The sequence below is a fragment of the Lepus europaeus genome, chromosome 14, assembly GCF_033115175.1.
Source record: "Lepus europaeus isolate LE1 chromosome 14, mLepTim1.pri, whole genome shotgun sequence".
Classification (NCBI taxonomy): domain Eukaryota; kingdom Metazoa; phylum Chordata; class Mammalia; order Lagomorpha; family Leporidae; genus Lepus; species Lepus europaeus.
The window spans coordinates 90,717,226-90,858,568 of NC_084840.1; the positions used below are offsets into that span (position 1 = coordinate 90,717,226).

General features: G+C 51.2%; 2 protein-coding genes across 6 annotated transcripts; one reads left to right on the top strand and one right to left on the bottom strand.

The window, feature by feature from the left end:
* Positions 1-1,872: 1,872 nt before the first annotated feature.
* Positions 1,873-29,645, bottom strand: MAP3K8 (mitogen-activated protein kinase kinase kinase 8). Of its 4 annotated transcripts, XM_062211111.1 has the most exons (9): positions 26,517-26,849; positions 26,122-26,239; positions 25,304-25,626; positions 17,855-18,022; positions 15,375-15,636; positions 13,497-13,603; positions 6,799-6,951; positions 3,631-3,877; positions 1,873-3,026 (listed from the first exon to the last, which is right to left on the bottom strand). In XM_062211111.1, exons 3-9 carry the CDS (start codon positions 25,610-25,612, stop codon positions 2,893-2,895), a joined length of 1,380 nt encoding a protein of 459 aa, XP_062067095.1. In that variant the 5' UTR covers positions 25,613-25,626; positions 26,122-26,239; positions 26,517-26,849; the 3' UTR covers positions 1,873-2,892. The 4 variants fall into 4 exon arrangements, with proteins under 4 accessions (XP_062067095.1, XP_062067096.1, XP_062067097.1 ...); XM_062211112.1 differs by lacking the exons at positions 26,122-26,239; positions 26,517-26,849 and adding an exon at positions 29,592-29,645; XM_062211113.1 differs by lacking the exons at positions 26,122-26,239; positions 26,517-26,849 and adding an exon at positions 29,238-29,453.
* Positions 29,646-30,095: 450 nt separating this feature from the next.
* MTPAP (mitochondrial poly(A) polymerase) lies at positions 30,096-70,503 on the top strand. 2 transcript variants are annotated; one of them, XM_062211114.1, is made up of 10 exons: positions 30,096-31,007; positions 45,966-46,302; positions 50,205-50,377; positions 50,518-50,751; positions 52,028-52,252; positions 59,135-59,346; positions 62,468-62,694; positions 67,585-67,677; positions 67,758-67,831; positions 69,735-70,503. In XM_062211114.1, the coding sequence occupies exons 2-10, from the start codon at positions 46,146-46,148 to the stop codon at positions 70,095-70,097; spliced, it is 1,758 nt and encodes a 585-aa protein (XP_062067098.1). In that variant the 5' UTR covers positions 30,096-31,007; positions 45,966-46,145; the 3' UTR covers positions 70,098-70,503. The 2 variants fall into 2 exon arrangements, with proteins under 2 accessions (XP_062067098.1, XP_062067099.1); XM_062211115.1 differs by lacking the exon at positions 50,518-50,751.
* The last annotated feature ends 70,840 nt before the right edge of the window (positions 70,504-141,343 follow it).

A 141,343-nucleotide genomic window follows, 5' to 3' on the forward strand; every position in this document is an offset into this window, starting at 1 on the left:
TGCTCTCGCTCATGACTGCTCCCTCGGCCATCACCAGCACCGACCAGAGCGCCAATTTGTTTATTTTTATTCCCAAGGCAGAGAGAGAATGAATCCCATCTGCTGGTTCACACCCCAAATGCCCACAGCAGCCACGGCTGGGCCAGGCTGAAGCCAGCAGCCCAGAGCTCCATCCAGGTCTCCCATGAGGTGGCAGGGGCCCAAGCAGATTGGCCATCACTGCTGCCCTCTGGTTTGTGCACTAGCAGGGAGCTGGAATCAGCCGAGTGGAGAGCTGGGTCCAGGCACTCCAGTATGGGACATGAGCATCCCTAGTTGGGGTCTTACCTCCTGTACCAAATGCCTGCTCCAGTCAATTTATTTAAAAGCCATGGTTTTCTCCAAGTGATAGAGACCGCACAGATTTATCACGAAAAGCATCCAAAGTTCAAGAGCAGGTCTGATTTTCTTTAATGTTTTATTTATTTATTTATTTACTTATTTATTGGCTTATTTGTTTGAAAGGTAGAGAGGGAGGGAAGCAGACAGAAAGAGAGAGAGAGAGAGATCTTCCATCGGTTGGTTCATTCTCCAAAAGCCCCAACAGTCAGACCAAAGCCAGGAGCCCAGAACTCCATCCAGGTCTCCCACGTGGGTGTCAGGGACCCACGACCTTGAGCCATCACCTGCTGCCTCCCAGGGTGTGTATTAACAGCAAACTGGGGCAGAAGTGGAGCCTGGCCTTGCACCAGGCACTCTGATATGGGATACAGCATCCCAAGCAGTGAATTAACCCCTGTGCCAAAAGCCCACCCAGGTCTGATATTTGCTGGGTCTGATCTGGCTGTGAAATTAGCACCCAGGCTGTGGAAGGGCCCAGGCCAGTGAGGAGGCCCCGGGGGCTCTCCCTTGCCCAGGTCTGATGCCGTGACATGACATCTGTCAGGGTGACCTCTCTCGAGCAGTGCTGCAGCGCTGGCTTCCAGTACCAGCTGCGTCTCTGCCTTTGCATTGAGATCCTGAGCGGTGTCACCTGCTCCTCCATGGCTCTCTCTGTGCTTGTTTGGCTGCCCCAGTGCGTTGCGAGGGTGCCAAGCACTAGTGTGTTTGGCATGAGCGCATAGCAGAGTTTAGGCCTAGCCACTGACCCGACTCCCACATAGCAGCTTGCCCTAGGAGGTGGTGAATGCCATGAATCCACTGTACAGGAAGGTGAGTTAGCTACTAACTTGCCGAACGACACTAGGCTGAGTGTGGAAGTGTACACTCTGGAGCATGCAAACACAGAACAAGACGGGGGCAGAACCACACGCCATCTACATCACCAGCCCCCCGTTATTCTCCGACCCCAGCATACCAGGGGCACCTGGCAACACTGGCCCTTCAGAGGCCAGGAACGGAGTCTGCTTTTTCAAGACTGACTTAATTACTTCAAAGGCAGAGTGACAGAGGAAGAGACAGAAAGAGACAAAGAGAGAGAGAAAGAGAAATCTCCCATCTGCTAGTTCACTCCACAAATGACCACAAGAGCCAGGCTGGACCAGGCCGAAGCCAGGAGACAGGAGTCAGGAGCTCCATCCGGGTCTCCTGCATGGGTAGCAGGAGCCTTGGGACTTGGGTCATCTTCCACTGCTTTCCCAGGTGCATCAGCTGGGAGCTGTTCGGAAGTGGAGCAGCTGGGACTTGAACCAACTCCTATGTGGGATGCCGGGGCTGCACACATTGTCCTAACTTACTGCACCCACAGCGCCAACCCCCTCAGCTATATTTTTTTTGCCTTCTTGTGAAACATGGTCCCCCCCATCCTGTATCTGAATCCCTATAACCCATTCGCAGCTGAGAACCACACTCTGAACAGCCATTAAGAGAAAATACTGAATTTATTCAGTAGATTTGAGCAGTCACATTGGACCAAAGCATTGGGTTTCATTTGCCTGTCGTAAATATGTCCCTTCAACAGGAATGCTCATGGGCTTTTACAAAGTTAAATATATATCTATATATCTATATCTATGTATATACATAAGAAAGATCCACAAAGGCATTTGACATAACACATACACAGTATGCCATTTTAATATACAAACGCAGAAGAGAAGGTAGTCCTAAAAGGATAAAAGTAGCATCAACCAAAAATTTTACCAAAGTTTCCATTTTCTCCGAAGTCACAATCTCATCCTTTGGGATGTACAGAAATTATGTGGTTTACACAGTTCTAACCACATTCAAAACGTCACACGTTTCAAATGTTTTCAGCATAGCATGTACAAAGTGTTTCCATAGGAACAGAACACAAACCATCACTAGTGGCCGGCTGTCCAGTAGCTCTGAACTCACCAGACAGCCACATGGGAGACACTAGTAGAGCTTATTGCAACCGTATTCAAGCCATCCCGTTCACCCAAAATATATTAATTCAACCCATAAAGGCCCCGAGATTACCTTAGTTTTAGTATACGTGCTGCCGAAGCAAGCACCCAGAGTTATCGTGGTACATACACAAACAACAGCCTGAGTCCGGGGAAGACCTCATAGTTAGGTGAGAATCGAGGACAGCAGCCGTAAGAAAGAGGATTATCCCTGGGATGGGCGGTTTTCACATTTCCTAGCAAAGTGCACAGTGAGTGGAACGCTGTTGGCAGCCACCATCCTTGTGGGAACTTGGCAAACACCTCCCACTCTGGAGTCCCAGCACCTGAGAAATGAGAACCTTTAGACCCGGCCCACGCGAAGGAGCCTCTGTCACACGTCCGCTGAGTTCACTCCCACGGGCAACCACGTTCCCATGCCGTGGGAGCTCACGCTGGCCCTGGGATGCCACACAGCACGAGGCAGCGCTGTCCATGTGAGGTCAGCAGCACCAGCGTCCAGGGGACCGCTGCTGTCCCGACCGACAGCACACACCAGCACCCGTCAGCCATATTCCAGCATGGGTGGGCCCCGCACAAGGTTGAAATAGCCCGCCAGGGCGCCCAGGTCGATGTACAGGGAGCGCTGTCTCCTGAGCATCTCCGTCGACTCCTCGGTACTCCCCACGCAGGAAGAGTCTGCAGCGCAAACGTGGGAAATGTCAGAGAAACAGCAGGTCCCCCTTGGAGCCCTCCTCGAGGGGACCCAGGTTTTATGCACGATTGGTCACTTGATGCTATGTTGACGGGCGAGGCTACAGATGGAAGAGTTCAACCAGGAGCCCTGAACGCCCCAAGCAACAACTTACAGATCCCAGCACATTCTCCCTGGGCAAAACGCACAAGGCAGACAAGGATTCCCGGGGGCCTGACCTATGTGTGAGTTTGGACCTTATATGGATGAAGAATGCTAGGAATTTTTAAGAGAAAAGGAATCCCTGCTCCCGGATCCTGGAATGCACCCTCCTTGGCTACCACACAGGGTTTGGAACAGGAAGTGCAAAGTGACTTCAAGCTCGGTATTTTATGGATGGCCTGGGGGACTGCCATTGCATCAGCAAAACCACGTGACTCCTTCTTAAACCCCAGTTATAGTCTCTGTTGCAACTTTTGTTATGGGGGTGCAGGAATTTCTCAAAGAACAACACAGCCCTGGAGAAGCTGCTGGATTCCAGGGACCGTCTGATGTGTACAGAAAAGGGCGCTGCCCCCCCAACCCCGCACCTCGGCAGGGGTCCCCTACCCGTAATGCTCTCAGCCAGCTCCAGCTCCTTCCGGCTCAGCAGCCTCTTGCGCTCCAGCAGGGCCGAGTCGAGGCTCTGACAGCGCGGCTGGTCCTCCCTGGGCGGGTTCAGAGCCTCGTGCTTTAGAAGGTCGGCGGCATGTGGGCGGTGGGCCGGGTTCCTGGCCAGCGCAGCTTCCATCAGCTCCCTGAGGCCCGGGCTGCAGTCCTGGGTGATGTCTTCCAGGGGAGGCGCCTGCTTGTGGATCTGTCACAGAGCAGGGCTCTTAGCATCCAGGGCGGGTAGGGAGGGAATGGACGCAGCCCCCTCCCCCGACACCAAATGCACTCTGGGACCAAGGCTTCCTACCACATGGCCACAGCCAGCACCAGGACCCTTGGAAAAGTCCATGGGAAATGGGTCTTAAGAATAAAAGTATCCAAGGCTGGCTCTTTGGCTCAGGGGATTCGGGTCCCAGCTGCTCCACTTCTAATCCAGCTCCCTGCTAATGCACCTGGGAAAGCAGAGAAGGATGGCCCAAGTGCTTGGGCTCCTGCACCCACATGGGAGACCTGGATAGAGTTCCAGGCTCCTGGCTTCAGCTTGGCCCAGCTCTAGCTGTTGCAGCCATCTGAGGAGTGAACCAGCAGATGGAAGACCTCTCTCTCTCTGTCTCTCCCTTTCTCTCTGCAACTCTTCCTTTCAAATAAAATAAAATATTTAATATATTTTTTTCAAGAATTTCAAAATGCATTACACCAAAATACATTTATGTTTTGCATGAATTCTTTGACGTAGCCTGTGCATAACCTTGTTAAATAAGCACCCCTTTAACCTCCTAAGGACACTGAGTTAGCTTCGTCTTTAAACTCGGAACAGGGACAGGCAGTTCACATCAGTGGCCCACAGGGGAAGTCTATTCCTGGATCCACAGAGTCTTCCCCAGGGGGAAGGCTGTCACGGGCACCAGTGGCTTTTCCACTCATTATTATATAAAGTGTATTGATATATCTGACATATTGAACACACAGAAATATTATAATATGAATATGTGGTAATACACTGTCATATATTAATAACCTTATATTATTGTATTTTACATATAAGATCAGTAATCAGATATATTCTACATTTTTATATATAACATATATTACACATAAAGTATATAACTATAAAATAGGAAATATGTAATATAACTTTATAATAGTCATATATAATAATATGATTATATATATTTTACACATGATCTTAGCCAAAAGGCCGGGAAGTGATATATATTTAAAGATTTCTTTATTTGAAAGGCAGAGTTACAGAGAGAGAGAGAGGGAGCTCTTCCATTTGCTGGTTCATTCCCTAAATGGCCACATGACCAGGGCTGGGCCAGGCTGAAGCCAGGAACCTGGAACACTCCATCCGAGTCTAAATGGCCACATGACCAGGGCTGGGCCAGGCTGAAGCCAGGAACCTGGAACACTCCATCCGAGTCTAAATGGCCACATGACCAGGGCTGGGCCAGGCTGAAGCCAGGAACCTGGAACACTCCATCCGAGTCTAAATGGCCACATGACCAGGGCTGGGCCAGGCTGAAGCCAGGAACCTGGAACACTCCATCCGAGTCTAAATGGCCACATGACCAGGGCTGGGCCAGGCTGAAGCCAGGAACCTGGAACACTCCATCCGAGTCTAAATGGCCACATGACCAGGGCTGGGCCAGGCTGAAGCCAGGAACCTGGAACACTCCATCCGAGTCTAAATGGCCACATGACCAGGGCTGGGCCAGGCTGAAGCCAGGAACCTGGAACACTCCATCCGAGTCTAAATGGCCACATGACCAGGGCTGGGCCAGGCTGAAGCCAGGAACCTGGAACACTCCATCCGAGTCTAAATGGCCACATGACCAGGGCTGGGCCAGGCTGAAGCCAGGAACCTGGAACACTCCATCCGAGTCTAAATGGCCACATGACCAGGGCTGGGCCAGGCTGAAGCCAGGAACCTGGAACACTCCATCCGAGTCTAAATGGCCACATGACCAGGGCTGGGCCAGGCTGAAGCCAGGAACCTGGAACACTCCATCCGAGTCTAAATGGCCACATGACCAGGGCTGGGCCAGGCTGAAGCCAGGAACCTGGAACACTCCATCCGAGTCTAAATGGCCACATGACCAGGGCTGGGCCAGGCTGAAGCCAGGAACCTGGAACACTCCATCCGAGTCTAAATGGCCACATGACCAGGGCTGGGCCAGGCTGAAGCCAGGAACCTGGAACACTCCATCCGAGTCTAAATGGCCACATGACCAGGGCTGGGCCAGGCTGAAGCCAGGAACCTGGAACACTCCATCCGAGTCTAAATGGCCACATGACCAGGGCTGGGCCAGGCTGAAGCCAGGAACCTGGAACACTCCATCCGAGTCTAAATGGCCACATGACCAGGGCTGGGCCAGGCTGAAGCCAGGAACCTGGAACACTCCATCCGAGTCTAAATGGCCACATGACCAGGGCTGGGCCAGGCTGAAGCCAGGAACCTGGAACACTCCATCCGAGTCTAAATGGCCACATGACCAGGGCTGGGCCAGGCTGAAGCCAGGAACCTGGAACACTCCATCCGAGTCTAAATGGCCACATGACCAGGGCTGGGCCAGGCTGAAGCCAGGAACCTGGAACACTCCATCCGAGTCTAAATGGCCACATGACCAGGGCTGGGCCAGGCTGAAGCCAGGAACCTGGAACACTCCATCGAGTCTCCCACATGGGTGGCAAAGACCCAAGTCCTTGTGCCACCACTGCTGCCCTTGAGGGCGTGCACTTAGCTGGAATTGGAAGCAGAGCCAGGCCTCCATCCCAGGCACTCTGACACGTGCCGCTGTGCCAAACGCCCACCCCTCTATATGACCACTCGAGAGCTCAGTGAACATGTACACTCCTTAGCTGAAAGATGTACACTCCTCGGACACCCCTCGATGTAGCATTTCACACTTCCACATAGGATGGGCTAGCACCTCACTTGGGCCCAAAACCCACCTCCCCAAGTTCCCGTGCAAACAGCCAGGCTGTCTTCTCTGCAATGGAGCTTCCTCCCGGGTAGGAAGAACCTGCCGCCTCCTCTCAGGGGTCCAGCCTCACATAGGCAGGTGTGGCTGTTGCAGGAGGTAGATGGCCCCTGCCCGCCCAGCCGGGCTGAGCCCCACTTACTATGTAGAGGTAGGAGGGGTAGGCCGAGCGGGGGTAGCGCTTCACCCAGGGTGGTGTGCCCGTCTGCATGTGGATAAGCGTGGCGCCCAGGCTGTAGATGTCCGCCTTGGTGGAGTGGCCTCTGCAAAGGATCACCTCCGGGCTCATGTAAATCTGGAAAGGAAAATGGTGACATCAGACCGGAATCGCGGGGGTGCCTGCCTCTCGGGGTCCCTAACCAGGCTGCAGATCCTAGCCCATCCACCGTGTGGGCTACAGGAGGAAGCCATCGGTGTACTCCCTCATTCTGCAGCCTGCCAGAGAGGCACAGCCTGGACACGAGGCTGGGCAGGCAGCCAAGGACCCGGAACCACAACCCACCCGAGATTCCCGCTCATCAGAGTTCCATAAAACCCATGGGCTAGTAGTTAGGGAAACACCAATACCCCTTGTATTTAAATGACACTGTAGGGTCTGGCTCTGTGGCTTGGCAGGTAAAGCCACCACCTGCAGCACTGGTATCCCATATGGGAGCTGGTTTGAGTCCCAACTGCTCCACTCCCGATCCAGCTCCCTTCTAATGCACCTGGGAAAGTAGCACAAAGCTCCTGGCTCCTGGCTTTGGCCTGGCCCAGCCCTGGTCATTGCAGCCATCTGGGGAGTGAACCAGCAGATGCAAGATCGATCGATCGATCTCTCTCTCTCACTCTCTCACTCTCTCCCTCCCTCCCTCCCTCTCCTCTCTAACTCCGACTTTCAAATAAATAAATTTTTAAAAACAGAATGACACTGCAAATAGTATGACTTCTTCACCTATGAGTCACTTACTTGCCAAAGCTCTCATTATGTGCAGTGACAAAAGGGGCAGCAGTCTTGCTTGGAAAGGAAAAACTTACAAGAATAAAGAGAACTGGGGCAAAAGTGATGCGACTCAGTCACTTCTATGAGGTACCTCTTATTCTAGCTCCCCTGTGGCCCAGGGACTTAAATATTACATGCAAACCACGCAGAAGTTCTATTCGTGCGTGGATGCTCAGTAAGTAGGGCAAGTTGGTTAAACAACTTCTCTAAGGGTTCATTTATAAATTAAGAAACATACATAAAATAGAACAAGCACTGGGGACCAGTGGTCTAAGTACAGATCATTCATTGGCTGGCTCGCACATACACACACACACAGGGACTTCAAAAAGTTCATGAAAATAACATTAAAAGCTTGTTTTGGTGAAAAAATATTGATTTTTTCATAATATGCATTTTCATGATCTCTTAGAAGGCTGTGTGTGTGTGTGTGTGTGTGTATTTCAAAAACTTTTTGCACCAAAATAAATCTTTTACTAATAAAAAAGATTATTTATTTGAAAGGCAGAGACAGACAGACACAGAGAGAGAGCAAAGATCTTCCACTGACTGGTTTATCCCTCCCCCCAAATGCTAGCAACCGTTGGCACCAGGTCAGGCCAATGCCGGTGAAGTAGGCAGGCATACAGGCTAAAATTGATTAGACTGGTGAACTGGAAGACCATGCCTTCACCACACCCCTGTGTGACCTCATTGGGGCACATGGCCTTCGGGCCATGTGCTCCAGCATTCCTGGCCTAGATGCTCATCCATGTGGCTGGTTCCTGGTGCTTGGTATGAACCCCTATTCACCTCCCTCTCTTAAATAAAGCTCTCACTCTCCTATGCATCTTTCTCACTAAATAAAAGCTTAAAATGTACCATGCTGCCTCGTTTATCTGTGCCGGTATTTAGAATTCTTCTCTAAATATTAGGCAAGAACCCTCTTGGGTTTATTAATATTGGGGATTTAATAATAAGCCCGTGGTGAAATCGTATGGCACCCCAAATTCCAGTAGCACATGTGGCACCCCAGATAGCACTTCTGGGGAACTTTAAAGGACCATATTTTATTGTAGATTTTAGAGGGTCTTCTCCGATTTCACCAGGAGCCAGGAGCTCACCCGGGTCTTCCACATGGGTGGCAGGAACCCAGGTATTTGAGCCATCCTCTGCGGCTTTCCCAGGCACATCAGCAGGGAGCTGGATGGGAAGTGGAGGTTCCAAGACTTGAACCCACACCGCAATACAGGACACAGCTCAAACCAGATGCACCACAAACACCTGCTGCATAGACTGATCTTTTAATTCCATCTTGAAATTTCTGAAGAACCTTCATGTAGGGGTTAATATTCTAACAACGGGTAAAGGTTGAACATCCCTAACCCTAACATTCAAAACATGAAATGCTCCAAAATTCAAAGCTTTGTGAGTGCTGACGTGTGACACCCCAACTGCAAGATTCACTTGACAGGGCCAGCTCTGTGGCATAGTAGGCTAAGCCTCCACCTGTGGCATACGCATCCCATGTGGGCACAGGTTCGAGTCCCGGCTGCGCCACTTCCAATTCAGCTCTCTGCCATGGCCTGAGAAAGCAGCAGAAGATGGCCCAAGGCCTTGGGCCCCTGCACCCATGTAGGTGACCCAGAAGAAGCACCTGGCTCCTGGCTTTGCATCGGCGCAGCCCTGGCCATTTTGGCCATCTGGGGAGTGAACCAGCAGATGGAAGACCTTTATCTCTGCCTCTCCCTCTCTCTATCTATAACTCTAACTCTCAAATAACTAAATAAAATGTTTAAAAAAATTTTAAAAAAAGATTCCCTTGACTTCATGGGGCAGGTCCCAGTCAAAAATGCAGGTACCTTGAAAATATTGCATCAAATCACCTTCAGCCTACGACAGAAGGGGTCAAATGCAAATGAACTCCAGGTGCACAGATCTTCCCTAAGCTCTCTCATGCATATGCAAATGTCCCCAAATCTGAAAACAAACCAAAAAAAAAAATTTCAAAAGCCAAACACTTGTGCTCTGGGGCATTTCAGTTGAAGGAGAGCCCACCTGGAGTTCGTTCGCCTGGTAACAGTTTTTGCTGCCCTCATGCAAACCCAGGGAAAGGAGTGGGAGTTCCCGGAATTCGGGGCTGAGTAACTAAGTAAAGAGCCAGTTTACAAAAGCTGGGGAAATCTCCTTGTTTCCCCAGCTCAGCTGCTCAGCCCCTTCCTACAACCCACTTCCGGACTGGCTTCCCCTTTGCTCTCTGTGCCCAGGCTACAGTGGGTTCCCTGTTCTGCAACCAGCCCTGCAGCAGCAAAGACACTGAACTTGGACCTTGATAGGGCTTTCTTACTAAAGATCACCGCAGAGAGAAAGCAAATAAATGCACAACACAGAACCCAGAGCCAACGGTTGTGTGCCACACTGAAAAATGCAAGAGGGCAGATTTCATGCTTTGGTGTTCTGGCCATGCTCAGAAGCAGCTACAGGAAGACAGAAATGCAGCAGGTATCAGTCCCTGTGAGCAGCTGCTGTCTCCTCCCTCCTCCCCATATTCAGCATCGCACTAGGCACAGTGCTTACTGTGGGTGGGGCCCCAGCACCTGTGCGCAGGTGCACAGCAGCATCGGGTCTAGCCTGGTGATCCGGGTGCTACAGAGCTTCACGGCTCAGACCTCCTGCTTTGTCAAGCACTACAAGAGCTAAGGGAGTCAGAGCATCGAGCAGCCCAGTGTGAAGTTTAAGCTCTCCAGGCTGGCTGGCTGGGCCTGACCGGATGTTCTCCACCCTGCACCCTGGGGCATGGGCACTTGCAGCAAGGTACCCCCAGCGCTGGGGTCAGGCCCCTGCCTTCCCAGCATGCACAGGGACTTCACAACATGCACAGAGATAAAAGTCAGCAGACCATGCTTTAAACAAACATCTAAAATCCGTGCACACGAGACACCCTCAAAACGTCCACAGAAAATGCATATCATGAAAAAAAAATCTGCATGACCTCTCCAAATTGATTTGCACCAGAATAAACTTCTCTTTTAATTCCCTTTTTCGGTGAACTTTTTGAAGGGGAAGAGACCATGGGTCGATCTTTGTGTGTATGTGCAAGTGTGATGTTGTACACGAACAAAACTAAACAGATTCAGAACAAGAACTTTAAAAAGAGAGCCGAGTTAGCACAATCATGCTAACCGCATATCGACAGATTCTGTTTATTTTCCCTTGGTACCCTGTGCCGAAACACCAGAAAATCAAACAAGATGTTAGATGAATGCTGTATCTGTATTGCATGGCTACAATGTCACGCTCCAAACACAGCTGCTTTGAGAGATTAGGAGCTGGACCAACAGGTGAGCTGGCTATGTATGCAGAAGCCACATGGTCAGGTTTGACTGGGATGCAAATGTGAGGGCTGACTTTGCCTGATTCTATCTGATTCTGTCTCTTTCCATAAGAAGTGCAAAGGTGAGATTGCTCAAAGTTCTCAGGAGTAAGTTGCTCACCTTCCACACCTGAGTCACCACACAGAGCGCAAATGCAGGGTGGGAAGAAGAGAGTTTATAACCACAAACACCATTAAAAAAAGCCACTTCATAAAAAAGCAGTTTGCATTTGCTGACAATTGCTTGCTGCAAACATTACCCAGGGGCACACATGCTAGGATTTCCTAGGCAAACACTCTGCTGAGATTCCAGGACACATGTCTGTCTACAGCATTGCAAAATGCTTGTGCTGGCCCCTCTGCCAGGAAGAGGGAAGGATTTTCCATCTCGCAGACCATAAATAGTCTGTCTCTCAAAGTGGCTCCAGGAAAAGGGGGTAGAACACCCTAAAGCTGCTCTCCGGACTGTTGCCAAGACATGACGAAACGCCTCCCACAGAAAACATGTCGTAAGCATCAGGGCTCGCTCGATTCTCTGCTCTGCTGCGAGAGATTTCGGGTCCAGAAACCAAACCTTTTTTTTTTAAATCCCACTGCAATTCAGTTCAGGGCAACACACATTGGCTGGACTGAGGGTCCTCATCGGGCTGAGAGCCACGCTGGACCTGGTCACCCTCTCTCTCTGACACCTGCAGCAGAGAGGAGGAAAGGAAAGGGGGCGGGGCAGCTTCCTGGGGCAGTGGCCAGGGGTCCCCAGCGAGCGACACCCATTCTCCTTCCCAGAACCTACTGGGGACTCCCTGTGAATCCATTAACGACGCAGGTGCACAGAAGCCCATGGGAGGCCACAGCACTCAGTGGCCATGTGCTCAGTATTCATTTGCCACAGGAACCAGCCATTTGCCCTCCCAGTGTGAGCGCAAGGCAAAATCCATCATTGCTACGCCCGGGACCGCACAGCTCAGAGGGATGCAGGGAAGGATTTTTGGATTTTGTTTGTTTGGTTTTGGTTTTTGCTTCACAGACGAGTTAATAAGTATGTTAACTGTTTTCTCTTCCTGTGAGATTTGTGTTCACTACTTCGGGTTTATTACAGAATCTCATGGATTTAAAGAGAAGCCTTTTGAAATTAAAAAGATTTTTAAGTTTTTTTTAAATGTTTCAATTTAAAAAATTTAAAAAGGATTTTTAAATGAAAGAAGAATTTTAAAAAGATAGGCCTTTTGAATCAGTCTCGATAAATATAAACGACCTTGATAATTCAGAGGGCCATGGGAGCCAACCCTTGTGGTATCAGCTCAGTCAGTAGTATATTTTAATACCATATCAGTCGTATTTAAAAGCCACTTAGGAAGGTGGGCGCCGCGGCTCACTAGGCTAATCCTCCGCCTTGCAGCGCCGGCACACCGGGTTCTAGTCCCGGTTGGGGTGCCAGATCCTGTTCCGGTTGCCCCTCTTCCAGGCCAGCTCTCTGCTGTGGCCAGGGAGTGCAGTGGAGGATGGCCCAAGTGCTTGGGCCCTGCACCCCATGGGAGACCAGGAGAAGCACCTGACTCCTGGCTTCAGATCAGCGCGATGCGCCGGCCGCAGCGCGCCAGCTGCAGCAGCCATTGGAGGGCAAACCAAGGGCAAAGGAAGACCTTTCTCTCTGTCTCTCTCTCACTGTCTACTCTGCCTGTCAAAAAAAAAAAAAAAAAAGCCACTTAGGAGTGGGAGTGAAGGCTTAGAAACAGGGCTCACGTCTGGGATGGGTCGGCAGTTGAGTAACTTTGGGCATTTTATTTGAATCCCTTCAAGTGTGTTTCTCTTTTTGTAAAATGAGAACAGTAACAACAGCAGTGTCTGCCTTCCGCGACAATACTGGCCGATGACAACAACAGGGCAGCTGTGACGAGCGGATGGCACGGGCCCAATGGGACGCGAACAACAGGGATGCCATCATTGCTCCACCTGCTGGTTCACCCCCCAGGTGCTGGGCTGGGCCACGGCCCACAGCCAGAAGCTCAGTTGTTTCCCCCATGTCAGGGGCAAGAACCCAGCTACCTGGAGTCCGGAGCAGAGACACACAGCATACCCAGGCACTCCGCACATGGCATCCCAGCCTTCACAGCTAAAAGCCCCACCTGAAACCCAAAGCCTCCAGGGCCCCGACAGGAGGTCCAAAACATCTCAAAGCTTGGAGCATTTCACATTCTGCCTTTTTTGGATCGGGGAAGCTTCACAAACACCATGCCAAGGGCTGAGTTAAACAGATCACAACACACACGATACTGCCACCATTGCCATTTGTTATAAAGAACATGGGAAAAATGAAAAAAAGAAAAAACAAAGCACTAACCTTAGTGCTTGGTCATTAAATTTGTTCGAAAGATAAAAATGATTTAATAAACGTTTCCACCCTCTTCTTTTGCTATTCTTATCCCATGGTAATTCTAGAATATTTATCTTTCTTTTTTTTTTAACTCTTAATCAGATACTCGCCACTTTCACATGGATGTCATTTTACCTCTGTCCCCCGAAGATCCTTAGGGAAATAGATGTCTTCGGTCATTTGGACACTGAGGCCAAAATCCACCAGAACGGCTTTTGTGGACATGAAAACAATGTTGCTGGCTGCAATGAGAGAGAAATTTTTTATCCGAGGTCATCTACATACCCAAATATAAAATGCACACAAGTTATCCAAATGACGAGTCCCAAATCGGCACCGGTTGAAATATTCTGTATTCCAAATAGGAGGATGTATTTGGCTGAGAATTTAGGTGATCTGTTAAGAGTTCAGCCAGGGGTTGGTACTGTGGCTGAGCGGGCTAAGCTTCCACCTACAGTGCCAGAATCCTGTTTGGGCACTGGTTCATGTCCCGGCTGTTCCATTTCCGATCCAGCTCTCTGGGAAGGCAGTAGAAGATGACCCAAGTCCTTGGGCCCCTGCACCTGCATGGGAAACCTGGAGGAAGCTCCTGGCTCCTGGCTTAGGATCGGCACAACTCTGGCCGTTGTGGCCAGTTGGGGAGTGAACCAGTGGATGGAAGACCTCTCTCTCTCTCTCTCTCTCTCTCTCTCTCTCTCCCTCCCCCTCTCCCTATCTGTAACTCTGCCTCTTAAATAAACAAATAAATCTTTTTTAAAAAATGATTAAGCCAAAGGGGTTAAAAATGATTGTAGCCTTTCAGGGTTCTCAAAAAGCTTCTGTTTTAAATTCTCAGGCATAGGCATGCTACTGCTCTCAAGCCACTCCGCTACAGTAAAATGCCCACTTTAGAAAAAAAAAAATGACTTACTTATTTGAAAGGTAGAGAGGCAGAGGGAGAGAGAGAGGTCTCCCATCCACTGGTTCACTCCCCAGCTGCCCACAACAGCCAGGACTGGGCCAGGCTGAAGCTGGGAGCCAGGAACTCCATCTAGGTCTCCCACTGGGTGGCAGAGACCCAGCCAGCTGCATCACCCTCTGCTACCTCCACATTAGCAGGAAGCTGGACCGGAAGCAGAACTGGGACTCAAATCCTGGGACTTTGACATGACTTGGGATGCAGGTGTCCCAAGCAGACTTCACCCTGGTGCCAAATGCCCTCCCCAGACACACATCGTTTTCCCCAGCAAAAGTTGTATGCATCCAATTTAGCTCTGGGTATGGAAGAAGGCTGAGAGTGGGCATCTCCTCCTTACAGCCCACCCTTAGTGAAGTCTTGATTGACAGCTGCTTATCCAACCACTGTGTGAAACTGAAAAGCCCTATGCTTCCCAAATGGCTGAGGGGCTGGCATCACAGCACGGTGGGTTAAACCACCACTTGCAGCACCAGCATCCTACACGGGAGTCCTAGTTCAAGTCCCAGCTGCTCCACGTCTGATCCAGCTCCCAGCTACCGCACCTGAGAAAGCAGCCGAGATGACCCAAGTGCTTGGGCCCCTACACCCACATGGGGGGCCCAGATGGGAGCTCAGGGCTCCTGGCTTTGGCCTGCCACAGTCTGACCATTGCAGCCACTTGGGGAATAAACCAACAGGTGGAAGCTCTTTGTGTCTGTCTCTCCCTCTCTGTCACTCAGCCTTTCGAATAAATAAAATAAACCTTAAAAAAAAAATACATGACATTATGTGTGTGTGTGTGTGTGTGTAAGTGAACCACCAAGTTACAAGCCTTGTTAACAGGCCCAGGCACAGGCTAACAGGTGCATGGCTAGAACCTTCCGACAGATGGCTGCGATGAGACCAGCCTTTCTTGGTGACTCAGGCAGCCCAAGTGTTCTGAGCACTGGCTCAGGGGTGCAGAGAAGGCAGGAGAAGCCTTCCTCCATGCTGCTGGGGAGCTACAGGGGGCAGGCACCTGCCCCTGCCCCACTGAGGCTCTCTGAGCTGAATGGAGACCCCCAGAAGAGACTCACGTTTGATATCGTGGTGAATCACCCTCTTCGAGTGCAGGAAATCCAGCCCCTTGAGAACGTGCTTGGTCACCCAGATAATTTCGAACTCTCGCATGGGGCCACAGCTCTCGAGCTTTTCCAGGACGGAGCCTCCCTCACCGGCCTCCATGAACAGGTGCACGGTCTCATCCCACAGGACGGCGCCGTACAACTCGGCGATATTCTCGTGCCGGAAGCACGCCTGGATCTCCACGTCGGACGGCTTAAACTGATCCACGGGGATCTGGAACACAAAAGCGCCAGTGAGATTCTCAACCACGCGTTGGATATAGGTCAACCCACCAACCAGAAGCCCACACGTGCCCTCAAGTCTTCTCCGGGTGAAACCATGTTTGCTTCCTATCTATCAGCAAGAAAGCAGCTCTTTTGGTATAAGCAGCTTTGGACCTGTCTCCGAAACACAGTGCTAGCTAAAAAGGTAGTGAGATGCCAAAGTGCGAACCTTAATTTCCCATTTATTTGAAATGTTTAGACTGTCCATTCCTATCTGCACAGATGTTCCCATGAAGGACATACTAAGATCCCACCAAGAGCAATCAGCTCAGAGCACAGGGATTTTATGCTTCAGGTAACACTTCTTTTGAGGCTTTTGGGGGGTTTTTGATCATCTCTGTGTTTTTCAGTCTGAAGACAAGGACACTTTCAAAATTAAATGTTAGTACTGTAAGGAAAACCACCCACACAACTACTTTCCCATGCTTTTTGTGACTTGCTGAGAAACGACTCAGCAGTTCTAACACCTTGAAAAATCTGCAGACCTTTCTCAGCGCAACTTAAACACGAACCCTCTCAACGCAAGCTTCAACCCGCTGGCTACAAGTCTTCTACGTTTTCCCTTTGGTGACAGATACCCTGCCAAAGTGCTATGCTCATTGAATGACGATAACAAGGACTGGGACGTAACATTCAGCAATCATTATTATCTTTAAAATCATTTGAGCAGTACAGAGAGAGAGAGAGAGAGCCGGTGAGTTTCCCGGTTCATTTTCCAAATGCCCGCGACAGCCAGGGCTGGCTGGGAGCTGGGAACTCGATCCAGGTCACGGGCGTGGGGGGCAAGAACCCAATGACTTGAGCCATCCCCACTGCTTCCCAGGGTCTCCATAAGCGAGAAGCTGGAGTGTGGAGCTGGCCCTGGGAATGGAACCCAGGCACTCTGATAGGGGACATGGGTGTCCTGGCTGTGCCTTAACACCTTGGCCAAACGTCCACTCCTTTATGCTATTTTTTGTAACTGAAAAGTGAGTATACTTCAATTAATTCTTCGTTAGAAGTCCAGTCTCTCCCAACCTGTCTTTCCTATTTCTCTTATATAAATGGAATGTCACCAAGCAGATCTGCTTTTGGGTCTGGTTCAGCACCACGGTCCTGAGATTCACGGATATTATGGCTGTCACAGGTGGATTCTTGTTGCCGCCCAGTGTTCCACTGTATAAACACCTGGGAAGTTTCCAGCTTGGGACACCCAGTCAACAGTGTCGACCTGAACAGCCTAGCGCCCAGCTTTCAGCTTGCGGTGAGCATGAGCGCACAGGCCACACCCTGCCAAGTGTACCTACAGAACTGGAACTGTTGGGTCACAGGGTGCGTGAGCACCCAGCACGGGAGTGGGGGTGAGCTGCCCAAGAGCTGCAATGCGGCAGCACCCCAGGTGCTACTGTCTAATCAGGAGAGGTGAGTTCTTAGTCACTGCTGATTTTCGACTCAGCCCTTCCAATCCGCAGTCCCGAGAAGCTTTCTGTTACCCCAGCTTCTGCTCCTCTGCCCAGGCCCCCTCCCTAAAGGGGAGGAAGAATGAAGCTGCTCTTGGGGTGCAGGTGTGAATGAACACCGAGCCTCGGCCCCCCTCCACTCAAAGGCAAAGACGTCATCCAAGCTGGGGCGCTTTCCTCTAACCAAATATAACTCCACAGCACACCAAAGCAGAGATCTGAGCGCTGAATGTCCCCCTAGGAAATCCAGAAACACAAATGTATCTCAGGGCACAGCCGGTAAAGCCATCACCTGGCGATGCCATCATCCCATGTGAGAGCAGGTTGGAGTCCCGGCTGCTCCACTTCCGATCCAGCCCCCTGGTAACGTGCTTAGGACAAACAGTGGAAGATGGCCCCTGCACCCACATGGGAGACCCGGATGAAGCTCCTGGCTCCTGGGTTTGGCCTGGCTCAGCCCTGGTCATTGTGGCCATCTAGGAAGTGAACTAATAGATGGAAGATCTCTCTCTGTCTCTCTCTGTCTCTCTCTCTCTCTGTGTGTGTGTGTGTCTCCCCCTTTGACTTTCAAATAAACAAATAAATCCTTAAAAAAAAATGTGCTGGGGCACAGCACCCTTGGAAAGCAGGATCCCCTCAAAGGGTAGGAACTTCCAATGCCTGCAAATGAACCCGCTGAAGCCAGAAAGGCAAACGCGCCCGGGGAGCTGCCGCTGAGAAAGCACGCACCAGTTTACACGCCATTCTCTTCTTCGTCTTGATATCCTGGGCGAGGTACACTTTGCCGAAGGCCCCGCGAGGAATGAAATCAGAGCCGATGTTCCTGTAAGTCAGCTTCCAGGGGACGAGGAGCACGTCAGAGTCGATCTGGTACCGGCCATTCTGGGGGGTGATGACCTGGGACAGAAGGAGGGGCAGGAGTGAGGACTTCGGGCGGAGCGGGCCTTGCTGTAGATAAGCGGCCGGCCGGAGATAAGCTGGAGGCGCTGGATGGTGTTTGCAGTTCACGGGGCAGCAAGCCAGCCTCGCTATGCAGACTATATTTAGAACTTGAGCAAGACAGAGAAAGCATGAAACAGACACATATCCCCGGTCAGGCCCAGTGAGCAATGAGTTGCCAAACAGAGCCTCCAACGCATTGTTTATGTAAAGCAGCATGACTCATCAAACGGCTTAGAATAAAGATTGCAGAACCACAAACCGTGCCTGTGCATGGACGCGCCCCTGTCTGAGTACGCGAACCTGTTTGCTGGCATGACTGTTACTACTCCACAGTGCGCACAGAAACAGCATGGAAATTAACTGGTGATCACGGAGGGTTTGGGACGGCAATGTGTCAGGCCAGACTTACGAGCTGCCAATGCCACAGACATGACGTGAGGGCAGCATTACTCCTCATCCACTTACTCACTTCTTACTGTTCGCACGCATACTGGGTGCCAAGCCCCACGTTTCCTGCTCAAGATACGGTCACGAGCGATGGAGATCAGTGACCCCTGACCTCCAAGAAGAAACGTCTAGAACTAAAGGTCTCCAAGCAAGTGGGCTTGGAAACTAAAAAAGCATTGTGGGTTCCCAGAGCAGGCGCGTTTGTCCAAACTCATCCACCTGCACACTGCAGATCTGTGCATTTCACTGCCAATAAAGTGTACAGGGAGTCTCTGGCTTACCGATGGCTCGACACAAGGATTTCTCCTACTTACGATGGTGCAGAAGCCACGGGCTTCAGCACCAGCTGTGCTTTGATTCGTGGGCTGGGCTCTTTTCCTGGGTGGTGGCAGCAAGTGCAACCCCCATTGGCTTCCACGGTCCTACAGAGACACAGAGCACGCCTACTGTGTGCGTGTGGCCAAGCTCTGATGTCCAGTAGGTCTGGTGGACTGAATGTGTTTTTGCCTTGAGATATGCTCCAGTTACAATGGGCCTTTAGGACATGGCCCCGTCATAAAATGCAGAGCATCTGCACATCTCAATTTTTACAGAAGAAACTTAGAGGCAAAATAATTATAACTAAAATAAAAACATATTCGTGTGAGAATCCACAGCAACTAGGGCCTGGAACCCATGCCTAAGAAATGTCTGCAGTGTTCTTTTAAACAAGCAGAAGCAGGTGCTGTGGCGTAGAGGGTTAAGGCGATGCCTAAGCTGCTGGCATCTCACATGAGTGCAGGTTCAAGTCCTGGCTGCTCCGCTTCCAATCCAGCTCCCTGCTAATGCGCCTGGGATGGCCCAAGTCCTTGGGCTCCTGCACCCATGTGGGAGACCTGGAAGAAGCTCCTGGCTCCTGGCTTCAGCCTGACCTAGACCCAGCTGTTGTAGCCATTTGGTGAATGAACCAGTGGATGGAAGATTTCTCTCTCTCTCTCTCCCCCTCTCTCTATGTCACTCTGCCTTTTAAATAAAGAAGTAAATTTTTTTTAATCAGTTTCTCCTAAATTAGCTGGGTTCAGACTACGGATTGAAGAAATATGAAACTTTCTTGGGACATTCAGTTATTTCAAGCACATGAGAAGTTGGAGGGGAATATGATGAATTCCCAAATCTACACACGGGAAAAGAATGGGCACCGACTCATCCGCAGATCCTGGGCGTTGCCAGGGGACTAAGGCCCCGGGACCGTAAGCGTCACTCATTCAGCCCCTATTACTGCTAATTTTAGCTGTGCACCTCACACACAGATCCGTGCCCTGTCAGAAAACAACAAACTCTATCCTCGGGAAGGAAAAGTCACTCCATTTAAAGTGTAAATGTTTCTAAATTTTTAAAATTTATTTCTAGTTATTTAAAAGAGAGACAGAGAGGGAAAGAGCTCCCATCATCACTGGTTCACACCCTAAATGCCACCCATAGCCAGGGATGGGCCAGGCCGAAGCCAGGAGCTCCATCTGGCGTCTCCCTCTCTTTCACGTGGGAGACGGGGGCCCAAGTACTTGAGCCTCCCAGGGTGTGCACAAGCTGGGAGCTGGCATCGGGAACACAGCCAGGCACTGTAATTGACAACTGACTGTTTACTGAGGGCTTGATGCTGCGGTGCAAGGTCAAAGTCGAATTTGCCAGCGTCACCTCTGGGTGCTGCAGGCTCTCTGGGCAGCACGTGGAGCCCACGGCGAGGACAGCACCACCCTCACCACACCTGTCCATCACCTGTTCTGTGCATGTGCGACTCAGCTTTGTGAACATCTTCCTTATGCCCCACGGCGACCACCGGGGCCTCAGGGCTCTGACACACGACCCCAGGGGCGTCTCCAGCAATCCTCTGGGGTTAGGGCTACCCATACACCCATTTCACAGATGTGGACGTGGATGGCCAGGGTTGCAGTCACCTGGCGGTCAGTGTCAGAGACGGGATTGGGACGCAGCTGTCTCTGATCCCAGAGCCACAGTGCCGAGCCCTGGCTCTGACCCTGCGGAAGACAGAGCTGGGCTCACAGCCCTACGATGAAGAGTTCCCATCTACATGGCACCAAGCACACCCGGCCCTCTCGCCAAGTCCCTCCAACCCTCCCCACACGTCCCATACTCCCTGCCCCAGCCACCTCCCGAGCTACCTGGACGCTGGACACACACTGCACAGGGCCCAATTACTTAACACTCCTGCAAAGTCTGTTTTTCCCCCGCCCCAGACCTCCCCTAACTGGATTTGCAATGGGGCTGTCTTCTCTGCTTCCACCCAGGGGCTCCACCCGGCCATCTTAGTGGACATCTCCACGCTGATGGTCACTGCCAGTTCCTCAATGTGCCTAAACCAACTTCAAGTGCAGGTACTGTAAACATGGTATCTGATTCCCATGGTACCGGCGCTCACTGTGTGTGCGCACTTCACACGCGTTCATTATCTATCCCAACCAACAGCCCGACGGGTAAATGCTAAGATGTCACCCATTTTCCTGATGAGTAAGGTGAGGCGCAAGGTGGGGCGTGGGGGTCACAGCAAATGCATTTCAGAGCTGCTCACACCCCCAGAGTCCATGCCACTTCTCATCTTACCTTTGTTAAGGCAGAAGGTAGCACCGGGACCAAGGGAATCAGAGAGGGATTTTAATCCTACCTAAGGAAGAATGTTCCAACGAACATGATGAGCACCTCGTCAGATTTCCAAGCCCAGAACAAAACCCTCCTCCAATGACCAGGGATGATGACGGGGTGAGTCACGCGTCAGCCAGGGGGCTGGACTCACTTCTCTTCCAGGGGTTTTCCAGCCCCGAGGAGCCTGACTCTGCCACCAAGCCCCGAGGAACCGCGTGCGGCATCTCCCCCACCACCACACCAAGTCTGTGCGTGGATGCACCTGTGCCCCGAAACTGCCTGCACCGCCCACCTCCCAGCAAGGCGAGGACCTGGAACCCAGATCGAGGCGTGAGTCGGCCTCCATCACAAACAACCTGCAGTGTTCTGACACGCACCCATCCTACACTCGCCTGCTTTTAACGTCTTCCCCCCAGGCCTTGCTGGTTTGCCTGTGGAATCTTCAGCCAGTGTTATCTTTAGGGAGACAGAGCACACTCACACCCAGACACACAGAAACTGCCGCTCTGTCTAATCACCTCTGCCAGCGCTGTGGCTGTTGCTGCCTGGACACACTGAGACTTAATGATCCCCACCAGCACTGCCCCGGGGCCTTTGCACATGCTGCTGTCTTTATCTGGGACCCTCCCCCCTCAGTCGTCTGGCCGACTCCAGCTCCACGCTGTAGACCTGAGCTTGCACATCCTGCCTTCTGCACTGGTGTGCTCCCTCACTCCCAACTCATGGCTGGGTGCGAAGTCCCAGAGAGGCCCGAGTTGCACTGGCAAGTAGCACAAGGTGCTGTGACTGCCTGCTCGTGCACCTGCACGGGCACCAAGCTCCCAGGGGCACTGCACCTGCTCAGCACTGTAGCTCTAGCACCTGGCAAAGCACCAGAGGATGCCCCAGCTACATCTAGCAAACATGCAGGTGAACATGGGATTCAGGGTCCTTCATCCCTAAGCAGATGTATTTTAGAGCCGAATTTGACCTTGGACTCCTTGTCTCTGTGTGGTCGCTAAGCAGCTAGCATTTCCCAAAGCAGAGAGACAAGGGCAGCAAACGAAGCCCAGAACAGTGGTGACAGGGCAGTAGGGGGCAGAGGGTGACGAGAAGGGAAAGGTCTCGATCGCAGGACAGGTCCCAGGAGGACAGCCTGGAGGAGGGAGCAAGGATAGAGGACGAAGCCTATCTCAGACAGGCTGAGCTCAGAGGGCAGTCCCAAGAGCCACAGCCTTCTCCACGGAGCTCAGAGCTGCAGGTTGCAGGGCCAGATCTGACCTTGAACGTCGACCCCCAGGGCCATCAGTAGTCAATCCCTAGTGAGGCCGGGGGTACCCTCCTGTGGTTGTTTTTACAAACTCACATGAGAAGCAGAGAGACCTCCCACCCACTGGTTCACTCCACAAGTGCCCACAACAGCCAGCGCGGGTGTCAAGCGGAAGCCAGGAGCTGGGAACTCCATCCATGCAGGGACCATCCATGAGTGGCAGGGACCCCAACTACTTGAGCCCTCGCTGCTGCACTGGCAGGGTCTACACTGGCAGGATGCTGGAGACAGGAGCCAGAGGCAGGCACTGCCCCAGCCCCTGGGTGTCCCCAACCACCTGGCCAAGCACCTGCCACCATGCCCTCTTCTTATCCATGCTGATTTTTTGTCTTCTTACTTTAATAGATGAGAACTTTCAAAGAGTTCATGGGAAACATGTATTACAGGAAAAAAAAAAAGTATGCTTGGATTTCAGGCTTTTTTTTTTGCATCAAAAGAAACATATCTTTAATTCTCCATGAACTCTTTGAGGTAGTCTTATAGTTTATAATCTTGGTCATTTTTTAAAAAAAGATTTTATTTATTTATTTGAGAGGTAGAGTTATAGACAGTGAGAGGGAGAGACAGAGACAAAGGTCTTCCATCCACTGGTTTACTCCCTAATTGGCCGCAATGGCCGGAGCTGCACCGATCCGAAGCCAGGAGCCAGGAGCTTCTTCTGGGTTTCCCATGCGGGTGCAGGGGCCTAAGGACTTGGGCCATCTTCCACTGCTTTCCCAGGCCACAGCAGAGAGCTGGATCGGAAGAGGAGCAGCCAGGACTAGAACTGGAGCCCATACGGGATGCCGGCGCTGCAGGCAGAGGATTAACCTGCTGCACCAAGGCACCAGTGCTTCTTGGTCATTTTTAAAATGAAAATAGTTTGAAAGCTTTCACGATCCCTACCTTTCTGCTACGTCCTGTGTTCAATTTTTCTCCTGAACATGGGTGTGTTTATTTGCAGAGCATGCCTTTGAGGTAGGGGTGGCGACACGGGACCCTTACTCTGGGCTGATAACACGGTCGCAGCGTAAGCCGCTGATTGGGACGTCCCCCATCCTAGATCCAAGTGCCAGTTTGAGTCCCAGCTGCCCCACTTCCCACCCAGCTTCCTGCTAATGTGCACCCTGGGAGGCAGCAGCTGCTGGGTCAAGTACTTGGGCCCCTGCCCGCCCACGTGGGAGACCTGGATGGAGCTCCTGGCTTTGGCCTGGCCCAGTGCCAGCTGTTGTTAACAGTTGGGAGTGAGCCCGCAAATAGAAGATAACTCTCCAGGCCGGTGCTGTGGTGTGGTGGGTAAAGCCCCTACCTGCAGTGCCGGCATCCCATATGGGCACCGGTTCTAGTCCTGGCTGCTCCTCTTCTGGTCCAGCTCTCTGCTATGGCCTGGGAAAGCAGTAGAAGATGGCCCAAGTCCTTAGGCCCCTGCACCCATGTGGGAGACCCAGAAGAAGCTCCTGAATCCTGGCTTCGGATCAGCATAGCTCTAGCCATTGTGGTCATCTTGTGGGGTGAACCAGCAGGTGGAAGACCTCTCTCTCTCTCTCTCTCTCTCTCTCTGCCCCTCTGTAATCCTGCCTTTCAAATAAATGGGTAAATCTTAAAAAAAAAAAAAAGAGAATTTTCTCTCCGTGTCTCCCTCTGCCTTTTTAGTAGAGGAGAAAAATAATAATAATAAATCTACATTAAAAAAAAAAAGCTTCAAGCAGCAATTCCTAAGTGTTCCTTTCAGTTTTCCTGGATTTGTCTCAGTAAAGGGTTAAAGGTCATTTCTCATCAGTTCAATGAGCTGGGGATGGACCACACACACCTAATTCCCTACACACTTCCCAGCAAGAATCACATCGGCTCTGCCTGCTCTCCTTCTCACAAATACTGTTAATAAACAGAGAAATGCATAAAGCACTGCTCTTTTAAGAATTTTCTGGCTTTACTTTAGCTGAGAAAAAGTAGGGGTTGCTCCGGGCTCCAATTATGCTTCCCGTTTATTCTAGGAAGTTAAGATTCTGAACGCAAAAACACCTCACGCATTATTAAACAGCATGGTCTCTCCAGACCAAAGGAAGCATTGTAGGAGTGGGCAAAAACCTAAGGCAACCGGCTTCTGGCAAAACCGTTCCCGACACAGCTAAGCTGAAGTAGTCTGCTGACTGGCCCTCAGTGAAAGGTGCAAAAACAATGCAACCAAGCCCTGTGTCCAGCCCTCAGTGTCTGCCAGGGTGTGCCACTTGCCATGCAGGCACTCCAGAAGAGAGGGAGTCCCTTCCACCCAGAAGCCCAAGTTACCACCTTCTTCAGCCGCTGTCCTTTGTCCACCATCAGGATGGCTTGAGCCTGCACCTGCCATTCACCTCTGACCCACTGAGGGCACACCCTGACACATCACCTAATCTCCTGCAGCAACAAAGCGAGCCCCAGATATTTGAGATTATTTGCATACCTGGAATGAGTAAGCCAAAACATCATCTGTCATGTGGCCTTTGCCAATTACAGAGCGAGCAGATTTTTGCCAAGAACTGAACTTCTTCAGCATGGTTAAGTGGAGACAAAACATTTACTCCCCCTCCTCCCAGCCTAGGGACGCTCATTAAGCCTTTCTCTTCCGCATACATCATGGGCAGGTCTATACATTGTTACCTTCAGACACATTCTTCCTAATTAACCTGTTGATAGCACTGCTACTTAAGTGGAAATTTTAATGAAGCCTTTTTTTTTTTTTTTTTTTTTTTTGCATCTTGAACATGCCCATGCACCTGTTGGAAATCAGACCCCACAGCCAATCTCCACCAATTTCAACCTCACTCTGCTGTTGTAAAAGCTAAGCACACGGCACACGGCACGCGCCTGAGCAAAAAACAACCTACCATATTTAGTAGAATGCCAGCCTCCTGGGGGCGCCGTCCGTAAAAACGCTTTGCCGAGTTGGATATGTGGTTTGCAAAAGCAAGCAAGTCCTCCACGGTTCCATATCTGACTGAGGACAGCAGTGAGTCCGCCGGCTCCTCGTTCTGATTGCTGTCCGGACACACGGTCATGAGGCTGGGTTCGTAAACCGGCGGCTCTTCGCTCCTGTAAAGATTTTCCATAATGTCTATGACGTCGGACATGTTTAAATGTTTGATCAGTAAGTCGAGTTCTTCTTTATCGTCACTTCCAGTGCTCATGAACTCCATTACTGGTGCACTTGCTGGGGAACCGAGAAAACACCAAGACTTAGTGGAGAGACCCACGGGGAACTGGCGTCTGTAAGTCTGTTTTATAAAGCAAGGGCTCTGTGTCAACACAGCACGCATGAATTCAAGTACAGAGACAGCGAAGAGTGCAGAGAGACCTCAGATAACCTTTCGCCCAGCTCGTTTTGCAAAAGCAGAAACCTGAGACGTGGAGAATGCACCTGCTGCTCCCGAGTTAGGAGCTCTACTGAACGTGAACCCCAATCAAAAGCCACTCAGGAATCTTTGCAGAACTGGGGCTCCCTGCTCCTCATGGCTTCCACCCTTGCCCACCCCGGCTGCTCCCCAAAGTGCCACCCTTCCTGCAGCTTGAAAGAAAAAGAACTCGGGAACAAATGCGACCAATCAAGGCTCTGAGAGCCAAAAAGTAAGGAAGCAGCATACAGGAGGATGCTAGGTCAGGTCTCGGGAAAAAATCCCGACACAAATGACGTATAAAAGCCACTTACCCGGGGCCAGCACTATGGCACAGCGGGTAAAACTGCCTCCTACGGTGCCGGCATCCCATAAGCACCCTGGTTTGAGTCCTTGCTGCTCCACTTCTGATCCAGTTCCCTGCTAGTGTGTCTGGGAAAAAGTAGAAGATGGCCCAAGTGCCTGGGCCCCTGCACTCATGTGGGAGACCCGGGTGGAGTTTCTGGCTCCTGGCTTCAGGTCAGTTCGGCTCTGGCTGTTGCAGCCAATTGGGGAGAGAACCAGCAAATGGAAGATCAACTCTCTGTCTCCCTCTCTCTTTCTGTAACTCTGCCTTTCAAATAAATCTTTAAAAAAAAAAAAAAAATACAGCTCCCTGGAAGGAGACATAGAGCGCAAATCCCATTTCTGCCAGGGACAATGCATTTACCCATTGCTCCAGCTGTCCCCTCCTGGGATCAGAATTCTTTCACTGTATGAAGTACACATCTCGAGGGTTCCAGGAGGTTCACTTAACATCCAGACAGCTCCCTGGAGGCTACAGCAGCAGAAAGAGACCCAGAAACCCAAATCTACCACAAGAAAGATGCAGGCAGAAACAAATGTGACTATGCAAGGGGTTTTTCTAAAGTTTATGGCAAAGACTCTATGATGAAAAAAAAAAGTACATGTATTTCAAAATCTTCTTTGCCCCAAAATAAACTTAGTTTTTAAAATCTTTTTTAAAAGATTGATTTATTCGGCCAGCGCCGTGGCTTAACAGCCTAATATGCCTTGCAGCGCCGGCACACCGGATTCTAGTCCCGGTTGGGGCGCCGGATTCTATCCCGGTTGCCCCTCTTCCAGGCCAGCTCTCTGCTATGGCCCAGGAAGGCAGTGGAGGATGGCCCAAGTGCTTGGGCCCTGCACCCGCATGGGAGACCAGGAGAAGCACCTGGCTCCTGGCTTCGGATCAGCGAGATGCGCCGGCCGCAGCGGCCATTGGAGGGTGAACCAACGGCAAAAAGGAAGACCTTTCTCTCTGTCTCTCTTTCGCTATCCACTCTGCCTGTCAAAAAAAAAAAATTGATTTATTTGAAAGGCAGTTACAGGGAAAAAGAGAGAGAACAAGAGAGAGAGAGAGAGAGAGAGAGAGATCTTCCATTCACTGGTTCATTCCCCAAATGACCACAAAAGCCAGAGCTGGGCCAGGCCGAAACCAGGAACCAGGAGCTTCACCCAGATCTCCCACATGGGTGCAGGGGCCCAAGCACTTGGGCCATGCTCCGCTGCTTTCCCAGGCCATGAGCAGAGAGCTGGATCAGAAGTGCAGCAACTGGGACTCGAACCGGTGTCATAGGCGGCCCGCACAACCCGCTACACCACAACACCAGCCCCCAAATTAACTTCGCTTTTAATTCCATTTTTTTTCTACAAACTTTCTGAAGTCCCCTCATGTCAGCCAAAACTCTATTTCCATTTTTTAAAAATAAATGAGGGGCCACCCTGGGGGGGGCAGGGAATCTATGGGTGAGGAAAGGAAGGGACCGCAGAGGGAACACAGAACACTCAAAGCTGAAGAGATACAAGGACCTCAGAGAACTCTGACACAGCACGTCCCATGCTTAACCAGTGGGCTCCCGAAAGACTGCATAGCGTCTGCTTAACTAAGCAAGTGCTATGGACCCAAGCCCTAGAGCCTCCCTCTCTCTCTCTCTCTCTCTCTCTCTCTCTTTCTCTCTGAAAAGGTATTTCAGGGCCAGTGTTGAACACACGAGTCCCATGCTGCCAAAGCCATGCACCACCAAGCACCAGGAAGCAGGGCCGCGCTTGCCCCCGCTGTCCGCCTTCCAGGGAAATGTCATTCGACAAAATGACCCATGCAACCCAGTGCCACCACCATCAGACTGGACGGTTGTTTTCTGATGCCTCCATTGCATGTTGGGTGTCCCACAGAAAAGGCTCTGTTGACTGTCCCAAGGCGAGCGCTCATACCTCACACACACACACACACACACATCCAGTGACCACCTGCTGGAGGCCGGGCCAGTCTCTTAACCTCTGTGTGACCGCATCTGAGAAGTGGAACCAGTAACAGCACCTCGCTCTCGCGGGGCGGGCTTGAGGCTGGTTCACACGCACAAGGTGCAGGCTGCTTTGCTTTCCACGCACGAAGGAGCAGGACTGGGTCAGCCTTTTTGCAAGTTCTGGGACAGCCTCCTTTCTGACCTGCAACTGGGATGTGGCTGCCTATTCCCCCGGCTTCCTCCACACCAAGCTTTCAAAGACTCTAAAACTGGGGACAGACAGAGCAGGAGGGCTTCTTTGATAGCTGTTATCACTGGGACAACATCTACAAACTCAAGGCGGCCCCTGGCACATCTCTGAGGGAGACTGAGTCACATTCTAGGCACCTGCCGTGCTAGGAAAAGAATTTCTTGGGTGGAATAGGGTGGGGGCGTGGGGAGGGGACATCTGACTTGGGTTTCACCAGGCTGTTTAGTTGCGGTTTCTGTTTGTAGAATGAACTAGAATCGACTGGGAAAAAAAACAGAAGTTAAAACAGAGCGCAGGGGCCCCCTGGCTGGAAGGATGGAAGGCTCCCGAAGTGACTTCTCAGATGGGTGATGTGACAGCAGATACAGCTCCCAGAACTCGCAGGTCTCAAGGGGGATGGCCAGACCCATGCCCAGGGGCGGATGGCTCAAGAGAAGCCGGTTTAGCAATCCAGCCATCTGGTCTAAGATAATGGGTGGTGGGGCACAGTACACAGCAGGAAGCCTCGCCAAACGCCCACCTCCCAACAGAACAGAAGATTCCATCCCGCCTGGAGATTGGCAGGGAGTCTGGATGATCCGCTGCCGGGTATTTGGCGACTCAGCCGTGCCCAGCAAGAGAAGAATGCTCTTCCTATCCAATCATGTGAGACTTTGGGGCGACTCCAGATGTCTCCACTATCCCAGCCTCCCAGCAAAGTCCTTAAAAGTCAAAGCTAGGGAGCCCCCAGAGAGCTGGAGTCCCCCACCACCACTACGACGGCGAAGCGTCGCGTGTGTAGCCACAGCGGCTTCCATTCAGGACCAAACTCCTGTCTCTCACCCCCTACTGCTCTCCGTTCCGGGCCTGCACGGGAACGCGGCAGCCGGGTCCCCCGCCTCCAAAGTGCACTCACCGCGTCCAGGCAGGCGGGGGGGTGGGGGGGGGCAGTCGTGCGCCGCGGGACGTGCGCTCCCCGCCGGCCCCTGCTTCCCTGCGCTCAGCTCACACTCGCAACTGGCCCCGGCGCCGGGGATCCGGGAAACAGGAGGAAAGGGGAGGAGCCTCCTTCCAGTCTACACCGCGTGAGCCCCCTTGCGCAAGGTGCTTTCCAGTCGTGCCAGGCTGCAGCCGGCGACCTGCGCGAGGGACGGACGCCCCCGCCTCTCCACGCCTCTGCCTAGGTCTCCCCAGCTGCTGGGAGAACCCCCGGCGCGCCCTAGAGGGGCGCGACCCCAAAGCCACCCCGAACCCACCGGAGGCTGGTTACCTGCGGCCTCGGCGCGCGCCAGCGGGCCAGGCGCGTCCCCCGCAGACCCCCGACGGCTCGGTGCGCGGCGCGTGGCCGGTCCTGGCAGTGCGGCGCCGGACTCCAGCGCGTGGCGCGGCGGCCGGGCCGGAGTGCGCCCTGGTCCGCGTTCTGGGCGCCTGACTCACCGCGTCTGAGCCGGCCCAGGGGCGGCGCAGCGGACAGCGGCCGCCGCCTCCCCGCCTTTTCCATTTCCCCTTTCTCTTCGTAAACAGAACGAGCCCGCCCGCTCGCTGGGGAAGCCGGAGCACCAGCGCCGGGAAATTCCGTGCTCCCCCCTCTGCCGGGCACCGTGGGCCCGCGGGGAGGAGCTGGAGGCGGGGCGCAACGTCGGGGACCCGCCTCGCTCGCCGGGGATCCGCACCGACCGGGGAGCGCGAACGGCGGAGCCGGGCAGGACAGCCCCGGAGAGACCTGGCCTCGCCCGGCGCGCCCTGCACGGGCACCCTAGGCCCCGGGGAACATCCTGGGCGGGGCACGGAGGGGCCCAGCCGCGTTTGTAGCCTTCCCAGACCTGCGCGCCGACCGGGTTTGGGTTCTGAGGCTCGCGCGTCTTCTGAGAAGGAGAAAGGGTACTGCCGACTCGGGACGGGGCGCGGGAGAGGGGGAAGGGGCGGAGTTGGCGTCTGGAGGGGCCCCTGGATTTGGCCGGCGCAAGCTGCGTTTGCGCTTTGCAGTGTGCAGTGAGTGGAGCTGGCGTGTGGCACTACCCTGCAAGCATCGGGCACCTGCGCCAATCTTCGCGCACCTGGAGCCCCGCCCCCCCCCGGGGGGGGGGGCTGCGCACCTGGCACTTCTCTGCAGCGCGTACCCCAGGCGCGGTTTCAAGAGAGATCTAGGGAGGAGGCGCGTCACTCCCGGTATCTGCGTGGCCGCACCTGCCCGCCCGCCCCGGCCCGAGCTCGCTCATCCTGGCTCTGCCGTGCCAAAAAGCCGCGTAGGACCCTGTGCAAAGCGAGTTCCTTCCAGGGAGGTCCCAGGAGAATTGCTGGCAGCCCCAGCACGCAGGGGAGTGCTGTGACAGAAGCAGCGAGGAACTTGTGCGCATCCAGGGGCGCGGGGCCTGGAGCGAGGCGGTACGGGAGGAGAAGCCGCGCCGACCCCGCACCAACACGCTGGCCGTGGCTCTGGCCCAGGCGCCAATGATCCCAGTCCCTGCAGAAACCGGACTCGCAGAGCGAGAGAAGGCCCTCCCTCTTTGTTTTCGGACAACATTGGAAGCGTTTTAAAAATACAGCGGCACAACGCCCGCGCCCTGGAATGAGCTCATGAAAAGCCACACCCAATTTGGGAAAGAAATATTCAGATGGAGGTAGAGCCTGCAGGGTTCTCAAGCGAGCCCTGTTTATACACCGAGCAAAAGCCACCTGGAGCGCAGTGAGTTATTAGGGTGCCTCTGAGAATGGGCTCAGCCGCGGAGCTTAGTCCAGAAGTCATTCTGAAGGGCATCACGTGTTCAGCCCTGTCAGCTCACAGCCCATATCCGGGTAGCTGGGTTAGACGTTCCTCCTGCGCCCAAGGCCAGCTGCCTGCCAATGCAGACCCTTGCGGGGCAGTGCAGATGGCTCAGGTGCACCTGCCAGGCACCTGGACAACCTGGATGGAGCTCCCAGCTCTTGGCTTCAACCTGACCTAATTCTGGCATTTGGGGAGTGAGCCAATGAGTGGAAGCGCTCGTTCTCTCTCTCTGTGTGTGTGCCTTTGTCTGTCTCTCTGCTTCTCAGAAATGTAAACACACTTCATCAATCTCATGGAAAACATTTTTGTTCAAAGAAAGAAAGAAAGAAAGAAAGAAAGAAAGAAAGAAAGAAAGAAAGAAAGAAAGAAAGAAAGAAAAGTGCACCACAAGCCGCTCTCTAGAAGCTGTTTGGAGCCAGCAAAATACACTTGCAAATTATGTTGCAATCCTTCTCTCTCTCTCTCTCTTTTTTTTTTTTTTTTTTTAATTTTTTGACAGGCAGAGTGGACAGTGAGAGAGAGACAGAGAGAAAGGTCTTCCTTTTGCCGTTGGTTCACCCTCCAATGGCCGCCGCGGTAGCGCGCTGCGGCCGGCGCACCGCGCTGATCCGATGGCAGGAGCCAGGTGCTTCTCCTGGTCTCCCATGGGGTGCAGGACCCAAGCACTTGGGCCATCCTCCACTGCACTCCCTGGCCACAGCAGAGAGCTGGCCTGGAAGAGGGGCAACCGGGAATCCTTCTCTCTTTGCCCAAGAGACTTTGTCCACTCCTAGGGTGACTCAATAATGGGCTTGTTAGCTGCAGTTTGGAAATCCAGACAGATATCAGCATTCACAAGGGGTAGGCAGACTTCCTCAGCCTATTCTGCTATGGAATCGCAAAGCTTCACACACATTAAGGAAAAGTGAGACACTTTTTTCTAGCCTTTTTCATATTTTAAAAGAGGGAATCCTGGAATAAATTGGGGAATTCCTAGAAGCTACTTCAAAATGTCTATGGCAACATGAAAAACCTTTGCATGGATTTCAAAATGTTTTGCACTCAAATAAACTTCCCTTTTAATTCCATTTTCCAAGAACTTTTTGAAGTTCTCTTATATATGTAGCTTGGGAAAAAGAAAAGTTCATTTTTCTTTTACAAGTTATCAAAGGGAGAAAATTACATGCTGGCTTTGAGTGAACCTTTAAATAAGATACTTGTGAAGAGGAACTTCCAGGAGCATGACTTTTCTGTATGGTTTTATGTTGAAACAACTATTTGCTAATCACAATGTTTAAGTGATGATCTTGTCTCGCTTCTAATAAGACTCCTCAGATGAACAACTGTATAGCTATGTAGGTACTAAATGTGAAATTATTGGGGCCGGTGCTGTGGCACAGTGGGTAAAGCCACTGCCTGCAGTGCCGGCATCCCATATGGGCACTGGTTTGAGTCCCGGCTGCTCCACTTCCCATCCAGCTCTCTGTATGCCTGGGAAAGCAGTAGAAGATGGCCCAAGTGCTTGGGCCCTGCACCCACGTGGGAGACCTGGAAGAAGCTCCTGGCTCTTGGCTTCTGGTCCATGCAGGAGTGAACCAGTGGATGGAGGACCTCTCTCTCTCTGCCTCCTCTTCTCTCTCTGTGTAATGCTGATTTTCAAATAAATAAACAAATCTTTTTTAAAAAATGAAATTAACATTGTCTTTAAATCATTTATTTTATTTTTTAAAGATTTTTTTAATCTATTTTCCTTGAAAGTCAGAGTTACAAGGGAGAGAAGGAGAGGCAGAGAGAGGTCTTCCATCCAATGGTTCACTCCCCAGATGGCCACAACTGCCGGAGCTACGCCAATCTGAAGCCAGGAGCCAGGAGCTTCTTCCGGGTCTCCCACGTGGGTGCAAGGACCCAAGGACTTGGGCCATCTTTTACTGCCTTCCCAGGCCATAGCAGAGAGCAGGATCGGAAGTGGAGCAGCCAGGACTCGAACTGGCGCCCATATGGGATGCCGGCGCTTCAGGCCAGGGCGTTAACCCACTGTGTCATAGTGCCTGCCCCTTTAAATCATTTAAATGGTTAAAACTGCTTAAAAATCTGGTAGTTCTTATTCTCAAAAACAAACAAAAAGATTATTTATTTGAAAGGCAGAGTTACAGAGACAAAGGGAGAGGCTGAGAGAGATCTTCTATCTACTGGTTCACTACCCAAATGGCCACGATGGCCTAGGGTGGACCAGGGAAAAGCCAGTAGTCTGGCATTCGATCCCTGGCTCCCATGCAGGTGCAGGGGACCAAGCACTTGAGCCATCTTCCTCCACTTTCCCAGACTCATTAGCAGGAACCTGGATCGGAAGTGGAGCAGCTGGGACAGGAACCAGAGCTCCCACGGGATGTCAGTGTCTCAGGCCGTGGTGTAACCTACTGTGCCATGATGCCAGCCCTAGTTCTTTTTCTTTCATTGCCATACGTAAGTTTCCTAGGATAATTGAATGCAGTTCAAATACAGTTGCCCTTTTTTGTGTGTTGTTTTAAAGTGGCAAAGCTTTACGAGGCAAAAAAAAAAAAAATACTCGCACTGTTTAAGCTGTTAACTTGGACCCCATTAATAAGGTACGTGAGCCCCAGGATGGAGCCTCCAGTGCAGGTGGAGAGACAGAAGTCCCTCCCCAGTGTGGGAATCTGTAGTGCCTGAGGCTTTGGTCACGCCCCTCTGGTACCTCTACCTGAAACCTCCCTCCCTGAGCCGTGACCAGTCCCAGTCCCAGCGTATCTTGCAGCTGCCGGCTAGTGGACCAGTGCTCAGCCTAGCTTTGTGGGGGCGCATCAGGGGTGTCCCCCAGATCTGCAAGAAACCGTGAGGTGCATTGTTAGACTCTGCAAAGCAGCAGGTCCCGGAGCCTTAGGCAGGAAAGCCAGGAGCAGCTGCAATGCATTTCTGGCCCATCAGTAAGTGATGCCCTCAGCCCCGCCCAACCTCCCCAGGCCCCAGGGAGGCACACAGACACAGGTGGAAGGGGCAGTCTTTGCTGTCCCCTTCTTTCTTTTGAAACCTTGGCCAGGGGAATGGAGCCCCAGGCAGAGGTAGAATCTGCACGCGGGGGAAAGGAGAGAGAAGTGCTCCCTCCAGGGGGAAGCGCCTTGGGAAGGGCAGGGGAGTCCCTGCTGCCCTTGGCAGGTGCCTGTTGTTTGCAACGCCAAAACTCAGGGCCCTCGAGCGCCCTACTACGTGAAGCTCTTCGGCAAGAGGTCTTAGATTTTTTTTTTCTTTTTTTAATCATTGCTGGCTTGGTGTTGTGACTTCCCCAAAGCTGAGGTTCTCGAACCATACTTTGAAAACTGAAACCATTGCTCTCTGTTTCCCCTCGCATATGGAAACTCCTTGTGAAGCACTTCTTCACCATGGCCTTCTGAGATGACCACAGGGCTCCCGGGAACTGGGCAAGGCCCTGTCCTCAGGCTGGTACGGAAGCTGCCATGGGTCATACTTCAGGGAGGCGGGGCGAGGCTCAGTGGTGACGCTGCCCCAATCCCCTGCTCCTCTGCTCTGCTGTGCGGGAGCCCCAGTTGGGTTTGTGGGTATTACCCGTGTGCCTCCTGCTGCTCGCCGTTAACCTCCTGGTCCTTGCCAGCACTGAGCCATGCCTGCAAATGCTTTGTGGAATGGGTACTGCCTACTACACAGAAAATTGTTGACATGTTGCTAGGGTCAGGAAAGGAATTGGTTAAAAAATGTGGCTGCTTCCCATCTGAGCCCCTTCTGTATGTGCAAGTGTAGATGCATGGGTAGAGAAAACAGAAACCAGGCAGTAACTTGCAGAAACAGTCACTTATTAGACTCCCTTGAAATACTCTTCACGTGCAGTGCCTTGGGAAGCTGATGAGCTCAAAGCCAAGTCCTTGGGCCCCTGCACCCATGTGGGAGACCTAGAAGAAGCTCCTGGAGGCTCCTGGCTTTAGCCCAGCCCAGCCCCAGCCATTTGGGGAGTGAATCAGCAAATGGAAGAGCTCTCTGTCTCTCTAGCTCTGCCTTTCAAATAAATAACAATTTTATCACATTTGGCGAAGCTGAGTAGTCCAAGATCAAAGCCACAGCAGTTCAGCAGCCCAAGGAGGGTTCTGCCTCTCCAGGGAGCTCCCAGGTCCTGCCTGCAGGGAGGGTATGCCCGATGCCCTGGGAAGTATCTTTTGTCAGGGCCTAATCCCATTCCCTAGGGGAAACCCTCACAGCTAAATCAATCACTTTTTTTTTTTTTTAAACATTTTATGTATTTGAAAGGCAGAGTTACAGAGAGGCAGAGGCTGAGAGACAGACGGAGGTCTTCAATCCGCTGGTTCACTCCTCAAATGGCTGCAATAGCTGGAACTGGGCCGATGCAAAGTCAGGAGCCAGGAGCTTCTTCCCACGCAGGTGCAGGGGCCCAAGCGCTTGGACAATCTTCCACTGCTTTCCTAGGTGACAGCACAGAGCTGGATCAGAAGTGGAGCAACCAGGACTCGAACCGGCGCCCCTATGAGAATACGGCATGCTCGCTTCACCACAGTGCCAGCCCCTCAATCACTTCTTAATACTGTCGCAATGGCAGCAACTGTAGTTTGGAGACCGGTGCAGGCTGTACCAGTCATGTTCTAGGACTAAAAGCAAATGCCAACGGAGTCATTGCTTTTTATAGGAAACCCGTGCATGAGTGTTCGTCAGCACTTTTAGTACCAAGATGCTTTGGTGGCTGGATCACATAGGAGTGAAGTCATGTTAGTCTCTGATCACATTAAACATAGCATCAAAAGGGAGTGCGTTTTGGAGTCGGCGTTGTGGCGCAGTAGGTTAAGTTACTGCCTGTGACACTGAGCTGCCATGGGCACTGGTTCAAGTCCCAGCTGCTCTGCTTCTGATCCAGCTCCCTGCTAATGTGCCTAGGAAAGCAGTAGAAGATGGTCCACGTCACTGGGCCTCTGTACCTGCAAGTTACAAGTAAGATCTGCAGGAGAGTGACCAGACATGACCAGACCAGATGCAACCCAGACATGACAAAGTCCATAGATGCTAGCATGATACGGCTTCCTGATTGCTATGGAGGCAACCAGGCCCGTACATGGTGTCCACCTGGTGGATACGCTCCATGATGGTCTCTCTCCAACCTCCTGTCCAGAGGCCTCACCAAGGGAGCTTGAAACTTGCCATGGAGGGAGCATTCCTATCACAGGGATCAGCCAGTGCTACAGCTGGGCCAGGGTGCTCAGACAGCTGCTTGCGTGATGTTCACATTCCTATTCTATTTGTTTTATTTGTAAGGCAGAGGGAGAGATGAAGAGAGATCTTCCACCCACTGGTTCACTCCCAAATGCCTGCAACAGCCAGGACTGGGGCAGGACAAAGCCAGGAGCCGGGAACTCCAGCCAGCTCTCCCTCATGGGTGGCAGGGTACATACCTGAGCCATCCCCTGCCGCCTCCCAGGGGGAGTGTAAGCAGGAATGCTGGATGGGAAGTGGAGGAGGACTCGGGACTCAGAACCCCACTCCCAGTGGGATGCAGGTGTCAGACGGCCTCCTGCAGAGCAGAGTGTGTGGCCACCCAGGAGCTCTCAGACCCTGATTGCCTGCGGACAGTGGGCCAGGCCTTCCCAGCCGCCTGGCCGGAATCCCCTGGGAAATTCTCACTCTGTACATGTGCGCCTGGGCCCCCGACATCTGAATTTCAGAAAATGCCAGGGGGCTCTCACTGGGAAATACTGTCCACGTGGAAAGAACGTGCTTTGGATCCAACTCTGCTTCCCCATTTTCTGCCCCTGTGACCTAAGGCGAGTCAGTCCAACTCAGGGAGCTTTTGGGTTTCTTTCTTTATAAAAAGGGGGAAAACAAACAACCTGGTTTTCATTTTACTTTCTGTCTTATCAAAGCCTGCTGAAAACCCACTTCTCTGACAGCAGGTGAAAAGTGAATTCAGGTATGCACCTGTTGATTCTCTGCTAAAATGCTTTTGAAAAAAATGGAACACTTTTTTTTTTTTAATGATTTATTTACTTATTTATTTGAAAGGCAGAGTTATAAAGATAGAGGGAGAGACAAAGAGGTCTTCCATCCACTGGTTCACTCCACCAATGGCCACAACGGCTGGGACTGGGCCGATCTGAAGCCAGGAGCCAGGAGCCTCCTCTGTGTCTTCTATGTTGGTTGCAGAGGCCCGAGCACTTGGGCCATCTTTTGCTGCTGTCCCAGGCACATTAGCAGGGAGCTGGATCAGAAGTGGAGCAGCCGGGACTTAAACCAGCACCCATATGGAATGCCTGCATTGCAAAGCTTTACCGCTATGCCACAGCACCGATCCTGGAACACTTTGAATTACTTCTTTTTGTTTATTTTTATTTATTTATTTATTTATTTTGACAGGCAGAGTGGACAGTGAGAGAGAGAGAGGCAGAGAGAAAGGTCTTCCTTTTTACCATTGGTTCACCCTCCAATGGCCGCTGCGGCCGGTGCATCTCGCTGATCCGAAGCCAGGAGCCAGATGCTTCTCCTGGTCTGCTGTGCGGGTACAGAGCCCAAGGACTTGGGCCATCCTCCGCTGCACTCCTGGGCCACAGGAGAGAGCTGGCCTGGAAGAGGGGCAACCGGGACAGAATCTGGTGCCCCGACCGGGACTAGAAACTAGTGCGCAAGGCAGAGGATTAGCCTATTGAGCCGTGGTTCTGGCCTGAATTACTTCTTAGCTTTCAGTACTAACCCAGAAAATCACTGTAAGTAGCAAGTAGTCACTTGTCCAGGATGGCTCAGACAGTGCACCAAGCCGAAATGGGGGCCCTACATGATCACTTTCTAGATGGTGTAGCCATTGGGTTATTGGATTCTTGCACTGAGCAGGTGCAAAGTCACTCAGGCAGCCCAGAGAGACCCAGGTCTCTCAGTGGACTCCAGGTTGCTGCAGCTGCCAGAGATCCATCCATGTCGCCCCCTGACTCCCACCTGCAGCCCTACCCCAGTATCCCCCCATCCTAGCTTTGCCCAATGCCCACCACGCTTGTTCATTCCTGCTCACTCAGCTGCTGCCCAGTGGGTGTCCTATGTTTGCCCCTCAGAGCCCAGATTCGTGGAACATCATCTGGTCACAGAGCTGGGCGGGTGGCAGGCTGGAATGAGACCAGTGTCCCCATTCCAGTTAAAGAAAGGGAAGCTTTGGATGCCTTTCTCGCCACGCTTGGGTCATCAGCTTAACCGCTCTCAGGAGAATGCCAATGAAGACAACGCACCGAGAGTTTGTGCTTTCTGAAAACTGAACGTACATGTTAGTGAGTACTAGGAAAGGGAGAATGTGGTGTTGAATGAACCCTGTCTTGTGTATCAGAAAACACTCACCGTGCACTGGTGTGTTCAGGCGCTTAAGTCGTGACTTTGGGAACCTGCATCCCATGTAGGAGCACCCAGTTCAAGTCCCGGGGTGGGGGGGGCTCCACTTCCGATCCAGATTCCTGCTCATGCACACCCTGGAGGCTGCAGGGGACGGTTCATGTACTTGGAGGGAGAACTGGATGGAGTTCCGGGCTCCTGGCTTTGGCTTGTCCAGTCCTGGCTGTTGGGGACATTTGAGAGTAAACCAGTGGATGGAAGATCTCTTTCCATCTCTCTGCCTTTCAAACACAGTGAATGGAAATAAGTACAAATTTAAACAGTGTGCAACCAGCTGTCTGAACACCCTGACCCAGCTGTAGCACGGGCTGGTTGCAGAATCCTGCCCAGTACAGACATTCTGGAAAGTGGAGATAATGAAATTTACACCCGGTTCCAACACTCAGGTCATGGTCCCTGCTAGCAGCATTTCTCTCTCTCTCTCTTTTTTTTTAATAATGCATGGTTCAGTTTTATTACAGTCACCTCCAGCCACTCACTTCTTCAGTTCACTTTGCCAAGTGGTAGGCATTTGGCATAGCAACTAAGGTGCCGCTTGGAACACCCACATTCCATTGCAGAGTGCCTGGGTTCAAGTTCTGCCTCTACTTCCCATCAGCCTCCCTGCACCCAGGGAGGCAGCAGATGATGGCTCAAGTGCTTGGGTCCCTGCCACCCACATGGGAGACCTGGATGGAGGTCTAGAATCCTGGCTTCGGCCTGGCCCAAATCTGGCTATTGCAGGCATTTGGGGAGTGAACAAGCAAATGTAAGATCTCTCTCTCTCTCTCTCTCTCTCTCTCTCTCTCTCTGCCTTTCAAACAAAATGAAAATCATCAATTCATTCATTTTAAAAACCTTGCAAATGAGAAAAGAGCAACCAGTCTCCTGTTTTAAAGACAATTGGCTCACTTATCTGTTCATCCAACATAGTTGGGCCACAGGCTAGCAGCCATGGAGGACCACTGCACAGAACTTCCTGGGCTTCATGGGGTGTGCAGCTTAGGTGGAAAGAGAGGATGCTGGGGACAAGTGCAGACAAGGAGCGAGCACAGGGCAGAGGTAGTGGAGAGAAGGTAGGGCGATGCATTGGGAGGGACCTTGCTCAGGTCAGGAGGGACCTGCCCTAGAACGTGACCCTCATGTAAAAACAGTGCTGTGGGTGCCCCCCTGTGGGAGTGCCTGGGTTCAATTCCCAGCTGTGGCACCTGAATCCAGCTTCCTGCTAATGCAGACCTGGGGAGACAGCAGTGATAGCTGAGCATGTGCGAGATCTGGCCAGCTCTGGTCATTGCAGGCATTTGGGGAGCGAACCAATGATAAGAACTCTCCCTCTCTCTCTCTCTCTCTCTCGCTCTCGCTCTCGCTCTCACTCTCACTCTCGCTCTCTTTCTCTCTCTGTGTCTATCTGTCTGTCTCTCTACCTCTCCAAAAAAAGTAATAATGCGGTAGATTATAGCAACCAGGCATATGTCAAAAGTCCCCATAGGGGCCAGTGTGGGTCCCGAGGGTTAAGCTGCCACTGTAACACAGGAGCACCAGTTCAAATCCCAGCTGCTCCACTTCTGATCCAGCTCCCTGCAATTGCACCTGGGAAGGCAGCAGAAGATGGCCCAAGTCCTTGGGCCTGGTTGGAGTTCCTGGCTCCTGGCTTCAGCCTGGCCCAGCCTGGCTGTTGTGGTCATTTGGCGATTGAACCAACAGTTAGAAGACAAATCTCTCTCTCTCTCTCTCTCTTTCTTTCTCTCTCTCTCTGTAACTCTGCCTTTCAAACAAATAAAGTCTTTTACAAAGAATTCACTGTGGATGATCAGCTGCTTTTCGGTTCAATATGTTGCTTCAGTTTTGTTACTACTTGGTGTGGACAGATTCTCAAAGCAGGCAGAGTTCTTCTAGGTTCTTTAATCCAACACATTTGCCATATAAATGACGGCCCAGAAGCCACTACAGGCCACTCAGAGGCCCCGTGCCAGTGAGTAACAGAGCCAGATCTAGAGGCCAGCTTTGCTGACCCAACTATAACCTGCAGCTCCTGTGCTAAAGGAAAAGCTTATTTAATTTCCATATTATTTGAAAGACAAAAAGACAGAGAGAAAGAGACACAAAGAGAGGAGAGAACATCCACCTCTTTACTCCCCAAATGTCCACAACAGCCCCGTCAGGGCCAGACTGAACCCAGGAGCCCAGGACTCCATCCGGGTCTCCCATGTGGATTGCAGCGGCTCAAGCACTTGAGCCATCACCTGTTACCTCCCGGGGTTCGCATTAGCAGGGAGCTGGATCAGAAGTGGAGCAGCAGGGACTCAAACCAGGCATCCAGATATGGGATGCTGGCATTATCAGCAAGGTCTTAACCAAAGTCAGATGCCCGCCTGTCAGCTCCTTTTTAAAGAAGTGATATATAGAGAAATGTTGCTCTACATATATCTCTAATAAAATATAACTAGTTATGTAGCATTTTTATAAATATATAGCTTGTTGGAAAACCTGAGATTAAAAAAATTAAAAAGAACATGGGTTTTCGAGTTACTGACATCAGACGCCTTTGGTTTGTCTGTTTTGCCTTTTACCGGCTGTGTGATTTGCAGAAGCTGTTTAATCCCGCGGAGCTTTAGGGTTCTTATTTACACAAGCAAGCTCCTTGTAAATGAGTTGACGATGTCGCTGACTAAATGCAGACCACAGAAAGGGAACACACAGAAGGGGAGAAGGCATTTGGAGAGCAAAACACTGGACCTGTCCCATGCAGGGGAAAGGAGCCGGGCTAGAGGCAGAGGCATTTGAGGCATTTGGGTTTTTCTTTCAACGTGCAAAAAGCTCCCGCTGGTAGCAGAAGCTCGGGGTCTGTGCGCGGAGCAGCCCTGGGGAGTGACTGCGCAGGCTGCAGCCAGAGCTCTGTGGGTGTGTTTTAAATGCAGACCCTTCCGGTTTCCCTGAGCGCCTCCCCTCCCGATCGCGCTGGCTCTGTGGCATCAGCAGCCCGGATGGTTTCATTTTCACCCTGTGAACTGGACTGTCCCACTGCAAATCCCCCTCGAGTTCTTGGAAAACTCTCTGAGGTCGAGCAGCAGCAGGACGTTTGCATGAGAAAATTGGTGACTCAAAGCCTTTCCACAGAGTTCTTAGGGCCCCCTGGGAGATCTCATTAGTCGGGGCGCCGGATTCTGTCCCAGTTGCTCCTCTTCCAGGCCAGTTCTCTGCTATGGCCCGGGAGTGCAATGGAGGATGGCCCAAGTGCTTGGGCCCTGCACCCCATGGGAGACCAGGAGAAACACCTGGCTCCTGCCTTTGGATCAGCGTGATGCGGCGCCATTGGAGAGTGAGGCAACTGCAAAGGAAGACCTTTCTCTCTGTTTCTCTCTCTCACTGTCCACTCTGCCTGTCAAAAATTAAAAAAAAAAAAAGATTTATTTATTTGTTTGAGAGGCAGAGAGAGAGAGAGGTCCTCCATTCACTGGGTCCCTCCCCAAATGGTTTCAATGGCCAGAGGTTGGCCAATCCGAAGCCAGGAGTCAGGAGCTTCATCCAGGTCTCCCATGTAGGTACAGGGGCTCATACAGTTGGGCCAACTTCTGCTGTTTTCCCAGGCACGTTAGCAGGGAGTTGGGTGGGAAGAGGAGCAGCCAAGACTGGAATCCATGCCCATATGGATGCCAGTGCCGCAGGTGAAGGATTAGCCTGTTAAGCCACAACGGCCCCCTTATTAGTGTCTTGAAGTCTGGGTTTGTGCTCCTTTGTTTGAATACTGGGTAAGACAAAAGCAAGTCCAGTTTTGCACAGCTTGGAGCCTTCCCATGAGGCCCTCTGGTGGACTGCTCTTTCTCTAACCCAGCTAGGCAGCCACAGACCAAGCAGGAGTGGCTTGACCGGGAGCCAGCGCTGTGGCATAGTGGTAAAGCCGCTGCCTGCAATGCCTGCATCCCACACGGATGACAGTTGGAAACCCGGCTGCTCCACTTCTGATCTAGCTCCATGCTAATGTGCCTGGGAAAGCAGTAGAAGATGACCCAAGTGCTTGGGCCCCTGCACCCACGTGGAAGACCAGGAAGAAGCTTCTGGCTCCTGGCTTTAGCTTGGCCCAGCCCTGGCCGTTATGGCCATCTGTGGAGTGAATCACTGGATGGAAGATCTCTCTCTCTCTCTCTCTCTCTCTCTCTCTGTTTTTCCCTCTCACTCTGTCTCTATAACTGCACTTCAAATAAATAACTCTTTTAAAAAATAGGTTTATGTTGGTACAACAATTTTTTAAGTCTATGCCTAGTTTTTTTCACGAAGTACATTTCCCCTGAACTTTGGGGAGACCCCTCGTGTTAAGTGTGGCAAAAGGGACATGAGCATGTCTCCCTGGGTTATGGTGTGTCTCAGATCCTGGGTCCCCTGGGTCTGAGCTCAAAGATCTCACGATGGTGAGATGAGAGCTGAAGGCAGTCAGCTGCCTCAGAGGCTGAGACATCAGGTTGGATGCCCGTATCTCACGTTCGAGTCCCCATCCCGCTTGTAGATCTAGCTCCCTGCTGATGCACGCCCCGTGGGGTTAGCAGTGGTGGCTCAAATACTAGGATCCAAACTGAGTTCCTGGCCCCTGGTTGGGCCTGGCCCAGGCTCTGCTGTGGCAGGCATGTGGAGGATGACGTAGCGAATGGGAGACCTCTGACTCTTTCTGTCTCTCTCCATCTCAATGAAATAAATAAATTAACAGATGGGATCATGATTTAAGTGACTTAATAAACTCTTTGGACTCTAGGTAAAGGAATTAATGCATGACACAGCACAGGCACAAAGCCCTGCTTTGCTCTCCAAGGAAGAAAGTGTTTTATCGCAGCAATAACTGGGTTAGCTCAGATGCTTCTCGTATGGTAAAACAAACTCTTCAAGGCAATAAGCTAAGAAGCATGTCCCATGGACATGCACACACGTGGACACATACATGTCATCATGGACACACAGCATGTTGAAACGCGCACACACGTGGACACCCATAGATGTCACCATGGACACATGGAATGTTGAAACGCACATGTGGACACACATAGGTGTCACCACAGACACATGTCATGCTGAAATGCACACACATAATGTCACCATGGACACACATCATGTGGAAATGCATATATGTGGACACATACATGTCATCATGGACCCCCAGCATGTTGAAACACATGTGGACACGCGTACGTGTCACCCCAGACACGTCATGCTGAAATGCCCGCACATGTGGACACACATACATGTCATCATGGACACATGCCATGTTGGAATGTGCATACACATGGACACATACATGTCATCATGGACATGTGGCATGCTGAAATGCACACATGTCAGTATGTATGTAATGTTGGCAGTATGTAAATACACACATCATGGACACAGAAGTCACACTGGGCATGCACACGTCACCATGGGCACACATGTGTCATCTTGGACATGCACACACATGTCATCATGGTCTTCAGCAGTGGTTCTCATGCTTTAGAACACCCAAGAGATGAAGAAAACGTGAGTCTGGAATCCGACCCCTAGATATTCTGTTCCAATAAACCTGGGTGTGAGCCCAAAAGTCTGTTTTACAGTAAGCTCGCAAGGGTCACGTCCCTGGACTGACTCTAGAAACTTGGTGTCCCCTTGTTAGTGCTCTGGGGAGGCAGCTGATGATGGCTCATTTCCCTGGGCCCCTCCAACCATGTAGGAAACCAAGATTGAGTTTCTGGCTCCTGTTTCTGGTCCGTCCTAGCCCTGGCTGTGAATGGAAACTCTATCCCTGCCTCTCCCTCTCTCTGTCACTCTGCCTCAAATAAATACATGGATAAAACTTTTTTTTCAAAGAAACCCTAGCATGCCCCCAAAAAGAAAGAACATTTAGCTTGGAATACAGACAAAGCCCAAACTGCCAAAGCACTGATGTTGCCTCCTGCACTCTGATCTGAATCTGGTAGGTCCCCCTCGGGTTGCTCCAAACAGTGACAATTTTCTCTGCTGTTTTCAGTCTTCACATCCATAAAATGGGTATCATAACAACACTGGCGATGTTTAAACAAGCTGATGTGACTACACACAGTCCATGTGGGCGATGTTAATCCGGGGACAAGGAGACACCCACAGCCACACCCAGTGGTTTAGGCCAGCAGTAACCCTCCAGTCCTCAGCAGCAGTGCCCCTGTGTGGCCGTGCTTGGAATAGCAGCATCAGGCTGCAGGACTGTGGGGTGGACCCGACCACAAGGGTCAGTGCTTTCTCTTGTTTTTATCTATTAATCTATCTATCTATCTATCTATCTATCTTAAAAGTTATTTATTTGTAAGGGGAGTTACAGAGAGAGACACAGAGAGAGGTCTTCCATCCACTGGTTCACTCCCCAGATAGCCACAATGGCCGCAACTGTGCTGATCTGAAGCCAGGAGCCAGGAGCTTCTTCTGGGTCTCCCACGCAGGTGCAGGGGCCCAAGCACTTGGGCCATTTTCTTCTGCTTTCCAGGCCATAGCAGAGAGCTGGATCAGAAGTGGAGTAGCCGGGACTTGAACAAGTGCCCATATGGGATGCCGGCGCTGCAGGCGACAGCTTTACCCACTATGCCACAGCACCGGCCCCAGGAGCCAGGAGCTTCTTCCAGGGACATCAGATACACAGGGAAAGGGGCTCCCCTTCTCATCTTTTAAAGAATCTGTCCATTTGTTTTCATTTTATTTAAAAGCCAGAAAAACGATGGAGAGAGGAAGAACATCTCCCATCTCCTGCCTGGTTTTCTCACCAGGCCAAAGACAGGAGCCCAGGACTCCATGCTGGTCTCCCACGTGGGTGGCAGAGACCACAGGTACTGGAGCCATCCGCGGCCACCTCTCAGGGTGCACACTGGCAGGAAGCTGGGTCCCGAGGATCTGGGACCTGGAAGCCCAGCTCCATCCTCACCACATTCCCACGCCTGCCCTCATCACCATTAGTTACACCTGCCCGTGACCCTGTTGCCAAATAAGGTTGCATTCTGAGACGCCAGGGGTTTAGGGCTTTAGCTTTCCCCTCTCCCTCCCTGCCTGAGCAGGAATCCACTGGGAAGCTACTTTAAATAGTTTGCAGAAAATGGAATTTGAAGATGTCTATTGTGGTGCAAAAATCCTTGCATGATATTTCCCCCATAATATGTATTTTCTCTGTTTTCAAATATGCACGGATTTTAAACGTTTCTGCACCCAAGTAAACTTTTCCTTTAAATAGTTAGACGCTATTATTATTATTATTATTATTACTATTATTTGAGAGGCGGGGGTGGGGGTGAGGATCCCGTCTGCTGATTCACAGCCTGCAACAGCCTGGGCTGGGAGGGGAGCTGGGGACTCCAGCCAGGTCTCTCCCACCTGGACCGCAGGAACCCACCCACTTGAGCCCACAGCAGCTGCCTTGAACCCCGGTACGAGCACGTACGATACAGGAACCTTAATCCCCGGGCTGAAACTCTGCTCTCTTTTAATTCTACTTGCTGGGAAACAATCCAGACCAGCAGGTAAGCATCTGCTCCCCCTCCAATCCAGCTCCCTGCTAGCGGCCTACGGAAACCGCAATAAAAGCGGCCCAAGCCCTATCTTCCCGGCTTCAGAACGCGAACGCGTTTTCGCTCGGCTTGACCCTCCAGGCTTCCCGTCCGCTCCGTCCCAGCGCGCCTGCGCAGAAGCCCTCTGCCCTTTCATCCCAGCGCTTGGGCTGCCTGGACCATGGCGGCCCGCAGTGTAGGGCTGCTGGCCCGGTCGCCCCTCTGCGCCCAGAGCAGAACTCCCGTCCGGCTCGCCGCTGTCAGGCTCCTCAGCGGCGCAGGGCCTGTGGCCGCAGACATCGGCAGAGAAGAGCAGCTCCCGGGAGGCGGGGAGACAGGTGATGGCGCCGCGGGCGACGGAGGGAAGATGGTGGCTGGCGGGCGCGGGCGCGGCTGGGCCCCCGGGACCTGCCCGCTGGAGGTGGGAGTCAGTGGGTGGCGGGGCGGCGCCGGGGGCCCTGGGTGTGACAAGATTGTGGCGTGCTGTACGGCCTGGGCGTTCCTTGATGTCCGAGTCGCGTGTTCCCCACGGGCCCCCTCTGAAGCCCCCCGAGCTCGCTGTGGGCGCTCTGGCTGCAAACCCCCGTGTGGAGAGCAGGTGCAGGCCTCCCCCGCGCCTCCTGGCTCACACAAGCCCGGGGAGTTCCTTATGTCTGGGGCGGAGCACGCGCGCTCGCTTAAAGGGGCGGGTTCGCGTTAGTGCAGGAAGCTTGAAGTGTGTGCATGGGAGGTTTTTTGGTTTTTTGGTAATACGCGTGTCTCCTTTGGAAGGAGGCGTTTCTGCACCAACAACGTCCTCTGCCCCGGGGTAAGCCTACACGTTGCATTCCGCTCTGACGTTAGTTTGGGCTCACTCTAAATGCCGCTGTCGGTACTGGGTCATTTCTGGACTGGGTAAGGCCCTCAGCCGTGCCCTGCTCACACCCCGCCACGCCCATGTGCGCCTCGCGCTGGGCTGTGCAAGGGGGCAGCAGGCGATGCCCCAGGTGCTTGGGTCCCTGCCACCTGGTGGAGCTCCTGGCTCCTGGCATCAGCCTGGCCCAACCCTGGCTATTGTGGGCATTTGGAGAGTGAGCCAGTGCATGGAAAATCTCTCTCCATGTCTCTCTCGCTAACCCTCTGTCACTTTGCTTTTCAAATAAGTAAATAAATCTTTAAAAAAAAAAAAAAAGTACTTTAAGCCACCCGTCTGCAAGTTAAATCTCTTAGCAAAGCAAATGAGTTATTGAAATTCAGCGTTGGCCGGCGCTTCGGCTCACTAGGCTGATCCTCCGCCTGCGGCGCCGGCACCCCAGCTTCTAGTCCCGGTTGCTCCTTTTCCAGTCCAGCTCCTCTGCTGTGGCCCGGGAAGGCAGTGGAAGAAGCTCCTGGCTCCTGGCTTCGGATCGGCACAGCGCTGGCCGTAATAGCCATTTGGGAAATGAACCAACAGAAGGAAGACCTTTCTCTCTGTCTCTCTCACTGTCTAACTCTGCCTGTCAAAAAAAAAAAAAGAAAGAAAAGAAATCCAGTGTTTGACTTTAGTATTCTTGTAGAACTTAAGGGATTTGTTTTTCCTTTACATCTCATTGTTGCTCTTCCCTTTGTGGCTAGTGGGTTATTAAAATTTAAGCCTTGCGCTGGGTTCTGCCCCGGCTGCTCCTCTTCCAGTCCAGCTCTCTGCTGTGGCCCGGGAAGGCGGTGGAGGATGGCCCAAGTGCTTGGGCCCTGCACCCGCATGGGAGACCAGGAGAAGCACCTGGCTCCTGTCTTCGGATCAGTGCAGTGCGTCGCCATAGCGGCCATTTGGGGGGTGAACCAAGGGAAGGAAGACCTTTCTCTGTCTCTCACTGTCTATAACTCTCCCTATCCAAAAAAAATTATAAAAAAAAAAAAAATTTAAGCCTTGATTATCACAACTCTTGTCATTATCACCTGTAATTTTAAAACTTCTTGGCCTTAAAATGATTTGAAATAAAGAAAGAAAGAAAAAAAGCTATTTCTGGGACCAGGTCTGTGGCGCAGTGGGTAAAGCCACCGCCTGCAGTGCCGTCATCCCATATAGGCACTGGTTTGAGTCCCGGCTGCTCCACTTCTGATCCAGCTCTCTGCTGTGGCCTGGGAAAGCAGTGGAAGATGGCCCAAGTCCTTGGGCCCCTGCACCCATGTGGGAGACCCGGAGGAAGCTCCTGGCTTCAGATGATTGTCCCAGCTCCGGCCATTGGGGTCATTTGGGGAGTGAACTAGCAGATGGAAGACCTCCCTCCCTCCCTCCTTCCCTTTGTAACTCTGCCTTTAAAATAAAGAGGTCTTTTTAAAATAAATAAATTAATAAATAACAAAAAGCTGTTTCCTTACAGTAATATCATGAGCTTTTCATGTCCATCAACTAAGCTTTATTTTTATTTGTTGATATATTTATTTTAAGATTTATTTATTTATTTATTTGAAAGAGTTAGAGAAGGGGGAGACAGAGAGATATCTTCCATCCGCTGGTTTACTCCCCAGATGGCTGCAATGGCCAGGGCTGGACCAGGCCGAAGCCAGGGGCTGGTGCTTCTTGCGGGTCTTTCCTAAGTGGCTGGCAGGAGCCCAAACACTTGGGTGATCTTCTGCTGCTTTCCCAGGCCATTAGGGAGCTGGACTGGAGGCGGGGCAGCCGGGACACAAACCTGCACCCATATGGAATGCCGGCGCCGCAGGTGGTGGCTTTATTCCCCTAGTCCCAGTGCTGGCCCCAAGTAGGTTTTAAATGCTTTGATTTCTTTGTGATATATGGCACATGATCATTGGTAACTTGTTTGAGATCCATATCAAGACCCTTGGCAAAGGAAAACTCAGCATAAAACTCCTTTTCTTACTACACTCAAGTTTGTAATAATATCTTTTGTTTCTTTAAAATTTTATTATTTACTTTTTGTATTTCTTTCTTTCTTTCTTTTTTTTTTTTTTTTTTTTTTGACAGGCAGAGTGGATAGTGAGAGAGAGAGAGACAGACAGAAAGGTCTTCCTTTTTGCCGTTGGTTCACCCTGCAATGGCCGCTGCGGTCGGCGCATTGTGCTGATCCGAAGCCAGGAGCCAGGTGCTTCTCCCGGTCTCCCATGCGGGTGCAGGGCCCAAGGACTTGGGCCATCCTCCACTGCCTTCCCGGGCCATAGCAGAGAGCTGGCCTGGAAGAAGGGCAACCGGGACAGAATCCGGCGCCCCAACCGGGACTAGAACCCAGTGTGCCGGCGCCACAAGGTGGAGGATTAGCCTGTTAAGCCACGGCGCCGGCCATACTTTTTGTATTTCTTTGAAAGGCAGAAAGACAGTCTCCCATCCACTGGGTCACTCCCCTAATGCCTGCCGTAGCTGGGGCTGGGCCAGGTTAAAATCGGGGACCTGAAGCTGTATTGGAGTTTCCCTCCTGGATGACAGGGGCCCAAATACTTGAACCCTCACCCCTGCTGTCTCGCAGGGGTGTCTTTTCAGGAAGCCGGTACCCAAACAGAACCTGGACTCAAACCCAGACACTCGGCCGGCGCCACGGCTCACTAGGCTAATCCTCCGCCTTGCGGCGCCGGCACACCGGGTTCTAGTCCTGGTCGGGGCACCGATCCTGTCCCGGTTGCCCCTCTTCCAGGCCAGCTCTCTGCTGTGACCAGGGAGTGCAGTGGAGGATGGCCCAAGTCCTTGGGCCCTGCACCCCATGGGAGACCAGGAGAAGCACCTGGCTCCTGGCTTCGGATCAGCGCGGTGTGCTGGCCGCAGCGCGCTACCGCGGCGGCCATTGGAGGGTGAACCAACGGCAAAAGGAAGACCTTTCTCTCTGTCTCTCTCTCTCTGTCCACTCTGCCTGTCAAAAAAAAAAAAAACCCAGACACTCCAGTGTGGGCTGTCCCAAGCAGTATGTTAACCACCGTACCCGAGTCCCTGGGCCCTTCTCTTTAGTTTTGAAAGTTAACGTGTACAGATTTTGTACGTGTGTATTTGTGGATGTAGCCGAGTGATTTCATTTTCTTGATTTTCCTTTTAAAATGTGTGGCGCCCTTGTTTTTGGCACTGTACCTCCAGAAGAGCCCATGAAAACAGAGAGCGGATGGTTGCGATGGTGGCTGGAGAGAGAATGAACGGATGGTGCTGCTGCGCGCGACAGAAGGGCAGGCGACGACGAGACGAGGAGGGGTTGTGTTTAGTGGCCTGCACGGTCTCTGCCCCCTCACGCAGACATGTCGTAGATTTTGCACGTGGGTGGAAATGTTTGTGTCTCATTCGTAGGCTCTGAAGACAAGACCCCCAAAAAGCGATTCTCGGAGGTGCAGGAGGAGAGACGGGAGCAGGCACAGCGGACGGTCTTAATACATTGTCCACATAAATTCAGCGAAAAGAAGTTTCTCAAGTATTTGTCTCAGCACGGCCCCATTAATAACCATTTCTTCTATGAAAGCCTCGTAAGTGTGGGGGCCCCGTCGGGGTTCTGTCGTCACCTGCCTGGGATGAGTGAGCTGGGCCGCTGGCAGCAGCCTTGTGCAGCGCCGTGACCCTCATCTGGAAACGAGCAGTAGCCGCCGTGTCTCTTCTCTCGCCCTAGGGCCTCTATGCTGTGGTGGAGTTTGCCCAGAAGGAGAGCGTGGGCTCCCTGCAGAGCGGGACACTCACGCCACGCCTGGGCGCCGAGGCCGCGATTCCCTTCCGGTCGCGGTTCCTCAGCCTGAAGCTGAAGAACGCGGGGGGCCAGCCCTCCGAGCCCCCCTCCGTGCGGGCCAGCCAGCAGCTGCCGCCTTCCAGCCAGAGGCTGCTGGAGCGCCTCTGTCGGGCAGAAAGCGTGAGTGTCCTGCAGGCCCGCTGGCGGAAGGGCCACGACGTCCATGGTCTCTGCTCAGAGGGACCCTGGGAAGCACTCAGCCGTGTGCTTCAGCGAGACGGGCGGTGGGGACAGGTGCACCGTGCCACAGAGAGCAGCGGTCCACGGGCACCTGGCTAGGATTGGGCAGGCTGGGCTTCCGGCACCGGGGTCGTCTTGCTGACTGGCATTGGCCTGGAGCCCGTCCTGTGGCCTCCATGGGTGAGGCAGCGTGTTAAGAATCATTTGGTACATTTGTTTTAATTTCTCTGATTAATTCATGGGACTGCTTAAAAAAATGCAGCTTCCAGAATTTGCCAAACAACGGGTAGCCGCATCCTTTGTACCCTGGACTTGGCCGCGTGGCGTTGTTCCAGCCTCTGGCCTTTTTGGAGAGTCCAGCCTTTCTTTCTCTTTTGAACCTAATGATACCTTTCTTTCTCTCTCTCTCTCTCACTGTCTAACTATGCCTGTTTTTTTTTTTAAAAAAAAAAAAAAGAACCTAATGCCAAAGTCTCAGCAAGACGAAGTGGCATTCTGCAGGTTTCAGAGCACCCCCGCTTTCGTCTTCCTTTTCTCTACCAATTTTGTTTGCACTTGTCTTGGCTTTTCCTCCTCAGACGTGTCCGCTGTGACCCGGCTTAGCCGTCCTTTAGCCATCAGAACACTGGGTTTTTTTGGTTTGGTTTTCTGGCTTAAAAATCTTTGCCTCTAACCTTTCACATTTCCTGTCTTTTCTTTCATGTTTTTCGGGGGATGTTTATTCAACTGCTTTCAGTATTGTTTTTAAATAAGGGCGTTTGAAGCTGCCCTTTTATTTTTATTTTATTTTTTTTACTTTTTGCCATTCTAGTGCATTTTGGGGGCCTAATGATTTTAATGGCAGACTTCTGTTGGACCCCGGGTGGTTAGCCTGACGGCTGAAACGGGCTCGGGTCTCGGTGGCCGGAGTCAGCGGCGCGTGCAGCATGGCTGGCTCTCCGGCCGGCCGCCCCGAGGTGAATGTGGTGGTGTTGAGTTCTTCCAGGGCGCTGGCCTCTTGCCTGTTCCTCCAGCTTCACGCTCAGCGCACGGGGAAGGTCTCCGCTTGCTTTCGCCAGTGTCACTTTCCTATTGCTTGTTAGAGAGTGCGTTTACACAGTCCACTTGGCAGACTTGAAAGGACAGCAGTGCTGGTGGAAGCTGGCCCTTGAGGCCACCGGGTCTCGGACCCTGTGTGACCTGCGCTCTGCATCTTGTTTGCGTTCCGGCCAGCTAGGTGGGTGATCAGCTGGACACGCTGCTGAAGGAGCTGCAGCTGACGGAGGAGAACGTCAGGCTGCGCTACCTCACCTGCTCTCTCATCGAGGACGTGGCCGCCGCCTACTTCCCGGACTGCACCGTCAGACCCTTTGGCTCCTCGGTGAACACCTTTGGGAAGCTGGGGTGTGACCTGGACATGTTTTTGGATCTGGATGAAATTGGAAAGCGCAGCACTCCTAAGGTGATTCTACTGCTTTAGGCCACTGTACGAAATCAGAATGGGACAAATTCTAACTGTTGGTATCTAAATTTAGTGAGTGTTGGGGTGGAAGGATCAAGTCTGTTCCATGGTCATTCTCTGGAATTGTGAAGTCTTGTGTATTGGTTGAGTGTATATCATTGTTTTTGCACGCATTCTATACAGATGCAATCCAGTACTCTTCAAGGGCTCAAGTATTTTGGTAAAGTCAAGAGTTGCGTAGTTATTCAGATTGGCATGTCTCAAGTAATTGTTTCAGCTGGGTGGTCTAATTATGGAATATCTCCAGATCTGAATTTTGCTCTTAATTTCTTAAAATTCTTTTGGTCTTTGTTATTTTTCGAAGATTCCGTTAGCTACACAAGGCAGTAGAGGTACGTGGTTATTCTGTCTTACCAGATTGTTTCGCTTATTCAGTTAGGTCCCTTTTCCTTTCTGTAAATGCATTTTCCTTAAATTCTGTTTTGTTAATTAAGGGCTGCTGCTTTTTCCTTGTCTGCAGCCATAGTGTGTGATGTTTTGTTCTGAGTGTGTGGTGTTGTGTTGTGAGGGTGTCTGTGTGGTGTTGTGAGGGTGTATAGTGCTGTGTTCTGAGGGTGTCTGAAGGTGTGGTGCTGTGTTGTGAGGGTGTGGTATTGTGTTCTGAGTGTGCTCTGTGATGTGAGGGTGTCTCTGAGGGTGTGGTGCTGTGTTGTGAGGGTGTCTGTGGTGTTGCGAAGGTGTGTGGTGCTGTGTGTCTGAGGGTGTGCTGTTGTGATGTGAGGGTATCTCTGAGGGTGTGGCTCTGTGTTATGAGGGTGTGCTGTTGTGATGTGAGGGTGTCTCTGAGGGTGTGGTGCTGTGTTATGAGGGTGTGCTGTTGTAATGTGAGGGTGTCTCTGAGGGTGTGGTGCTGTGTTGTGAGGGTGTCTGTGGTGTTGCGAAGGTGTGTGGTGCTGTGTGTCTGAGGGTGCGCTGTTGTGATGTGAGGGTATCTCTGAGGGTGTGGCTCTGTGTTATGAGGGTGTGCTGTTGTAATGTGAGGGTGTCTCTGAGGGTGTGGTGCTGTGTTGTGAGGGTGTCTCTGGGAATCGTGCTGAGGCCCCTGGAGCTCATTGGGCTCATGCTCAGTACTGACAGGGTTCGGGCATGTTTCTGCTGTTTGATTTTTGTCTCCTGTGTTCAGTGCCTTTGCTTGCTTTGCTGCGTTCTTGGGAGCCGGATCCTGTCCCCCACTTCCTTGCTACCGGTGTCGCCTTGATTTTCCCACCTGCAGTCTGTGCTGCAGTGACTTAGAGCCCCGTTTGGGTTTCCTCAGACTTGGAGAGGTCTTCCCTTAGCGCAGTGTTGAAGTGACCTGTCTCTGCCGCTCCCAGAGCAGCCAGGTGCTGCTGGGGCATGGTGGCCTCCGTGTCCTGGCCTCTGGGGCTCCGTCAGGAGAGCGCTTTCCCTGCTCTCCCAGCTGTCGTGCTTGCGCAGCTTTGGGGTACCCGCTCTCACCGCACCCGCCTGCCTGAAGCTATCCCCAGTTGTTTCCTCCACTCTAGTCAAAAAAAAAAAATCTAGCGATTTATTTATTTATTTAAGAGGCAGAGTTATAGACAGAGAGAGAGAGGTCTTCCATCTGCTGGTTCACTCCCCAAATGGCCACAACCCCTGGAGCTGAGCCAATCCAAAGCCAAGAGCCTCATCTGGGTCTCCCAGGTGGGTGCAGGAGCCCAAGCATTTGGGCCATTTTCCACTGCTTTCCCAGAACCTAGCAGAGAGCTGGATCGGAAGTGGAGCACCCATAGGAGATACCAGCACCATTTGGCAGAGGCTTAACCTACTATACTACAGTGCCGGCCCCGACACCAGTCAAAATTAATCCCTCCTTTCTGCAGCCTGTCTCTGTTGTTTCTGTCTCCATACTCCTTCTGCATCATGTTCAGTGGTTGGTGTGTGCTTTCCCCACTCTGTCGTAAGTTTGAGTAGGTCAAGAACCCCAGTCTGTCTGTTTATCCTGCAGTTAGGAGTGTAGTGCCTGGCGTGCTTCATACTGATATGCTCAACACACAATGAGCTGAAGCTAGCCGGGACAGGAGACACTTCCAGGTTCCCTGGATCAGGCAGCGGTGGGACTTAGCCAAGTCTCAGGTTGGATTTCTGGCTCCCGCTCCTGACTCCAGCTTCCTGCTAATGTAGACCTAGGGCAGCTGTAAGCATTCAGGAAATTGGGTTTCCGCCACCCCCATCCATTCCTGGCAGCAGCCTTGGCCAAGTCCTGCCACCGCAGGCATTTGGGGAGTGAACGAGAGGAAGGGAGCTCTCTCTCTTTGTTCTTCTCTCTCTCTCTCTCTCTCTCTCGGATAACTTTTTTAAAAAGCTCAGTGGGTCAGTTTTCTCAAGACTGTGCACTGCGTGACAAGTTTCTGGTAGGGGCACTAAAGCTGTGTAGGACTATGTTTTGTTTTGTTTTTTAACTTTCATTTAACAAATATAAATTTCCAAAGTACAACTTATGGATTACAGTGGCTTTTCCTCCCCCATAACTTCCCTCCCACCCGCAACCCTCCCATCTCCCGCTCCCTCTCCCATTCCATTCACATCAAGATTCATTTTCAATTCTCTTTATATACAGAAGATCAATTTAGTATATATTAGGTAAAGATTTCAACAGACTGCACACACACAGAAACACAAAGTGTAAAGTACTGTTTGAATACTAGTTATAGCATTACTTCACATTGGACAACACACTGAAGACAGAGATCCTACATGAGGAGTAAGTACACAGTGACTCCTGTTGTTGACTTAACAAATCGACACTCTTGTTTATGGCATCAGTAATCACCCTAGGCTCTTGTCATGAGTTGCCAAGGCTATGGAAGCCTTTTGAGTTTGCCGACTCCAATCTTATTTAGACAAGGTCATAGTCAAAGTGGAAGTTCTCTCCTCCCTTCAGAGAAAGGTACCTCCTTCTTTGATGGCCCCTTCTTTCCACCAGGATCTCACTCACAGAGATCTTTCATCTAGGTCTTTTTTTTTTGCTAGAGTGTCTTGGCTTTCCATGCCTGAAATACTCTCATGGGCTTTTTAGCCAGATCTGAATGCCTTAAGGGCTGATTCTGAGGCCAGAGTGCTATTTAGGACATCTGCTATTCTATGAGTCTGCTGTGTATCCCGCTTCCCATGTTGGATCATTGGATCATTCTCTCCTTTTTAATTCTATCAGTTAATATTAGCAGACATTAGTCTTGTTTATGTGATCCCTTTGACTCTTAGACCTATCAGTGTGATCAATTGTGAACGGAAATTGATCACTGACTAGTGAGATGGCATTGGTAACATGCCACCTTGATGGGATTGAATTGGAATCCCCTGGCACGTTTCTAACTCTACCATTTGGCGCAAGTCAGATTGAGCATGACCCAAATTGTACATCTCTTCCCTCTTTTATTCCCACTCTTATATTTAACATGGATCACTTTTCAGTTAAATTTAAACACCTAAGAATAATTGTGTGTTAATTAAAGAGTTCAACCAATAGTATTAAGTAGAACAAAAAAAAATACTAAAAGGGATAAAGTATTAAGTTGTACATCAACAGTCAGGACAAGAGCTGATCAAGTCACTTTCTCATAGTGTCCATTTCACTTCAACAGGTTTCCTTTTTGGTGCTCAGTCAGTTGTCACTAGGACTATGTTGAATAAAGGACTTGGAGCTGAATAGTCGAGGAGCATGGCAGTGTGCTCTAGTGGTTAGAGAGAGCCGGAGCCCTGGGAGCGAGCTGCAGATTCAGTTCTACGTACAGCTGTGCGACCACGGCTGTGCGACCTTGGGTGTCGTTTGCCTTCTCGGGGCCCCGGTTCTCTAGCTGACCTTGGTGTAGCGCCCTTTAGCTGAGCTAGTTCTTGTCTATTGAAGCAGTCGGGGCAGCGTTGGGCAAAAATAGGTGTCAGAGACTGACCAGCAGCAGCGACAGTAGTCTGCCTTGTTACTGTGCACGTTGGGAACTTTTGTCTCTCTGTTGGAAGCAGAGGGAAGCGTTGGGAACTTTGAGTTGGATCTTACTCTTAGGCTTCTGAAGTGTTATGGTATTTAGAAAAGATATTCTAGAAGACACTGCTCCAGGCTCACTGAGCAGCTTGACGTTACTTTGTGTGGAGGTCTGACTTACTGAGGTGTTATTATAAATGTGTTGGGCGGGTGTTGGCACAGTAGGTTAAGCCGCCATTTGGGCCGGCGATATTCCATGTTGGAGAGCAGGTTGAGTCCTACTATTCGAGTTCTGGTCCAGCTCCCTGCTGAGGCACCTGATGGTGATGGGATGGTCACAGATGATGGCCCAAGTGTTTAAGTTCCTGCCACCCACGTGGCATATCCGGAAGGAGTTCATGGTTTCTGGCTTTAGCCTGGCCTAGCCCCGGCTGTTGCAGGCACTTGGTGGAGAGGGAGCAGCGTGTAAGAAATCTCTCTCCGTCTCTCTCTCTCTGCCTCTCAGACAACTAAATGAAGCTTTAAGAAGGGGCTGCAGGCAGATGTGGCACAGCAGGTGACGCCTCCATGTGGGGCACCGCATACCTTACCAGAGTGCTGGTTCACGTTCGAGTCCTGTGCTCTGCTCTTATCCACCTCCCTGCCCGTGCACCTGGGACGCAGCAGATAAAGGCTCCAGTGCCTAGGTCCCTGCTGCACACATGGGAGACCTGGGTGGGGTTCCCGGCTCCCGGCTTCTGGTCCAGCCCTGAGTGTTGCAGCCACCTGGGGAGTGAACCAATGAAGGAAGATTTTGCTCTCTGTCACTCTGCCTTTTACACAAATAAATAAGTCTTTTTTTTTTTTTTTTCAAAGAAAAGGGTCATTCAAGATTTATTTAGAAATGTATATAATAGCTTATACCTAAAAGCAAACTGTTAAAGTCTTAAAACAGAGTGAATAGAAACCTTACAAGTAGAATACAGTGAGAAACTTAATCACTTTAAAAAAATGTATATTTATTTGAAAGAGTTAGAGAGAGCGAGAGCTGTTCCATCTGCTGGTTCACTCCCCAAGTGGCTAGGATGGTTGGGGCCGGGCCAGGCAAAAGCCAGTAATCAGGAACTCCGACATGGGTGGTGGGGGCCCGTGTCCGTGGGCCATCCCCTGCTGCCTTGCCAGGCACATCAGCAGGAAACTGCATCGGAAGCAGAGCAGCTGGGCCTCAGACTAGCACTCCCGTGAGGGATGCTGTCCTTGCAAGCTGCTGCTGAACTCTGCCCACTCCAGCTGCAGCTCCCTGCCCCTCTACGGGGGTCTCTGTTAGTTGATGCTCTTTGGTTGTACATGATAGAAACAAACACAGACTGGTTTAAGCAAAGAAAAGGAGTAGAGGAGGCCTCCCAGGACCCAAGTTCAGGAATTCATGTGATGGTGAATCTCGGGAGAGGACCAGAGTTAGGAAACATCGGCTGGCAGGAACCCAGCAAGTGTTCTGTTCTCTCTGTCCCCTTCGCTCCTCCTTCCAGACCCCGCTGATCCTCTTTGCCTTTTCATACGGTGGTGTAGATGCCTGCCCCACGGCGTCTGAGCTCCGTGTTCCAGCCACCTGATGACCCCTGAGCCCAAGTTCCAGTTCCCAGAGACCTCTGGTTGAGCGCATGGCGCCTGTTACAGTGCGCACATCAGTGTCCATCCCCTGCTGATCCGGGAGGGGCGGGGTAGACGTCCAGGAGTGACGTGAGGGTTCCTTGGGAGAGGGGTGGCTGCAGGGAGGGCACCTCCTTAAGCTGGTGGAACCCCCAGAGGTGACTGGGCCACAAGGAAGGCTGCGCTGAAGAAGGCTAGGACGCCTTCTAGCGTGTGAGCAGCAGGAAGCTGACGCCGCGCTCTGCACAGTGGCCTGCGCAGTCTGGTCCTCTGCCCGATGTGTGAATGCTCTCGGCGCTCTTTTAATTCCTCCTTTTTTAGCTTCTAGAACGCCACGGGCGTGTTTTATGTTTCCCAGCCATTTGACTTCTTCCAGTAATGAGAAACTACTCAAGTTGTTTCTGCCCATTTTAGAACCAGGTGGGTCCCCCCTTTCACTTGTATAAACCCTTGGTAAATGGGTCCTCTGAGTGGCCTGTGTCGTTGATTTTGTGTTTTATCTGGCAGTGAGTGCCTGCCTTGTCTTAATAGGGCTCTACTTTTTGTGCAGTCACTTTATGTGTGTCTTTTATACTTTCGCACCACGCTTTGAGGATCCTTCAGTATTTCAAGGTTGTAGAAGCACCCTCCGCTCCGCCCCCCCATCTAGTGCTTTACTGATAGATTTTTTTTCTTACATCGAAGTCATTGATTCACGTTGGATTGACGTCAGTTTGAGAACCAGCCTGGGAACCTAGTTCATTTTTTTTTTTTGAATGGCTATTTGACTCATTGGTTAAATAGGTTTACCCCTGTGATTTGCAGAGTTCATTGTTTTAGATATTAAATTCCTGTTTAATTAGGTCTGTTTCTTCCATCATCTTCCATGACCCACTGTTCTTGAGCCCATGCCCCCACTGCCTGGGATTACAGCATCTGTTAAAACAGACTGGCTAATTAGGGAAGGAAATGCTGCTCCCTGGACCTGCAGAGTAAGTGGTTCTGCTTGTAACGCACTCTGACATGTAACCACCAGCTGACTGCAGCAAGCCAGTGGGCTTTCAGTGTAGTGCTTCATATCCTGGACAGACACCAGGCAGCTCAGGGTCTTTAATTCTGCTTTTGGTTGGGGTTGCACGAAGAACGTTGACTTTGCGGGGTTTTTTGTTGGTTGGTTGGTTTTTTTTTGTTTGTTTGTTTGTTTTGCCAGAAATGATTTAGAACTTCCTTCTAGGAAAGTTTATTTGAAAATCCCTGTTGACAAAATGCCCCTGTTTATAAAGGCTTTCGTTATTCAGACCGTAGGGAATTTTTTGCTGGAATTTCAAGTGAAAAATGTTCCTTCAGAAAGGATCGCGACCCAGAAGATCCTGTCGGTGATCGGCGAGTGCCTGGACCACTTCGGCCCCGGCTGCGTGGGGGTGCAGAAGATCCTCAATGCTCGCTGCCCACTCGTGCGCTTCTCCCACCAGGCGTCTGGCTTCCAGTGTGACCTGACCACCAATAACAGGTGAGAGTGCCACGCAGGGCAGGCAGTCTTTGGACTGTCACGGAGGACTTTGGAAACTCCAAGCTGTTCAACTGACAAGTAGGAAATCCTTTGTCTTACGTTATGCCTGTTGATGATTGGGCATTCCGGAAACTTCGACGTTCCCATGTCAGCATACCTGACATCGGAGAACAGCCGTGCTTCATTGTTCTTAGCTGGCTCGCGTGCCGGTGGGAAGAGGGCTTGCTTGTCCTGTGTGAGTCTTCTAGGTGTGCTTAGAGAGGGGAGTGGCAGCTAGCCTCTGGCCTGTCCATTCTGTGTGCTTAGAGTTGTCTGCACAGACTGCATGGCGTTCCTGCAGCACATTTGCAGATCGTGTTAACTTCAACCTGCTTGCTTTAAAAAGCAGGCAGGGATAGCGATGATGAGTTCTTCCAGACTCGATTGCTTTTCCTGGATTCACAGTACAGAACCCATCTCAATTGAAGAGTTTTCTTAACTCCAGTGTTGTGAAAGATTTATTTTATTTATTTGAAAGACAGAGTTACAGAGAGAGATAGAGACAGAGAGAGAGGTCTTCTATCCACTGGTTCACTCCCCAGATGGCCGCAATGGCCAGAGCTGCGCAGATCCAAAGCCAGGAGCCAGGAGTTTCTTCCGGGTCTCCCACGTGGGGGGCCCAAGGACTTGGGCCATCTTCTACTGCTTTCCTAGGCCATTGCAGAGAACTGGATTGGAAGAGGAGCAGCTGGGATTAGAACCAGTGCCCCATATGGGATGCCAGCACTTCAGGCCAGGGCTTTAACCTGCTGTGCCACAGCACCGGCCCCTATGTAGTGTTTTATTTGTCTTGTTGGGACAGGTTTTTTTTTGTTTTTTTTTGTTTTTTTTTTTAGATTTATTTATTTGAAAGACAGAATTGCAGAGAGGCAGAGTTTTAAGTGAGAGAGAGTTTAAGTGAGAGAGAGAGGAGAGAGAGAGAGAATCATCTATCTCCTGGTTCACTTCCCAAATGGCCCCAATGACTGGGGCTGGGCCTGGCCTAAGCCAGGAGCCAGGAGCTTCATGTAGGTCCCCATTGTGGGTGCAGGGGCCCAAGCACTTGGGCCATCTTCTGCTACTTTCCCAGGAAACACCAGCAGAGAGCTAGATCAGAAAAGGAGCAACCAGGATTCAAACTGGTGCCCATATAGGATGCCGGTGCTGCAGAGAGCAGCTTAACCTACTACGTCACAGCACCAGCCCCACTGTCTTCAGGTTTTTATACTTGCAGTGTTTCTGTGCATTAGATTCCTTGCACTGTTTGATGTTTATTTTTCAGTTTAATTTAGCTTGGCTTACATTTGTGAAATGATCACTGTGAGTTTCTAATTTGCTGTTTCTTTAAACTCCGCACGTAAATGCCACAGTGGTACTTTGGAGAGGGTTTTAAGTTAATACTGTTAAATGATTTTGTGCCCTCTGTTGGTTCTTTGAGAAATTACAAGAAACGTTTTGGTAAGTCTAATCTCAATTTTTAAATACTCTCAATGAACAATTTTTTGAATTTGCATTTTAACATTTTGATTAGGAATCTTATCGAAGATGCATTTTGAAGCTTGGTTTCTTTTTTTATATAGAAAACTTTTATTTAATAAATATAAATTTCAAAAGTACAACTTTTGGATTATAGCAGTTCTTCTCCCCATAACCACCCTCCCACTCACAAACCATCCCATCTCCTACTCCCTCTCCCATCCCATTTTTCGTTTAGATGCATTTTTAATTATCTTTATATACAGAAGATCAACTTTATACTAAGTAAAGATTTCAACAGTTTGCACCCACACAGACACACAAAGATAAAGTACTGTTTGAAGACTATTTTTAGCATTAATTTTCATAGTACAACTCATTAAGGGTAGAGGTCCTACATGGGGAGCAAGTGCACAGTGACTCCTGTTGTTGATTTAACGTTTGGCACTCTTATTTATGACGTCAGTAATCACCGAGGCTCTTGTATGAGCTGCCAAGGCTATGGAAGCCTTTTGAGTTCACATACTCCGACATTATTTAGATAAGGCCATAGTCAAAGTGGAAGTTCTCTCCTCCCTTCAGGGAAAGGTACCTCCTTCTTTGATGACCCCTTCTTTCCACCAGGATCTCATTCACAGAGATCTTTCTTTCTTTCTTTCTTTTTTTTTTTTTTGACAGGCAGAGTGGATAGTGAGAGAGAGAGAGACAGACAGAAAGGTCTTCCTTTTTGCCGTTGGTTCACCCTCCAATGGCCGCTGCGGTCGGCGCATTGTGCTGATCTGAAGCCAGGAGCCAGGTGCTTCTCCCGGTCTCCCATGCGGGTGCAGGGCCCAAGGACTTGGGCCATCCTCCACTGCCTTCCCAGGCCATAGCAGAGAGCTGGCCTGGAAGAGGGACAACCGGGATAGAATCCGGCGCCCCAACCAGGACTAGAACCCGGTGTGCCGGCGCTGCGAGGCGGAGGATTAGCCTGTTAAGCCACGGCGCCGGCCCACAGAGATCTTTCATGTAGGTCATTTTTTTGCCAGAGTGTCTTGGCTTTCCATGCCTGAAATACTCTCATGGGCTTTTTAGCCAGATCTGAATGCCTTAAGGGCTGATTCTGAGGCCAGAGTGAAGCTTGATTTCTTAACAGACATTTTATCTCTGAGGAGTTTGGTTTTATAAATATTAGGCTTATGCCGCTTTGGCCATTGTACACGCTATCAGAATTTTAAGATGAAATGCTGTCTTGATAAAGCATGTACAGTGTTCTCCTGTGTTTAGGCTGTGCTGTCTGCCCATGGGTCAGGTAACCAGGGTCTGAATCTGAGGTGCACAGACGGCATATCTTCGGCAGAACCCCTGTTGCTGTTTTAGGAACTTGGGTTTTACAGTTCCGAGCTTCAGCACTTCATTGTGATGGTCAGCATTCCAGAGGTGTCTCAGTGGTCCCGAATGATGCTCAGACCCAGCCACATGAGGTTATGTATTGCAGCTCAATGACTCACTGCTGAGCTCACAGGGGTGGGCCGTGTGCCTGTGGATGGTCAGCTGTTGGGATATGTTGTTCCCACGGCTGTGTGCGTTTCGCTCTTGGATCATAATTTTGGAGTTTGAAGACTGTTTTCGTTTTTCTTTCTTGAAGGATTGCCTTGAAAAGTTCGGAGCTCCTCTATCTGTATGGCGCCCTGGACTCCCGGGTGAGAGCCCTGGTGTTCAGCGTGCGGTGCTGGGCTCGCGCACACTCCCTGACGAGCAGCATTCCTGGCGCCTGGATCACGAATTTCTCCCTCACCATGATGGTCATCTTCTTTCTCCAGAGGAGGTCGCCTCCTATTCTGCCGACGCTGGAGTCCCTGAAAGCCCTAGCCAGTAAGATGAGAAGTGGTGTCCTTTGCCTTCCCCAGCTAACCCCACATGCGTGTGCACCTGCCGCGTGTTCCCAGTGCGGCACCCTGGGTGGTTGTGAGTCATAGGATTTGTCTTCCTGATGGTGACACCCACCAGGGCTCAGGAGAGCCGGTGATGTGGGGGCTGGGAGCTTGGGAACTTGCCAAGAGCTTGTGTCCGTCACATTAGCGAGGATGTTGGTGTTAGTCGTGAGACTGTGTGTGCCTCCCCCTCCGCTGACCAACTAGAGTGACCTGGAGAAAAACGTTTCCCAGACGGCCCTCGTGATGGGCCACAGTTTCAGAGCTGGCTTTCCAGGCTTGTGTATTCGAGGTACAAAAACTAGTTCATGATGTTGTAAAGCTTCTAAGTGTGTTTTTAGGTAGAAGTTTTTAAGCCATCTTAGGCGCATTACTTCAAGTGTAACATGCTCTTTAATTTATATTCTGAAAGAACTGAAATTTTGATGGCCTACTGGAGGAGGTCTAGAATATTCTCAGTTCTAAAGGCAGGTGATGAAGGGGCACTGAACATGCATAGACACTCTGTGTTCTCCCTGGCCTCTGTGTGGCCACCGAGTGGTTTGTGGATGGGCATTCCCGAGTCTTCCCCATTGACAGTAACTTTGGTGGGTGTCTCCGTCCTGGTCGAATCAAGCCCAGGCTCTTGGGTGGAGCTGGTGCTGCTTCCGCTGCCTGGCCACAGCTCATTGTGCAGCTTTCTGCACCACTTGCCAGCTGGCCTGAGTTCCCACGTTACAGCCAGCACCACATGTGCTCCCGGCACAGCTCAGCTCAGCCCTGTTGTACATCACACTCTCCTGGAAGTAGCTGCTAAAGTGTACGTCCTAGCAGGTGTGGTTTGGTGAGCGTGGGTGCGTGTTTCTATGAGGACTAGTGAGAAGTGGACTGTCTGGGTCTTGGGATGGGCACATTCGCAGCCAGGTCGTTCCCCACAGTGTGAGCTCCCGAGCAGTGTTCTGTGTGGTCGCTGCACCTGACGTGGGCTTTCCACGTTGGCGAGCCCGTGCCTCTGTACGTTTCCTCCCCAGCCGCTGGTGGCGTCTGGTGCCTCCTCATTTTCCCTTTTATTCCTGTGGGCTCTCCCTGAGCCCGGCTTGCTGTGCCACAGGAGGATCTGTTTGCTTGTTCGTCTTTCTTCCTCATTTGTGGGAGCGCTGTCTGGGTCTGAGTCTGTCGTCACGTGTCTGTGCACGTGTGTCAGGTCTGAGCCCATTGAGGCCCCCTCTTACTCTCCTGCAAACGTCATGATAGTGGTGAGTGTTGATGATTAAGCTAATGTTTGAACAATTCGTTCCTATCAGGCACAACACACAGGGCGTGAGAGGCAGAGAATTGTGGGAACTCTGAGGGTGACTCAATCACCGTGTCCTTTTGCCTCTCCACCCTGTCACCTGCCGGATTCCACTGTCTACCCCATCTCTGCCTACAGCTGGCCCTCGCTGGGTAGGCTCCCAGCCTGTCTGTGGCGTCCTGCTTTCTCTCCCGCGGCCACTGCCCACCACGCAGCCTGTTCTGAATGCAGCCGTGGCCTGGTTTTGGCCCGCACTGTACCTGAGACGCCTGAGTGAATTCTGTTCCTGTCCCATCCGAGGGATTTCTGTTGGCTCAGCGTCCTCTCTGCTTTAATAGTAATGGAATCTGACTTGCTGCTGGCCGCCTGAGTAAATGGTTCTCCCGTCGTCCGCTAAGGTCACCGTCTCCGCCTGGCCTCTGTTCTCAGTAGATCCCTCATGTCGCCGTCTCCGCCTGGCCTCTGTTCTCAGTAGATCCCTCATGTCGTTTGTGTAGTCTCTGGGAGGCCTGCCTCAGATGGGTCAGAGCCTGAGCTCGGACTGCCCCCCCCCCCCAACTGAAACAGCCGGCGCTGACTCCTAGAGCAGAGACAGCCTGCCAGCTTCTCTCGCCTGATCACTGCTGACCCGTTTGTTTTGTTTTGTTTTAAAAAAGAGGTGGACCGGCCGGCGCCGTGGCTCAACAGGCTAATCCTCCGCCTTGCGGCGCCGGCACACCGGGTTCTAGTCCCGGTTGGGGCACCGGATTCTGTCCTGGTTGCCCCTCTTCCAGGCCAGCTCTCTGCTGTGGCCAGGGAGTGCAGTGGAGGATGGCCCAAGTGCTTGGGCTCTGCACCCCATGGGAGACCAGGAGAAGCACCTGGCTCCTGCCATCGGAACAGCGCGGTGTGCCGGCCGCAGCGCGCTACCGCGGCGGCCATTGGAGGGTGAACCAACGGCAAAAAAGGAAGACCTTTCTCTCTGTCTCTCTCTCACTGTCCACTCTGCCTGTCAAAAAAATAAAAAAAAAAAAAAAAAAGAGGTGGACCACTGCAAAGGATTTTTTTTTATAAGAGAGAAAGATACTAAGCCTTCATGTAAACTTGATGTTTCTGGTTTTTTTTTTTAGAAGATTTATTTATTTGAAAGAGCTACACAGAGAGAGGAGAGGCAAAGAGAGAGAGAGAGGTATTTCATCTGCTGGTTCATTCTCCAGTTGCCCGCAATGGCCAGAGCGGCACCATCCGAAGCTAGGAGCCAGGAGCTTCTTCTCGGTTTCCCATGCAGGTGCAGGGGCCCAAAAACTTGTGCCATCTTCTTCTGCTTTCCCAGACCATCAGCAGAGAGCTGGGTCAGAAGTAGAGCAGCCAGGGCTTGAACCTGTGCCCATATGGGATGTGAGCACTGTACACAGAGGCTTATCTCACTAAGCCACAGCACTGGCCCCTCCAACATAATTTTCTACAGCCCTGTGGCCACTAGCCACCTCTACCTGTTAAGCACTTGTGATGTGGCTTGTGTGCCTGGGGGACTGGAATGTAGGTTTTAACTTCAATAGCCACATGTGGCTGGTGGTGCTTGTACGACACAGACTACGTAAATGTTGTCTGGGTGTTAGCTTACGGTGGAGACACAAGAGACAGAGGAGTGGAGGGGAAAGACTTGACAGCCAAGCTGTTAGGTTTTAGTGCCTTGTGGATTTTGAAAAAATACCAATAGCCCCCCTCTTAAATCAGAGGATAATCGCTTCCCCTTCAAGTCTCAGTTTGTTTAAAACCCCTGTAGTGGGGCCGGTGTGGGGCCCATGTGGGAGAGCCAGAAGAAGCTCCCGGCTCCTGGCTTTGGATCAGCCCACTCCAGCCATGGTGGCCATTTGAGGAGTGAACCAGTGGATAGAAGACCTGTCTCTGTCTGTAGCTTTATCTCGCAAATAAATAAAATCTTTTTTTACAAAAACAAACCTTTGTAGTGAAAAGCAACACTCAGAGAGGCCGTCTCGGGTGTTTATCAGTGTCTGTTTCTAGAAATACTTTGATGTGGGTCTCGTCTTTCTGTGTTAACAATGCTGGAGTCAGACAGTGCTGCCAGAAGGCAGCAACGGAAAGAACATCAAAGTATGTGACGGGCGCTGTGGCACCAACAGTGCAGACCCCTGGCGTGGTGAGAGCAGGTCTCAGTGGAACTCTGCGTGTGCGCTGTGCCCTCTGCAGCCGGGGCCTAGGATTTGCTATTAGGAGGTCCTGGTTATGTCAGTAACCTAGGTCTTCCAGAGAAGAAACACAAAGACAGGGAGACCAGAGGTTGGAGGAGCCTTGCTCATCTTGCTCTGACTTCTCTCTGGGACTGTAGGCTTCAGAACCACGCATCAGCGTCACTCAGAGGGTTGCATGCCTGCGTGCTGGTCTGTAGGCCACGTTGGGGGAGGGATCGTGGCCCTTGGAGTTCCTGCGTGGGGCAGGGAGTGCACAGCTTGCATGTCATCCAGATGCAGTCCTGGCAGTTTGAAGAGAGGTGGAGCAGAGAGGCTGGGGCACCGGCTTGCGCGTCACTGTGGGTTCTGCGGAGGTGTGCACTGTGCAGTGTGGCAGAGGAGGGTGCTCCCCGGGGACTGGTGCTCCCAGGGTGTACGTGCCCGCTGTGTGCCATCTAGTGTGCACTGACTGCATTGTTTTCCTGAGCTGCTGGATTCTACTCACTCTACAGTGCTCCACTGTAGAAATCTCCCTGAGGGTTTTTATTATTTTTTAATTTATTTGAAAGGCAGAGCTACAGAGAGGGAGAGAGAGATACGGAGAGATCTTCCATCCGCTGGTTCACTCCCCAAATGGCCACAACAGCTAGGGCTGTGCCAGGCCAAAGATAGGAGCCTGGTGTCCAAGAGTGCAGGGGTCCAAGCACTTGGGCCATCTTCTGCTGCTTTCCCAGGCACATTAGCACGGAGCTGGATCAGAAGTGGAGCAGCTGGGACCCGAACCAGTGCTGATATGGGATGCTGGTGTCACAGGCAGCAGCTTTACCCGCTACGCCACAATGCTGGCCCCTCTGCACCATCTTTTAAAACTCTGAGAGCATTCAATTTGTGTCACATGTGAATCGTTGAATAAATTTATAAAAAGGTAGAAAAAAACAGAAGTGGACATCTCATTGATTGAGAATGTGCCATATTGGGGTTGATGACAGATGGAACTCCCCACATGCTGACTTGTAACTTTGAAACTGATCAACTCGAAAGATTGGTTAGCAATCATTGCCTTGTCATTGGACAGTAATTCTAGCTTGCTAAAGTCAGTGTAGGATTAATTTCACCATAGTATTAGTTTCCAAACATTTTTTAAGTGGTGTTTTAAATCCTTTTCACTGTGTGTGTATATAACTATATTTATATATCTTTATTAGGATATATATTAAATATTATAAATATTAAATTTGTATATATTTAATATTTTAATATATACACACTCATAAAGTACTAATAGACTACATTAGTATATAACTTTTATTTGAATCAGATTCCTTATCTGAAATAGGAAATACCTTTGAAATGTAATGTGAGTTCTTTATATTTTTCTTTGTTTAAGGTGCAGAAGACAAATGTGTAATAGAAGGCAACAACTGTACGTTCGTGCGTGACTTGAACAAGATTCAGCCGTCAAGAAACACAGAACCACTAGGTACGTGTTTTTCTTTTCTCTGTTCCTTTCTGGATTGAAACAGACTTTCTTCTTAATTTCTTTGTTTTGTTTTCTTGCAGAATTACTGCTGAAGGAATTTTTTGAATATTTCGGCAATTTCGCTTTCAATAAAAACTCCATAAATATTCGGCAGGTAACTAATGTTCTAATGTCTGGCTGATTAGCCCTCTGACAGCTGTGCCTGTGTTTCAGCTCTGTGGCAGCAGGTCTATGCTTAGAGGAGCTACAGAAGGTTCTAGCATTTGTCATTTGGAAGGGCAGAGGCCAGCTATCTTACTCCTGTATTTATTTGAATGGGGTGGGGGCTGGGGTAGGGAGAGACGGATGGACCGTGAGCTCTCCCGTCTGCTGGTTTACTCCGTAAACCCTCGCAGTGACTGGGCTAGGCCAGGCTGAGAAGAGGAGCCGGGAGCTCAGGCCAGGTCTCCCAGGTACACGGCAGGGTCCCAGTGACTGAGCCATCACTGCTGTCCCTGAGGGTCGTTGTCAGCAGGAAGCCAGAGTCAGGAAGTGGGGCTGAGAGTCGAGCCCAGCCGTTCCGGTGCAGGATATGGGCGTCCGCCATGAGGCCAAAAGCCCGTTGGGCCAGCTCTGTCGGCACGTGGCGCTAATGCTGTGGCCTCCAGAAGTGGACCAGATTCTGCACAGGTTCTGGACAGTAATTTTCCAGCTGACTTTGTGTTCTCTGGGAGAAGCCCCCAGGTAGGTTCTAGTGACTCCCTTAGTGTGGTCGGAGTCCTTAGGGTTTAGTTTATTTAGAGCAAGCGAGTTCCTGGTTCCAGTTCTGAGGGGCTGGTGATAGACGTGTTTCTAGAAGAGAAGTGCAGTGTGGGCAGAACTGCCGGCACGGGGTGTTTCAGTCGGGCGAGGCTGTGACGGCCGCCTGCTGGCACACCTTAGGACTGGCTGGGTCCTGGTTATCTGTTCAGTTCCCTGTGTCCTCTCTTCCCTGGCGTGTGGACACTTGGTCAGATGTGTGGGGCGGAGAGAGGCCTCGGGAAGGGGAAGGCCGTCAAACCGAAGGTCCCTTGTCCTCCTGGCACTCGGGGGCTCCGATGACCGGCAGGCAGGAGCGTGCTGAGCCGTGCAGCAGAGGTGGGCACCCAGGGGCGTTGCTCACTGGAGGGGAGTCTTGACCCGGGCTTGGGAGAGAGAAGATGCGTAGATGGTGGCTCACTGCTGCGCACTGGACTCGTGGTTTCGCCTTCTGTCTGGGAGGCTTTGTCCCAGGCTGCAGGCCCGAGCAGGCGCTCTTTAGGAAGGCACTGGAGACGTTTCTTCATTGCAGACCCCCTCTGGGAAGGTGAGGACTAGCATTAAGGAATTCAGGTTCAGTGTTGTACCTGTCTGCACGGTGACTTTAGAACATGCTTATTTTCATGTCTTTGAAAGACAGAGAGAGGCAGACAGAGAGAGATTGAGCTTCTGTCTGCTGGTTCACTCCCTCCCCCCCCAAGTGCCTGCAACAGCCAGGGCTGGGCCAGGCCAAAGCAAGGGGCCAGGAACTCCATTAGGGTCTCCCAAGTGGATGGCAGGGCCCAAGCACTGGAGCCGTCACCTGCTGCCTCTGAGGATGCGTTAGCATGAGGGGGAAAAACAGGAGCATACACATACATATACACACATACATGCACACACATACATGTACATATGCACACACAAAGATACATATGCACACACATACACATATACACACATATACACATGAACACATACATGTACACATGCACACACGTGCAGATACATGTGCACACACTTACAGATACATATGCACATATATACACACATATACACATACATACATACACATATATACACACATACACATAAGCACACATACACATACATACACATACACACACATGCGCACGAGTCTGCAGACACACCCCACCCAGTCGGAAGGGAAATGATTTGCTCGTGCAGGGAATGCTGGGGTTTTCCGCATTTGGCGTTTCTGGAGCTAGCCAGCTGTGCTCGTGCTGCAGCCCGAGGTGTGCTCACACGGTTTCCCCCTTCTGTGTCGTCGTCATCTTCAGGGAAGGGAGCAGAACAAGCCCGACTCCTCTCCGCTGCACATTCAGAATCCTTTCGAAACCTCTCTCAACATAAGCAGAAACGTGAGCCAGAGCCAGCTGCAGAAGTTTGTGGACCTGGCCCGAGAGAGCGCCTGGCTGCTGCAGCAAGATGGGGAGGGCGGCCCAGCCCCGGCGCCGCGGCAGCCCTGGGGGCTGGCAGCCCTGCTGCTGCCCTCCGTCAGGGACAGCAGGTCTCTCTCCAAGAAGCAGAACAGGCGGCCTGCGAGCGAGAGGATAAAAAGCTTGCTGGAATCCATCAAAGAGCACAGCCCGGACAGCCCCACGGCCACCGACGGGAAAAGGACAATGAGCACTCACACATGACCGCCGGCCGCCCCCTCCTTGAACTGGTTGTCCTGTGACGTTGTCTGTACCACGTAGGAACCGGGGAACTCCACCAGCCACACTTCCACACCAGACCATCTCCTGGCCTTCCCGGCGGCTCCCTCTGCCTGCTCTGCAGCCTGGGGCGTTGCGGCCCCCACCTGCCGGCTGCCCCCAGTCCCAGCCACAGCCACAGCCACAGCTACGGAGCAGGGGCCAGAAGGTGGAGACTCCTCGCAGAATAAACCGTACGGAGGGAACGGGAAGAATGGTTTTAGGATCAGACTGGTGTTGGTCTCCCCGGCAGGCCCTGTGGGGACGCATTTAAAAGGACATGCCCAGTTGTGCGCAGGCGTGAGCAGAGATTGCGTAATAAAACTGCCAGGTGTGGTGGTGGTCCTCTTGATACGGATTTTTCTGTTTTACGAACCAAGCACTCTTATCACGTATAAATTAGAACAGGCTGGCGCTGACAAGCGAAAATAGATTTTTAAAACATGCAGACACTTCAAGCAGTACATTCTAGATATTCTAAACCAGATGTATGCACATACTGATATACTGTATTTTTAAATTCATTTAGGTTTTCTATTTCCAGAAATGACCACTGTTTCTAACTAAAATGCTGTATTCCCCATAGTCTTCCCCTTGTCCCTTCCCTCTGTGCTGTGTTTCCCGTTAGCAGCAGGCAGTGGAGGGTACAGACACAGATGTGAACTTGAGCAGCCTGGCCCGGCCGTTTCCTGTGCACCAGCAGATGGCTGTGAAGAGGCCAGGGCGGCTGAGCCCGGCCGGGAGGAAGCGCGGCCGTCTGTAGCCTGCACTGTGCAGAGTTTGGTGTGGAATCCTTTGTCTTTGCAGAGTTCAGATGGAGAGTTTGTGAGGCTTCCTGCTTAGGGTTTAGAGCAGTGATCACAGCGGGCCCTGGCGTGGGCTGTGCTGGGAAACCCAGCGATAGAATTACTGGGAAGCAGTACATAACTCTGTCCACGTGGCTGTGCTGTTGGCTCTCAGATCTGAGCCCGACAAGCAGGGCTCCGTGTCCGTTCCACAGGTGGCGCCTGAGCCGACAGCCGGTTTCTGTTAGTTCCCTAGTGAAGTGTGGTGCTGTTGGGAACTGTGTTGCCTGAAAAAGATAAAAGCACAACCACGGAGGAGTTTCTGAATGAGCTAGTGTGTTCTTTTTCTGTTCATGGACATTTGATGAGGCATTTTCCTCTTTGACATGTACATCTGTTTTACTTTTCAGAATGAGATTTAATGATGCTATGAATTATAATCTATAAGGATCTTTGACCGAACAGCTTTAAATGTTAGTTAATTGAATACTTGCAAACAAACGTTTTCTCATTACTTCAGTGTTTCACTTCCCAGATTTTTAAATGTAATTCTTATATCATGGGCATAATAATTGCCATTTTCTACAACTAATTGCAGCAGTAAGAGTTTTGTTTCCCCAAGTTTGATTTCCACTGTTAACCAGGCTTTTGTCTGGTGGCTTTCACCTACGAAGCATTTTACTTGTTAGGTAAAGGTAGATTTTTTTTACTTGTTTGTTTCTAAGATTTATTCATTTGAAAGTCAGAGTTAGAGAAGGAGAGACACGAAGATCCTTTATAGCTGGTTCACTCCCCAAATGGCCATAACAGCAGGGCAGATCCAAAGCCAGGAGCCAGGAGCCTCTTCCAGGTCTCCGACATGGGCACGGGGGCCCAAGCACTTGGGCCATCTTCTACTGCTTTCTCAGGCTCATTAGCAGGAAGCTGGATCGGAAGTAGTGTCGCTGGGAATCGAACCATATGAGATGCTGATGCCACATGCGCCACAGCGCTGGCCCCTGTAGATTTTGCTAGGTGACTGCCTAGGTCAACTGGATTGCAGCTGTGCGTCATTCTAGACGTCGTGGCCCTCTGGTGTAATTCCTGGAAGGGTTACCCTTCTTTAGGGAACTGGGGAGTTGCGGGGACATTCCTGGGCACCAACGTGCACTCGCTGTCTCAGGCCTTCAGGGGACGTCGACAAAAAGAGAATCAAGACCGTTGCAGGAAGGCTGTCCTCTGTCATTCACCACCAGCCTCTGCTTGCGTTCACTCTGCACTGTCAGTCAGGTGAGAACAGGATTAGATTTCCCTGTCCCAGAATTCCCAGGCCCTCAACATGCAGCTGTGTCCAGCTCCTAACAGCTGCCAGGGCCATTACAAAGGTCCACCTCATGGCTTAAGTGGGTCGGCTCCTGTTTCCAGGTTCTCTGTTCATCCACTCCCCTCACCTCACCCTACACACTGTGAGTGCCCAGTGACTTCTCTCTGCCCTTAGGAAATGCACTGAAGCTGTTTTTCCCCACAGAAGGTTTCTCAGCTTCCAGAATGATGCTGAGACCCGGGAGAGTATGAGAAAGACCTCGCTCGATGTGGTCAGTAAGACTGTGATGGACTTGTGCACTGTACAGCCCTGTGCGAGCGGCAGGTCAGCACCCGGGAGGTCTCGGATTTTAGAGCGTTCTGGATTGTGGGCTTTCAGGGTAGGGCTGCTCGGCTAGTAAAAGCATATGCAAATTCTTGAAAGTCCAGCAGACTCCCAAAGATGAAAGGCTTCGCATCCAAGGCGTTTGAGATAAGAAAAACAACCTTTTCCCTCATTTGCAATAGGCGAAGTTCAAATGAATGCAAAATAACATTGCAGAGTGTTACTTGGGCTTATTTTGAAGTGTGGAACTTGAGGACTTCCCGTAATGGGAGCTATTGAGTAAAAGGGAGAAAACGCATGGGAAGGTTAACAAAGTAAGGCCGTGCATGGTCCACGTCAGCTGAAGTTTTTAGCACGTGGCACCTGTCGGGTATAATGAAAGTCTCGCTGCTGCAGTGCCTCATGTCATGTTGCGTGAGAGTGATACAGCTTGGTGTTGGGGCCTCAGTTACCTTTTGATGAGCTCACCATCCGTGGGCCTGGAGAGCGTAGTGGATATTGACAAGTTCCTCTACTTCTGCCTTGCCTTGACGTGGGACAGAAAGTGGCTTGTGGAGCCATCTCAGCAGCTAACTCAGGTAAAGTGGAGTTCACTTGCTGCCTCATAGTAACTCCCCAGGTCTACAATGTTTCAAGCAGATGGCGGCCATCTATGGATCCGTCAGTGTTCTTAAAGAACAGTGGGCTGGCACCGCGGCTCACTAGGCTAATCCTCCGCCTTGCGGCGCCGGCACACCGGGTTCTAGTCCCGGTCGGGGCACCAGATTCTGTCCCGGTTGCCCCTCTTCCAGGCCAGCTCTCTGCTGTGGCCAGGGAGTGCAGTGGAGGATGACCCAAGTGCTTGGGCCCTGCACCCCATGGGAGACCAGGATAAGCCCCTGGCTCCTGCCATCGGATCAGCGTGGTGCGCCGGCCGCAGCACGCCAACCGCGGCGGCCATTGGAGGGTGAACCAACGGCAAAGGAAGACCTTTCTCTCTGTCTCTCTCTCTCACTGTCCACTCTGCCTGTCAAAAATAAATAAATAAATTTTAAAAATTTTTTAAAAATTAAAAAAAAAAAACAGTGCTGTGCCTCCATCTCCAGTCGTGGTGCAGCTGTGCGGGTAGGTTATGGGTCTCATGGTCACTTCCCCCACGTGCATTTGTGTGAATCCGGATCCCCTTGTAATCCTCGTGCGGTGGTTGGTTCACCTGGCCCCCAACTCTTAACTCTGCAGGATGCTGCTGCTTCTCTCTCTCCCCTCGCAGTTCACTGAGGAGACGGTGTTATTTGTGTCACACGTGGTTATTTGTGACCACACATGGATTGTGCCGAAAATTGTCAGCACGTGGGATTGCGTGCTTGGAATTGTTCATGTTACGTAATGACTTAAAAATATGTTTCAGGGTGGGCTTTGTGACTTAGCGGGTTAAAGTGCCACTTGAGACACCTGCTTCCCGTACCTACAGTGCCTGGGGTCAAGGCCCCTACCCGCTCTTGGGACACAGCTGCCCGCTGATGTGCTCCCTGGGCGGCCGCAGGTGATGGCTCAAGTGTTTCGGCCCCTGTCACCCATGCAGGAGACCCTGATGGAGTTCTGGGCTCCTGGCTTCATCCTGGCCCAGCCTCAGCTGTTGCGGGCATTTGGGGTGTGAACCAGTGGGTGGAAGATCTCTGTCTCTATGCTTTGTCTTCCAAATGAAAAAAAAAAACTTTAAATATATATGTTTTCTTGACTTTAGAATACCAGCATGCAGATTCTGCTTTGGCTCCCTTCTCGTCCATTCTGTAGGGTCGTGGTTGTAGTTGCTCTCGTTAGACCTTTTTCCATAGCCCCTGTGTCTCTTTCTTGCTTTCCTGTATTTCTTCCCTTCCGTCTCTCTTCCTTCTGGGAATTTAACTTCTGACGTATTACAGTTTACCAATTTGTTCTCCATGCCTTAATTTCTGAAACTCATTTATCACTCCCCAACCCTGCACCCCTAGCTCCCAGTTGGGGCGTGAGGGAGAAAGCTGCCCGTTTCCTTTGGAAACAATTTTATTTTTGCTTCTGTGAGCCAGAATCCTCTTAATTCCAAAAAGGGTTGCGATTTGAAGCTGGATTCCTCCCCCACCCCCATCCCTCACAGGATTCTAGTTCATCTTCACTCTTAGAAAGCTTCCAGGAGAGCCAGGCACGCCAGGCTGGGCCAGGGCCCCTTCTCTCCCTGGGAGTCTGAATCCTCGCTCAGCCCCTAATGCTGGGCTCACCTTGGTGAGTTCACTTCTCCGTGGTCCCACGGTGGCGCTCTGCCTTGTCGGCTTGGAGGCGCTTGCAGCCAGCTGTCTGGTGTTCTGCCCACATTCGCTAGTTGTCTTCGATGAGAGAGTTGGTATTTGTTAGTCGGCCAGGACTGGAAACCACTGCGTCCCTTTTGATTCTGCTTCTGACCCCCGAGTATATGTATACGTGGAAGACACACTGATCTCCCAGGGACGGGTGGCGGTGTTTAGTCTGCTTCCTGCGCCGAGCTTGGGAGCCACGTCTGGCGATGCCTGCGGGGTTGGGCTCTGGACAGCGATGCCGGCACGCGGCTGGGATGGATGCCCGGCTCGCCGCCGAGGGAAGCAAGGGCTGTGACTAGTTCCAAGCCCTGCTTCAGAAATCCGAAATTGCCAGCGTTTATTTCTGGGCTGTGACTTACTCCCAGAGATTTTGTGTGTACATGCCAAGTCGGGGTTCGAAATTCATGCCATGTGTGAATGAGCATGAGATTTTGCCCAAATAAGAACTGGGAAAATATCTTTTCCTAACCGGATTGAGACACCTCAAACAGCTATGAAATACTGTTTTTTTCCTCTTCAGTTTTCCAGAGTATTTACCAAGAATGATGTGTTTTAGGCCAAAACGCTTCTTTTGTATGATTTATAAGCGAGACTTTAGAAGATCTCTTTTAGACTATAAGCATATGGAATTACCAGAATATCTTATTCCTGAACAAAGAATTCCAGTGCATTTTTAGTAGAGGACTAACTCAGGTGTTTCTGTGTATTGGCTCTGCTGTTTCTAGAACGTGACCTCCATCTTTGTCATTTTTCCTGTATGCCTCCAGCCTCCATTTGTAGAGAAGTAACAATTAAACACTACTGTCCTATTCTGAGTTCTCAAGTCGTATTAACAATCTGTGGAGATTCTCAGATGACTATCCTGCCAAAGACCTGCTTTCGTATCTTTAAAGTTTTACCTCAGATCTTTTATTTCAGAAAGCTTTGTCAAAAGTGGAATCATTTACTGTTTCTGTCTTGATGGTTTTAGACGATGTCAGAGCTTCAGACTTCTCGAAGCCGTGTCCTTAATACTTAAAAGTTGCCTTCAGCAGTATTTGAATTTCAATGTGATTTCAAATGTTTCTCAACTCTGAAGCTTTCTGTCGTTCCTATTTTCTAGGCAATATTAGCTATATTTGATCTTCTGTATGAAGAAAGATTTGACTATGATTAAATACGTGCAGTACCATCCTGGAATAAATTTTATTCATAGATTAATAAAACATGTGCAGCGTGATTTAGGAAAATATTTTAGGCCATTAAATTTAGTTACATAAGCTGCAGTCTGTTTTAAATTCCATACAACTAAAATCTGGTTTGCCTTAAGAACAGGTTCAAATTACATGGGGAAACATATTTGTTTTCCAAGGCCGTAGAAAAACATACCAATTCACACATTTAGATTTTTGAAATACTAATTTTAGTCGTCCAACTTACTGGTTATTATTAGTGTCCATATTCTTTATCTTAACACTCCGAATTGGTTAACAACAACATTCTCAGTTGGTTACGTTTCTTATAGGACCTCCGTGTTTCTTTTTTGTTTCATTGAGTTCTTTGAAGATTATTGATTTGAAAGGCGGGGGGAGAGAGAGAGAGAGAGAGAGAGAGAGAGAGAGAGAGATCTTCCATCTGCTGGTTCACTTTCCAAATGGCCACAGTGGCTGGGGCTGGGCCAGGCTGAACTGGGAGCCTGGAACTCCAGCTGGGTCTCCCATGTAGGTGTCAGAATCCCAAGTAAAGCCGTCTTCTGCTGCTTTCCCAGGTGCTTTAGCTGGGAGCTGGATGGGAAGTGGAGCAGCCAGAATTCGAACCAGCAGCCACATGAGATGCCCATGTCACAGGTGGCAGCTTAACCTGCTGCCTGACCACGCCAGCCCCTACCTTGTTTCACACGCAGTTTCTTCTTTCCCTCAAATATAAACTAAAGCCAAGGACCAAGTGCAATGGATGTCACATATTTAGTAATCACTAGACATGTTCTTTCCCTTCTCACATTCTTAGCCCATGGTTTCAAAGGTGTCAGGAAAGATGGTGCCAGTGTTGTGGTGCAATGGGTTAAGCCATCTCCTGCAGCACTGGCATCCAAGTTTGGTGCCGGTTTGAGTCCTAGCTGCTTCAGTTCTGATCCAGCTCCCTACCAACGCACCTGGGGAGGCAGGGGAGGATGGCCCAAGTGCTTGGGTCCCTGCCACCCACGTGGGAGACCCAGGTGGAGTTCCAGGCTCCTGGCTTCAGTCTGGCCCAGCCCTGGTTGTTTTGGCCAACTGGGGAGTGAACCAGTGGATGGAAGATCTCTCTCTGCTTCTCCCTCTGTAACTCTGCTTTCAAATAAATCACTTTTTTTTTCTTTTTTCTTTTTTTAATTTATTTTTTGACAGGCAGAGTGGACAGTGAGAGAGAGAGAGAGAGACAGAGAGAAAGGTCTTCCTTTGCCATTGGTTCACCCTCCAATGGCCGCCGCGGTTGGCACGCTGCGGCCGGCGCACCGCGCTGATCCGATGGCAGGAACCAGGTGCTTCTCCTGGTCTCCCATGGGGTGCAGGGCCCAAGCACTTGGGCCATCCTCCACTGCACTCCCTGGCCACAGCAGAGAGCTGGCCTGGAAGAGGGGCAACCGGGACAGGATCGGTGCCCCGACCGGGACTAGAACCCGGTGTGCCGGCGCCGCAAGGCGGAGGATTAGCCTAGTGAGCCGCGGCGCCGGCCCAAATAAATCACTTTTAGCAAAAGGAAAAGAATACCGAGAAAAAATTGAAGAGCCAAGCTTCTATTGCAAATCTTCGAATGTGTTTCTAAGAGGAGTCCCTTGAATGCCTGGAGTTACAGGCGGATGTGCTTGGTGGCCTCTGAAAGGTGAGAGTGGTCATTGCCAGCAGCCAACAGGAAGTCAGGTGCAGCAGCCCCAGCCGGAAGGAGACAGCGAGGACCAGAGTGCGCAACGGCAAAGACGTCTGTCGGCATCATCATCCTCCTTGGACTTGGAGGTGGGGCCAGGGCCACCTGCCGATGCACACATGTAGACAGGTGACGGGCTCACCCAAAGAACCACCGAAGAACTGGTACAGGAGGCTGCAGAGACAGGGAAGGGCTCCTTCCAGGTCTGCCGAGAGCTGAGTGGCAGCATGGTTGCATAGAACTGACAAAAAAGCATGGGGCTTTCTCAGGCGCTAGAAATAGAGTTGCCGTATGAGTCGCCAGTGCCTCCACTGAGCATACTGCCCTGGAAAGGCAGTCAGTATGGGGAAGAGATGGCTGCCACCCCCTGGTTACTGTAACGCTCCTCACGGGGCCGTGGGTGGGGATCAGCCTCCGCGTCTCATCAGATGCGTGGATTAAGAAAAGATGGTGTGTATGCACAGTGAAATACCATCCAGCTACAAAAAGCAAGAGTGAAGTTCTGCCACTTGTAGCAACACCGGTGAACCTGGTGGACAGTAGCCCCACGTGAAGTAAGCCTGGCATGGGAAGACAGGTACCGTTAGGTGCTCAGGCACCTGTGAAAGCTAAGAACGGAAAGACAAGGTTGGTTAGCAGAGCCTGGCGCAGGGGAGGGAGAGGAGAACAGAGACAGAGTGGGTGATGGCTACGGGGTGCAGTAGGCCAGAAGAATCACGTCCAGTGTTCCATAGCACAGGATAACTGACAACAATTCACCCAGCATCTCAGAATAGCTGGTTGACAATGATAAATTTGAAGTGGATGGATATGCCAGTTACCCTGATCTGATAATTACACACTGTCTGTGTGTATTGAAATGTAGCACTCTACCCCATAAATATATAAGTATTATGTGTCAGAAACGATTTTTAAAAAATATAGGGGCTGGTGTAGCCAGCACCTGCAGTGCTGATATCCCATATGGGCGCTGGTTAGAGTCTCAGCTGCTCCATTTCGATCCAGCTCCCTGCTAATGCACCTGGGAAAGTAGCAGAGGATGGCCCAAGTGCTTGGGGCCGTTCCACTCACATGGGAGACCTGGAGGAGCTCCTGGCTTTGGCCTGGCCCAGTCCTGGCTGTTGTGGCCATTTGGAGAGTGAACCATGGGTGGAAGATTTCTCTCTCTCTAACTCTGCCTTTCAAATAAATAAATCTTAAAAAAAAAAAAAAAAAAAAAGCTCAGCATAGGAATTAATGGATGAAGTTAAGGAAATTTCCCCAAAACAAGGTTGTAAAAAGGGAGAGAAAAATAAGAGAAAAGAAAATGAAAGAACCAAAGTAGTTAGGTTCAAAATCTGAATAGTAGAGGAATTGTTGACAAAAATTTGCCAGAATTAAAGAATCGGAGTTGTCGGGTTGATAGCACACTCACCGAGGGAGCAGCACAATGGTACACGTCGCCGTGAACTTGATGGGAGGCATTAGAAGACCTGACACCTCCAGAGAGATGAGGAAGAGGAAGAGCAGACATATATAGAGCAATCAATGGCCACATAAAAAGGAACATTACCAGGAATAAAGGCAGGATTGATCTTTTTAGCAGCAACCTGGAAAGCAAGATTTTGACCATTGCCTTCCAAGTTCTCATGGGAAAGGAATTCTGGGCCTGGCCAGAGTGGTGGAGGAACAGATACCTTTTACAGAAGTATCCTCACTCTCGATGCCATGGAAGAGTGCCTGCTGTCAAAGTGAGGGGGCAAACCAAGAAAGAGACCCAAGAGGATTCAAGGAGGGAAAAAAGACCAAAAAATAGGAGACAGAATCCTACGATGATGGTGAAGGGAAAAACTCAGAAATGCCTAAGGCACAGTCCTTGGAGCTTTTTTCCATCACCAAGTGTTCAAGGTGAAATAACCCAGTCTTTTTTAAAAATTGAGGTTTAATTGCCATAGAAAACTGCACAGATCAGAGATGTGCAATGTCACACAGTGTTGAGATACTGTGTCTCACCTCCAAGCTCTGTGGTCCACCTCTGTAACCCTCATTTCTGAGGGTCTTTGTTTCTGCTCCAGTCCCAAACCAATTCTCAGGAAATCACTCATTTGCTTTCTCTAACTATCGGTATTTTTGTAAATTCTAAAAAAAAGATTTTTAAAAAATGTATAAATGGGAAGATACACTATGCTTGTCTGAATTAAGCTGCGTAATTTTGGAATTAATCCGTATTTTTCAGCCAGTCCTTTTTATTGCTGAGTAGCATTCCATGTGATGAATCATTAGCAAAGAGAGATTTTCCATCTGCTGGTTCACTCTCCAAGTGCCTACCGCAGCCCACACTGGGCCAGGCCAAAGTCAGGAGCCCGGTGCTGCATCTCTGTCTCTCTTGTGGGCAGCAGGCACACAAGCACTTGAGCCATCGGCATGTGCACAGCTCTGTGTGAACATATGCTTTCTTTTCTCTTAGCTAAATAAGAGTGGAATTTCCGTACCACATGGTGGATTTCTATTTGGCTTTTTAAGAAACTGCCAACTTCTTTTCCAAAGTGATTTTACAGTCTTTCTGTTTCATTCTATGAGTGTGAGCATACTTCAGAAGCTTCATGACAATTGGAACTAAAAGATAGGCTTGTTTCAGTGCAAAAAAAAAAAATTGAAATTCATGCACATGAAAAGTGTTCATAAAGTTAATGAAAAATGTGTACCATGAGAGATGACAAGTGGATTCCAAAAATTTTTTATACCAAGATGAATATATTTCCATGAAATTTGTTGAAGTACCTGCATATTAATAGTTCCGCTTCCTTCTTATCTACACCAACATTTAATATAGGTGAGCTTTTCCATTTCAGCCACCTCAATGGTGCTTTGGTCACGTGATGAGCAGGGCAGACTTCCCAAGCTGCTCTGGAGATGGCTTGAGTGAGCGAGGAGAGGAGATGCGGCTTGGGGATTTTCTGGTGGTTGGATGAGAGAGCCGTCGTGCAGGTCCCTGTCTCGGGCCAGGGTTCTACCTCTGACTCAGAAGTCGGGATGCCTGAGTGTTGTTCGCGTTCCCACTTGTGGGCGGAAGGAGAGGTGGCCTTAAAAGCTATCAGCGAGCAATCATCAAAGTTGATGTCTGATTCTTCATTACCAGCGGGCACGTCCTGAGCTATCTGTGTGCTCATTCGTGTTTCCCCATGACTAACGATGTTTAGCATTTTTTTCATGTTCTTGCCTGGCATATTTACGACTTTATGCATTTGGCCAAGTCTTTGCAATAAAAAGAAAAGGATTTTTCTTATTGTTTGACTATTATATTTCCTGGATATAAGCCCTTTCTTTATCTGATATGTGTTTTGTGGGTGTTTCCTCCCAGTCTGTATAACGTATCATTATGTTCTTTTTGACAATATCTAAAAGCAGAAGTTTTTAATTTTGGGAAAGTCTGCTTTATCATTTTTATGATTTGAATCATACTTTTGGAGTCCTATCTGCCTAACTCAAGGCAACAGATTTTCTCATTTATTTTCTTCTCTGTGTTTTATGGTTTTCCATTGTTCATGTAGTCCATGGTCCATCTTGAGTTGATGTTTATGTGTGATGTGGAGCATGGATTAAAGTTCTTATGGGTTGTGGCAAAGACAGATCTAAGATTAAATCCATAGCTGAAATACCTACATTAAGGAAAAAAGTGTCTCAAAAAACAACTTAACTTCATACCTAAAAGAACTAGAATAGTTCAATAAGCTCAAAGTCAGCAGACAGATGGAAATAACACAGATCAGAGCAGAAAGAAATACAATGGAGACTCAGAAAACAGCAGAAAAGATAAACGAAACTAAAGAGTTGCTTTTTTTTTTTTAAAAAAAGTTTTTTATTTGAAAGACAGTGTTACAGAGAGAAGGAGAGACAGAGAAAGATTGTCCATCTACTGGTTTACTCCCCAAACAGTCACAACAGCCAGGGCAGTGCCAGGCTGAAGCCAGGAGCCTGGAACTGCACTTGGATCTGTGACATGGGTGGCAGGGGCGCAAGCAGTGGACCATCTTCTGCTGTTTTCCTAGCTGCATTAGCAGGGAGCTGGATGGGAAGTGGAGCAGCCGGAAGGTCAACAGGTGCTCATATGGGAAGCTGGTGTTATAGGTGGCAGCTTAACTCACCAATGCTGGCCTCTGAGTTACCTTTTTTTTTTTTTTTTAAGATTTATTTATTTATTTGAAAGGTAGAGCAACTAAGAGAAAGATCCCTCTATCAGTGTACTTCCCAAATGACTGCAATATTCAGGATTGGGCTGAACAGAAGTCAGGAGTCGTGAACTCTATCCAGGTCTCCCATATGGGTGGCAGGAGCCCGAGCACTTGGGCCACCCTCTGCTGCTTTTCCAGGCACATCAGCAAAATGCTGGATCAGAAGTAGAGCAGCTGGGACTCTGATCTAGGATGCCAGTTACGCAGGCAGTGCTAAGGGGTGCTTTTTGAAAGCATAAGTGAGACTGGCAAAGCTTCGGGTAGACTCAGAACGAGAGGACTCTTGGACTGTGCTCAGCATGACCTTGAAGGAATCCAGTTCTTCTCCCTTTCTCAAGAATAACTAGAATGTACTGGGAATGCAATATCCTGATGGAGAAGCTGCCCAAGACAGCCAGGCCCTTGTTCCCTGCCATAACTCCCTCCCCCCGCCAAGGAATAGAACATCTGGAATTAGGGAAGAACATCCAGGTTTTTTCCTGCTCTTGCCTGGAAGCAGGAAGTGCTTCAAAGCATGCCCAGGGCACTTGAGACCCGTCACCTCCAGCAGGCTGCTTTTCAGGGCCCTCAGATATGGTGTACATGGTGCACAGGAAGTCCAGGCTTCACCTGCCTTGGCCTGGAGGACCATCTCACCCTGGAGCCTAGACGGCTTTAGTCCATAGATACCCACCTGTAATACATGTGCTTCATATACCTGTGGGTGTGGCTGTGGGTGTGGCCTGTCTTACCAAACTCCGGCAAACGGGAATTGGTCAGCCTGCCTCACACACTGAATCCGCCAACACCGGAGATGGGAGAGAAGTCATTACAAGAGCTACCATAGAAACACAGGAGATTGTAATAGACGACCATTAGCAATTACAGGCCAGTGAATTGGATAAGCTAGAAGTGGACAGGTTCCTAGAAACGTGCAAACTACCCCAGGTAAATCGTGAATAAATAGAAAATATTACCATGGCAGTTATGAGTAAGGATGTTAAAGCAGTGATCAGAAACTCAACAAAGAAACATCCAGGACCGGACGGCTTCTGTAGTGAGTTCTACCAAGCTTTTCAAGAATGAAATGCCAATCCTTCCCAACCTGCCCCCCAGAATTGGAGACGGAACACTTCCAAACTAATTTGGCAAAGCTAGCATTACCATGATACAAAAGCCAGACAAGAATACCACAAAGAAAAAGAACAATCAAGGCTAGTATCCTTTTATGAACATAGATAAAAAAAAATCCTCAATGAAATGTGAAAAAAATTAAATTCAAAAGCACATTTAAAAGACCGTATACCATGATCAATTAGAATTTGTCCCTGGGATAATAACAACATACGGAAACCGTTAGTGTGATACTCCATATCCACAGAATAAAGGTCAAAGTCATATGATCATCTCAGTAGGGGCAAAAGTATTTGATGAAGTTTAATGCTCACTTTAAACACACTCAGAAAACGGGCATAGAAGAAATGGTGACAATATAATAAAGGCCATATATGCCAAGCCCACAGCCAATGTCATACTGATGTAAAGGTGACCTACTCTGATCACTTCTAGTCAATATAGGACTGGAAAGTGTAGAACAGTTAGCGAATGAAAGAAATCATAGGCACCCAGATTGGAAAGGAAGTTAAATTGCCTCCATTTGCACACGACATGACATGATTAAGTACCTAGATATCCCTAAAAATTCTACCAAATACTGAGAAGTAAAAAAGTTCAGTAAAGTTACAGAAAGTCACATCAACACACAACAACCAGTTGAATTTAAACACAACCACTATCCAAAAAAAAAAAAAAATCTCATTTACAGTAGCACCAACAGCAATGAAATGCTTAAGAATAAATGTAATAAAGGAGATGAAAGATCTGTATACAGAAAACTATAAGACATTGATGAAGGAAACTGAAAAATATCCAAATAAAGGGAAAGGTATCAATATTCATAGATTGGAAGAATCAACATTGTCCAAAAGTCCCTTTTGGAGATTCAGGGAAGTCAGTCAAAATTTCAATGGCATTTTTCATGGAAAAACAAATCCTAAAATTTGTATGGAATCACTGAAGACTCAAATACTCAAAGCAGTTTTGAGCAAGAGGAACAAAGCTGGAGGCATCACACTATCTTATTTCAGAATCTGTGATAACTTTATGGTGATCAGAGCAGACTGGCACTGGCATAAAAGCAGACATGGACCAATGAAACAGCACAGAGAGCCCAGAGATTAATCTACATGTACCCAGCCTGCCATTATTTGACCAGAGTGGCAAGAACATACATCGGGCAAGGATAACCTCTTCAATACACAGTGTTTGGAAAACTGGACTCATATCTTATTCCACTCATGGAAGTTACTCTAAAATGGATTACTGACTAAAACACAGGACCTGACACCATTGTACTCTTAAAAGAAAACATGGAGCAAAAACCCCTTTGACGCTGATCTCTTCAATGAATTTTGGGGGTGGGGATGTGACAAAATCACAGGTAACGAATGCGAAAATAATGGAGACTGCATCAAACTGAAAAGTTCTGCACAACAAAGGAAACAAAATGAAAAGGCAGCCTACGTGATGAGAGAAAATATTCATAAACCATGTGTCTGATAAGGAGTTAATACCCAAAATTCATGACGAATTCATGCAGCTCAGTAGCAAAAAAAAAAAAAAAAAGCCCTGATTTTAAGAATGAGCAAAGGACCCAGGTAGATATATCTGCAGAGGAGATCTAAGAGTGACTCACAGGTACATGGAAAGGTGTTCAGCATCCCAAATCATTGCATGTACCACTCAAGAGACAAATCCACAGCTAATGTCACACTCAGAGGTGAGACTGACGCTTCATCTTGAAGTCAGAAACAAGACCAGAGAGCCCACTTTTCCTGTTTACAGTCAGGATTGCACTGGAAGATCCAGCCAAGGTAGTGACATAAGAAAAAGAAATAAAAGGCACTCACTTTGGAAAGAAAGAAAGAAAATGACCTCCATTTGCAGGTGACCTGATCTTACATACAGAAAATCCTGCTGAATCCACAACACCTCCTACACAACAGAAGATGAGTTCAACATTGCAGGATCTATATGTAAAAATCTGTTGTATCCTATAAACTGGTCATGAACGATCCAGCAATAAAATTGGGAAAACAGTTCCATTTAGAGATGCATCAAAAAGAATAAGACTAAAAGACTTAGACATTAAATCTAACCAAGGGTGTATGGGACTTGTCACTGAAAACTTAAAAGTCATTGCTGAAAGAAATGAACAAAATCCTAAATAATGGAAAGACATTGTTTTTGTGGCTTGGAAGACTTCATATTGGAAAGATGACAGCACATCCCCAAAGCATAGTACAGATTCAATTAAATTTCTGTCAAGATCTTAGTACTTTCTCCGCAGACGTGGAAAAGTTGATCCTAACATTTGTATGGTATTGCCAGGGACTCTGAGTAGCCAAAAACAACCAGTGAGTTGTTCTATAAATCAAAAATAATAAGAAAAAGAAGAAAAAAAAAAGAACTAAGTTGGAGCACTCACACTTCCTGATTTAAAAATGTACTACACAGCAACACTAATCAAGACAGTGTGAACCAGACACATAGATCAATGGAATAGAATTGTGAGCCCATAGTAAAGCTGTAAATCTATAATTAATTATTTTGACAAGGATAACTTTATGGTGATCAGAGCAGACTGGCACTCAAAGGAGACAATATCTCAACAAATGGTTCTGGAACCACTGGATATCCACATGCAAAACCAAAAAGTGGGACTCTGACCTCACACCATATACAAAAATTAACTCAAAACAGATCCTAGGCCTCCATAAGAGCTAGAAATATGGTGAACTTTGTTGTTTGGATTTTACCACAATAAGAAATCCAGTTGTCTGTATACTTCAGGATCAATTTTTGATGTTCCATTGTTTTCTATTAATGTACAATTCTATTTCTCATCAACATCATATCATCTTGATATAGATTCATAGAAAGTCTTGAAATCAGATATTATTTGCCCTCTAAGATTGTTAGAAAAAAAAGTTATATTCTTGGTATTTTGCACTCCCATATAAATTTCAGAATACAATTTCATCTCAACAAAGTCTGCTAGGGATTTCTTGGCAATTGAATCAATAGATCGATTTTGGATAAAGTGAAGTTTTGTAAAACTATTTATTTATTTATTTATTTATTTATTTGAAAGGCAGAGTAACAAAGAGAAAGGGAGGAAGGGAGAGAGAGTAAGAGAGAGAAAGAAAATCTTCCATCCACTGGCTTACTCCCCAGATGGCCATAATGGCTTTACTTGGCCAAAATCAGGAACCTGGAACTCCATCTGGGTGTCCCAAGTAGATGCAGGGGCCCAAGCACTTGGCCCATCCTCTGCTGCTTTCCCAGGCACATTAGCAGGGAGCTGGATTAGAAGTGCAGCATTCATGGGATGCTGGCTTGAGGTCTTCATATTCAGTTTTCTGTTCATTGTCCATGGTTTATTATTCTATTTGTTTGGCTTTAACTTCTCTCAGCATGATTTTATTGACTTTTTAAGAACAATCCTTATACATCTTTGTCACATACATCCCTAAGTATTTCATTGATATCTTTGTGAATGATTTTTTAAAATATTTATTTATCTATTTGAAAGGCATAGTTACAGAAAGGCAAAGTCAGAGAGAGAGAGAGGTCTTCCATCTGCTGGTCCTCTCCCCAGATGGCCACGATGGCTGGAGTTAGGCCAATCTGGAGCCAGGAGGCAGGAGGCAGGAGCTTCTTCCTGCCGGTTTCTTGCCATGTTTTCATGCTGAACCCATGCATTTCTGGTTTTCATCAGATTTGGGGTCTCAGCCTTTATTTCTTCAAACACGTTTTCTTCCCCTCTCCTTACGTTCTCTCCCGTTACACAGACGTTAGGCCCTCTGAGGTTGCCTCATAGCTCACTGATGTTCTGATGATGGTGCAAGTTTTTTCATTGCATGTCTCGTTTTGGATAGTTTCCATTGCTTCGCCTCTGATTCACTAATTTGTTTTCTCCTGCATTGTCTAATTTGCCACACCGGCCCAAGTTTCTTTCTTTACCAATGTTAACCACTGTAATAAGTCCATAATGACCTATTACCCACAATAATTGTATTCTTGAGGCATAAAAATAACTCACTAGTAATACATTTATCAATATACTCAAAATTAAATTTTTCACTCTTACCATTGGCGGAAAAAATACAAACTATGGACTTTTCATTAAAATCAGTGTAAATCAGTTTTATTTTATAGTTTGCTTAAAACGGGGTGGAGGGAACCCTAGGATGCCCTTTCTTAATTAACATATTCATCATCATTTAAATGAGTTTTAAAACATGAAAGAAATACCTTTTTATTGGACAATTATAAGGTTATCAATATTAACTTACAGAGTAATTGGTGAAAAGCAAAGTTTACTAATACACTTGATCTTAGCCAAAAGGCCGAGAAGCGATGCAGAGTTTACTAATAAATCCAAATTTATTATGTTGACAAGTTACGACTGACCCTGAGTCATTATGTGTCTTTCAGAGATAAAGATTGTTGTTCCCTTTTTAAAAAAGATTTATTTATTGGAAAGTCAGAGTTACAGAGAGAGATCTTCCATCCCTGGTTCACTCCCCAAATGGCTGCAGTGGCCAGGGCGGGAGCTTCTTCTTGGTCTCCCACATGGATGCTGGGGTTCAAGCACTTGGGCCATCTCCTGCTGCTTTCCCAGGTGCATTGGCAGGGAGCTGGATCAGAAGTGCAGCAGCTGGGACTTGAACCAGCACCCATGTGGGAAGTGGGCACTTGCAGGCAGCTTTACCCCCTGCACCACAACGCCAGCCCTGAGATAAAGATTTTTTATTAGAAATTGTTTCTGCCTATGGCCAAGACAGAGTTAACAGGGGTTAGATTTACTCTCCCATTTGAAACAATAAAAATATCAGAAAAACCGTATGGCGGGGGAGGGAGGGCTAGAGAGAAAACGGTTTTCATGACTCGGTACACACAGGAGAAAGGAGGGAACTCTGCGAACAACAGAGAAGGTGAGCCCAGTGTTTCCCCAGCTTCAGGCCCCAGCTTGGGCAGGAAAGCTACAGGGGAGCAGAGAGAACTCGGTGAACCAAGCAGACGCAGATGGAGGCACTGGGGTTTGCAATGCAGAGTGCCGGCAGAGAGAGAGAGAGAGAGAGAGAGAGAGAGAGCGAGCGAGCGCTGGAGATGAGCAGTGCACTCCTTCCCATTCCTCGGAGTGTGCCGGCAGATCTACGCCAGGAAGCCGTCCTGGGCTGGGGATGGAACCACCCAGGAGCAGAGGAGGCAGCAGCTGGTGCTCACATGAGGCGGGGTACGGGACCTGCTCCCCAGGCCAGGCAGGGTCGCCTCCCAGTTCACAGAGCACCTGCTGGAGCCAGGACGTCCACACCTCAGCAGTGGGGATGCACCCGCCCTAAATCAAACACAGCTCTGGCTCAGCCACCTGAACGTTCCAGAATACGATCCAGAGCGCCAGACTGATTGGAAGGAGCTGAGCACCAGAAGAGAGCTGCAGAATATTTACAGGGACACAAAAAATATCCAGGACTTGAGCACATGTGGTTTACAGTGTCTGGCATCCAATCGGAAACGACCAGGCACAAAGAGAAACAGGAAGGTAGGACCTGTAATGACGAGAAATGTTAGTTACTTGAAATCAATTCAGAATCCACACTGCTGATGAGCAAACACTTTAGAAAGGGGGTCACCATTGAACTCCATGTGTTCAGAGGCAGAAAGGATGGGCTGGCGCTGTGGTTAGTGGGTAAAGCCCCTGCTTGCAGTGCTGGCATCCCATATGGGCACCAGTTCATGGCCCGGCTGCTCTACTGCCGATCCAGCTCCCTGCTGACGGCCTGGGAAATCAGTGGAAGATGGCCCAAGTGTTTGGGCCCCTGCACCTACATGGGAGACCCAGATGAAGCTCCTGGCTCCTGGTTTTGGCCCTGCCCGGCCCTGGCCACTGTGGCCATCTGGGGAGTGAACCAGCAACTAGAAGATCTCTGTGTCTCCCTGTCTCTCTCTATAACTCTGACTTTATTTATATAAATCTTTTTTTAAAAAAATAAATAGGAGAAAAGAAATATTTAGCATGATAAATAATTACAGGAAATATTTAAAAAACCAAATTGAACTTTATAGATATGAAACTACAATTTCTTTTTTTAAAATTATTTATAGAGTTATGGAAAGGGGGCGCAAAGAGAGAGAGGTCTTCCATCCACTGGTTCAACCCCCAAATGGCTGCAACGGCCAGAGCTGGGCTGATATGAAGCCAGGAGCCAGGAGCTTCCTCCCTGTCTCCCAAAGGGAATGCAGGGACCCAAGGACTTGGGCCATCTTCTACTGCTTTCCCAGGCCACTGCAGAGAGCTGGATCAGAAGTGGAGCAGCTGGGACTTGAACCAAGTGCTTGGGCCCCTGCACCCACGTGGGAGACCCAGCAGAAGCTCCTGACTCCTGGCTTCAGTCTGGCCCACCTCTGTTTCAGTCATCTGGGGAGTGAACTAGTGGATGGAAGATCTGTCTCTCTATCTCTCCCTCTCTCTAATAAATAAATACGTATTTTTTAAAAAATTCTCTTTTTATCCCTCTGCCTTTCAAATAAGTAGAAAGATATCTTTTTAAAAATGCACACTAGAGGGGCCGGCGCTGTGGTACAGCGGGTTAATGCCCTAGCCTGAAGTGCTGGCATCCCATATGGGCACTGGTTCTAGTCCCAGCTGCTCCTCTTCCAATCCAGCTCTCTGCTATGACCTGGGAAAGCAGTAGAAGATGGCCCAAGTCCTTGGGCCCCTGCACTTGTGTGGGAGACCCGGAAGAAGCTCCTGGCTTCAGATCACCCCAGCTCTGGCAGTTGAGGCCAACTGGGGAGTGAACCATCGGATGGAGGACCTCTCTCTCTCTCTCTCTCTCTCTCTCTGCCTCTCTTCTCTCTGTGTAACTCTGACTTTCACATAAATAATTAAATCCTTAAAAACATAAAAATGCACACTAGAAAATGACTGCCTCTATAACCTCACCATTCTTTCTGATTGGAAATGTCTTTCGATGCATTCTCCACTTCTTTGTTTTAGCCAAGTGATTTTGCTTTAGAAAACTTTTTTTTATCATTTGAAAATTTCATTTGAGAAACAGAGACAGCTCTCTCATCTGCTGGTTCATTCACCAAATGCCCACAACAGTCAGGGCTGGGCCAGGCTGACACCAGGAGCCCCGAGCTCAATTCAGATGTCTTGCATGCGTTACCCGTGGAGTACAGGCCAGGGGCAAAGGAAAAGAATCGTTTAAAGCAATGCATTTGCACTTCCCAGGGTGACTTCTTGTTGCTCAGGGACCCACGTGCATGAGCCGTCACCTGCTGCCTCCCAGTGTGTGCTTAGCAGGGAGCTGGGGCCAGGAATCAAACACAAGCACCAAGGTAGGGGATGCAGGCACCCCAGGCAGCGTTAACTGCCAGACCTGACGCACACCCCCAGTGTGTTTTCTTGCATTCACCTGGCTCGACCTCTAGCATATGAGCCCTTCGTGTCCCACTGCGTCCACAGCAGTAGCGACTCAGTCAGTGTGTGCCAGTCTGCTCCAGCTGTCCACCGAGAGCACCACAGGCCTGGGGTTTCACTCGCCCAGTCACTCAGAGTTCTGGGTGCCGGAAGTCCGGCACCAGGTGAGCAGCGTGGTTGGTTGTGAGGAGGGCTCCCTTGGTGGCTTGTAGTTGTCCACACTCCTCGTGGCCTTTCCCCTGTGCAGAGGAGGAGAGAGCAGGCACTATTTTTTTAAAATTATTATTATTATTATTTTTGACAGGCAGAGTGGACAGTGAGAGAGAGAGAGACAGAGAGAAAGTTGGTTTACCCTCCAATGGCGCCACAGCACATTGCAGCTGGCACACAGCGCTGATCTGAAGCCAGGAGCCAGGTGCTTCTCCTGGTCTCCCGTGGGGTGCAGGGCCCAAGCACTTGGGCCATCCTCCACTGCACTCCTGGGCCACAGCAGAGAGCTGGCCTGGAAGGGGGGCAACCGGGACAGAATCCGGTGCTCCAACCGGGACTAGAACCTGGTGTGCCGGCGCTGCAGGTGGAGGATTAGCCTAGTGAGCCTCGGTGCTGGCCGAGAGCAGGTGACATCTGTGGCGTCTTCCTCTTCTCGCGAGGGCCTTACTTTTGTGGTCTGATTATCTCCCTAGGGACCCTTATCTGCTAACCTTGTCTTACTGGGGTCTAGGAATTCAGCATGTGAGTCTGGGCGGAGATGGCACAGCAAAGTCTCGTTTCTTCCCTGTTCAGCGCTCCCAATGGCCTCCTGTTATTCTAAGAATGAAGCCAGCTTATGCAGCTCCACAGAACCTGGTCCCTGCCCACCCATCTTACACAGGACCTCCACGCTCACCACTGCAGGGGTCTGGTTCCACGGGCTGCCACAGAATCACTTAGGGCACACTTCCGGTGGCATTAGGGTCAGGAAGTCCCAGTGTAGAGTTTATGTTGATGCAAAAGCATTTTGAAATGCATGCACAGTTGTTGGTATTGTGCATTTTCCGTGGGCCTTCTAGATGACTCCTCTTATTAACACACACACACGCATATCGGACTGCTGTCACACAGTCTCTCCTTTTCAGTTGGCGCTCAGAGGAACCTCGAGACGCACTAAGCCGGTCTCGTCTCATTCCAGAGGAAGCAGTGCCGAGTTCTGCAGGAGCTGGCCGACTCTCTGGGTGCAGGAGGAGAGGCGGGGTTCTGTGTGCTTCCGGCACGGGCGCTTCACCAGAACCCGGCAGAGCCCTCCCTCCAGCAGGCCCCAGAGTCACGCTGCCGGCGGTGGAGCCAGGATTCGAACCTGCCGCCTTTTTTAGATGGAACTGAAATGCTGTTTCCATTCTACACCCTTGTCTAACAGGCCTGCCTTTCGCGCGATCGCCACAGAATGCACAGCGTGGAGGGTTTTGTTGTTTTTGCTTTGTTTTTCCACAGCACATCCCTTTCTGTTTAAAAATAACTCCAGCTTGATGGAAGTCTGCAAGGAGACAGTGGTAATACCAGCAGCGGCCTGTAGAGAGAGCTCGGTGACCTTTTCCTCCGGCGCGCCTAACCACCCTGCTTAGTGCGGGAGATCCTAGAACTCCGTGGTCATCTCTGTGGCTTGGGACCTGTCTGCCTGTGGACAGCCTCGACCCTTCAGCTTCACTCTGTAATGGATCACCAAGCGCCCAGGCGGCTTGGGTCAGTCCTACTCCGTTGCTCTTCCCAAAATGCTGTTGGAAAGTGGCTCTTCTGCATGGCAGGCCCCAAGTCACTGAGCTCTCAGGCCCCTAAGGAGAGCCCTTCTTCCAGCATCCTCTTGCGATTAGTTGTTTCAATTGCAAAGGCAGTGCATACTCCTTGTAGACCATTTGGAATATGGGAAATATCTTTGACAACAACAACAACAACAACAAAAGCCCCCCCCCCCCCCCCCAACCACCATCAGTGTGTTTCCTCGGGGTCGCTTGGTAGAGCACAGAGGCCTGGGCTCCCCAGTCTTCCTCAACCGCTCGTGTCTTCCTGCCAAAATCCATGCCCGCTTCCTGAGCAATGTGGAGTTTACGGCGCTGAGTTTAGACAAGTGTCGAAGTTCTAAGAAAGTCAAGTTTATGATAATCCGCATGCCGCCTAAATGAATTAAATAAAAACAAAATAAAGAAATGCTAAAGTATACAGATAAATAACTTCTTCTTCTTCTTCTTCTTCTTTTTTTTTTTTTTTTTTTTTTGACAGGCAGAGTGGATAGTGAGAGAGAGAGACAGAGAGAAAGGTCTTCCTTTTTGCCGTTGGTTCACCCTCCAATGACCGCTGTGGCCGGCACATCGTGCTGATCCGAAGCCAGGAGCCAGGTGCTTCTGGTCTCCCATGCCGGTGCAGGGCCCAAGGACTTGGGCCATCCTCCACTGCACTCCTGAGCCATAGCAGAGAGCTGGCCTGGAAAAGGGGAAACCGGGATAGAATCCGGCGCCCCAACCGGGACTAGAACCCGGTGTGCCAGCACCACAAGGTGGAGGATTAGCCTGTTAAGCCACGGCGCCAGCCTGGATAATTAGCTTCTTAAAAATGAGCTACCCGTGGAGTACTGGCCAGGGGCAAAGGAAAAGAAGCGTTTAAAGTGATGCATTTGCATTTCCCAGGGTGACTTCTTGTTGCCCAGATGCCTCGAGGCTGAGATCTCCTTGGTGTTGCAACACTGAGGAGTAACAGAACCCGCGACAGAGAAGCTAAAATTCCACCCTGAAAGCAGCGTTTTCATTCAAAGAGCACAGATCAGAGGCGTCCTGGACACCGTTGACCTAGCACACTCCCTGCTTTGCAAAGAGCCGGGGAGGAAGATGGAGAAACACGCACGCGCTCCCTGGAGAACCCACCCTCAGGTTTGCAATCCCGGAGGCCTGCCGGTCTCCCCCATGAAACACGGGCTCCCAGCAGGAGACGCTCTCCCGCTGTCCGTGGAGGAAGTTTCCCTTCCAACAGGGCCGAGAGGTCGCTGATGCCAAAGCCGGCCGCCCCAGCAAGCCCGAGGGTGAGCAGTTCCTCTGTGTTGCGTGTTCTTTTGGGAACACTGCAGAGAGACCTGACCCAAGACCGAGAAACCCAAGCAAGAATCAAGAGGAGTTAGGAAGAAATAATCTCCCGTGCGTTTGCTGGTACGTGGGCGCCTGGGTAGGCGTCTGGCAGCTCTGGTCTTTGGTAGGATTCTCAGCCTCCCCAGAGGAGGGGATTATGGGTGTATCTGTGTCAAAGGCTTCGCGGTTGGGGTCCTTATTGGACGATGGAAAAATCTAGAAGAATGGAAGAGGCTGGCCCAGTGTTCTGAGGAAGGTCCTTGGACTCAAGGTTACTTGGCCTGCAGGTAGCAAGGCCGTCTCACGGCCAGCCCACGGGAGCCGCTTGCTGAATTGAGTGCTGTCTCCCAGTGCTGACTGTACACCCGGGCCTGTGTGCCCAGTGACTCAGGGCAATACCACCAGGGCATCCAGGGTCTGCTTGGGCTGGCCACGGGCAGGAGCACTGAGCTGCCAGGGGAGGTGGGAGGAGATGCTGGGGCGAGAAGACCCTTGGCGAGGGTGCTGAGGAAGCGGACAGGAAGCCCCAAGAACAAAGGAGCTTCCCGAAGGGCCTGCGGACAGCCGGCCGGCCGTGTCTTTGAAAGAAGGAAAAAAAAATCCATTAAGGAATCTCTCCACCCCCAGATTCGCTAAGGCGTAACCCACCATGCGTGTGTGCATTCGCAGGGTGCAGGGTGCAGGCAGAGAGGCAAGCTGGCGAGTGTGCCCCTCCCTCACCTCCCACGCTCGCCCCCTCTGCGGGGAGAACAGTTAACAGCCAGCGCGGTGTTGTTAGCCACGGCCTCCACGCCGCCCCGGGGGTCTCCAGGACTCGCTCATCACGCATGCCTGGAACGTGGGACCCTTTCACCAGTGCCGCTCCAGTCCCTCCTATCCTCGCCATCTTTTCCTCCCAACCCTGACAACCTCCACCGCCCACCCACCCTACCCAGCCTCACTGATTCCTTGACTATCTTTGTAAGATTATTTCTTTACCTGGAAGGCAGAGTGACAGGGAGAGAGAGAGACCTTTCATCTGATGGTTCACTCCCCAGATGGCTGCAACAGCTGGGACTTGGCTAGACTTAAGCCAAGAGCCTGGAACTCCATCTGGGTCTCCCATGTGGATGGCAGGTACCCAAGTACTTGGGCCATCATCGACTGCCTTCCTAGGCGCAGTAGTATGGAGCTAGCGGGGCTAGCGCTTGAACCAGAATTCTAATATGCCACGCTGGCCTCTCAAGCAGTGTTTTAAACTGCTGCATCACAACGCCTGCCCTAGATGTCTTTTCCTTTTATTTATTTGAGAGGTAGAGCTACAGACAGAGGGAGAGACAGAGAGAGAGGTTTTCCATCCACTGGTTCACTCCCCAAATGGCCACAGTGCCCAGAGCTGTGCCAATCCGAAACCAGGAGCCAGGAGCTTCTTCTGAGTCTCCCACATGGGTGCAGGGGCTCAAGGACTTGAGCCATTTTTCACTGCTTTCCCAGGCCACAGCAGGGAGCTGGATGGGAAGAGGAGCAGCCAGGACACAAACTGGTTCCTTTATGGGTTGCTGGTGCCACAGGCGGAGGCTTGGCCCACTGTGCCACAGTGCTGGCTGGCCCCGATGTCTTTGCTTCTGAAATTGCATGTTCTTTTTGCTTCAAATGGCATGAGGTGTATGTATGCTCCTTGTAGAAATACAAAAGGTGAAGCACAAAGACGAGTTACCCATCATCCCGGTGGTGTTTGACACTTCCATACTTACTCTGGCACCTAAACAGGCCTATGCATACGTATGTTTTTTACTATCACCTGGTTTATGTGTTTGCAATAGCAGGCCTTACAATGGGACTCTCAATGCATGAGGTTTCATACATTTAGTGTTATTAAAACACAATATTGGGGCAAGTACTGTGGCTCAGGGGGTAAAGCTGCCGCCTGCAGTGCCGGCATCCCATGTGGGTGCCGTTTTGAGTCCCAGCTGCTCCACTTCTGACTCAACTTTCTGCTATGGCCTGGGAAAGCAATGGAAGATGGCCCAAGACCTTAGGCCCCTGCACCCATGTAGGAGACCCAGAAGAAGCCCCTGGCTCTTGGCTTCTGATCAGTGCAACTCTGGCCATTGCAGCCATTGGAGAGTGAACCATCGGATGGAAGACCTCCCCCCCCCCCCCGCCCTTTCTGCCTCTCCCTCTCTGTAACACTGCCTCTCAAATAAAGAAATAAATCTTTAAAACAATCACAATATTCCCCCATGAGATGTATTTTGTGCGACGTAACCTGTGAAACATTCATGCCTAGGTAATTCTGGAAACGGACCCCTTCAGCTCTCCATGGCTGTAGGACTTCATGCAAATGGTTACGCTCTCTGTGCCTAGGATGGTGACAATGTAATCTCACATAGTTCTAGTGCAGCTTGGTGTGTGCTGACCACAGAAGTGTTTACAACAATGCCATGAGGCGGCAATCTTATGATCAATGTATTTTATTACCAGTTTTAGCAGTAGTAGTAATTTCACTTTCCTAATTGTTGGGTATTTAGACACCAGGTTTCTGAGGTTATAAATAATTCATTAGAAGATCCTGGCGGATGCATTTTTTTGCACATACCCCTATATTGTATCTCACAGTGTAGTCGCTGGGTGTGTATGTTTTAAAGTTCTTGATCCATTTTGCAAATTGTACTCCCGAAAATTTGCACCAACTCACTTTACAGTCAACATTTTCAAAGAATGCCAACTGACACCCGCTGGTGCTGAGGGCTGTCATTTTAAAAATCCACGTGTGAATTGTTCCCTTAATTAGCAGGGTGCTGAGAGCTCTTTCCATATGTTTACAGTCAGCTGTAGTAAATCTTCAATGGTGCATCCTTTTCTTGTGAATTGAATTAGATGTGTCTAAAAGTAAATGTTATCATTTATTTATGTTTGTTGTTATATGTATATTTTAAGTTTCTTGTTTCTTTGAGAGAGAGAGAGAGAGAGATCCTGTTCATTAGTTCATTCTTCAAGTGCCTGTAACAACCAGGGCTGGGCCACATCAAAGCCAGGAGCCGGGGACTCCACCCAGGTCTCCCCTGTGAATGGCAGGGACCCAGTGACTCGAGCCATCACTGCTGCCTCCCAGGGTCCACATGAGCAAGGAGCTGGAGCAGAGAGTGGAGCCGGGACTCGAACCCAGGCACTCCACTATGATATGAAGGTGTCCCACGCAGCAGCTTAACCACTGTGCCAATACTGTCCCTGGTGTTTGGTCAGATTTTGATATAGATGAGGGTACTTTAAAAATTCATGGAAAATGGAATTGAAAAACAAGTTTATGTTGGTGCAGAAACCCTTAAAAGCCCATGCGCAGTGCCTTTTCCATGGGTGTTTTGCAGACCCCTCGTATTTTGTATATTTCATGCTCTTTGTGATTTTAAGGCTCTGTTTCTGCCAGTTTGTTTTGAGTTTTCTACTTACAATGTGTGTACACTTGGATAGTTTTCTTCTTATCTTTGGCTGTTCTACTTTGTACTGGAGTGATTTGAGTTACCTTCATGACCTTCTCTTACTTGTTTTCCTATTGCTGCGTTGGAAGTTACAAATGCCCTTGCCGCCGGGTTCTAGTTCCGGTTGTCCCTCTTCCAGGCCAGCTCTCTGCTGTGGCCTGGGAAGGCAGTGGAGGATGGCCCAGGTGCTTGGACCCCTGCACCCGCATGGGAGACCAGGAGGAAGCACTTGGCTCCTGGCTTCAGACCAGCACAGCTCCGGCCGTAGCGGCCACTTTGGGGGTGAACCAACGGAAGGAAGACCTTTCTCTCTGTCTCTCTCTCTCTCACTGTCTAATTCTATCTGTCCAATAAAAAAAAAAAATGCCCTTACCATTCTTCTGGTGGTTACGTTGGAATTTTTAACTGTGTACTTGAATTTGCAAGGTCTGTTCTCACTGGTTCTGCCTGCCTTGGAACACTTTGCTTTTCATCCCCGCTAACTCCCCCCAAGCAAACGTGTTGTTGTCATCTGTTATTTTATTGCACTCCGGGACCCCTTTGCTGAAGCTCCCACGACCCTTGGGTCAAGTTCAAGTGTGGAACTATTTCATTTGTTTTACTTAGAAGGTGTCTGGCTTCCCGAATCCGCAGATTCACGTCTTTGGAAAATTCTGGGAAATTTTCATCCGTGAATATTGGCCCTGCTCATCTCCTCAGTGTTCTTGTCCTGCGACTTCTCTTGAGATGTGTTTGATGTTGTCGCTCTGCCTACCTCTGAGCCTCTCTCTGATAGACTCTGTCTCCTGACCTTGTGTGCTGTGTGATGTTCTCAGCTTTGCTCTTCAGAGCACTGATTCTCTCATCAACTGCATCTAATCAAGTACAACCTAGCCACTCAGAGTTTTATTCAACCGCACACCAAATTTTTATTGCTAAAATTTTAATTTGATTTCATTTTTGATGATGTTTGTCTTCTTGTTATGTTTTGAATGCCCTTTCCCTGACATTAATCATAACAAATGTTATTATTTTACAATCCATGGGATTATCTGATTTTCTAAAGGGCTTGAGTCCTAATACGATTGCTTATTATGTGTGCTGGCTCTAAATCCTAGTGGATTATTTCTTCAGACATTTTGAGGTCTTTTTTTTTTTTAAAGATTGATTTTATTTATTTGAAAGGCAGAGTGACAGAGAGAGAGGGAGAGACATTGAGATGGAAAACTGCCATCCACTGGTTCACTCCCCAAATGGCCATACCAGCAGGGCTGGGCCAGGCCAAGCCAGGAGCCCGAACTCCATCCAGGTCCCCCATGGGGGTGGCAGGACCCAAGTGCTGCTTTCCCAGGAGGTTGAAAGGCAGCCCTGGCTCAGGGCGTTCTGTACATGGACGTGATGTGGTGCCATCAGCATCGAGAGGAAGCAGAAAGCCAGGCCCAGGGACTGGTCTGGGAGGGACAAGTCCTGGGAGGAAATGGCCCCAATCCCGGGTGGCTGTTGGCCTTGCATAGGATGGCTAAGGAGCCTTCCTGGCTGGATGACACCTGCTGACAGATGCCAGCATGAGACACGCACCTTGTAGTCAGAAGCTTCCGGAAAAGCAGGCCATCCCCAGTCTGCCTCTGAAGTTGAGTCTAAACTCAGAGGAGGATCTGCTATAGATGTTCTACCGGCATCATGCGTGGCAAACACTGCTTGTTCTGTCTTGCAAAGCTGCAGGCTGCATCTGTGCTAGCCCAACCACCAGAACCAGGAAGGCGAATCCATTGTGACAAAAGATTATATGCAAGGGACACTTGGATTGTTTGCTGTTTTCAATGAGTTGCACTAGGCTTTCCTGGGCCACCCGTGTGGGAGATGAAGATGGAGTTGGCCTGACCCAGACTTTGCTATTACAGTCATCTGCGGAATGAACCAGTGGAAGATCTCTGTGTGTGTGTGTGTGTTTGTGTGTCCTTTCCTATCTCTCCGCCTTTCAAATAAATAAGTCTTTTTAAAAAAAAATAAAGGTTGAAATGGAAGACAGCTTTAAAAATAAAAACATGGTTTCAAGAAGAAAATCTAGCTCTCCCGGTCTCTTCCTCAGTGGACCTGGTCAGCAGAGTGACAAGTTTTATGGATTAACTGAACAAGATCATAGCTTTGTTCAGCAAGTGCACCAGTAGATTTTGCCATGGTAGTGCCTCACCTCGGGCAGAATCTCTCGGCCATAACGGAAATATTGGTGGGGGACCCAGGATCACCCGGAAGTGTGCTGGTGACCCCTGAAGCGGTCATCTCATTGGCTCATCACCCTGGAATCAGCACACACAGCTCGGGGGGATGGTGGCAACAAGTACCCCTCTGCAGAAGCTGGGTTTCCTTCCCCGTGTCCAGCCATATGTGCCTTCCCAGACTGCCTTACGTGTCAGGCTGGACCTGTGATGGGGGCTCAGGGACGGATTGGAGGTGGGAGCATGCCCGTCACCTCCAGAGCCGGGCTCTACAGCCCTCACCTGCACGGCCCCACTCGCTTTGCTTCCCCAGGCCACCTCCGAAGCCGCCTGTGAAGCCATCAGCCTAGACTCCCGTGTGACTGCATGGGACAGAGCCATGTCTGAATGTCTGGGGGCTGTTGTGTTTCTTTGGTATGGAGCCAGCCTAGACGCTCTGAACACAAGGACACACTGAGACTGTTAGCAGCCCCAGGAGACCCCTGTGTGTTCCCAGAGAGGCGCCCTGGCCCCTGGGCCCCAGGGTCTGCGATCATCATGTCCATAGATGGTTTTAGACATCTGGTTACGCAAAGCCCTGTGCATCTGGACCTGGGCTATGAGCTCCTCTGCCACACCTTCCTGGAGCGTTGGCTTGGATGTGGAGGTTTTTGGAGGAGCAAGGACATTATTTTCACATTAGAAGAAATGTTAACGGGCAGGAAACGCCACTGGATGCATTTCAAAGACCAAGCAAGAGACTTCAAAGAGAGTTCAAGTTCACATTTGCAGCCCCTGCGTGACTCACTCACCGTGCAGTCCTTTGGCACTGCACTTTATTTATTGTTATTCTAAGACTTTTTGGGTTTAAATCCAATAGCTGAATATTTTCCTTCAGCGCAGCACAGACGGCTAATTCAAGGGCCGCTCCATGTTATTAGAACATCACATTATTCGGTATCGGCTTCCTTTCTCTTCCCATGTCCACGCGCCCACCCCCACCCCAACAACACCAACAAGAAAAAGCAGAAAAGAAAGAAATGGGCAACCCAGGGCTCTGAGCTGTGGTGTGGGTTTTAAGTCCGTGTGTCTGGGCCGTCGCTGTTTTTTCCGCCTGTGGGCTCAGAAGCAGCCCACACCTCCCCTGCACACAATGCCCCCCCCCCCCACTCTTCATGCAGGTGCAGCAACCCCACCCCAGGCCTCCATCCACCTGCACGCCTTCACCCTCAACCCAGCTGCGTCTTGAGTCTGTGCCTCAGCCTCCTTGGACACCATGGCCGGGTCCGACCTGAGCAACCCTGTGTTGAACACCCACGCCGGGCAACTGCTTTGGTTCCGAAAGCCTCATGCCTTCTCCTGGACAACCAGCCGATCCTCAGCTAACAACCACTCTTGATGACCGTCTCAGCGGGAGCCGGCAGCTGAGCAGCAGGGACTTTACTCTGCGGGGTGTGGATGCCTGTGGACAGCTCTTCTGGGGTTCCCAACCCATGGGGTGCTTGCCACACTGCCTGGTGCCCCCCTGGACTCCTGCGCCAGTGTCTACTGAGCTCAGGGCCACACCCTTCGGTGAGCAAGAAAAACACACCCTGGGACAGACTTGCTTCGGAGTCGAGGCCGGGGGCGTCCTGGAGGCAGCCCCTCGCCTCGTGCTCTCTGAGAGCTCTGAGGTCCTTGGGGTGAGCCGGGGGCCCGGGATCGGGGGAACCAGGGCTCAAGTCTCTTGCACTGATCTTGAGTGATGAGTGTTCCACTTAGGGGACAAAAACCAGGAGGCAGGAGAGAGGGTGATGAGGACCAGGAGCGGAAACAGAGGCCGAGGGAGAGAAGCTTACAGGGAAGGACTCGGAGACACAAGGGCTGCCGGCATCCGGCTCAGGGGTTGGCCCGCCTGCGCAGAGGACCCAGCCCGGAGCCCTGGCAGCAGAGAGCGGCGAGTCACACACAAGAGTCCCCTGCTTTGAGAAATGCCTGGTTGGAATAGGAAAGCGTGCACAGAGAGAAAATCGCCCACCGTGTGTCCACGATCCCCAGTGCTCCAGCACCTGCCCTGGCGTCTCCTTCCCTGTGCAACAGCGCCTGCATGTCTAAGCATCTGTGCTTGCGCTGTCTGCTTGCCGGCCTCTGTGTGTGCGTTTCACGAACCGCGCGTTCTCTACAGCGTTCGGTTACTGTGCGTTAGGCTGCAAGTAACAGAAAATCCCTGCTGAAGTCACTTCTTCACTTTTGTTTGTAAGATTTATTTATTTGAAAGGCATCACTACAGAGAGAAAGGGAGAAGGAGAGGGAGAGGGGGAGGGGGAGAGGAAGGGGGAGGGAGAGAGAGGAAGGGAGATCTTCCATCTGCTGGTTCACTCCCCACGTGGCCACAATGACCAGGGCTGGGCCAGGAGCTTCATCTGGGTCTGCCACATGGGTGGCAGGGCCCCAAGTGTTCGTGCCATCTTCTGCTGGCTTCCCAGGCCATTAGCAGGGAGCTGGATAGGATGCAGAAGCAGCCCTCGGATATGGGATGCAGGCGTTGCAATCAGCGGCTTAACCCGCGGCACCACTTAGGCGTTGCTTTCCGTGAGACTGAGTTCAGAGGGAGGCAGTTCCAGGGTGGGTCCAGCCACAACCTGCTTCTTCGAGTCCTCTTGGAGAGCTGGGCCTTGTTCCCGGTACCTGGATCTCCGTGGGCCAGTGGACCCTGCGGCTCACTACTGCGTCACCGGCACTCACAGAGCAGCCAGAATCCGATGCTCTAGCATCAGGTTGCTGGGCGGGGTCTCTCCCAGTGAGTTCTCATCTTGGCTAAGGTGCGTTCTCTCGGGGCCAGCGTTTCCCAGGAGGGCCACAACGTAGTGCCAGGCCAGCAGGGAGGGATCCGGTGAGTTTCTGGAAGTTTCTACCCAAGGCTTCCTGGAACCAGGCCTTGTCTGCACCTCTCCACCTTCCATATCACCTCCTTGGTTCCTCAGGGTTGCAGGCTGACCAAGCCCAGGGATGGAGCCAACCCCTGCTTCCCATCGTCTCAACGTGGGAGTGGTGTTCTCTCCCCAGGGCATGAGCTGGGAGTTTGGAGAACTTGGCTGTGCCCGCGAGTGGCCCCTGGCGCCTCCTGGGTCTTGTGGACCTCCCCTGCCCTGTGTGTCCCTCACCTCCCTGGATCAGGTGCGTGGCCTCTGAACCTTGTTTCTTTTCTTTTCTTTTTTCTTTCTTTCTTTCTTTTTTTTTTTTTTTTTTTTTTGACAGGCAGAGTGGATAGTGAGAGAGAGAGAGAGAGAAAGGTCTTCCTTTTTGCCGTTGGTTCACCCTCCAACGGCCACTGTGGCTGGCGCATCTCACTGATCCGAAGCCAGGAGCCAGGTGCTTCTCCTGGTCACCCATGCAGGTGCAGGGCCCAAGGACTTGGGCCATCCTCCACTGCCTTCCCGGGCCATAGCAGAGAGCTGGCCTGGAAGAGGGGCAACCGGGATAGAATCTGGCGCCCCAACTGGGACTAGAATCTGGTGTGCCGGCACTGCAAGGCGGAGGATTAGCCTGTTAAGCCACGGCGCCGGCCCTGAACCTTGTTTCTATCTCTTACTCTCCTGGCTGTTTTCTGAGTACGGGTCTGGGTGGGTGACTTGGCCGTGGCTGATTTCGGCTGAGCCTCCTGGCTCCTGGGCATTCTCTGATCACTGTGTCCTGTGTGCCGGCCTAGGACTGAGGGACCTTTGATGTGGGGAGGGGATGGGAGGGGAGGAGACCAGGCCCTGCTTCTGCACCTGCACTCAGGGGGCCCTGGTCGGGGCTGACGGCGCAGGACACGTTCTCATCTACACCGTGACGGCCGCACTGGCTGTCCCCCAGGGCAGCGCTTAAATGCTGGGGTTGCCAAAGCCCTTCCCGGACTGGGGCACTTCTCCAGCAGTTTCCACAAATTCTTGTGACGTCCGCAGACGCCAGAGGGCAAGATCTGTTCTTGGGCATTTGCTCTCTGAGGCTCACAGGGACCCAGAGCCCAGCTGGGCGGCTGCCCAGGATTGCAGTGGCCTCACTGTGCACGCGGCTCTGTGCTGCTTAGAATTAAAATGATCTGTGGGCTTCACGGAGCAGGCTCTTCAGGGATCTAACGAGACGTGACACTCACGCCGGGACAGATGGGGAAACAGGCGTGGGCAGGGGCAGGCAATGGGATGGGCAGCCTAGAGCCAGGACCTGGGAGGCAGAGCCACCAGGGTTTTTTAACTCTTGCTTTGCCATTGTCTTGCAGCTGCTTGACTTTGAACGGCTTCTGTTCCAGGAGCCTCAGTGTGTGCATGTGTAAAATGGGATAGCAATGCTTTATTGCAGAGGTGTGGTAGAGACACTGCATCCCACCCGGCCCCTATGTTGGGGGTGGTCTGTGCATAGGGCAAAGGTATCAGGTACAAGGCCTTTGTTGAGACCGCGCTGGGGCCCTTCCTGCCTTGGTGCCGCCTACGCCTCCTGAGACCCCTAAATGACAGCTTTGTTTATCACTTCAGCTGTGCCCTGGAAACCTGCTGTTCCCGCTTTGAACTGGGGTTCAGGCCTGGTGGTAGTTATCCAAGTAACTTCCAGGTACCATTATTCCTGGTAATAGGGCTCAGGCACCTAGGGGTGCACTGGTAGGCGTGCAGCCAGAGAGCAGCCTGGCCACAGTGTCGTCTTTCTCCCATGCCTCCTCATCCTTTGTTTTTGTTTTGTTTTGTTTTTAGAAGCTTGATGTATTTATTTGAAAGGCAGAGTTACAATGAGAGACAGAGAGAGCTTTTTCCATTCACTGGTTCACTCCTCAAATGCTCCCAAGAATTGGTGCTGGACCTGCTGGACTGGGCTGAAGCCAGGTGCCAGGAACTCCATCTGGCCCTCCTGTGTGGGTAGCAGGAACCCAAGTACTCAGGGCACCGGCGGCTGTCTCCCAAGGTGCACAGGAGCAGGTAGGGTGGGAAGCAGAGGAGCTAGGACTTGAACCAGGCACTCCAACACAGGACGCAGGCATCCCAGGCAACTGCTTAACCCCTGTGCTGCACTCCCTCCCAGCAACTGGCTGTTTAGTGAACATTTTAATTTATTTATGTAAATAGGCAGCTAAAGAAAATAGAGAGGGAGCGAGAGAAAAAGGGAGCGTGCCCCCACCTGCTGTTTTGGTCCCCAGATGCCTGCTGTGACCTGGGGTCAGGCTGATGATGCCAGGCTCTGAGACCCCAATCCAAGTCTCCTGCACGGGTGCAGGGTCCTCACTTCTTCAGCTGCCATTGCTGTCTCCCAGTGTCTGCGTTAGCAGGAAGCTGGAATCGGGGATACAGCTGACACTTTTCCATAAGGCCAGATGCTCACCCCAAAGCACCAAGCTTTGACTGCACCTTCCAAAGTCGTGGGCGTTCTTGCTTGCAAGAAATCAAAGGTAGCCAGGCCAACAGGGAGCTTAAAAAAGACACTGGTGCCTGCTGCTGGGAGACCATGATTCTTTGTGCTCAGCTTGGGGGGTCGGGGCTGGGAGATCTTTGAGGGCCCTCCATGGTTCCAAAGCCACCAGCAACAGAAGAGGGGTTCTTCCCAGGGAGAGTGCAGGCCAGGAAGACAGGAGCAGGCACCAGGGCCCAGAACTGCCAGGTGGTTCTCCTGAGTGCTGCAGAGTGGGGAGAGGCAGGTGTGAGGATGGACGTGTCCCCTGTCGCAGCCAGGGCACTGGCCTGGAAGCTGGAGGCAGCACTGCCCCAGGTCAGAGCCCAGCCTCTCTGCTGCCAGCTGGTCCCGGCCGTGCAGCCGACAGGTGCACTGCGTCATCCCTCAAAGGCGTGCTTGGTGCTTGGTGCTCATCTTGCCTCGGTGGTGGCGGCCTGGGAGGACCAGGGCTGGGATTGCTTTGAAACAAGCCCCGCGCGCTCAGCGTCACGGAGAGGTCCTTGACAGTGCCAGGCGGGCGCCTCTCCCGCCAGCCCTGGGGACACTGCTATTCTTAGCCACCAGTGCGCGGAGCGGGAGCGGCGGATCAATCACTTGTCTTTCCTGCAGCAACTTTGCTTGATTTTTTTTGCAATGTGTCATCATCCACGTTCCCCCCACCCTTCCATCTTCTCATCTTGAAAATGTTCAAATATGCAGAAAAGCAGAAAGAATCACAAAATGCACCCCGCACACTGTTGGCCGACAGTCACGAATTTGACCCTCTTTGTTTTCTTTCTCGTGTATTCCAGCTGGCTCTTGCTTGCTTTCTGTCTCCCCCCCCCCATCTCTCTGCACCCCCTCCATTCTTCTGTGTGTATTTATATGTGTGTTGTGTGTGCCGTGTGCGTGTGTGTGTGTGTGTACTTCACTGACACTATAATTGCTGAAAAGCAAATTATAGTCACCTCCACTGCCCGCTCCCTGCTAATGCTCCTGGGAAAACAGCGAAGGGTGGGCCAGGTGTTTGGGCCCCAGCCATCCACACGGAAGAGCCAGATGGAGTTCCAGGCTCCTGACTCTCGCCTGGCCCAGCCCTGGCCCTTGCAGCCATTTGGGGAGTGAACCAGTGGATGGACAATCTCTCCGTCTCTCCCTCTTTCTAAAACTCTGCCTTTCAAATAAATATAATAAATGCTTAAAAATAGTTGTAGTCATCTGAACACTTCTAAGTATGTTGGTAGGAGCCTCCTTAAAATGAGGGTGTTCTACATAACCATTATCATTGTCTAAGCTCATATGATGAACCATCTCACCACGCTGTCTTACATGTAGCCTACAGTGCTTGGCTCAGGTCGAGATCCTGTTGAGTTTTAAGCACTGCATAGTCTGTTATCACTCTTAGTTTCTTTTTGAAAAAGATCTGTTTATCTATTTGAAAGTCAGAGTTACAGAGGGAGGGAGGAGAGACAAGAGAGAGATCTTCCATCCATTGGTTCACTCTCCGAATGGCTGTAACAGCCAGGACTGGGCCAGGCTGAGCCAGGGGCCAGGAACTCCATCTGGGTCTCCCACGTGGGTGCAGGGGCCCTAGCACTTGGATCAGCTTCCTCTGCTTTCCCAGGCACGTTAGCAAGAAGCTGGGTTGGAAGCAGAGGATCTGGGATGCAAACCAGCACCCATAAGGGAACGGGCAACAGCTCAACCTGCAGTGCCACAGCGCCGGCCCCAACTTTTTTTTATATATCTCTCATGACATTGTATGTGGAAACATTTTCTATTATTTTCATTTTTATTTGAGAGAGAGAGAGAGAGTCAGAGAGAGAGATCTTCTTTCTACTGGTCCACTTCCCAATTACCAACTAATACTGGGCCAAACCAAAGTCAGGAGCCCAGAACTCAGTTTGGGGCCCCAACGTGGGTGGCAGGGATCCACCTGCCTGACCCATCACTGCTGCCCCGAGGGTGCACATTAGCAGGAAGCTGGGAATGGGAGCAGAGCCGGGACTCGAACCCAGGAGCTCTGATGTGGGATGCAGGCGCCCACTTGACCAAACGCCTGCCCCAACAGTGTATGTTTTCAAACCTCCAGCCCAGCTGTTCCGTGCAGCACCCTTCCTTCTAGTTGGATCCGTCTCCTCCTCGTGCTGTTGACTGGTGGTTAGACCGGGCCTCAACGCTTCTGGTCCTCACGGCAGGGGTGGTGTTGAGGAGTCCTCGCCGGTGCTCCCACGGTGCAAGGTTGACCTTTAGGCCCAAGCTGACCCCCGGCTCCTGCTGGTGTACAGACGCAGGCTACAGTCCTGTTGTTGTGATGGTGGGTTTGGTTTCCGTTCTGGCAATTGAGAAATATCTGGGGATGGTGTGGCTAGCCTGTCACCATTGCTGTTTTCCCCAACAGTGTACGAATCATTCATAAGGATTCTTGCTTGTAGCGATTATTGCATGCAGCTACAAAATGATGTCTTAAAAGATTTTAAAAGAGCTTCCACATTTCTTAGGTGGCACTTATTAAAGAAGAGCTCTCTTTCTCCCTCCCTCCTTGCCTCACTCTCTCTCTGTGTGTCTCAAACGCACACTCTTCGTATATCATTATAGATTCATAATTTTTACAACTCAGTTTGTTATAATCACTGACTGTCTTTTGAAAGGAGATTTATTTATTTGAAAGGCAGAGCATGAAAGAGAGAGAGAGAGAATGAGAGAGAGAATTTTCCATCCATTGGTTCATTCCCCCAAAAAGCCACAGCAGCCAGGATTGAGCCATCTCTGTTTTCTCTGTCACATTAGCAGGAAGCTGAATTGGAAGCAGGTTATTTAAAAAAAGATAGATAGATAGATAGAGATAGATAGATAGATAAAGTAGGGTAGCAGGATTCGAACCAGCACTCTGATGGGGGATGCCGGCTTCCCAAGCGGTGGCTTAGCCTGCTGCACCACAACACTGGCCCCAGCTGCCATTTTTTTTCTCGTGCATAAGTTTTGCCACATGTTTCTGTGTCCCTTGAACGCGCCCCATGAATGTGAGAGCACCCCCTTTGTTTTCTGGCACAAACTGTCTCAGGCTTATCCCACACTTCCTGAGTACCAGATCTGAGAGCAGCCAGTTCTTCAGGGAGCCTTGGTTCTTCGGTGGGGCATGATGTTTAGAAATAAAAGTCTTGGGGCCAGGCTGGGTTCATCCTATTTATAGGGGGGCAGTGGTCGCGCTCGGGGCAGGGTCTGACAGAGACAGGATTGGGTGGGGCTGCAGTCCACGGGGTGCGCCCCAAGAGGGAGTCTTGGCACCAGGTGCCCTAGGCTGCACGATGAGGAGTGGGTGTGCGGTGGAATCTGTGTGTTAGGTGGGGGGATTTGGGTGGTGCACAACCCGTGGTGGCAATCCTCAGCTCCTCGCGCCTTCCCTGACCCCCGGCCCCACTCACCTCACTGTCAGCATTTCCGGCACCCACTGGGGATTTTGGAAATGTGTCCCCGTGGCTCAGGAGGAGACACTGTATTCTAAGGAGTCTCCGCTTCAGCCCCACCTCCTACGCTCTTCCCGCCTACTCAGGTTTCGCTGCACTTTCCCGCTTGTGCCATTTTGTAGAAATGAGAAAATACACTGCATACTGCTTACAGGGAAGCCGAGAGCCTTGTAGATTCGCTGCCAACCGTGCCCGAAAGTGCAAAGCACATTTTGTGCTCGGCGCCGCAGAGACCCAAGTTGCTAGACAAATCCCCATTAATGGACTGAGCGTCCTCTAATCCTATTCAGATATGGGTCACTGGAATTTTCTGTAGGGCGGGTTTTTTTGTTTTGCTTTGTTTTAATCCCATGCACTGCTTGTTATTTGGATTTGCATGATGTCATTATTGCTGCTATTTTAGCCGGCGCAGTTTCCTCTGGAAGTTCGGTATTTCCTTGCAAGGATGACACCCCAGAGAATAGAACACAGGAAGCCCGGGGCCCCTTTCTTTGTCTGCTCACTGAAGGAGGCGGCTTGGGTTGGACCCGCCAGGCCAGGAAGTGCTCCACCGCGGCCACACCCCAGGCCCCCGGAGGAGGAAGGGCTCATCTCCAAAGGCCAGGATGTCCTCTGACAGCCCACGCCCTGCAGGGGGGGCGGGATCTGCAGCCTGACTGCCTTCCTAGAGACCCCCAGCTTTGCCTTAGCCTACCCAGGTGGGGCGGGAGGGACACTTCCCCATTCCCCAGTCTCGCTCCTCAGGCTAAATGCCAAGGCCCAGTTGGGATCCTACAGACACCAAAGCGGTCCAAGGACCAGAACAGAAAATTGCACCAGGGCCAGAGGTGGCCTCTGGAAGTGACCCCGAGAGCCACTTGCCGGAAGTCTTTTCACAGCTATCCAGCGGGAATTACTGCACCTTTTTGAAAGACGAACTGGGGCTCAGGGAGAGATTTCTTGGGCCAGGTTCCGTAGCTCCTTCCCTCACACTTCAGATACAGTCAGATCTGGGTGGAGTTTTCAAGGGCGTGCCAGCGCTCCTTAAGCTACAGCATGACGTAAGCGGAATGCCTTGCATTGCAAATACTCAGGGTGTTAGCGACGGGTTGCTGCGGAGCACAGGACTCCAAACACGCAGAGGATTCAAACAGCAAGAACACATATTGTTGTGAGTTTCTGTGGGCCATGGGTCCGGATGCAGGGACCCGGGTGTCTGGGACACAACACAGTTGTGCCCTCCATAGGATTGAAGTCAAGGTGCTGGCCGGGGCTATGGCCGCCCCACCAAGGTGTGTGGGGAGGAGATCCCATTTCCAAGGTCATTCAAGTGGCTGCCAGCAGGCCTCAGGGGGCTGTTAGCCAGAGACACCAGGTCTGTGCCATGTGGGCTTGTCCATAAGGCCATTCACAGGAGGGCCACGGGCTCCACCCAGAGCAAGGGGAGAGATGGAGGTCGTGGGGGAGAATGAGAGACAGCGAGAAAGAGAAAGCTCAGAGAATACGAGGGAAGCCACTGTCTTTTGGTAATCCAGTCCATCACTTTTGCTGAATTCTTTTTGTTAGAACCAAGTCAGGGGCCCAGTCTACAGCCAAGAGGAGGAGCAAATACAGGGACGTAAATGGCAACAGGTGGAAGCTGGTTAGGAGCCCGTGGCCCAAAAGACAGTAAGGATGTGTGGTAGGGTATCTGATGTGGTTGAACTTAATTTTGCCTTCTTCGGCAAAACAAACAAACACACACACACACACACAAAACAAAACAGTAGAAAGGAGGAACAATGGCTGGGGAAGGATTCATGTTCTTTAGGAATCCAGGGGTCTTCGGACAAAGACTTATGAGTGCAGTAGATCTGGGGCTGGCACTGTGGCATAGTGGGTAAAGCCACTGCCTGCAGTGCTGGCATCCCATATGGGCGCCAGTTCGAGACCCGGCTGTTCCACTTCCCATTCAGCTTTCTGCTACGGCCTGGAAAAGCAGTAGAGATGGCCCAAGTGCTTGGGCCCCTGTACCTGCATGGAGACCCAGAAGAAGCTCCTGGCTCCTGGCTTTGGATTTGCCTAGCTGTGGCCATTATGGCTATTTAGGGAGTGAACCATAGATGGAGGACCTCTCTGTCTCTCTCTCTGCCTGTGCCTCTCTGTAACTCTGCCTTTCAAATAAATAAATAAATAAATCTTTTTTTAAAAAAAAAGTGAGTGCTGTAGATCTCAATGCCCCCTTCTGAAGAATAAAAGTCAATTGGGGGACTGGGTGCTATTGTGGTACAGTGTGGTTAAGCTGCCTCCTGTGATACCGGCATCCCATATCAGAGCACCAGTTCAAGTCCCAGCTGCTCCACTTCTGGGCCAGCTCCCTGCTAATGCACCTGGGAAGACAGTAGAAGATGGCCCAAGTGCTGAGTTCCCACCACCCACTTGTGAGACCTGGATGGAGTTCCCGGCTCCTGACTTTGGCTAGGCCCAGCCCTGGCTGTTACAGACAGTTGAGGAGTGACCCAGTGGATGGCAGATTTCCCCACCTCTCTCAGTTGTGTTGCCTTTCATATCAATAAATCTTCAGATACATTTTAATGACGTGCACACAGACTTGACCAAGCATCAGCGACATGTGAGCCATTTAGGCTCTCAGGCTAAAGTCATACCAAGTGCAGAAACAAAAGGGACATGGCCGGCACCGCGGCTCACTTGGCTAATCCTCTATCTGCAGCGCCGGCACCCTGGGTTCTAGCCCCGGTTGGGGTGCCAGTTCTGTCCCGGTTGCTCCTCTTCCAGTCCAGCTCTCTGCTGTGGCCCGGGAGGGCAGTGGAGGATGGCCCAAGTGCTTGGGCCCTGCACCCGCATGGGAGACCAGGAGGAGGCACCTGGCTCCTGGCTTCAGATCAGCACAGCATGCCGGACATAGCAGCCATTGGAGGGTGAACCAACGGTAAAGGAAGACCTTTCTCTCTGTCTCTCTCTCTCACTAACTCTGTCTGTCAAAAAAAAAAAAAAAAAAAAAAAGAAGGAAACAGAAGGGACAGTGATTGGGCCTCTTTGCTAAGTCCAGGGACTGAAAGAGAGCCACGGCCAACAGCAGATGCTAGAACACCCACTCCTTGGTGATGTTGAATGCCCTCCAGCAGTGGAAACGGGCCTGGAGGGGGACCTGGGGGCCCCAGCATTGGGATGTCGAGCCAGTGCTGGCATGGACAGCCTTGGTCAAGTGCAGACAGGAGAAGGGGCAGCTTCCCTGCCTCCCCCAGGGAGAAGCTGCCATGTGCTGAGCACTCTGGGGGGGGGGGATCATTGGTAGTGGAATCTCAGGAGTGCTCGAGTCAGGGGCAGGCACTGTGGTGCAGCGAGCACGCTAAGCTGCCACCTGGGACACAAGCATCCCTATCAGAGCCCTGATTCAAGTCCTGGATGCTCTGCTTCTGATCCAGCTCCCTGCTCATGCACCTGGGAAAGCAGTGGAGATGGGCCCAGGCATTTAGGTCCCTGCCACCCAGGTGGGAACCCTGGATGGAGTTCCTGGCTTTCAGATTTGGTCTGGCCCAGCCCCAGCCCTTGTGGCCATCTGGGGAGTGAACCAGTGGGCATAAGATCTTTATCTTTCAAATTAATTAATTTTAAAAATTAGTGCACAAGTCAACACCATCCATGTTTCTTTGGGAATGCTTTCCAGGTTCAACACCAACAATGGCGATCAATTTGATCTGGAATTTTTTATGCTCATGCAAGGCTGGCCTTTTGGAGTACTCTTTAAGAGTCTAACATTTATAAGCGATAAGAGGGTCTATGGGTGGGAATTAGGGTTTCCACTAGTGTTATTATGTGTTTATTCCTTGCTGTATTTTTTTTTCAAGATTTATTTATTTGAAAGTCAGAGTTACACAGAGAGAGAAGGAGAGGCAGAGAGAGAGAGAGAGAGAGAGAGAGGTCTTCTATCCGCTGGTTCACTCCCCAATTGGCTGCAATGGCTGGAGCTGTGCCGATCCAAAGCCAGGAGCCAGGAGCTTCCTCTGGGTCTTCCCACATGCATGCAGGGGCCCAAGGACTTGGGCCATCTTTTTCTGCTTTCCCAGGCCACAGCAGAGAGCTAGATTGTAAGTGGAGCAGCCGGGACTTGAACCAGTGCCCATATGGGATGCCGGCACTGCAGGCAGCCACTTTACCCACTACGCCATAGCACCAGTCCCTCCTTGCTGTATTTTAGATGTTATTCTAAGTTTGGGAAATCTACATGTATCAATCCAAACTCTAATGCAGGACATGTCAATTATATCAGATGTGTTTTTATTTTATTTTATTTTATTTTTTTTTGACAGGCAGAGTGGACAGTGAGAGAGAGAGACAGAGAGAAAGGTCTTCCTTTACCGTTGGTTCACCCTCCAATGGCCTCTTTGGCTGGCCCGCTGCGGCCGGCGTACCATGCTGATCCGAAGCCAGGAGCCAGGTGCTTCCTCCAGTCTCCCACGTGGGTGCAGGGCCCAAGCACTTGGGCCATCCTCCACTGCACTCCTGGGCCACAGCAGAGAGCTGGCCTGGAAGAGGGGCAATTGGGACAGAATCCAGTGCCCCGACTGGGACTAGAACCCGGTGTGCCGGTGCCGCAAGGCAGAGGATTAGCCTTTTGAGCTGTGGTGCCGGCCTTTATTTTTATTTTTAAAAAATACTTATTCATTTGAAAGTTAGAGTTACAGAGAGAGAGAGGCAGAGACAGAGACAGAAAGAGAGCTTCCATCCACTGGTTCACTCCCCAAATGGCCTCAATGGCCAGCGCTGGACCAGGTTGAAACCAGGAGCCTGGAACTCCATCCATCCACCCACGTGGGTGGCAGGGGCCCAAGCACTTGGATAATTTTCCACTGCTTTCCCCAGGCACATTATCAAGGAGCTGGATCAGAAGTGGAGCAGCCAGGTCTTGAGCTCACTCTCATGTGGGATGCCAGCATTACAGGCAGTGGCTTAAGCCATGAGCCACAATGCCAGCCTCAAATATTAGGTGTTTTTAGACACCACTCAGCACAAATGTTCACCTACCGGATTCTACTTACTGCAGGCTGGCAGCCAGCACGCCTGATTTATAGTCCCATTGTTGTCAACAGTTGGCTAAGAGACACTGAACTACAGTGTCCTCAGTAACAGGATAAGGAGGCTGGACTTTGGAGATCGAACTCCTTTTGAGACTTGCTTTAAAGAGAACCTTCCAGAATGTGTGGTAAGCTTACCCACCTATGTGTCTGCAGATACCAGTGAAGACAAATTTCCTACTTATTCAATGACTTTCAAATATCTTGGAAATAAATGAGCCAAAATGTTGTCCTCTTTTGGGGATGGCTGTATGGTAGCCCGTGGGCAGTCCAGCCGATCTCAGAGCTATACACAAAGGCAAAAAAAAAATTTTGCAGTTTTTAGATCAGGATTCTTTCCATTGCAAGGGACATGAAACCCAAGTCGAGATATCTGGTGACAAAGGGGATTTACTGGCCCATTGATAACTAGAGCGTTCATTGGTAATGGGCCTCGCACGGTTCCATCTGGCTCTGCCTCTGTAGCTGTTTTGGCTCTGCCTGCCTCTCTAACTTGCTTCATCCTTGGGCTCCTCTCCTCCTGGGACACAAGTGTGGCTGCCAGCAGCCCAGAGATGGAGATTATGATACCTCTCACAACAGTATGACAAGGTTTCTCCATTATATTTTAACTGGGCAATCCCTGAGTCGGTCACTGTGGCCACCTTGTTTTAGACCAATCATGGTCCATCCAAGCAGCTGGGGGTGGGGCCGATCCAGCCCACACCTCACAGCCTCAATACAGTGGAAGAAGGGATAAGAGGGTGTTGAGGATAGCACGTTCCCTGTAGCTAGTTAGCAGGTACTCATTGCAAAATGCAGATTTAGCCAGCTGTGAGTTCCCTCTCTCTGTGGCTAGCAATGTCAGGTCAGGATGTAGCTCCTCATTGAGGAAATGGGGATTCAGTGGTCTGATTCAGGATTCTCCGTTATAAATGGTGGAAGCCACTGGACTCTCTTCAGCCGAACCCAGTGAAGTTAGTAAGGCTGGCTAGCTAGTGCACAGCGTCTCAGAGGGGATCGAAGAATGACAGAAATGGAAGGCTAAGCGCAGTGCACAACCACACCTCAGCAAAAACTCACTGCTGCAGAGCTTGGGGGCTGGAAGCTGGGAGCCCGGCCACTGCTGGGCAGGCTGAACCAGAAGCCTCCACCTCCACACTTGCTAACAGATTCATCTCAGTGCTTTGCTTTCCAGGCTTTCCAATGGTGCATCTGATTGGTGGAACTAAACGCACATGTCTGCCCCCTCGGTTGCAAGGGGCTCTGAGCATCTGAATCTTCTGATTTCTACCTTTGGAATGCACAACTCATGACAAGAGAAGTTATCTGAGAAGTAAGGTGAATGTCGGAATATATTGGACAATCCCAAACGACAGACGTATCCTATGCTATCCTATAATCGTAGACGAGGGAGAGGAGCTTACGGCTGGGAGCAGCGCTCGTGGTACAGGCAGTGAAGTTAGCTTCCTGGCCAGCTTGTTGTGTTCTGGGAGTTTGCTCTACAACATCTGTTTTTCCCTCTAGGAATGTACGAGGCTCTCGCTTGTACGTTGTCCGTCATGAAGCAGGCACGGGCGGGGTGCCCTTTCTCTCCCTCAGGAAGAGACTTTGGGGAGGATGCACATCTTCAGCTGGTCTCTGTCTGTTGCTGGGGATTTCAGAACTCTTTGGCCACAGCCCTAGAGGTTGACCAATCATAGCTTTTGTTGGCCAGACTTGAGTTATCTTTTGCAACATGGCATCCTTAAAACGTTAGTAGGCTTTTCACCTGTTTGTTTCCAGTCAATTCCATGGGCTGGCTACCAGAGCCATAGACCTCATATGGGCACAGTCTTCAAAAACAGAAATTCCTATTCCTAACAACAGACCTCTGTATGCTGGATGTCCTGCCAACCATGGTTTCCCACCATGCATTTCAGAGTAAACTAGAGAGATTCACGAAAGAGGAAGATGGCTTGGTTTTTCAGCTTATCCAAATATCTACAGTAAAGCACAACACCTTGATAGATAACCGCTAATCCATTGACAACCTTTTACAACAAAGCTAGGTGATAAAGTGTCCACAGGAGCCAACCAGCACACCAAGTAGAGACCTACCAACAGCCCCGAGACCTGTAGATGTAGCGTTTCTGCAGGACAAAGTGGAGAGTAGCACCACTGAGGGACTTGGAGGTTTGGAGAACTCCCAAAAACTCACCTGAGCTTTGGGCTCATTTGAGAACAGTGGCTGAGTTGGGGAAGCTTTTGCTGTGTCCAACAGCAGTTGTCTGCAGGGTGTCAGTGGTACGTGGGCCAGAAGGGGCTGAGGCTATGCAGCCCCTATGACCTCTGAAAAAGACCAAACAGGATTCTTTCCTCCCCTCCCTCCCTCCTTCCTTCCTTCTTTTCTGATTTATTTCTTTATTTGAAAGGCGAGTGACATAGAGGAAGGGGTGGGGGCTGGAATATCAATCTTCCATCTGCTGATTCACTCCTGAAATGGCTGCAACAGCCAGGGCTGAGCCAAGCTGAAGCCAGGAGCCAGGAACTCCTTCCGAGTCTCCCACGTGGGTAGCAGGGGCCCAAGTAGTTGAGCCAACTTCTGCTGCCTTCTTAGGCACAGTAGCAAGGAGCTGGATGCAAAGTGGAGCAGCCAGGTCTTAAAGCAGTGCTCCTATGGGATGGCAGAGTTGCAGGTGGTGACCAAAGCCACTGTGCCACAACGCTGGCACCCCTGCCAGGCCTCTTTTCCAAGGGTAGTGTCCAACACTGAGAAAAACCCATCAAGAGCAGAATCAGAATTGAGCCGGGAAGACACATGCTCACTCACGCTCACTTGTACTCAAATCCCGGGTCCCACTTTAATTGAGACTCTCTGGGATCAGGTGGACATGGATCATTGCTGAAGCCACTCAGGTGACTCCAAGATGCACCCAGAATAGAGAACTCCAGCCCTAGCCTTTAGTTTACCCTTTTCTGGTGATAGGAGACTGGATTAACAGTTGCCCATATACCCTGTCCAGGAAGCTGGAATCAGTGGTAGAGCCGGGACTGGAACCCAGGTTCTCTAATATGGGACACGAGCATCTTAGCCGACATCGTAACTGCTATGCCCAGTGCCCACCCTGGCATCTGTATTTGAAACAAACACCACATGTTGTTGCTGAACAACACATGCAGCTAATTGGAGGCATTGCTGTAGAACCCCCAAACGTGGGTCTGCCCACCCCACGTGCAGAAAGCCGATCTTGGACCTCGGGGTGGCGTAAGAAAGGAGGTATTTATTGCAAAGTGCAGAGCGAGGAGCTGGGCAGTGGTAGCTTAATTCCCAGGCTCCCTGAGGGGTTGCGGTGAAGGCCCTTCCAGACTGAAATTGGGTCTGAGAGGGGCGTGATCAGCTGGTGTCCAGGTTCCTGGTTGGTAGGTGGTGCCTGTGGTCTTCCTTTGATTGGTCAGTGATGCTGCACTCTTTATTTTTTTAAAAAAGATTTTATCTATTTATTTGAGAGGTAGAATTACAGACAGTGAGAGGGAGAGACAGAGAGAGGTCTTCCATCCGCTGGTTCACTCCCCAGATGGCTGCAATGGCTGGGACTGAGCCAATCTGAAGTCAGGATCCAGGAGCTTCTTCCGGGTCTTCCCATGCGGGTGCAGGGGCCCAAGGACTTGGGCCATCTTCCACTGCTTTCCCAGGTCATAGCAGAGAGCTGGATCAGAAGAGGAGCAGCCGGGACTAGAACCGGCGCCCATATGGGATGCTGGTGCCACCGGTGGAGGATTAACCTACTGCACCACAGCACCTGCCCTGATGCTGCACTCTTTAGGGAACTGATGACAGCCAGGTAGGCTTTGGTGGTCTTGGTGGGGGGCGTTATATGCTAGTAGAGATTTTCTTCTGTCCCAGACCTGGAATTTCTCTGCGTGGAACTGGAATTCCGCTAAACAATCCCCTCCAGACCAAACCAGGCAGCCAAGGACTTGGGCCCCTGCCACCCACGTGGGAGACCAGGATAGAGCTCCTGGCTCCTGGCTTCAGCCTTGCCCAGATCCAGCTGTTGTGGCCGTTTGGGGAATGAACCAGCAGATGGAAGAACTCTCTCTCTCTCTCTTTCTGTTTCTCCCCCTCTCTTTGTCACTCTGCCTCTTATATAAATAAATCTTTAAAAAAGCAAAAGATGCAAGGAATCAAATATTGCTGATGTGAGTACATAATGCTATAGTCTTTAGGGGTAAGTCACCTGACAGTATTTGCTTAAATGGAAAAAATAGATTTATCCTATTACATCACATCAAATGTACAATTTTTTTTGTTTTTCTTACCAGAAATGTGAAACTTAAATCTTATCAAGCCTCTAGACCTAACTTTCAATTTCAGAAATAATAAGTCAAGAAAAAAAATTCGATAATAGCATGAAATAACCAGAGACACCCAGAACGTGGGCATTCTCCCGTTTAACCTGGGAGGATACCTGAACCAGCAATGCTGCTGTAAGAGGAAATTACCCAGGGTTGCCCTCACTCAAAGGGGCCAAGAGATGCAAAAAGCGCACATAATGCATAACTCTGTATTGAATCCCAGTTTGAAAAGAAGTTGTGAAAGATATTCTTCAGGGGCCAGGGTTGTGGTGTAGTGGGTAAAGCCACCACCTGTGAGGCTGGCATCCCATATAGGCACCAGTTCGTGTCCCAGATGCTTCACTTCCTATCCAGCTCCCTGCTAATGGCCTGGGAAAGCAGTGGGAGATGGCCCAAGTGCTTGGGCCCCTGCACCCATGTGGGAGACCCAGATGAATCTCCTGGCTCCTGTCTTTGGCCTGGCCCTGATGTGGCCATTTGGGGAGTGAACTAGCAGGTGGAAGATTGATCTCAATCTCTCTCTCTCTCTCTCTCTCTCTCTCTCTCTCTCTTTCCTCTCTCTCCCATTAAATATATTCTTAGAACAACTGGGGAAAATTTGAATATGGGCTGAAAATTAGATTATCGTTTCTTTAAAATTATTCATTTATTTTCATCTACTGGAAAGGCAGAGTGACACCCCCACCCCCCACCCCCCACCCCCGCACACACACACACAGGTCTTCCACCCACTGACTCACTCTCCAAATACCCTCAACAGCTGTGGCTGGGCCAGGCGGAAGCCAGGAGCCTGGCACTGCATCCTGGTCTCCCACTGGTGGCAGGGCCTGAGCACTCGAGCCGTCTTCTGCCGCCTACCAGGAGGCATTAGCAGAGAGCTAACACATGAGAAGCAGAGGTGCCAGGCCACACGGCGGTTCTCGCCACGGGCCGCGGACATCCCAAGCAGGGGGTCAACCCACTGGGCCACAGCACCCGCCTCTGGTGCCATGATCCCACGAAACGATCTTCAGTGGCCTGAGTGACGGGCGGTGATTTTGTGGCTGTGTGGGAGGTGAACCCTATCTCTGGGGCGGCTGAAATAGTTAGAGGTGAGCTGCCTTGCTTATCAAAAGTGGGTTGCCAAGTAGAGCAGCAAACACACGAGTCACAGACACTCAGAAGTGGAGGAAAGGTACGCACACACGTGGGACTTGCCAGAGTCTCCCCTCTGTGAGTCCGCATAGATTCGCTGCCACATTCAGACGCATGCGCGGAGGAGCTCATGGCCTCCTTGTTCATTTATATACTGAATATGCATCAGGAGGGGGAGTTGAGTCAAGGCCAGCACGTATGTGTCACAGAACATTCCCCGGCACCCGCAAAGAACAGACGAATGTGTGTATGGACGTGGAGAGAGACACACGACGTAGTGTGTAAGGTAGCAGGCACAGGGTACTAGTAGGGTGGGACTCCGTTTTGTGTTAAGACAATGGCTATATAAAACAAATCATACCTTGTCCAAACTCTCCATCAGTCGTCCATCTACCTACCTCTCTAATATCTGCACGTGTGTGTGTTTGTGTGTATGTGTGTATATGTATGTCTGTGTGTATCTGTGTCTGTGTGTGTCGTGTGTTTCTGTGTATGTGTGTCTCTGTATGTATGAGTGTGTCTCTGTATGTATGTGTGTGTGTCTGTATGTGTGGTATATTGTGTATGTGTGGCCGGCGCCTTGGCTCACTAGACTAATCCTCCGCCTGCGGCACCGGCACCCCGGGTTCTAGTCCCGGTTGGGGCACCAGATTCTATCCCGGTTGCTCCTCTTCCAGGCCAGCTCTCTGCTGTGGCCCGGGAAGGCAGTGGAAGATGGCCCAAGTGCTTGGGCCCTGCACCCGCATGGGAGACCAGGAGAAGCACCTGGCTCCTGGCTTCGGATCAGCGCAATGCGCTGGCCGCAACGTGCCAGTTGTAGCAGCCACTTGGGGGGTGAACCAACGGAAAAAGGAAGACCTTTCTCTCTGTCTCTCTCTCTCTCACTGTCTAACTCTGCCTGTCAAAAAAATAAATAAAAATAAAAATATGTGTGTATGTATGTGTGTCTGTGTGTGTACGTGTGTATGTGTACATATGTGTGTGTGTGTGTGTGTGTGTGTGGCGGAGGAGCAGCAGTCAGGAGGATACACGTCAAGACATGAAGAGAAGACGGTGGACATGACCATTTTTCTTTAATTTTCCGTGCATCAGTCCGCATATTGCAACCATTGTGCATTTCGGTGGAGTTCCTTAGAAGCGTTACGAGGTCACTTCTGAGCTGCCTGGGACACCCTTCCTGTTTTCCGACACACGGTGGCCGTATTCTTCTTTGTCGATGTCATTTCCTATCCTTGCGACTGGATTTTGCCCAAGAGGGCAAGCGGATGCCCTGCGCATCCCCATAAAACCTGGCATCCCTTCCGCCGTTTCTTCTGGCTTCTCTGACATTCTTATAGTTTCTTTCCTATCTGCCCATAGACTTTGTAGCTAAAAATAGCAGATCTAGAAACCCACGTATGAAACTATTAAGAATATAAGCCCTGAGGCACCAGATGAACTCCTGGATTTGGTTGGTTTGTTTAGGAAAAGGAATAAACTCTGACCAATGCCTGTCTTCAGAACTCCTCCATCTGGGGACTGGCACTGTGGCGCAGTGGGTAAAGCCTCCACCTGCAACACCAGCATCCCATATGGGCACTGGTTTGAGTCCTGGCTGCTCCACTTCTGATCCAGCTCCCTGCTAATGCGTCTGGGAAAAGTAGCTGAAAATGGCCCAAGTCCTTGGGCCCCTGCCACCCGTGTGGGAGACCTGGAAGAAGCTCCTGGCTCTTGGCTTTAGCTTGGCCCAGCTCCAGCCTTTGTGACTCTCTGGGAAGTGAACCAGTGGATAGAAGACCTCTCTCTGTGTCTTTCACTATCTCTCTGAAACTTTCAAATAAATAAATAAATCTCACTTTTTTAAAAGTGAAATAAGTTTAAAGAAAAAGAGATGCCTTTGGTGGCACAATACTTCCTGATGGACTGATAATTTCCAGGCTCTCTGCTGTTCGCCAGCACAGACTCAGGGCCTACTGACACCATTAACCTGCCTCCCTCGTTGGTGCCTGCTACCGTGGTGTAGGTTATAAAGGCAGATTTGTGATAGAGCAATGGGAGATGCGGGTGAAGCCAGCCCAAGTCTCCAGTCAGAGGACAGGCACAGCACCTGCCCTGGCTGGGAAAGCAGGCCAGCCATTCCCAGGGGCAGGAGGTTGACGGTGACCTTTGAAAGCACGCAGTCCCTCGGATTGGTATTGTGTCACCTGCCCACAGGGGAACAGGAAATCTGGGTGCGTCCAGGCAGAGGTCTCTTTGCTGGAAAATGCCGGAAGCGGATTGTCCCTGGTGCAGTCAGAAGGGCCCAGCTGGGAGTCCCGGGGTCCAGCCGTCTGCTCCCAGACAGAGACCAGGGCCTTTCTCCTCGGCAGCTTCAAGGGCGGAGCTGCCGCCACTTCCACGGAACTCATTTTTGTCATATGAATTTATGTTATGTTCAAGTCAGTTGTCAAAAACCATCACACACCTGATAGAAAGGGGACTTAGGGCCGGTGCCGTGGCTCAATAGGCTAATCCGCCGCCTTGCGGCGCCGGCACACCGGGTTCTAGTCCCGGCCGGGGCTCCGGATTCTGTCCCGGTTGCCCCTCTTCCAGGCCAGCTCTCTGCTGTGGCCAGGGAGTGCAGTGGAGGATGACCCAAATGCTTGGGCCCTGCACCCCATGGGAGACCAGGAGAAGCACCTGGCTCCTGCCATCGGATCAGCGCAGTGCACCAGCCACAGCACGCCGGTCGTGAGAAGACCTTTCTCTCTGTCTCTCTCTTACTGTCCACTCTGCCTGTCAAAAAAAAAAAAAAAAAAAAAAAAGAAAGAAAGAAAAGAAAGGGGACTTAGAAAGACTTTCCTATCAGGTTATTTTGTGGAAAAAGGTTTATTTAGTTATTTAGTTATTTGAAAAGCAGAGTTAGAGAGAGAAGAGAAGCTTCACCCGTTGGTTCACTCCCCAAATGGCTCCAATGGCTGAGGCTGGGCCAGGCCGACACCCAGAGCCTAAAACTCCATCTGGGTCTCCCATGTGGCTGCAGGGGCCCAAGCACTTGGGCCATCTTCCACTGCTTTCCCAGGTGTATTAGCAGGGAGCTGGATTGGTAGTGGAGCAGCCGGGACTTGAACCGGCGCCCATATTGGATACCAGAGTCACAGGCAGCTGCTTAACTCACTACACCACAGCGCTGGCCTCCATCTCAGTTCATTTTTGTCATCAAGACTTTCAGCAGGATGGCTGGGCTTCCATGTTTCCGAAAAAGGGAACAAACCAAGAGATCACAGTACAAACACCAAAGAAACTCATCAAAAAGCAGCCCCTAAGTGCACAGCGGGAGCATGCCACTGGGTGGGGTCGTCATGCCCTCTAACCCCATAAAGTATCTGCCCCAAGCAGCCAAGAAACTTGAACAACCAGTTCCTGAGCCAATGTTGGCCTAGGATTGCCCCCTACACACACACCGCCCGCCCTTGAATCTTGGATTCCCCATCCTCATTCCCCACTGGTTCCTAGAATGAACTTGGGCCAAGGACATTGAACCTGAACCATCCATTGACTGCTTCTCCCATACGTGGCTGGGGCTTGGAATGGTGTACATATCAGTCATTGCTCATCTGTCTACACCCCCGATGACTTGTTATAACCCTCATCCACCATCTGCATGTCCTTGGACTTCTGTTCCATGCACACAGTTTCCCCCAGAACCCAAACACACCATGGACAGCAAATTCCAGGACAGACAGGGTTCCCTTTCCAACAATGTAGGTCAACTATCACCATACCACGTCACATGAAAATGATGCTTATACATATGTTGTATCTTCATAAACTAAGGCCAACATCGAGGCGCAATGGGTTAAACTGCCGCTTGAGACACTGGCATCCCCTGCTGGAGCGCTGGTTTAAGTGCTGGCTTCTCCAGTTCCAACTCAGCTCCCTGCTAATGCACCCGGGAAGGCCACAGATGATCACCCGTGCATTTGGGCCCCTGCCGCCCATGTGGGAGACCCAGATGGAGTTCCTAGCTCCTGGCCCAGCTGTTGTAGCTATTTTGGGAGTGATCTAGTGGATGGAAGATTCTATCTCTGTGTTTTTGCCTTTATCTTTTTCTTTTACTCTTCAAATAAATAAAATAAATCTTAAAAAAAAAAAAAAAAAAAACTACCAGGGCCAGTGTTGTGGCATAGCAGGTAAAGTCACCACCGGTGATGTTGGCATCCCATATGGGCTCTGGTTCAGGTCCCAGCTGCTCCACTTCCAGTCCAGCTCCCTGCTAATGTGCCTGGGAAAAGCAGCAGAAGATGACCCAAGTGTTGGGGCTCCTGCTACCCATATGGGAGACTTGGAAGAAGCTCCAGGCTCCTGGCTTCAGCCTGGCCCAGCCCTGGCCATTGCAGCCATCTGGGGAGTGAACCAGAGGATAGAAGATACCTCCCTCTCTCTCTCTGTCTCTCTCCCTCCCTCTCTCCTTCTCTCTCTCTCTCTCTCTGTCTTCCAAATAAACAATAAGAAAAAAAACTACCTTCTGAGACCAGTGGTACTGTTCACTTTTTCTAAACGAGGACACCGAGACAGAGAAAAGTCTAGAAACTTCTCAAGACTCTTCAACTTTTAAGTGGCAGAGCTGTTGACAGAATCCAGATTTCCTGCCTCTGAAATCTTCTGTACTCTTGTGCACGTTATCAACTGACTCTGCTCTGAGCCCACCCTTCTGAGCATGGTGCTGAACTTCTCCAAGCTCCCTGGCCAACTCACTTCCTGTTGGGTTCAGCCAATAAGAGCCACTGAGGGTAGGCTGGAGGGCGGGAAGAGGGAGAAGAGGCTTCCTGCCTTCCAGCAACAGAGAGAGAGCTCCTGCTGCCCACCTAATTTCTGCCCTGACACCAGCCATGCTAAGCAGGTGCAAGATGATGCCCACAGTGGCTGGGCCATGTTCCCATGGCTGGATGACTGGCTGTGCTACTCTCTTGCCCAGTGGGCCAATCTGACCATCTGTAGGGCACACTCCCAGCTCTGTTTCTTGGCAGAACAGCCCATAATATTCAGAACATAAAAGGATGTTGCAAAAGGAATTAAAAGTAAGTTTATTTGGATGCAAAAGGAACACAACCTATGCATGCAAGGGTTCTTCAAAATGTTCATGGGAAATGCATACTATGAAAAAAAAAACTGTGCATAGATTTCAAATGGCGTTTGCACCCAAATAAGCCTATACATCAATTTAACTTCTCTGTAAACTTTTTGAAGCTTGAAGCCCGCTCATATCATCTCTAGAATGTAGGTGCTTCTGGTTGTAGGAGGTGCAAGAGGCAACGACTTGTCCTTCTACTCCGGGACATGATCCAGAGCTTCGGGCCCCTCCAGGAACTGGAGAACAGATGAAGGGGTGGACATATCAGAGCAGGTATAAAGTGGGTGGGTGCTTCTGCCCTGAGTGCTACGCCCTGCGTGGCATTTCCAAGAAGCCCTGAGGAATCCTACGGAGAAGATGATTCCGTACCTCTGCCTCTCCATGTCCCCACGACATGGCGCTTAGTCCATGGACCGTGCGGGTAACTGAGGCCATGGCCAAGGGTGTCACCTGCCAGTAGCACAAACATGGCCGGTATCTTTTGTCTCCAAGGCCCCCACGTCCATGGGCTCACCCACCGCACATTGAGACTACTCAGAACGACACCTGCACGGAGTGTGTACAGAGTTTTCCCATCACTGATCCCACAATGCTACAACATGGCAATTGTTTCTATGACAACGGCATTGTGTTAGGTGTTGTCAATAGTCTCGAGGTGGCTGAAACAGGGGAGATGTCATTGCAGCAGCCACAGATTTTTGGTATTCATGCGTCCGTGTGCAGGGGAGGAATGATGGGGCATCGGGACCAATCCAGGAGCCCCGGGAGGCGGGGAGTGGCCCGAGTGGCTGAGTGATTGGCACATTCCTGAAGTCCGGCCTTGGGGCAGCTCAATGCTCCTGGGAAGCAGACCCTAATTCTAGATGGAGACTTGTCTTCTGCCTGCAGTGCTTCTGGGACAGCATCGTGTGTGGACTTCGGAATATCCCTACTGGCTGTTTGGTGTCTCAAACAACTCGGCTTCTGGCCAGGGAGCCCTTTTCACAGCAAAAGAAGTGCACGGTGGGGTTTGGCCCTGGACGTCACTGCCTCGGCACGTTGGAATGGTCCTTTGATGAGCACAGGCAGGGCGACAGCACCGAGGGGGCAGGGACCCCACTCTAGACTGTCTGGAAAGCCGTTGCTGGTGTGATTTTCCCCATAACCAGAGCGCAGAGGCCTGGAAATCAAGGGGTGACTGTGGTAGGACATGGCTGCTCTCGCTAGCAAACCCACCTGCAGAGAGGTTTTTTCGCTTCACCTTCTGGTAACGCTCAGGCTGTAGCTGTTGGTTAACTGGACAGGGATGCTCCCTCCAGGGGGACACGCCGTTTCCATCAAGTTGAGAGTTGAGGCTTCCCTGTGGGTATAGTGGGATTTTCCTGCCATTGAACTAACAGGCGAGGAAAGGTTGGCTCACCTGATAGGGATGATGGGGCCCGATCAGCAGGAAGAAAATGCAGGTGCTCTGGTGGACGTTTGGCCCAGCAGCTAAGATGGCCATGTCCCACCTTTGAGGGTCTTTGTGTGATACCTGGCTCCCCTGCCGACCCCAGCTTCCTGCTAGTGCCGACCCTGGGAGGCAGTGTGCTGGCTCAAGTGAGTGGGCCCCTCCTGTCCATGTGGGACCCCTGGATTCATTCCAGGCCTCTGGTCTTATTTGACTCCAGCTGGGGCCCATTGCAGGCATTTGAAGCGAGAACCACCAGATGACCTCTCTCGCTCTTGCTCTCTCAATTTTTTTTTTAAAAATGTGGTTGCTGCTAACTGTTGGGGCAGGGAGGATTACATGTGGGATCTCATAGATTCTGTGTGATTTTTTTTTTAAAGGCAGAGTTGCACACACACACAGAGGGAAGGGGGAGAGAGAGAGAACAGGAGAGAGAGAGAGAGAAATCTCCCATCTGCTGGTTCACCCCCCAAATGGCTGAAGCCAGGAACCTAGAACTCCCTCCAGGTCTCCCACATGGGTGGCAGGTTGCAACACTTGGCCATCTTCTGCTGCTTTCCCAGCTGCATTAGTTGGGAGCTGGATCCTGTTTTCCTGACTGGACTTTGCTAGTTTAATTCTCTACTCCCCTAAAACAGTCCTATCTGTCTGTCTGTCTATCATGGATGTCTACTGGCTCTCTATCATAACTGTCTATCAGATCCTACCTGTTCATCATAGCTGTCTATCATAGAGCTATCATCTATAGCTATCCCTAATCTGTCACACCCTCATTGAGTTAGCAAGGATAACAAACAAGATGACCTTGTGAGCTCCTGAGTTAGGTCAGAGACAGCACCCAACCCCACATGCACAGAGATCGCCTTTGCCTCTCCTCTCCCCCCTTCTTTGGCCTCGGTCCTTTCATTCCAAGCCTCCAGAATCTCACCTGCCCCCTCCCGTACTTAAAATCTGCCACCTGGTCCTGCCATTCACTTTTTTTTAATGTGCAATGTTTCAGAGCACTGGGTCTTTTTTTAAAAAGATTTTATTTATGTAATTGAGAGAAAAAGGGAGAGAGAGAGAGAAAAAGAGAGAGAGGTCTTGCATCCACTGGTTCACTCCTCAAATGGCTGCAATGGCTGGTAGGATGGTTCTGGTTGCAAGTGACAAAAGCCCCACTCACAATCACTTAGGGAACCCACAGTCCCACCGCAAGGTATGGATACACCCAGGGGACGTGGAGTCACACCAGCAGGCAAGACTTGTGTGTGAGTCCGTAGCAGCACCGTTCCCGGTAGGTAAACGGTGGAAACCCCTGGATTGCCCCCCTCACTAACGATGGTGAGCACACTGTGATGCACTTACCTGTGGAATATTTGTAGCTGTAAGAAGGAATGAAAGGTGACAAGCATCGTGACGCCTCTACCTGGGACACTCTCATACCATACTGGGGTTCTGGATGCTCTACTTCCGGCCCAGGGTCCTGCTGACTGCATCTGGGGAGGTACTTGGGTCCCTGCCACCCATGGGGGGAGACTGGAGTTCCAGGCTCCTGGCTCAGCTCTGGCTGCTGCAAACATTTGGGTAGTGAACCAGCAGGTGGAAAATCTCTCTCTCTCTCTCTCTATCTCTTTCTCTCTCGGCCTTTCAAGTAGACGAAGATACATAAAGACTTGAACATTTTATCTACAAATAGTGATGGAATTAGAAAATCACCTTTCATTTAGGACAGGAGTATTGATGTGTGCCGAGTGTTGAAGACTCCTGAAAACCCACTACGTGAAAGGGGCCATGAGACCAGTTCGACCTAGGATTCCACTGGTCGGGAGTAGCCACGACAGGCAACTCCATGGAGAGGGAAGTTAGTGGGTTTTAGGGCTGTGCTGAATGGGCCAGTCGAGAGGTGAGAATGAACGGGTATATGGAGTGTCTTTTGGAAGTGGTGAGAACGTTCTAAAAATGATTTGTGGTGATGGCCGCCCAACTGTGAATATTTTAAAAGCCACTGAAAGCCGCGCTTTCAATGGATGAATTACACAGTAGCCAAACTTTTAAATGAAACCATCGGGGCCAGCGCTGTGGCACAGCGGCTCAAAGCCCCAGTCTGCAGCACCGGCATCCCAGAGCAGGACTCTGTCGGGGTGGGAGGAGAGGACACGGTGTCTAGACAGGCAGCCCCAGCCTCTGCGGGGAAGACACGGGAAGCCTCGCAAAAACCAATGAGAATCTTCCCGAAGGAAGACAAGAGTCTGAGCTGACTGAATTCGCATCTATGATGGGACCGCAAACAGTCTGTGGGGAATGGAATTGAATGACCTGTTTATGGGACTGGCTTTCGGCATGGAGGTTAAGATCCTGCTTGGGACTGAAGTGCCTGGGTTCGAGTCCCAGTTCCTCTCTCAAGTCCAGTTCTGTGAGTGAGCACCCTGGGAGGCCGCAGGTGATGGCTGAAGTGGTCGCGCCCCTGCTGTCCACATGGGGAACCCGAATTGAGTTCCAGGCTCCTGACTGTGGCCTGGTCCAGCTCTGGCTGTCGTGGGCGTTTGGGGACTGAATCAGTGGGTGGGAGATGTCTCTCTGTCCATTTCTCTCTGTGCCTCCCTGGCTTTCAAATAAACAAAATGAATGAATAAGTATGTTATAAAAGTTCAGTTTATTTTGGTGCAAAAAATTTGTTTGAAATCCATGCACAGTTTATTCATTACATGCAATGGAAATACCCCATATGTGTGGATTTAGAAATATTTCAAATATTCAAAATATTTTGCACCAAAATGAGTTTATCTTTTTTTTTTTTTTTAAAAGATCTGTTTTATTTATTTGAAAGGCAGAGTGACAGAACAGGAGAGAGAGAGAGGGCGCTTCCATCTGCTGGTTCACTCCCCAAATGGCTGCAGCAGCCAGGACTGGGCTAGGCTTAAGCCAGGAGCCAGGAACTGCATCTGGGTCTCCCATGGGTGTGGCTGGGACCCAAGTACCAGGGCCATCACCCAGGGCTGCTTCCCATGATGCTTTAGCAGGAAGTTGGATTGGAAGCACTCCAGCACAGGATGTGGGCCTTCTAAGCTACAGCTTTCCCCACAGCACCACAGTGCCTGTCCCGCAAACTTCCCGTTGCACGCCACTCATCCGCCAACCCGCCGAAGTCCCCTCCTGTCTCCAGGGTCTTCCTACCCACTTTTCCGCCGACACAGACACAGACACAGCCGTGTACACACACACACTCAGGTTTTAAGTGCCTACGGATTTTGCTTCTTGTAAGGAAGGAATGTGGCTTCCTACCTCGCTTTGCAATCTGCAAAGATCTGCATTTTCACCCACCTGTGAGGGTTGGGAAGGGCAGGGCCGGCGTGGGGCCAGCCCGCCGGGCATCTGCTAGGCCCTGAGACCCCGTTTGGCCAACTCCTCCCCTCTCAGCCCCCTTCCTGGCAACAGGGCTGGCCACCTGGAGCAGGTGGCTGAGGTCTGGGAGAGAGGGGCACACCCTTGCCCTTGGCCTGGCCAGCGGCTGCACACACGCATGCATGCACTCACACACGACACCCCGGGGTACATGTGGTTGTGTTTAACTCCTGAAGACTTCGAACGGTTCGAACGGAGCTCAAGCTGCCCGGGTTTCACAGACAGTGGGTAGAGCTCGCGGACGGAAGCCCACGGGCGCGGGAGGTTTTGACGGCTGCGGAAAGCAAAGAAAGCAGGTTCTTTCTCTGCTGTGCTATTTGGGTTTTTATTCTTTTTTAATAAGACTGTTTATTGAAGCTTGCACTTTAAAATAAACACAGCACGCCCCCCACCCACCCTATACCCCATTCTTTTTGTGATCAAGTCTGAAGCCGAAGACATGAGGGTGGGAGCAGGCCGCTCTCAGCTCTCCAGGGCTCCCTGTGGCGCGCCCTGGGTCCTGCAGGTGTGAAGATGTATTTGCTCCAGAATGAAAATTTCAGCATAGGCTTGGGTAGCAGCGAGGGGGCGGGGCCAAGCCCCCAAGCCCCCGGGTGTCTGTGTTCAGACTTCGCTGCCAACAGGGGCCTTTTTTTTTTTTTTTCCTGGAGCTTGGACCCCACACTCTTATGCTTCTTCTGCACCCACATCCGATCCCAAAGCCACCTGTGCCCTAGGCCAGGTTCCTGCCTCTTCAGAGGGAGGAGAGGCGCCCGCCTTCGACAGTAGCACCTGCCAATTTGTGCAGCCCTGGAGCCAACACAAGTGCAGAGCTCAGAATCGCAGCCGCACCCAGGCCAGGATGAGCAGGTGCCCAGTGTCAGCGCCTCCACCCCCATCCTCCACGATCCTTTCCTTCCCGGGACCTGGGCGTTAGCAGACAGCCTCCTGATAGTAAATATTTACCAACAGCAGCTTCCTCGGCTCTGGGGCTTCTGGCCCCTGTGCCTGGGTCACCCAGTTCCAGACTCCCAATTGCTCTGCTCTGGCATGCTGTGAGCCAGGGGGCTATTTTGGTCACTTCCTCTGGACACTTCCTTGAATTGTTCTCGGGGCATTGTGCGATACACAGAGCCCAGCTTCCTCTTCCCTCCCACGGCAGCTGGGAAAGTCAGGTTCGCCTCCGTATTTCCCTTGCTAACTGATGTATCCTGAGGTCCTAACGCCTCGCTGAGCAGGGCCTGGAGCCATGGCTGCAGGGGCCAGCTGGAGGGATGGGAAGCTGTCCTGGGAGGAGGCTGGGGTGGGGGTGGGGTGCTCAGATCCACTGTGGCTCTGGGGAGGGGCGGGTCCAGTGAGTATGGCACCTGTCCTAATGCTGGAGGCAGGCAGCTATTGAAGATGATGGGAGCTCTAGGCTCACCTGGTGATTTGGAAGACGGAGGCTTCCACAGTGCCTTGCAAAGAGGCAGGCAAGGTAACAACAATGCAGGCAGCCAAAGGGAGCATCCGCAGGGCCGGGAGTGTATCCAGCCCCAGGTAAGGCCAGGGAGGGCCCAGAGACTGCCTCTGCCGGGCTGCCCCCACCTGCTGGAGCTTCCCAGCACCCCAGGGCCCCTTCTGAGATACCCGACAGCTGGGGTGTGGCACAGTGGTGGAGGTGCTACTTGGGACGCTCGTATCCCATATCACAGTGCCTGAGTTTGAGTTTTTGGTCCTCCACTTCCGCTCCAGCTCCCTGCTAATGTGCACCCTGGGAGGCAGCAGCGATGGGTCAAGTCCTGGAGTCCCTGCCGCCCACGTGAAGAGACTCAGATTGAGTTCCTAGCTCCTGGCTTCAGCCTGGCCCAGCCCCAGCTGCATGCATTGGAGGAGTAAACCAGTGGATGGGAAATTTCTCTCTCTCTCTCCCTCCCTCCCTCCCTCTCTCTCTTTCCACCTTTCTTCTTCTTTTTAAGATTTTATTTATTTATTTGAGAGGCAGAGTTGCGGGGCGGGGTGGGGGGAAGAGACAGAGAGAGAGGTCTTCCATCTGCTGGTTCATTCCCCAGATGGCCACAACAGCCAGAGCTGGGCCAATCCGAAGCCAGGAGCCAGGAGCTTCTTCCTGGTCTCCCACGCGGGTTCAGGGGCCCAAAGACTTGGGCCATCTTCTACTGCTTTCTCAGGTCATAGCAGAGAGCTGAATCAGATGTGGAGCAGCTGGGACACAAACTGGTGCCCATATGGGATGCCCACTTCTCAGATGGTGGCTTAATCTACTACACCACAGTGCCAGCCTCCATCTCTGCCTTTCAAATAAAATGCTTTTAAAAAGTGATCAGACCTGGGCCAGCACTGTGGCATAGTGGGTAAAACCACTGCCTGTGATCCCGGTATCCCATATGGATACTGGTTTGTGTCCTGGCTGCTCCGCTTCGGATCCAGCTCCCTACTAACGCTCCGAGAGAGCAGCAGATGATGGCTCAAGTACCTGGTCCCTACACCTGCGTGGGAGACCCAGAAGAAGCTCCTGGCTCCTGGCTTTGGCCTGGCTAAGCCTCGGCTGTTTTGGCCATTTGGGGAGTGAACCAGCAGATGGAAGACCTCTCTCTCTCTCTCTCTCTTTCTTTATGTGTATGTGTGTGTCCCTCCCTCTCTCTCTCTGTACACTCTTTCAAATAAATATTTTTTTAAAGTGATCAGGCAGCTTAGCTCCACTCTGAGCCTTTAAACACACACTCAAGGTGGCTCTTCCAGGAGGCAGGAGCTGAGCTGAGGTGGGGGCAGGGGTGGAGAGGACCGAAGGCTTCCTCCTTGGGATCCTGGAGCTCCCCGTGCCTACCCAGTGCCCCCCAGGGAGAAGGAGGTGATCCTTCAGAGCTAGAAGCAAACAGGGCTCCGTTGTCCGCGGGATTGATGCTTTTACCTCCGGGGTCCTTGTCCCCTCCCAATCAATAACTTTATTCCTGATGCCTGGCATGCCAACAGCAGGAGGTGCCCCTCCTTATGGATGGATTGCAGGCCATCCAGCATGCAAACCTTCCCCACCCCATCAGCTTCTTAACCCTGAGAGTTGTTCCCATTTTACAGGTGAGAAGACTGAGGCTTAGAAGGAGGTCACCAATCTGCTATGGCCACATAGCTAGCAACTGAGCCACCACATGAACCACATATCTCTCTCTCTCTCTCTCTCTCTCCAAGGGCTTTCCTGTCACCCACCGCTCACCCCAGGGGTACTGCAAAGCCTGAAGGACCCCCAGGCGGAGCAGCGGGAGCAGTGGGTGGGCTCCGGGGCTCCGCGCTGCACCTGTCTCCTAAGGGTTCCTGCTTCCACCCCAGGACTTGCATCTGCACCCATTCCTCTCTGTGTCCCGTCCAGCAGATGACCTAGCCGTGTGGTCATCTGGCTTTCTGTTTCCCCTGTTTCCCCTGTTTCTGTTTCCCCTGGGGCCCTCTGGCCTCGTGTCTCAGCTGCTTAGGCTGCAGACCTGCTGTGGCCCTCCGCGTGGCGCACTGTCCCGGGTCACTGCTGGAGAGAGCCAGCCTGGGAGGAAAGCCACCCTCGTGGGCTCTCGCAGAGACACAGACCTCGGCTCTGCCCTCTCTGCCACCGCCTGTGGTCCCTGAGCTGGCCTGAGGTTCCTCCTCCTCACGGTGGCAGCACAAATCCAGCCAAGGCAGGTCGGCCCTGTTGATTGACCAGAGTTGGTTAATCAGCAGGGTGGGCAATGCCCAGGGCGGACAGAGTCCGGGTCTGTGTGTGGCCCAGCTAATCACCGCTGGCTCTGGGAACCCGCTTGCCTGTTTCCTTATTTGTACAATGGGGTTAATAATAGAACTTACCTCATCTCCTTGTTTGCAGGATTAAATGAGTTAGCATATGCAAAGGGCTCTGGAAGATGGCTTGGCAGCCAAGGGGGGAGGCGGGGATAAGGTTAGCAGTTCAAGTCTGTGTGTTGTTTCCCTTCTGCTCTGCGTGGCCTTTTGTGGTCACCAGGCACGGAACCAAACCAGCTAACCCCGTGATGTCCTGACCGCTTCCGTAGCTGGCAGGTGCTGGGTGCCGGCCTCCATCAGCTCCCACTGACCCTTAACTGCAGTTGAACCAGCTTTGCCAAGCTGTGTCTGAGAAGGCCTATGGAAGAAAAAGCAGACATTCCTAGAATTCCCCATCTAGCTTTGGACAAAGCACAAACCCATCCAAAATGGCCCAAGGAGCACTTCCACAGACTCCTAGAGCACCCGTGTTGCAGGTCAGAAAGAACAGCTGTGTTTGCAACAGCGGAGCATGCAGACAACAAGGTAACAAAACACCCCAGCCATGCATGAGAAGTAACTGACTCTGGTTTGTAACAAACCAAGTGGAGCCTCCATGCCCTGTTGGGGATCTGTGTGACCCCACTGGTTCGTTTTCTTGGCGGTTGTCTCTTGTCTTTGCTGGATTGGCTCTAGACATGTATGAGGCAAAGGGGATTCCTGGAAGCCCGGCCCATCCATGGTGGGATTTGCATGGGGGGTCTGAGCTCAGAGAAGTCCTGGGAGGGGCTGCCTGGCATGCCAGCACCTCCCACTGCCATGCTGTTGGGAGCTCCCGCCCACTGAGGGGACAAGCCGGCCCTGTTCTCTGCAGAAGAGGAGAGACAGGCCCTTCTTCACCGCCAGCCCCTTGTCAAAGCCTGGGAAACCTGGGGGAGACTGTCACTGTGACACGACCCAGTGTTCCGTGAGCTAGCCTTGGGAAGCCGTATTCTCGTAGCCAGTGTTGTCACTCTAGCCTTGCCCCAATGTGACTGCTGCATAGAGAGCCCAGAGTGGCTCCGTGGCTGTGCGCCTGCAGGTGCACACCCGGGGCTCCGTGGGGCAGCAGGGGACTGAAACGGGGCTGGGCTCTGAGGCCCATGGAGGTGCCTCACTTGCTTTCTCCTACCAATGGGTAGCAACGATTGTGAGGCTTCGAGAGAGAAGTTACGCAGGGGCACATTGAGAATCGGGATGATGGAAGCAGCACGCAGCTCACCGAGCTGTTGACCAGTGGGGCGTGTGGTTATTTGGAGGTGGGATGCTGCTATGATCTGAACGTGTTCCCCATAAGTCCGTGGGTGGGGCCATGCTGTGGCACAGTGGGTTAGGCACCCCATGTCAGAGCTGCAGTTCAAGCCCCCACTACTCTACTTCCGAACCAGCTCCCTGCTAATGCACCTGGGGAGGCAGCAGCAGATGGCCTAAGGACATGGGCCCCTGCCACCCATGTGGGAGACCAAGTGGAGTTCCTGGGTTCTGGCTTTGACCTAGCCAAGCCCTGGCTCCTGTGGGCATTTGGGGAGTGAAGTGTCGGCTGGAAGACTCTCTCCTGTCTCGCTCTCTCTTTCTTTCATGCCCTGCCTTTCAGATACATACACAAGTAAATCTTCCAAAACTAAAAGTTCAGGGTTTGGAAGCTTGATCCCCAAATTCATGTCTTTGGGACCTCGGAGAGATAATTCAGATCAAAGAGCGTGGTGAGGAGGGCTCCTCCCTGCTGTGGGATACTCCCTGCTGTGGGTACTCCCCTCTGTGGGATGCTCCTGGCCTGGGCTGCCTCAGCAGAAGGCACGCACCTGCAGCTGGCACCGTGCTCTTGGATTTCCTGGCCTGCAGCACCTTGAGCTCTGCGGACCCCTATTCTTTATCTGTTACCTGTTCTCAGGCACTTTGTGAGAGCAGCAGCAGATGAACCAAGATGGGCGTCTCAGTCGGACCCCTCGGGGAGACCCCCCCCCCCCCAGGAGGAAGGCAGCTGCCGCCCACCGTACACTCCAACCGACAGGAGGAGGCGTTCCCCACCCACGCCACGGCTGGGACCGCACCGCCACGCATGTCTGCTCTCTGCATGATCAGCGGGCCTGTGGGACTCAGCGCCCAGGTGAGGCCCGCCTCTCGGACATTGTGGCATCCGAGGAGGGACGACGGAAATGGGTGTCTCAGGGCAGGCATCGGTGGGCAAGGGGAGAAGGTGGGGCTTTAATGCACACGGACGCGCACACGTGTGCACACCACGCCCAGCCCTGCAATGAGCCTACGTGTGCAAATCCACACAGCCTTCTGGGGGAGGGGGAAAGACCGGACACATTTGGAGAGCCTCCCCCTGTCCCTTCATCCACTCCTGGCTGAGTGCGGGTCCTTTGTGTGTCCTGCTCTCTGGCTAACCGTGGACTCCTGGAGTTTCGGTCTCCCGCACAGGGCGCGGATGGAGGGACAGAAAGTGAGTTGCTGGGTGTGCGTGCGCTCTGAGGATCCGGACGATGCTGGCCAGGCCCCGGCGGGCGCGCAGTGGCCCCAGGGGCAGCTGGCTCTCCAGGCCTTGGCGGGCCCAGGTTCTGGGTTGGCTCTTCCGTGGTAACTGAGTCCACCTCCCCAGCCCTGGCGCCATCCTTAAAGGCGGAGAGAAAGCAGGCAGGCTGGCGTCAGATTGCACAGCCCCGCCGGAGGACCCTGGGCTGGCTGCGTTCAGGGACTGTCTTCTTAACGGCTGGGTGAGTCCAACATTCCATGAATAGGGATGTGATCCGTGCCCGGAAGCTCCTGGGAGCTCATTTCGGGGCGGGGCGGAATAATGATTGTTTTTGCAGGAGCGACCCCGATGGTTTTTCCGTTTCCCTTTCCATCATATGTACCCAAGCCCACACTTCATTGAAAGCAGATGGCGAAAGCATCCATCGTCGGACAAGGGGAGACGCGGGGCTGTGCGCCCGCTCTCTCGCTCGCTCTCTCTTTCTGATCTGTCTGCCTTCTGGGCCGCCCTGGCACGGAAGGAAACCTCTGGAACCGACAGGAAACTGGATGCCTGGCACAATGGCAGCCAGGGACACAGGGCTGCTTCTGGGCTGCATTGGGGTTGGGGTTGGAAAGAACAGGGAAGAAAGACCCAAGGGACTAGATGGAGTCGGGGCTCTGCAGGTCTCTCGTCCCCGGGTCCTGAGTGTTCCGTGTCAGGTTCTTGGCCCAGTGGCATGCACGCGGCAGATGCCCCTACAGGGAAAATTGGCACTGGGCCCCCAGCTGCAGAGCCCCAGGCCGGGCCCCACCCCCACTGGCCTCTGCGCTGGCTAAGGAAAAGTGCACTCTCCCCCGTATCTCTCCCAAGAGCATCAACCCGAGCTCCCTGCTTCCAAAAAAGGCAGAGAGGGCTTGGGGCTTCCCACGCTGCCCAGCAAACTTCCAAAGCCCAGCATAAGGAGGAGGCAGCCCTGCCCAGGGCCCCAGGCCCTCAGGACAATTCTGCATCGTCCCACAATCCCAGGGAGCCATCCAAGAAGACCCTTAACCACCAGATCCTGGACTGTGCTTCTTGCTTCTGCCCACACAGGAGACGCCCTGGGGACCACCGCCCCCGAAGTCGCTCTCCTCGTGGCAGCGCTGCACTCTGCACAGAGCTGGCCAACACCCAGCTCTGTCCAGCAGGCAGTGGAGGGACGTGCGTGGCCTCAGCACAGCTGTCTGTCTGCAAGATGAGATGGCCGAGCGGCGGGCACCGGCACCAGCTCCTGCTCTGCCTGTACCCCCTCTGAGGGTTTCCGTGTGAGGACCGGGGGCTGTGGTTTCAATACGATTTGGCTCCTGAGCTCATGCAGAATTTTTTTTTTAAGGTTTAGTTTTCCATTTGAAAAGGAGAGAGAGAGAGAGCTCATTTCCCAGATGGCTGCATCAGCCTGGGCTGGGCCAGGGGAGCTAAGGAGCCTGGCCCTCCCTCTGGGTCTCCCACATGGGTGCAGGGGCCCACGCACCTGGGCCATCATCTTCTGCTGCTTTTCCAGGCATTTGCAGGGATCAGAAGTGGAGCAGCCAGGACTCGAACTGGCGCCCATATGGGATGCTGGCAGCTTAACCTGCTGTGTCACAGTGCCAGCCCCATCATTCAGAAGTTAAAACCCAAGAGTCATGGGTCAGTGGTCCTCAGAAGATAGACACTGTATCTACATCTGGTGATCAGGAGGCGGGAGTGCCCTAGGCCACTGGGCATGTGCCCTCAGATTATCATTCTTGGGGCCAGCAGTGTGGCATTGTGGGTAAAGCCTCTGTCAGCGCCAGCATCACCTGCGGGCACTGGTTCGTGTCCTGGCTCTTCCAATCCAGCTCCCTGCTAATGCGCCTGGGAAAGCAGCGGAGGATGGCCCCAGTGCTTGGGCCCCTGCACCCATGTGGGAGACCTGGAAGAAGCTCCTGGCTCCTGGCTTTGGCCTGCACTAGCTCTGGCCATTGCAGCCATTCAGGGAGTGAACCAGGAGATGGAAGATCTCTCTCCCTCTCTCTTTCTCTCTCTCCCTCTCTCTCTTTCTTTCTTTCTCTGTAACTCTTTCAAATGAATAAATACATCTTAAAAAAAAAATAGAGAATCATTCTTGCAGAAGAGTTGGGTATAAAAGTCCGAGTTGGACCCAGCCGCTTCCTCTGCTTCTTGCCTGACCTGTGTGGTCATCCACCCACACTCTGCCCTGGCCATCTGCCGGCCTCACCAGACACAAAGTGAACGGAGCCCACCCCAGCTTGAACTTGAATCTCCGAAACCGTGAGTTCCGAAAACTTTTTCATATAGTGAGTCGCCTCGGGTATTTTGTTGTAGTCACAGAAAACTGACCAGTACACCTGGCAAGAGGTCTTCCCAAAACTTTAAAATAAAAAATTTAGGAGTGACTGAGGTCCCCAGGGAAAAATCCTAAGGAATGAGGGAGCCTGGGGACTACTTGGACTCAGCAGCAGAGGTGCAAATGAAAAGTGGGGGGCCCGAGTCTGTTTGCTATATATTCTGGGCTCCCTCCTCACGGCTGTGAGTGCAAGGGCAGGGTTGCAGTACCAGGTCCCTGCATGGATGAGGGACACTGGCTTCTCCTCCCAAGGTTGCAATGCATCTCCAGTAGCTTGGTGGAAGCCAGGAGGAGCCCCTGGGGCCGGGAGCGCAGCTTCCCCTGGGGAGCGAGGGAGGCCAGGTGAGAGGAAGCAACGTCAAGTCCACGAATGCATCCGCCCGGGTGGTGGGTGTTCTGCGGCCGCAGAAACAGGAGACCCCGAGGTTGCTGACAGATGCTGAGAAAGCAAGGCCCCTAAAGTCCCCCTGGCAGTGAGAGCTGCTTCCTCCTGGGCAGGGCAGGGTTTGCACACACGTGGCCTTCCCTGCTGTCAGGTCCCAGGGTCGCTCTGCCTTTCGGACTGTCCTGGATGGTTTTCCCTACAGCAGAAAACATCCCATCCTGGGAAGACCCCGTGACTCATCGAGTTTAATCCGCCCCAGTTCAGGAAATCCAACCCAGACACCAGGGAACCCGGAGCTCCAGAGGGACATTGAGGGGCTCAGAAGTTGAGCCACGATTTGGGGGCAGGCAGGGAAGTGGGGGAAGGAGGGCTCGAGACCCGTCCTGCCTGCTTGTGGGCGCTCAGCACGGCTGCGTTGCTGATTTACCCTGGGGGGGCGGCCCCTCCCTCTTCTGCAGGCCCCTGACTTATGCCTGCCGTTTGCATTTGGTTCTTTTTTTTTTTTTTTGGACAGGCAGAGTGGACAGTGAGAGAGAGAGAGACAGAGAGAAAGGTCTTCCTTTGCCGTTGGTTCACCCCCCAATGGCCGCTGTGGCTGGCGCACCACGCTGATCCAAAGCCGGGAGCCAGGTGCTTCTCCTGGTCTCCCATGCGGGTACAGGGCCCAAGCACTTGGACCATCCTCCACTGCACTCCTGAGCCACAGCAGAGAGCTGGCCTGGAAGAGGGGCAACCGGGACAGAATCCAGCGCCCCGACCAGGACTAGAACCCGGTGTGCCGGCACCGCAGGCGGAGGATTAGCTTACTGAGTCGCGGCGCTGGCTGCATTTGGTTCTGTCGGCTGTCTCATGGATGACCCTAGCCAGATTCCCGGCAGATGAGCAAGGACGGATGCTCACCTGGGGCACGGTCAGGTGTGCTTCTGGGCTGAGCAGTCAGAACACACCTGCCCAGGGCATCCCCCTGGGGGTTAAGGAGAGCAACCTCATGGTTCCTCATCCTCCCTACCCCTCTGAAAGTTGAACGAAGGGGAGGACCACACCCACCTGTGCTGCTTCTGCCAGCCACGGAGAAGACGGTTTACCTTGAACTTGCAACGGGAGTCAGCAACGACTGCATTCTGTTCTCTGACTCACAGCAGCCTTGACTTGGGGCCTTGAATGCCTGCGACTGTTGTGTCCCAAAATGGTGGTCTTAACGCCATGTGCCACCGAGCACTTCCTGTGCTGGGTGCGTACACATTCACACACGTGTGCCAGCCTAAGACCCCTGCATGCCACCTCACAGGGCCTGGATTTCACTCCCGGCTTCCTGCCCCGTGCAGCCCTGGGCGGCAGCGGTGAGGGTTCAAGTTCCCAGATGAACTTCCAGCTCCTGGCTTCAGCCTGGCCCAGTCCTAGTCCTTGTAGATATTTGGGAAATGGAGCAGCAGATAGAAGCTCTGTCTGTTTCTGCCTCTAAAATAAATACACAGTTCAAAACAAATTTAAAAATCCAAAACCTCCACTTGGGCTTTCACTACTCTATGAGGTCACGGTCACTGCCTTTGTTTTCCTGATGACTTTGAGGAACAGAGACGCTAACCTGTAGCCCGAGTGTAGACCAGCATGCGGCAGAGCCAGGAGCTGACGTGCCCCTGCCCCCGGCTCAGAGGTCAGGCGGGAACCCCAGCTGTGTCCCTACAACACACACTGGCCTCTCCCTGCACTCCAGAGCTACCCCCCGGCCCAAGACCGGTGGCCCACCGGGGGATGGGTAATGGACGGAGTCCGCCCATGAGGCGGGCAGCTGTGATCTGGTTGACCTCATCCAGAAAAATCCAGGCCACAGCTCCCTGGTGTTGGGTCAGCTCTCTGGCCTTGCTGATGCTTGGGTCCTGGAAAGGAGCACCCTGTTGGGCAATCACTGTTCTTGGTCTGAGAAGACTTTGGTGTGCGGGACAGAGCCTTGGGCTGGGGCCAGGAGCCTGGTGCCCTGTCTGGAGACCTTGGGCCACACACCTGCTACTCTGGGCCTCAGTTTTTCCTACAATGCTAGGATTTCCAGTCCATGTAGAAAGGAAATCTCTCCATGTCTGTGTGTGTGTGTGTGTGTGTTATTTGATTCGATTTCTTATAGTTTTCATTGTGAATTTCATTGAAATCTGACTCGGTTGGGTAAACTTATTCCTACGTGTTTTACTGCTTTTGTAGCTTTTCTTTTTTAAAAGATTTATTTATTTGAAAATCAGAGTTACATAGAGAGAGAAGGAGAGGCAGAGAGAGAGAGAAAGAGAGAGAGATCCTCCATCTGCTAGTTTACTCCCCAGTTGGCTGCAATGGCCGGAGCTGCGCCGAACTGAAGCCAAGAGCCAGGAACCTCCTCCAGGTCTCCCACGCGGGTGCAGGGGTCCAAAGACTTGGGCCATCTTCCACTACTTTCCCAGGCCATAGCAGAGAACCGGATAGGAAGTGGAGCAGCCGGGACTTGAACCGGCGCCCATATGGGATGCCGGCACTGCAGGCGGTGGCTTTACCCACTCCGCCACAGCGCTGACCCCAATCTTCGTAGTGGAATTGCTTTTATGATTTCTTTCTCCTCGGGTTTGTTATTGGTGTAATGACGTGCTCTGCATATTTGTCAGTTTCGTGTCCCACAACTTCACCGAGTTTGTTTATCGGTTCCAACAGTCTTTTGATGGAGCTTGTGGGATTTGCTCTGTAGAGAATTCCACCACCTGCACACAGGGCTGATTTGCCTTCCTTGTGATCTGTTTGTGTTTTATTCCTTCCTCTGGCCTCATTGCTCTGATTAAAACTCCCAGCACTGTACTGGGTGTAGCACAGGAGAGAGCGGATGCTTTGTCTTGTTATAGATCCTACAGGAAATGCTTTTGACTTTTTCTCTTTCCGTACGAGGATGGCTGAGGGTGTGTCTACCTCCTATCACATTGATGCTTGATCCAGGTTTTCACCACGCATGTTTCTTGAATGTCTTTTTTCTGCATCTGTTGAGGTGCCCCATGATTTTACCCATGTCCTGTTGATGGGATGTGCAACATGTTTTGATTTGTACATGTTGAAGCATCCCTGCAACCCAGAGATGAGTCCCACTTGACTTCTTTCTTTTCTCTTTTTAAAGATTTACTTTATTTGTTTGAAAGGCAGAGTTACAGAGAGGCAGAGAGAGAGAGAGAGAGAGAGAGAGAAAGGTCTTCCATCTGCTGGTTCATTCCCCAGATGGCCACAATGGCCAAAGCTACACCGATCTGAAGCCAGGAGCCAGGAGCTTCTTCTGGCTCTCCCACACGGGTGCAGGGGCCCAAGGACTTGGGCCATCTTCCACTGATTTCCCGAGCCATAGCAGAGAGCTGGATCAGAAGTGGAGCAGCTGAGACTCTAACTGGTGCCCATATGGGATGTTGGCACTGCAGGCGGCAGCCTTACCTGTTACGTCACAGCACTGGCCCCTTGACTTATTTCTTGATGCACTGTAGGATTTACTAGGATTTTATGGAGAATTTCTGCATTTCCATTCACCGGGGATATTGGTCTCCAATTTTCTCTTTTTATTGTGTCCTTGTGCTGCCTTTGCTGTCTTATAGAACGAGTTTGGAAGAATTCCCTCCTTTCCAATTTTTTTGAGACTAACTTTGGAAGAGTTGGTGTTAGGGCTTGCATAAGAATTTGCTGGAATTCAGTCACAAGGCCATATGCTTCCAGACTTTCATTTCTGGGGAAGCTGGATGTCACTGGCTCCACCCCGTTATTCAACATCGGACTGTTCAGGTTTCGTCTGTCTTCGGTGGTGGGGACAGAGAGTCGTGCTGACCCCGGGAGCCATGCATGGTACTGCAAAGGCCCGGGAGGATGTGGTGCACACAGCGGTGGTGCTAAAAGTGCCTCCTGTGTGGCTGTGTCAGCAGTGGTGGTGCT

Coding starts and splice junctions, on each gene's coding strand:
- MAP3K8 (XM_062211112.1), bottom strand. CDS start 25,612: ATGGAGTTCATGAGCACTGGAAGTGACGATAAAGAAGAACTCGACTTA. Junction 13,604..15,374: donor GATTCACCACGATATCAAAC/GTGAGTCTCTTC, acceptor CTCTCATTGCAG/CCAGCAACATTGTTTTCATG. Junction 3,027..3,630: donor GCTGGCTGAGAGCATTACGG/GTAGGGGACCCC, acceptor TTTGCGCTGCAG/ACTCTTCCTGCGTGGGGAGT.
- MTPAP (XM_062211114.1), top strand. CDS start 46,146: ATGGCGGCCCGCAGTGTAGGGCTGCTGGCCCGGTCGCCCCTCTGCGCC. Junction 50,378..50,517: donor ATTTCTTCTATGAAAGCCTC/GTAAGTGTGGGG, acceptor CTCTCGCCCTAG/GGCCTCTATGCTGTGGTGGA. Junction 59,347..62,467: donor GACCTGACCACCAATAACAG/GTGAGAGTGCCA, acceptor TCTTTCTTGAAG/GATTGCCTTGAAAAGTTCGG.